General features: G+C 41.4%; 1 protein-coding gene across 2 annotated transcripts; it reads left to right on the top strand.

The window, feature by feature from the left end:
- The first annotated feature begins 67,711 nt into the window (after window positions 1-67,711).
- SMPX (small muscle protein X-linked) lies at window positions 67,712-143,149 on the top strand. 2 transcript variants are annotated; one of them, XM_071212923.1, is made up of 5 exons: window positions 67,712-67,934; window positions 71,550-71,606; window positions 85,903-85,989; window positions 91,942-92,090; window positions 142,712-143,149. In XM_071212923.1, the coding sequence occupies exons 2-4, from the start codon at window positions 71,568-71,570 to the stop codon at window positions 92,074-92,076; spliced, it is 261 nt and encodes an 86-aa protein (XP_071069024.1). In that variant the 5' UTR covers window positions 67,712-67,934; window positions 71,550-71,567; the 3' UTR covers window positions 92,077-92,090; window positions 142,712-143,149. The 2 variants fall into 2 exon arrangements, with proteins under 2 accessions (XP_071069024.1, XP_071069025.1); XM_071212924.1 differs by lacking the exon at window positions 67,712-67,934 and adding an exon at window positions 68,005-68,032.
- Window positions 143,150-144,179: the final 1,030 nt, after the last annotated feature.

The following is a 144,179-nucleotide window of genomic DNA, read 5'->3' as shown; positions in this document are numbered from 1 at the left end:
TCTCTCTGGCTTATCAGGATACTCAGTTGCCAAGCCACCTAGAAAGCCCATCACAGGGACTCATCTGAGGCACTGGCCTCCCAAGGGGCACCTGAAGCAGCCAGGGTCTTAGGGATCAGCTTCATTAAACTTTGTTCACATGGGCAGCCTCAGGATGGCAGTGGTTCCCCTCCCCTGAGTGCAGCACGGCAGGCCTGGCAGTGCCCGACATTGAGGTACAGATGGGCTGACAACTGGTGGCAGCAGCCTGGCTTCTGGAATGGGCATAATGACAGGTTTTGCCATTATGTCACATATGAAGAGAGCATGTCAATGTAAGCAGCTTTAGGTTAAGAGGAGTTTTCCCAAAACATCTGTTTGTGCTATAGACCTTCAAGCACAGGTTTAGTCCCACAGAGGCCCTGAGCCATCCTAACAAGAGTATTGAAGTCCTATCCCCATTAGGAAGTGGGGATCTGGATTGTTTTGGCTGCCCCCAAACCTGATGAATGGGATGCTGGGTGGGGAGACCCAGGGCCCCAGCATATCCCATCAAGGTGCAACCTCCCTGCCACACTGTGGCAGAGGCAGTCGGCTGGTTATCCTGAGACCATTCCTCCTTTTCCTTTTCCTTCCTCCTACCATAGACATGAAGAGATCAAATACTACTTTTTCTTGCAGGTAGTCATGTAGCACAGCTCTGGCCAATTTCACCCTACTTCCTGCCCTTGGAGATAGTCATGTGAGGCTATGATGCTTATAGTCATGGCAGGCATTTTGTGACCATGAATTAATAAGCCCAAGGGTAAAAAGTCAACATGCTGAAGAATGGTAGAGGGGAAAGATGAGAAAAGCCTGAACTCTCAATGACATTATTGAGCTGGCAAATGAATCCTGGAACTGCTTATCTCTGGACACTTTATTAAGGGAATAACAAATGTTCTTAAGGTTTAAGCCACTGTTAGTTGTTTTTCTGTTACTTACACCAAAAGGCATTCTCAAACACTCCACTTTCACCTTCTGTGTCTGGTTTGTATACCTGAACTGCTGTCTTTTTTCTTAATTTGTACCTGCTTCTGCCTGGAATCAGGCCCTTGTTTGACCAGACTTCGATAACCTGCCCAGCTCTTGCATTGCTCTCTCTCCACAGGGCTGCATTGGACTCTCTAGCTTCAGTCACTGGCTGAGACCCAAGATGCCCCACTTACCTGCACTAGGATGCTACCATCTGGCTAGAGCTACTTGCCATAGTGTCCCATCCACTGAATTGCACCCTTTCTATGTTAATGTCATTCCAGCCCCAAGGCTTCCTTATTATTTTGAAGATTGTGAGTTGAACGACAGGCCACCTAAGGCAAGGCCAATGACCTCGGTCCTGGCTTCCCCCAGTTCTGCTTTACTCATGCCTTTCTGATAGGTCTGAGGCTGAGGCAACATCCCAGCATGGCTGGCAGCTGGGCCCACAAAGCCCGGAAACAGCTCCTCTTGGTCCTGAAGGTCGTGCCTTGTAGGAGCTTAATTCCTCATGCCTCAGAATTTCTTATGCTGCTGACTTGTCGTTTTGATCCTTGCCAAGAAACCTGATGTGACTTCTTATGGTGCATCTGTTTAGAATGGTCTTTTGGAAAAGAGGCCTGGATTTTAAGAGTCGGGAGATTTTGGTTCTAGTCCCATCTCTTCCACAAACAGACCGAAGTGGGCTGTTACCGTTCATTTCTGTGCTTCTGTTATCCATGTACGAAATGGAGTGCTAGATCCTTTGCCTGAAACTGCCATTTACATATTTTGGGAAGTAAGTTTCCAGGTTAGAGACAGAACCCAAATTATACAGTACAGCTTAAAGAAATCATTTAGAACATTGGGGGCCATCTCAGTAAGTACTCATGGTGATTCTTTGATTTTGACTTTTCAGAGGATATAATGAAAATCCCACTGGGGCTGGTCTTAAAATTAAATATATATATATATATATATCATAATAGTTTCCCCCTAGAGTTTCTAACACACCAGAAATAAATTACAGAAATGAGAAAAAAAGCACTAAATCTTAATTCTGCCCAGCTGTAAACCTTGTATTTCATGTGAATTAAGTCTTTGATCCCTGAAAATCCATTTTCTCTTGGACAAATTCCAAAGACACTGCCCTCTTGGGGAAGCAGTGGTACCAGGGGCAAATGGCTGTTTGGAGATGAGGTTTCTTTGATAATTGTGCTAATCCAATGAAGAAGTTTGAAGAATGGGGTGGGGGTGAGGGGAGGTGGGTAGGGTGGTGGGAGTGGAAGTTCAGTGTTCCCACTTTCTGGCATATGCAAGGTGCCTTCCCTCTTTTCAATTCACTCTGCTGCTTCTCTCTGCTGTCTTAAGAAACACAGCCCCAGGCTCCCTTATGAGTGCATTTGTCTTTGTAAATCTGTAAGGCCATGGCAATCTTGCAAAGTAAACCCTACTTGAAATGGCAATGCCTTTAGCATATAGTCAGTTATATCCTGATCTAAGCTCATCTGTTTTTCATATCTGAGCATTTCTGTGTGCCAACTACTGTCCATGGATGTACTGAGAGGCAAAGTGAGTGGAGGACACCAAAAGGGGAAAGTCCATTCGGGGTAATTCATACTGTGCAGTTCATTAGAGGCTGGTTTTTACCTATGGACATGGTGCCTGTAGTACTTAATGGGCAGCAGGGGTTTGCAAAGACAGGGCATGTAGCCACGTCCAGAGAGCAGACACAAGGGTTGAGGGAAAGATCTAAGGCAAGTGTAAGGAGAAGAAAGAATGGGAAGAGGTGAAGAAAGGTAGGAATGGGCCATGAGCTCCTTCTAGGACTATCAGATGCTATGATTCAGTCAGGCCCATGGTGAAGTCAGGGCCAGGGGCCAGGAGCCTGGTAAACTGCCCCTTTGCAGAAGGACTGTAGGTACTCCAGGGAGGGTGGGGCCCAGCAGACAGGGAGACTGAGCAGTCAGAAGAGTGAGAGGCAGAGGATGAGGCAGCCAGGACCTTGTAGGATAAGGCAGGGCAGATAAAGCTGGTAGTCAAGTTCCAGCCAAGCAGTAAAGAACCGGAGAGTCCTTAGGAACTGCATGGCAGGACAGAGTAGGGGTCGGGGGCCAACAAGGCATCCAGGAGAAACATGGGCCTTCACAACAAAGAGCCTTGATCTCGGGGGGATTTTCCCCAAGCCAGAAATCCTCTGCTCTCCATTCTGAGGATCCAGGAAGAAAATCCCCCTGGTTCTTAGTGTGAGAGGGGGATTATGGACCCAAGCCTCCCTGTGGGAATCTCTGAAGCCCCCTTTTGGAGACCAAAATGAACACCTTTAGCTCAAGATGATGGGTCATCCTGGCCACTTTACAGAATAGCCCAGTTTTCTTATATGCATTCGCAGGTAAACATATTGCATGTGCACTGAGCAAAGTTTTCTGTCATGAGGCCAGGAAACACACACATTAAATTCTAGGTGATGACTAGTTCTCAGCTACTTGGCTTAAAAATAACTGCAGTGGCCATTCTGGACCACTGTGGTCAGTGATTCCATAAGGGCACAAACCAGGTAGCACCTAATCCCCGTGACCTCCATACAGTCTGCTGGGAAGGGAGATGCCACCTCATCTTCAGGGTTATCTGTCATGCAGGGGCAACAATAGAAAAGGACACCTAGTGAAGTCAGCCAGGAGAAGAGCTGCTTTGGACAAATCCAGGGTAGGTGAGCTCCAAGCTCTAAGCAGGATTGTAGAGCTATACACTTTGAAGCTTGCCAAATCTTGTTTACAAAACCTGTTTAGCTGGAAACCACAGGTGTTATTCAAGGGGACAATCTAGACCAAAATCTGTCTGGGCTCAGAGGTTGCAAAGCACCATCAGACCCAACCATGAGCCTTCTTTGGGACTAATTTACACTAAAAGTAACATCCAGATACAATTATTCTGTCTAGTCCGTCAGCCATGTCCCTGCCAGATAGAATTACACCAGTGCTATCCCCAAAGCCCACAGACACTGATTTGAATTTGCAAAATGCATAACCTACGGTGGGAGGAATCCATGTTATGGGAGAATGTAGTTCATGTTTCTTTAGTGAGTCCCTTCCCTCAAACATTCTAAAATAGACCTCGATAGTAATAGGCCCAACTGCCACAGTTCTGACTCTGTGAGAAAGCCCTGTGTCTTCTTGCTTCTGATGTGTTTGTCAGCCTCTTTCTCAGGCTTGTTCTCACACCTCTCCATTTGTGCAAATCTGAATTCCTTAAGGCTCAAGAACACAAGAACACCCTTTATGTAACCCTCCGTGGGATGGCTTGCTGCTTCCAGGGGCCTTGTCCTTTTCTGAAAACCTAATGGTGTTTTCTGTATTCGATTTCATTTGCATACCTTAAGATCTCCTCTACTGTGTGCTAAACTTCTTGAGGTTGCATGTTTTTCAATTCATTTTTCCATTTCTCCATAGTGCCTGGCATGTCAGAGAAATGCAGTTTACATGTATAGAAATAAAGACTGAATAAACTCATGGCTATAGAAGCAAATTAGTACAACTTTGTTGAACGCCTAATCCATACAGTGGGGTGTGCCAGTATCTTCTCCAGAGGTTCTCCTAAGTGTCTGATTTAAATTCCCAGTGTTTCAATTTTCTCCCATCCAAGTACTAACCAGGCCCGACCCTGCTTAGCTTCTGAGATCAGACGAGATCAGGCGCATTCAGGGTGGTATGGCCATAGACTCCTGTCTTTTTCTTAGCAGAAAAAGCACCATCGCCTGCACAATATTATTTAACTAATTAATTAGATGATTAATTAGGTCCTAAGTGCCTCTGCAACTCCTTCTTCAGGCTGGCTGACTCCCATTTTGTTTGCCCTACATTTTCTTTTCTCTCTCTCTCTCTTTCTTTCACATTTAACATTAGAAGTTTATTAAATCTATTATAACAAAGAAAGTCATTGAAGTCCAAATCTAGTATTCAAATCAATCCCTTGAAGTGAAAATCCTGGGATTTCTGGGAATGGATACCTTATCTTTTTTTTTAAAGATTTATTTTATTTATTTATTTCTCCCTACCCCCTCATTGTTTGCACTTGCTGTGTGCTGTGTCTTTAGGAGGTACCCAAAACTGAACCCAGGACCTCCAGTATGGGAGGGAGGTGCCTAATTGCTTGAGCCACCTCCATTCCCCGCTTTGCTGTGTCTCTCATTATGTTTTTTCTTCTTGTGTCTCTTGTTGAGTCATCTTGTTGCATGAGCTCATCATGTCACCTCACTGTCTTTCTTGTTTTCTTTTGGAGACACTGGGAACCTCTGTTCCCTGATTTGTTGTGTCTCTCATTATGTTTTTCTTTTTGTGTCTCTGTTGCATCATCTTGTGTCAGCTTGCTGCACCTGCCCATCACCAGCTTGCTGTCTTCTTTAAGAGGCACTGGGAACCAAACCACACACTTCCCATGTGGTAGGCGGGAGCTCAGTCGCTTGAGCCATATCCGCTTCCGTGGATACCTTATCTTAAATGAATCTCTATATACATTATTGATAGATAATTTTTGAATCGTCTTTAAAGGATTTGCCTACTGTATCAATGCTAATTAGTGAAAAAGGATAAATCCAACAGTAATTTCAAGGTAGAACTTTATGTGAGCCCACAGCTTTTTTGTATGCATGTGAAGAATTCTTCTATATTTTACTGCACTCAATATTAAACAGCAGGTATTTACATTATTTTTAGAAAATCCATTGATGTTGCCCAGGTCGGCACATATTTGTAAATGCAAGGCTCATTGATTGAGATATTTGGAATTGAAAAGTATTGAATGCTGAATTCTCAGTTTCCAGAATTATTCTAGAGATGATTATATACATACAGTAAAACTTATTTTTATTGATTTATCAGTTGTATGTCACTCTTAAGATTTCCTAAAAGTATATGACTTTATAAAAAGTAGTTCTCCGTGGGAGAGTGTGGGCTATGATGTGGACCATTGACTGTGGGGTGCAGTGATGCTCAGAGATATACTTACCAGGTGCAATGGATGTGTCACGATGATGGGAGAGAGTGTTGCTGTGGGGGGAGCGGGGGGTGGGGGTGGTGGGGTTGAATGGGATCTCATATTTTTTGAATGTAATTTTTAAAAATAAATAAATAATTTAAAAAAAAAGAATGTTTAAAACAAAAAACAAACAAAAAAAAGTAGTTCTCTATAATTCACAATGTGAATTAAGGGCTTTGTTCAAATGTGAGTCCCAACTCTGTGTCACCCATACCACAGCTTTAAATAGTATTGCTCTTCAACCAACTTATTATTTTGGGTTTTACTATACATTGAGTTAGCATGCAGAACTCAGTACATTGAACTATGATCTGTAATTATAAAAATATAAAATCTTTTAGACTTTAACCCTAAATACTGGAAAAAAGTCACCATATTATGAGCTACCCCAACACATAGGAAACCACTTGTAATGGCTTTTTTAGCTCATGGTTCTTTCAAAAGGAAGTTGTAGCTACCTTCTTTTCTAACAAATGAATATTTTCATCACAGAAACTATTTCTGAGCCAAAAATAAACCACATTAAAAACAAAGAAGAAGATAGCCTTAAGTGTAAAGGCTCTCTGCACCAGTAATTTATATAGATGTTCTTTTTTTTTAGATTTATTTGTTATTTATTTCTCTCCCCTTCCCCTCCCCCCCCACCAGTTGTCTGCTCTCTGTGTCCATTTGCTGTGTGTTCTTCTGTGGGAATCTGTCTCTTTTGGTTGCGTCATTTTGCTGTGTCAGCTCTCTCTGTGTGTGCGGTGCCATTCCTGGGCAGGCTGCACTTTTTTTGTGCTGGGTGGCTCTCCTTACAGGGTGCACTCCTTGTGCTTGGGGCTCCCCTACGTGGGGGACACCCCTGCGTGGCACAGCACTTCTTGTGTGCACTAGCACTGCCTGTGGGCCAGCTTATTGCACGGGTCAGGAGGCCCTGGGTTTGAACCTTGGACCTCCCATGTGGTAGGCAGACGCCCTATCCATTGGGCCAAATCCGCTTCCTATAGATGTTCTTAAATTTAAACAAATCCTGAATGGACCATAACTATGGCATGATTGATCTGAGGGGCCAGGAAGTATTTTTTTTAATTGACTTTGTAATAATATTACATTAAAAATATATATGTGAGGTCCCATTCAACCCCACCCCCCCCACCCCCCCCTCTCCCTCCTCCCAACAACACTCGTTCCCATCATCATGACACATCCATTGGATTTGGTAAGTACATCTTTGGGCACCTCTGCACCTCATAGACAATGGTTCACATCATGGCCCATACTCTCCTCCATTCCATCCGGTGGGCCCTGTGAGGATTTACAATGTCCGGTGATTACCTCTGAAGCACCATCCAGGGCAGCTCCATGTCCCAAAGACGCCTCCACCTCTCATCTCTTCCTGCCTTTCCCCATACCCATCAGCCACCATGTCCACTTTTCCCAATCCAATGCCACCTCTTCTATGTGGACATTGGATTGGTTGTGTCCATTGCACCTCTATGTCAAGAGGAGGCTCAGATTCCACATGGATGCTGGATGCAATCCTCCCATTTTCAGTTGTAATCACTCTAGGCTCCATGGTGTGGTGGTTGTCCTTCTTCAACTCCATCTTAGCTGAGTGTGGTAAGTCCAATAGATCAGATTGTAGGTGCTGGAGTCTGTTGAGGCTCAGGACCTGGCTATCACATTGTCAGTCCAGAGATTCAAATCCCCTAAATATATCTTAAACCCCAACATTAACTGCATCTCCAGCACATTAGCATGAAAGTCTTATGAAGGGAGATCCCATCTGAGTCCAGATTCATCACACATAAACACCATTTCCAAAGAGGGGCCATCTGCCCTGGTAGTTAACCCCATCGGCCATGGCCATAACTCTCATGGGTCTCTTTAGCCTTCAAAGGAACCAATATCTGGGGGTTGTATCTGCTTTATCTGTCTCTCTGACTCTGCTCAGTTGTGCATGAGGGCAATCCTTCTGCCAGCCTCCAGACTCTTTTTTAGAAACTCGTAGCCATATAAACTCATTTCTCCTTTTCATTTCCCCCTTACTTTAGGTCAAACAGCATTTTAAAGTCATGGTATTTTATGTAGACGTGGATATTCTGCTGATCCGCATTGAACCTTCCATATAAGGTCATTTTCCAGTTGCATCATCAGTTGGTAGTTGATAGTGGTCCCTCGTTGCCAGGGAGGCTCATCCCCAGGTGTCATGTCCCACGCTGGGGGAAGGCATTGCATTTACATGCTGAGTTTGGCTTTGAGACTGGCCACATTTGAGTAACATGAAGGCTGACAGGAGGAAATTCCCAGGCACAATGTTGCTCTAGGCCTTGTTCTTATTTTAGGTTTATCAGCTCACAAGCATAGTCATTAGCATCAGGGGCTCACTGTTGAACCCTCACTCCCTCCCGGTCCCCGCCACTGTACCTGGGAGACTGTTGCTGCTCCCCAAGGGACCACGACAGAGCACCACTGGCCAGGAACCCAGTACCCCCCCTGCTGTGGTTTTTAATTATTGCCACTATGAGTATATCCAAACATTACCATGCACCCTGGACATATGTTCTGTACAGCTCCCTGTCAGCCATATATCACCTGTCATTGGTATCCCATACCAGTATCCCTCCATTGCCATTGTTGAAACACTCTGTGATCCAGAACTCCCTGAAATTTGAAGCCCAATATAATGTCATGGTCCCTTACTAGGGAATGGCATATAGCGATGGGTTTAAAGGATAGATAAAGAACTTGGATAAAGTTAGATAAAGAACTTAGGTAAAGAATGTTGACTTGAAAAAATTCCACATCCTATCTTTTTCTTTTCCCCCCCCCCCCCCTAATTATTCAGCTTTTCTTCACAGGAGTCCTAGACCACAGCAATGTATATATATAATATACAGCACTCCCACACATCCACCAGAAAACCTTTTCCCTTCCACAGTGATACTCTTACGCCCTATTCATAACATATTTACTTAAAGTGATGTACAGAGTCTGAGACATTAGCTTTCTAACAAGGTAACATCTGTGCTTACATTATGGTGCATACTTTAGGATACACAGTTCTTTACATTTTTAGTTATCCTATGTTTTACATTATGGTTTACATTATCAGTCTGTCATCTCCTATATGTTATGGTGTAATATTACATGTTTTATATCCATCCTTGTGTACTCTCAAGAAACTCCTCTCTTACCCCCCATTTACTTTGGTTCCACACATTTAACGTCCATTTTCCCTTCCACCTTGGTGCCCACAGTGACAGCCAACCTCCATTTCTTGAGGAGCCACTTCCAGAGATAGATGGAATAGTGTTCAGGGCCTAACTTGCTCAACTGCCCCAATGCCCTGGGAGCCACCCTTTCTCTCGAGGGATACAGTTCCCTCTATTTGATGGCATTAGTCTTCCCCAGGATGTGGGTCCACCCCCACTCTCACTACTTGGGTTTCTACCCATGGTGTCACCCACTCTGGCAGAATGAGCATTTAGACATTCCCCAGGAGCCCGTCCTGCATCAGACCCTCCCCTCCGAGCATTCTAAACAGGTAACCCTCTTTATTATATTTTGATATGATTTTCTCGGCATTTTACTCTCCACCAACACCTGACCCTCTCCTGTGTTCGTATGCTACCCCTCCCTCCCCCCACTTTTGGGCAACGTTACCCATCCGTCCCTCCCCAGCCACCCTCAAACCCACAAAGCCCCAACCAAAGGCAACCCCTTGCCCCCCTTTTATCACTTCTTTGTGTTCATGCTTACCACCATCTCGTCTTAAATTCCACCCTTGCAGACATCGGCTCATATCCTTCCTCCACCCTCCGATTTCCTGTAAGCCTATCGTTCAGTCTCTTGCTATCTAGGGCAGCTTGTTTATTTCATATCATTGAGGTCATGTAGTATTTGTCCTTCAATGTCTGGGTTGCTTCACTCAACATAAGGTTCTCAAGATTCATCCATGTTATCACATGTGTTTGTAGTGTGTTTGTTCTTACAGCCGAGTAGTATTCCATTGTGTGTATATACCACATTTTATTGATCCACTCATCTGTTGATGGGCTTTTGGGTTGATTCCAACTTTTGGCAATAGTGAACAATGCTGCTATGAACATTGGTGTACATATATCGGTTTGTGTCCTTGTTTTCAGTTCTGCTGGGTATATATCCAGCAGTGGTGTTGCTGGGTCATATGGCAAATCTATGGCTAGTTTTTTGAGAAACCGCCATACTGTCCTCCAGAATGGTTGGATCCTTCTGCATTCCCACCAGCAGTGGATGAGTGTTCCCCTTCCTTCACATCCTCTCCAGCACTTGTATTCTTCTGTTTTTTTCATAGCTGCCAATCTTATGGGTGTAAGATGGTATCTCATTGTAGTTTTGATTTGCATTTCCCTGATAGCTAGAGATTTGGAACATTTTTTCATGTGCTTTCTTGCCATTTGTATTTCTTCTTCGGAGAAGTGTCTGTTTAAGTCTTTTTCCCATTTTTAAAATGGGTTGTTTATCTTTTTATTTTCAAGATATAGGAGTTCTTTATATATGCAAGTTATAAGTTTCTTATCAGATATATGATTGCCAAATATTTTCTCCCACTGTGTGGGCTCCCTTTTTACTTTCTTGACAAACTCCTTTGAGGTGCAGAAGGCTTTAATTTTGAGGAAGTCCCATTTATCTATTAGTTCTTTTGCTGCTCGTGCTTTTGGTGAGATATTCATAAATCCATTACCTATTACAAGGTCCTGTAGATGTTTCCCTACACTGCTTTCTAAGGTTTTTATGGTCTTGGCTCTTATATTTAGGTCTTTGATCCATCTTGAGTTGATCTTTGTATAAGGTGTGAGATGGTAATCCTCTTTCATTCTTCTACATATGGCTATCCAGTTCTCCAGACACCATTTGTTGAATAGGCCACTCTCTCCCAGTTGAGAGGGTTTGGTGGCTTTATCGAATATTATGTGGTTGTATATGTGAGGTTCTATATCAGAGTTTTCAGTTCGATTCCATTGGTCTATGTGTCTCTCCTTATGCCAATACCATGCTGTTTTCACCACCGTAGCTTTATAGTATGTTTTGAAGTCAGGTAGTGTGATTCCTCCAATTTCGTTTTTCTTTTTCAGTATGTCTTTGGCTATTCGGGGTCTCTTTCCTTTCCAAATAAATTTCATAGTTAGTTTTTCTAGTTCCTTAAAGAAGGCTGCGTTGATTTTTATTGGGATTGCATTGAATGTGTAGATCAGTTTTGGTAGGATAGACATCTTAATAATGTTCAGTCTTCCTATCCATGAACAAGGAATAGTCTTCCATTTATTTAGGTCTTCTTTGATTTCCTTGAACAATCTTGTATAGTTCTCGGTGTATAAGTTCTTTACCTCTTTAGTTAAATTTATTCCTAAGTATTTGATTTTTTTATTTACTATTGTGAATGGTATTTGTTTCTTGATTTCCTCCTGATCTTGCTCATTATTGGTGTACAGAAATGCTACTGATTTTTGCGCATTGATCTTATAACCTGCGACTTTACTAAACTCATTTATGAGTTCTAGAATCTTCGTTGTAGATCTCTCAGGGTTTTCTATGTATAGGATCATGTCATCTGCAAATAATGAAATTTTGACTTCTTCCTTTCCAATTTGAATGCCTTTTATTTCTGGTTCTTGCCTCAGTGCTCGAGCAAGTACTTCTAAGACAATGTTAAATAGGAACGGAGACAGTGGGCATCCTTGTCTTGTTCCTGAGTTTAGAGGGAAGGAGTCTAGGATTTCTCCATTGTAAACAATATTGGCTTTAGGTTTTTCATATATAGTCTTTATCATGTTCAAAAAATTCCCTTGTATTCCAATCTTTTGGAGTGTTTTTATCAAGAAAGGGTGCTGTATTTTGTCAAATGCTTTTTCTGCATCAATAGATATAATCATGTGATTTTTTTCCTTCAATCTGTTTATATGGTGTATTACGTTGATTGATTTTCTTATGTTGAACCATCCTTGCATACCTGGGATGAATCCCACTTGGTCGTGGTGTATAATACATTTAATGTGTTGTTGAATACGATTAGCAAGTATTTTGTTAAGTATTTTTGCGTCTAGGTTCATTAGAGAAATTGGTCTGTAATTTTCCTTTCTTGTGATGTCTTTGTTTGGCTTTGGTACTAGGGTAATGTTGGCATCATAGAAGGAGTTGGGTAATGTTCTTTCTGTTTCGATGTTTTGGAATAGTTTCAGCAGGATTGGTGTCAGTTCTTTCCAGAATGTTTTGTAGAATTCACCTGTGAAGCCATCTGGCCCTGGGCTCTTCTTAGTTGGGAGATTTTTAATAACTGATTCTATCTCTCTGCTTGTGATTGGTTTGTTAAGATCATCAATTTCTTCTTTTGTCAATATGGGCTGCTTATGTGTTTCTAGGAATTTGTCCATTTCCTCTAGATTGTCATTTTTGTTGGAATATAGTTTTTCAAAATATCCTCTTATGATAGTCTTTATTTCTGTGGGGTCAGTGGTGATATCACCTTTCTCATTTCTTATTTTGTGTATTTGCATCTTCTCTCTTTTTTTCTTTGTTAGTGTTGTTAAAGGTTTGTCAATTTTGTTAATCTTCTCAAAAAACCAGCTCTTGGTCTTGTTTATCTGTTCAAGTGCTTTCTTATTTTCTATTTCATTTAGTTCTGCTCTTATCTTTGTTATTTCCTTCCTTCTTCTTCCTGTTGGGTTACTTTGTTGTTGTTTTTCTAATTCCTTCAAATGTGCAGTTAGTTCTTCAATTTTTGCTCTTTCTTCTTTTTTGATATATGAATTTATGGCTATAAACTTCCCTCTCAGTACTGCTTTTGCTGCATCCCATAAATTTTGGTATGTTGTGTTCTCATTATCATTTGTTTCAAGGTAGTCATTGATTTCTTTTGAGATTTCCTCTTTGACCCACTGTTTTTCTAAGAGTGTGCTGTTTAATTTCCAAATCGTGGTGTGAAATCTGGGCTTCTGTCCCTTGCAAATCTCCAGCTTGACTCCACTGTGGTCAGAGATAATGTTTTATATGATTTCAATCTTTCTGAATTTGTTCAGCCTTTCTTTGTGGCCTAGCATATGATCTATCTTGGAGAATGATCCATGTGCGCTTGAGAAAAATGTATATCCTGCTGTGTTTGGGTGTAGCGATCTATATATGTCTATTAGGTCGAGCTCCTCTAATATACTATTCAGATGTTTTGTTTCTTTGGTGATTCTCTTTTGAGATGTTCTGTCCAGAGTTGATAGTGGTGTATTAAAATCCCCCACTATAATTGTAGATGTATCTATTCTTTCACTTAGTTTTTCCAGCGTTTGCCTGACGTATTTAGAGGCACCCTTGTTAGGGGCATAGATATTTATGATTGTTTGATCTTCTTGACAGATTTTCCCTTTGACTAAAATGTAGTATCCTTCTTTGTCTCTCACAATTGTTTCACATTTAAAGTCTATTTTGTCTGATATTAATATAGCTACTCCTGCCTTTTTTTGGTTATTGTTAGCTTGTATGATTGTTTTCCAGCCATTCACTTTCAATCTCCATGCGTCTCTGGGTCTAAGATGTTGTCTCTTGTAGGCAGCATATGGATGGGTCATATTTCCTTATCCAATGTCCCAGTCTGAATCTTTTGATAGGTGAGTTTAATCCGTTGACATTCAGTGTTATTACTATCAAGGAATTATTTGTGTTAGCCATATTTTGATTGGATTTGTGTTTGTCATATTTTGTTTGTATATTTTTTTTTTGTCTTTTTTGTTGTTGTTGTTGGTCTTATACTCTCCTCCAACTTTGCCTTTCCTGTTTTTTTCCTTTCTTCCTGCAGAACTCCCTTTAGAATTTCTTGAAGGGGAGGTTTCTTGTTGGTATACTCTTTCAGTTTCTGTTTGTCTGTGAATATTTTGAACTCTCCATCATGTTTGAATGCTAGTTTAGCTGGATAGAGTATTCTTGGTTGGAAATTTTTTTCCTTTAGTACCTTGACTATATCATACCACTGTCTTCTTGCCTCCATGGTTTCAGAAGAGAAATCAGCACTTAATCTAATTGAGCTTCCCTTGTATGTGATGGTTTTCTTTTCTCTTGCTGCTTTTAGGATTTTCTCTTTGTCTTGAGCATTGGATAATTTGACAAGTATATGTCTTGGGGTGGGCCTGTTGGGGTTTATGACTTGTGGAGTGCGCTGTGCTTCTTGGATATGTACATCTGTCTCTTTCAGTAGATTTGGGAAGTTTTCAGCCATTATTTCCTGCAACACTCCTTCTGACCCCTTTCCCTTCTCTTCACCTTCTGGAATGCCTATAATACGTATGTTTGAGTGTTTTGCATTGTCATTCAGGTCCCTAAATCCTAATTGGATTTTTTCTATCTTCTTATTGACCCCTTCTACTATCTGTTTGATTTCTGATGTACTGTCTTCCACATCACTAATTCTCTGCTCTGTCTCTTCTAGTCTGCTGATATTTGCTGCAAGTGTATTTTTGATTTCTTGAACTGTGGTGTTCATTCCCATCATATCTGTTATGTTTTTGCGTATGTCTGCAATTTCCCCTCCAAGTGATGTCTTCATGTTGTTAACCTCTTTCATTACTGCATCAAATTTGTCGGTGATAAATGTTCTGAGATCTTTCATTGCTTGTGCCAAGTTTTGCTCCCCTTCGTGATTATTGGTTTGTTGATTGGATTCAGCCATGTTTTCCTGATTATTGGTTTGGTTTGTAGATTTTTGTTGCTTTCTGGTCATCTCTTTATTTTGACGAATTAATCAGTTCCTTAGCTTCTTTGTCTGCTCTTGGAGGTTAATTAGTTGTTATTTTTGCATAGGTGTTATCTCTTCTCTTTGTCACTTTTTTCTTCTTATTCTAGTTACTTGTTGTTGGTTAAGTTCACTTTAGAGGAAAGTATTAGTGTTGGGGAAAGGCAATTGTGTAAGCAAGGGAAAAGTGTAAAGTAGTATTGGTGATGTATGTTAACAAAGCAAGAATATGAGTTCTGGGAGGATGGAGGTTAGATTCATGTAGATTGTATAGAGTTATAGCTGTAGGTAGAGTACCTTTTATGAAGTAGATGACTGAATATGGGAGGAATATGGTATGGACTACAAAGCTATTGTTTTCATGAGAGAGGGAAAAAGAAAAGAAAGGTAGGAGTTTCAAGAGTGGATAACAGACAGAAAACAGAACAAAGGTATTAGAAATTAAGAGTTAGACACTTGTGGATCAAAGAATGGGAGGTGGGGGGTGGAATATAGGAGAGACAGTAGATGATAGTGGATATCAAGATGCAGGGGAAGGGGGATAGTGTAGGTAGCCTAAATCAGTTCACACAGAGAAATGAGGCAGCGGAGGATGGGAAAACCCAGCAAATGTGAGGTGTTCCCTGTAGCACCTATTGTATACTTGAATTAAAATAAAATGAGTGGAAGATGAGGGACAAGAGGGAAAGAGAAAACCGAAAAAAAAAACTAATTATAATAAAGAAAAAAAGAAAGACAAGAAGAAAGGAAGAAAGAAAAAGAGGATGGGCAAACGGTGGGGAACGGATAGGGGGAAGAGAGATACAGGTATACACGTGTCACAATTGCAACACTATCTAAAACAACAACTTCCCCCCTTTGCCCATAAAACCCCCGTCTGTCTGCCCAAATGGGTCTGCAAGCACCTCCCTTCCCACAAACCCCCAATAGGCCGCCCAGGGCCCACGAACTCCCCAGTACTGCAGATGCTCCAAAAAAAAAAAAAAAAACAAAAAAACAAAGAACAGAAACCCCTCCGCAGGCCCGGCTCTGCCCGCCGCTGCCCGCCGCGGAGGCCTGGACCGGCTCTGCTCCTGCTCCTTACGCCGCCGCGGCCTGGCCTGGCTCCGCCCGGCTCCGCTCGCTACAGCGGCCCAGCCGGCTCCCGCGTCCACCTCCCGCCGCCGCGGCCTGGACCGGCCCCGCCCGGCTCCGTACGCCGCGGCCCCGGCCCGCTACGCCCGGCTCCGCTCGCTACAGCGGCCCGGCCCGGCTCCGGCTTCCCGCCTCTCGCCGCTGCGGCCTGACCCGGCTCCGCCTGGCTCCGCTCGCTACAGCGGCCCGGCCCAGCTCCGGCGTCCCGCCTCTCGCCGCCGCGGCCTGCACCGGCCCTGCCCCGGCTCCGTACGCCGCCGCAGCCCGGCCCCGGCTACGCCCGGCTCCACTCGCTACAGCGGCCCCCGGCCCGGCTCCGGTGTCCGCCGCCCGCCGCCGCGGCCTGAACCGGCCCCGCCCGGCTCCGCACGCCGCTGCGGCCCGGCTCGGCCCGGCGCAGCCCGGCTCGGCTCCGGCGTCCCGCCGCTGCGGCCCGGCCTGGCTCAGCCCCACCGAGCGGGGCTAGATGCCTCGTCTCCGCCTACCCAAGGAGGGAAATCCTCTACAGGTAGCTGGGATCTCCGTGTATATTTCACAGACGGATCCTCTCTGTTACCTTCCCTCCAAATCGATGTCCAGACACCTCCGGACCAGCAAAAATCCCGAAACAATCCGGTCCCAAAGAGTCTCCAATGCCGCCAGCCGATTCCCTGCAGAAGACCCTAACAGGATGTTCACTCAGCCGCCATCTTGCCCCCTCTGTCTCCCAGGAAGTATTTTTGCTCTATTCATCGGGCCATTCTTTATCGCTGTGTCCTAACAAGGAATTTTAGTTTCCTCCCTTCATTGTGAAAAATAAAATAGCCATAATTTAAAACTTCATAGAAATATTAATTTTTTTCTAATTAACCAGTTGAAAGCCATAAAAATCTCAAATTTGCATTTTGACCTGAATAGTCAAAGTTAATGCAGAAGTGTTTTGATATCAGTGCAGAGGAAGCGGATTTGGCCCAATGGATAGGGCGTCCACCTACCACATGGCAGGCCCAGGATTCAACCCAGGGCCTCCTGACTTGTGTGATGAGCTGGCCCACGCACAGTGCTGATGCACACAAGGAGTGCCGTGCCACGCAGGGGTGTCCCCCACGTAGGGGAGCCCCTTGCGCAGGAGTGTGCCCCATAAGGAGAGCCACCCAGTACAAAAAAAAGTGTAGCCTGCTCAGGAGTGGCACTGCATACACGGAGAGCTGACGCAGCAAGATGATGCAACTGAAACAGATTCTGGGTGCCACTAACAAGAATACAAGCAGACACAGAAGAAACACACAGGGAATGGACACAGAAAAGTGGGTGAGGGGGCAGGGAAGGGAGAGAAACAAATAAAAAATAAATCTTAAAAAAAAATCAGTGCAGATATATACAACTCAAACCCTCACAGCTAATGATGGCATCTATTAGTGTTAGCAGGAGTGCTGATGCAAAGTACTCGTAATGGCTTTTAAATCATGTTTCACACAGAATTTACACTAATCAGTACAATACAATTAAAGTTAATTACTTATAATATACATTTAAACCCTGCCAACAGGTTCCCAGCAGCCAGGGAGGGGGTAGGGAATGGGGAGTTTAATACCTGACTGGTATGGAGTCTCTGTTTGAGAGTGTAGAAAAATTCTGGTGATGGATGTTGGTGATGGTAGCACAACACTGAATGTAATCATCACTACTAAACTATGTGTCTGAATGTGGTTAAAAGGGGGAAATTTTAGGTTGTATGTATGTTACTAAAATTAAAAATTTAAAAAAAGCCTACCAAGACAATTGCTGCTACATCATCAATATTAACTGTTGCCTGAAAAAACACACATAATTGTAGGTAAGACTTAAAGTTTGTCACAGGTGGCAGACTTGGCCCAGTGGTTAGGGTGTCCGTCTACCACATGGGAGGTCCGCAGTTCAACCCCGGGCCTCCTTGACCCGTGTGGAGCTGGCTCATGCGCAGTGCTGATGCACGCAAGGAGTGCCCTGTCATGCAAGGGTGTCCCCCACGTAGGGGAGCCCCACGCACAAGGAGTGCGCCCCGTAAGGACGAGCCGCCCAGCAGGAAAGAAAGTGCGGCCTGCCCAGGAATGGCGCTGCTTGCACGGAGAGCTGACACAACAAGATGACGCATCCAAAAGAAACAGATTCCCGTGCTGCTGACAACAACAGAAGCGGACAAAGAAGAAGATGCAGCAAATAGACACAGAGAACAGACAACCGGGGTGTGGGAGGAGGGAAGGGGAGCAAAATAAATAAATAAATTAAATTAAAAAAAATACAGTTTGTCACAAAAAAAAGAAAAAAATTGAATAGATGCATTAATGATATCAAAAAGGACATGTAGCAATGTGAAATCACATGTCATTTTTGTTTCTTAAAAATATACACTAAAACAACAGTGGGCTACAAAGTCATTCAGAACATCTTTAGGGTTCATTCCCAAAGACCTTGACTCCTTGGTAATGCACAAGATCTATCACAGTGGCCTTTTAGAGCATATGGTTAGGATGGTCCTCCTGTGGTAGGAGGGCAGTCCTTTTGAAGCTTTATGTAGCTGGTGGTACTTCCTGCAGTTCTTCTGCGGGGGGGGGGGGCGGTATTTACTTCTGAAATTATGCATGCATCTTCTACAACATTATCTGAAATCCTCTATCCCTTTATTTTCCTTTTCCGATGGTTCAGATATAGCCTTGGTATGTTACATCATCTGCATCATGGTGCAAATTTCTGTCATCTACTACTGGTTCATTGGAATCTGGATTTTCCTGTTCATGCACCATCTCTTCTGTATCCTAATTATAGTCCTGTGAAGCTGTCTCTTCCACATGGTAACTCTTCTGTTTCTTCATGAAATGTTCCTGTTTCCAGGTTCTCAATTTATCATCTACATCTCTTCCTGAAAGGAAATCTTCATCTTCTCCTTGTTGATCTCTAGCTGGCCCATCTTCTTCAGGTTGCAGGTCCTCTCTGTGTTTTGTGTGTACTGTTTCATGGAGAAGGGACTGAATTTGGTCTTTTAATTCATCTTTGATGTTCTGGGGTTCTGCCACCACACAAACCTGCTCCTTCTGGTTCTGGCTTTTCCTCTGGTGCTGTTGGCTCTGAAGCAGCTCTTTCTTTAAGTTGGTTTTGAGGCTAGAAGTCCAAAATCGAGACATCAGCAAGGCGATGCTTTCTCCCCAAAGACTGTGGCATTCTGGGGCTGGCTGTTGGCAAACCCTGGTCCTTCCCAAGGTTAGTGTTTGTTTTAATACATTTTTTATTAGCTAAAGTAAAGGTTTACAGAGAAACCATGCAGAAAATATAGTTTCTATATACCCCCCCTCCCATATGCAGCTTTCCCTATTATTAACACCTGGCCCCTAATAAGCTATATTCTAGTTTGTGACTCTATGAATTTGCTCATTTTAATTGTTTCAAATCAGTGAGGTCATATAATATTTGTCATTTCGTGCCTGGCTTATTTCACTCAGCATGATGTCTTCAGGGTTCATCTATGTCGTTACCTGTATCAGAACATCATTCCTTAAAATTTTTTTTTAAAGATTTTTATTAGAACAGTTGTAAGTTAACAGAAACATCATGCAGGGAGTGCAAAGTTCCCATATACACACCCCCACACACATACACGCACATACTGTTTTCCCTATTATTAACATTTTGTATTAGTCTGGTACCTTTGTTACTTGTGTTTTGTGTATGTGTGTGTGTGATAACTTATATACAACCTAAAATTTCCCTTTTTGAATATACAATTCAGTGGTGTTCATTACATATACAAAGTTGTGTCCCTAGTTCCATTCTGTTGCCAAAACTTTTCCATCACCCCAAACAGAAACTCCATATCAATTAAACATTAACTTCCCATTCTCTACCTTCTCTTGACTTGTGGTAAGTCTAGTTTCTGACTTCATGAATGTATTTATTTTTCTTATTTCACATAAGTGAGATCATATAGTATTTGTACCTTTGTGTCTAGCTTATTTCACTCAACATGATGTCTCCAAGGTTCATCCAAATTGTAGTATGCATCAGAACTTCATTCTCCCTTATGAATAATATTTCATTTATGTATATACCACATTTTGTTTATCCATTCATCAGTTGATGGGCAGTCAAGTTGCTTCCATCTTTTAGCAATTGTGAATAATGCTGCTATGAACATTGCTGTGGAAATATCTGTTTGAGTCCCTGCTTTCAATTCTTTTGGGTATACACCTAGTAGTGGGATTGCTAGATCATGGGATAATTCCATACTTAACTTTCTGAGGAATTGCCATACTGTTTTCCTCAGTAGATACAGCCATTTACATTCCCATCAACAATATTTTTTCCCATTCTTTTGATTGTCTTTTTACTTTCTTGATAAAGTCCTATGATGCACAAAAGTTTTAAATTTTGATGTATTCCCACTTTATTTTTCTTTTGTTGCTCATGCTTTTGTTGTAATATAGTCTAAGAAACCACTCTCAGCACAAGGTCCTGAAGTTGTATCCCTATGTTTTCTTCTAGGAGTTTCATAGTTTTAATTGTTATGCTTATGTCTCTGGTCCATTTTGAGTTAATTTTTGTATGTGGGATTAGGTAGGGGTCCACTTTCATTCTTTTGCATATGGATATCAAAATTTCCCAGCACCATTTGTTGAAGAGATTGTTCTTTCCCCATAGAGTGGACTTGATACCCTTGTCAAAAATCAACTAACCGTAGATGTGAGGGTTTATTTCTGAACTCTCAATTGAATTCCACTGGTCTGTATGCCCGTCTTTGTGCTAGCACCATGCTGTTTTGATTATTGTAGCTTTGTAGTAAGTTATAAATCAGGAAGTGTGAGTCCTTCTATTTTGTTCTTCTTTTTAAAGATAGTTTTGGCTATCCAGGGTCCCTTAGACATCCATTTAATTTGATCATTGACTTTTCCATTTCTGCAAAGAAGGCTGTTGGAATTTTGATTGGGATTGCATTGAATCTGTAAATCACTTTGGGTCAAAGTGCCATTTTAATAATATTATTCTTCTAATCCATGAACACAAATATCCTTTCATTTATTTAGTCTTCTTTGATTTCTTTTCATAGTGTTTTATAGTTTACCATGTACAAGTCCTTTAGATTCTTGGTTTACATTTATTCCTGGATATTTGATTCTTTTAGTAGTTATTGTAAATGGAATTGTTTTCCTTAATTTCCTTTTCAGATCATTCATTACTAGTGTATAGAAACACTACTGATTTTTTTTTAGCTATTGATATTTGCATGTTGTTCTTGTATCCTGCCACTTTGTTGAATTAGTTTATTAGCTCTAGTAGCTTTGTTGTGGATTTTGCAGGATTTTATATATATAGAATCATGTAATTTGCAAATGGAGAAAGTTTTACTTCTTCCTTTCCAATTTGTATGCCTTTTATATCTTTACTTGCCTAATTGCTCTGGCTAGAAGAAGTAAAAAGTGGAGTTACATACAAAAACTACAATACAATTGTTCTGGCATTTGTAATTTCTCATATGGTTGCCTTTACACTGGAGGTCTTTATTTCTTTATACTGCTTCAGGCCACTATCTGGTGTCCTTTCCTTTCAGTCTGAAGAACTCCCTTTAGCTTTGCTTGTAGGGCAGTGATGATGAACTCTCTCAGCTTTTGTTTATCCGGGAATGTCTTCATCTTGAAAGACATTTTGAAAGACAGCCTCTCCAGATAAAAAATTCTTGATTAGAAATTGTTTTCTTTCAGCACTTTAACTTCTTTGTCCCACTGCCTTTTGCCTCCATGGTTTCTGATGAAAAATCAAGACCTATTCTTATAGGTACTCCCTTGTACAAAATATGTTTCTCTTCTGTTATAGCTTTTAGCAATTTCTCCTTGTCCTTGGTATTCAACAGTTTGACTGCTATGTGTCTGGGCAAGGTTCTCTTCAAGTTTATTTTATTTGGGATTTGTTGGGATTCTTGAGTGTGCATATTCATGTCTTTCATTAAATTTGGGAAGCATTTTGCCATTATTTATTTGAATACTCCTGCCCTTTCTCTCTTTCTTCTCCTTCTGGGATCTTTTGTTACACACTTAACATTTTAATATTTTAAAGTGTTAATTCTGGGATTTGGTCCCTGAGCTATCTGTTCCTTAAATTTGTATTCAGGTAGTGATATGACAGAGATTTCCTTGAATACCAGGAGCTAACAATAACAAGCAAAACAATGCAGAAAACATCTTCACAGGCTTTACGAATTGGCTATGTGTGGACTGGTGCTTTCTTTAGGAGTTTAACCCTCCCAAGATCAGCCTGAGGTGACTGTGAAGTGCAAGGTCCTCTCTATCTTGGTTTGTGCTTGCTGGTACCCTTAGGAATTCCCAGGGATTGGAAAGCCCCCTCTATACTCTATGAGATAGACTTTCCCCCTTTCCCAGGGTAGCTATTGTAGAACTTAAAGCAGGTAATCCTGAGCCCCAGGCCGCTTTGGCTTAATTGTTTCTTACACAGGTTTAGCCCTACAATGTGCTTCTGCCTTCAGGGCAAGTTCTGGGAGGGTGAGCCATAAACGAATGTCTTGGTTCAGTCTTCCAGGCTGCCACCTGATAGGTTGGCACGGACATGCAGGTACCCTTGTATGCACGTAGGGGCTACTCCTCTGCTTCCAGAACAGGGCCAGGAACCCACAATGGGAGTGCAGGCTGCCTCCACGCTGTGCAGGGGAGGTGAAGGGTGGGGAAGGGGCCATCAAAGGTACCGCAAGCTTCTCCTACCATTTCTAAAGCTTTGTTTTCTTCTTTCAGCACTTGTCCTGTTGCTGCAACCCTTTAACTGTTTTCCAGAGTTTTGAGGTAGATGGCTCTGCCAGTTTTTGCTAATTGTTCGAAGATTCTGTGGGGGAACAATACTGTGGAGCATTTTACGTGCCATCTTGGTCAACTGGGTACTGTCCATTTCTTGCCCCTGTGCATAGTTTTTTCTGCTATGAAATAGGTCAGTATGTTACCTCACTGGATTGTCATTGTGTGTACAAATTAGTACAGTGATATGAAAATATTTGGAAAAGGACAAGTGCTAGATGAAGTGACGCTGGACTAGGAACTTTGCAAACCACTGTGTAAAATGACACATTTTGACCGTATGAGAGAAGACAGTGCCATAGCACAAGTTATTAGTCATAATGAGCTCTGAGGAAATTGTGTGCCAGGAGAGTCTAGCGAGGAACAGCCAGAGAACAGGACTAAAGAAATTTCATCCATTAATCATGGTACAGAGAACAGAGCTCTCCTGTGTACCCACTTAATGAAAATAGCACACCTTCCCTGCAAAGCAGCCGATACCTAAACACAAAAATCTTGTCATTTCAATCATATGATTTACCTTCCAGAACAAGACAGCCTATTTAAAAATGATTAATGTACATTTATTCCTGGTAAGAACAAATCAATATGTCTCAGCGGGCCCAGTGCTGCACTCCAGCCTCCACACAGTAATTTGCCTTTATCTAGAAGGCAGGCACAGAAACAACAGCTTTTCCTTCACCTTCCCCTGGCCATTCCTATTTTGCCCCTGTGAAAGAAGTTCACACCTTCTCTTCCATCACAGGCTGAGTCTGAGAGAAAAGAAATTTACCTTCTTCCAAACAGTTTCAGTATACATTTCAGCTATTATGGGCACTCTGGGAGAAAATGTTTCCTTTAAACCCCATGCAGACTTTAAGTTGCGATTACCCAGAGACGTACAATTTGTCCATTTTGTAAATTCGAATACAAGCCTTTGAAAATCCAATGCAGTTAAACCGATATTTATTTTTAAGTTAAGATTTGAGATTCTACTATGTACCAGACACTTGGGCTAAGCCTTTTCTATGAATTATGCCATTTAATACTCTCATTTTATAAACAAGGAGACTGGTATCAGAGAGGCTCACTTGTATGCCCGTTGTGGGTTGAACTGTGTCCCCCCAAAAGGTATGTTGATGTCCTAGCCCCCAGGACCTGTTAGCATCATCTTATTTGGAAATAGGATCTTTACAGATATATTCAAGGTAAGAAGAGGTCATATTGGATTAGGGTAGGTCCTAAATGCAGACTGGTGTCCATATAAGAAGAGAGAACTCACAGAGAAAGACACATAGAGAAGAAGGCCTTGTGATGAGGGAGGTAGAGATTGGAGTGATGCAGCTATAACTCAAGGAATGCTAAGGACTGGTGGCAGCCACCAGAGGCTGGGAGCGAAGTAGAGAACAGATTCTCCCTCGGATCCTCCAGAAGGAACCAACCTTGCTGACTTCTTGGTTTCAAATTTCCAGCCTCTGGAATGGTGAGAGAATAAATGTCTGTTGATTAAACCACCCAGTTTGTGGTCCTTTATTATAGCAGCCCCAGCAAACTAAGACAATGCCCGAAGTCACACAGCTGGTAAGTGGCGGAGCTGGGTTCTGAATCCAGGTCTGTGTGGCTGCAGAGGCCTTGCTTTTAACCATTAGGCTCCACTGGTCACTTACTATGTGCCAAGAACCCTATTAAGGGACACAAAAATGAATCAGATTTTCTCCCTACCCTCAAGTGTGAGAGACTGGCATATTGTCTTGCCTATCTTATCTAACTTTAATTTAAAGTGTGCTAGATGTCATTAACCAATTGTGAGGCAGAAACTGAAATGCACAGAGCTTAAAACACTCACCCAAGGTCCTGTGAGTTGGTGACAAAGTAGGGATTCAAACCCATGCAGCATGACTCCAGAGCCTACACGCCTAATCACTGTGCTATACATTTTTCTCTACAAATATTTATAAACAGATATTCCCCCAAGATGTGATAAGTCAGTGTATAGTGACCTAAGCCACTGCTTGGGTCAAGGAGTCAGGGACACTATGGGGCTGAAGTGATGTCACCAAGGGAAGTGGCAGAGGGGGGATGGGCACTCAGGGGGCCCCATAGAATAGGAAGTCTGTCTGTGCCCATCATGCAGAATTCTTCACTCAGTGCCTTTGCAGCACGTTCAAAGTAACCCATTAGCCCAGGCATTGCAGAGCAGTCTCCTAAGTCCAATGGGTTAAGTTTTTCATTTCTTGCTTTTGTTGTTATTGTTGTTTGTTTTTTACTTTTTATTAAGGCTCTGTTTAAATACAGGGAAGTGCATTAATCTTAGGTATACACTTTGATGATTTTTTACATAGATATACACCCATGTGAACCCCACCCAGAGTAAGATATAGATGATTTCCATAGTCCCAGAAGATCCTTTCAGGCCCCTTCCCAGTCAGTATGCATCCTTCTTGCCTGAAGTGCTCAGTATTCTCACCTCCTGTCATCTCTATTGATTGGTTTTGCTAGTTCTTGAATTTCACATAACTAGAATCAAATAATATGTGTTCTTTTTTGTCTGGCTTCTTTTGCTCAACAAAGTATTTCCAAGGTTCCTCCATGTGATTGTGTGGCTTTGCGTGGCTGCTCATTTCCATCATAAGACTATATCTCAATTTACTTATCCATTTTAATGTTCTTTCTTGGCCATTTAAATTGGTTTTCATTTTTGGATATTATGAATAAAACTGCTATGAACGTTCTTTTACATGTTTTTTTGGTGGACATATGCTCTCATTTCTCTTAGGTATATACTGAGAAGTGGAATGACCAGACCGAGAGGTGTGTGTGTGTGTGTATGTATGTGTGTGTGTGTATGTTTAACTTTAGTAGGTATGGCCAAACTGTTTTCCACAGTGATTGTGCCAATTTATACTCCCACCAGCAGTGTATAAAATTTCCAGTTGCTCCATATTCTTACCAACATTTGATATGTCAGTCTGACCAATATGTTTTTTTTTAAACTTTTTATTTTGAAGTAATTGTAGATTCACAAGAAGTTGCAAAAATCGTAGAGAGGGGTATTATGTACCTTTAACTCAGTTTCCCTTGATGGTTACATCTTACGTAACTATAGTATAATACAAAAACCAGAAGATTGGTGTGTATGTTTAGTTCTATGTTATTTTATCACACATATATATTTATATAACTACCACCATAATAAAGATAGAGAAGTGTACTATCTCCACAAAGATCTCCCTAATGCTACCCCTTTGTAGTTATACCTACTACATACCCCCATCCCTAACCCTTGACAACCACTAATTTGTCCTCCATCTCTACAGTTTTGTCATTTGGAGAATATTATATAATGGAGTCATATAGTCTGTGACCTTTTGCGACTGCCTTTTTTTTCACATGGCCTAATGCTCTTGAGATCCATCCAAGTTGTTATGTGTATCAATAGTTCATTCCTTTTTATTACCAAGTAGTATTCCATAGAATGAATTAACACAATTTGTTTAACCATTCAACTCTTGTAGAATATTTTGTTTTTTTCCCCCCAGTTTTTTTACTATTGCAAAGCTGCTATGAACATTCATGTACAGGTTTTTGTGTGGGTGTACATTTTCATTTCTCTGTGATAAATGCCCAGGAATGAGATGGCTGGGTCATAAGGTAAGTATATGTTTACTTTTTAAAGAATTTGTGAAACTATTTTCAAGAGGGGCTGTTAGCCTTTTATGTTCCTACAAGCAATATATAAGAGATGTAGTTACTCTGAATGCTTGTCAGCATTTGATATTGTTACTGTTTTTAAAAAATTTTTACCTATTGTGATAAGTGTGTAGTGATAGCTCATCATGGTATTAATTTGCATTTCCATGAGGGTTAGTGATATTAAACATCTTTTCATGAACTTATTCACCATGTGTGTATCATCTCTTTTTGTCATTTTTCTATTTCTAATTGGATTATCTGGTCTTTTACTGTTAAGTTTTGAGAGTCAGAAATGCGATTTGAAATAATTCTCCTAGTATGTAGCTTCTCTTTTCATCCTTTTCATAATAGGGTCTTTTATAGAGCAACTATTTTTTATTTTGATCAAGTCTAATTTATTGAGGTTGTTTTTTTAAAAATGGATTGTGCTTTTTCTGGCAAGTCTACAACTCTCCAAGTTCTAAGTCCTGAAGATTTGCTCCTATGTTTTCTTCCAAAAGTTAAATAGCTTTACATTTTACATTTAAATGTATGATCTATTTTGCATTAATTTTTGTATTAGGTGTGAGGTTTAGGTCGAGTTTTTTTTCCTTTTTGTCTTATGAATGTCCAATTGTTCCAGCACCATTTGTTGAAAAGAGTATACTTCCTCCATTGAATTGCTTTTGCACATTTATCAAGACCAAGTAGGTCATACTTGTATGTAGTTAGTTATCTGTGTTTTTCTGTTCTACTTCATGGATCTATGTGTCTATCCCTCCACCAGTACCATACAGTCTTGTGTCCTATTATCTATGTAATAGGTCTTGAAATCTGGTAGGGTGGTTCCTCCCACTTTATTCTTCTTTTGAAAAATTGTTTTAGCTATTCTAGTTACTTTGTCTTTCCATACAAATTTTAGAATAATTTTGTCTAGATCTACAAAAATCTTTCTGGAATTTTGATAGGAATTATGTTAAACTTGTATATCAACTTGGGAGAAGTGACATTTTTGCTGTGTTGAGTTTTCCGATTCATGATGCAGTATTTCTCCATTTATTTAGGTCTTTTTTATTTCTTTCATCAGCATTTTAGAGTTTTCAGCATGCAAATTCTGAATATGTTTTGTTAGATTTACACCTAAGTTTTTCATTTTTGAGCATGTAAATGGCACTATAGTTTCAATTTCAATTTCAATTTCCACTTATTCATTGTGGTATGTAGAAATATATATTTTTTTCACTTAAAAAATTTTAAAGATACTTTGGTTACATAAATGTTACAGAGAATATATAGGGGATTCCCATATGCCCACTCCCCACATCTCCCACATTTTCCCACATTAGCAACATCTTTCATCAGTGTAGTACATTCATTGCAATTGATAAACACATTTTGGAACATTGCCACTAAGCATGGATTATAGTTTACATTGTAGTTTACACTCTTTCCTGCACAGTTTTATAGGATATGGCAAGATATGTAATGGTCTGTATCTGTTTCTGTCATTCAGGGTGATTCCCAGGTCCTGGAAATGTCCCCCTATTACACCTGTTTTTCCCTCTCCCTAACCCCAGAACATCCATGGGTCACTGTCCCCACAACAATGGTATTTCTTTCATTGCTAGAATCACAATAAGTCTACAGCAGAATACTAGTAAGTTTATTTTAGTCCATAGTTTGTTTCCCAATCCTGAGGATTCTGGGATGGTGATGCCCACTCCACCATTAACTGAGGGGGGCTTTGATCCCATACATCCAATGGATGGGACTCTCTTGCTTGCAGTTGTAGGCACTCTCGGTTCCTTGGTATGTTGTTTGTCCATCATCTCCTCCCCGTTAGTTGTCATGGGTGAGTCCATATAATTGATTTTTGTATGTTGATCTTGTATCCTGTGACCTTGCTCAACTTGCTTACTTGTCCTGGGATTTTTGGGTAGCTTTCTTGGGGCCTTCTACGTAAATGATCATGTCATCTGGAAATAGGGAAAGTTCTCTTCCTTCCTTTCCAATCTCTATGTCTTTTATTTCCTTTTCCGGCCTAACTGAGTTGGCCACACTTTGATTACCATGTTGAATAGCAGTGGTAAGAGTGGGCATCCTGGCCTTATTCCCAATCTAAGAGGGGGAAAATTCAGTCTTTTACCACTAAATATAATGCTAGCTGTAGGTTTTTGTAGATGTTCTTTACCAAGTTGAAGTAGTTCCCCTCTGTTCCTAGTTTTCTGAGAGTTTTTATAATGAAAATTGGTGTGGAGTTTTTGTCAAATGCTTTTCTCTGCATCAATTGATATGATCATGTGTTTTTTCCTCTTTAGCTATTAATTTGGTGGATTACATCGATTGATTTTTGAATATTGAACCAACCTTTTATCTCTGGAATAAACCCTATTTGATCATGGTGTGTTTTTTGTTTTATATATTGTTGAATTCTATTTGCTAATATTTGTAAGGACTTTTGTGTCTATATTCATTAGGGATATTGGTTTGTAGTTTTCATTTTGTGATTGTCTTTGTCTGGTTTTGATATCAGGATAATACTGGCTTCAAAAAATGAATTGGGAGATGTGCTTCCCTCTTTTAGTTTCTGGAAGGGATTGTGTAGAATTGGTATTAATTCTTTAAATGCTTAGTAGAATTCTCCAGTGAAATTTTTCTTTTTGGTGAGTTTTAAAGTTATGAATTCAATTTCCTTAATAGTTATAGGGCTATTCATATTATCTATTTTCCTATTGGGTGAGTCATGGTACTTTGTGCTTTTAGAGGAATTGGTCCTTTTCATTTAAGTTGTCAAATTTATATATGTAGAGTTTTTTGTAGTATTCCTTCATTATCCTTTTTTTTTTAAAAAAAGAACACAAAATTTAATGAATTTTTGAGTGAAATTCACATAACATACAACTAACTGTTTTAAAGCATACGATTCCATGGCATTTAGTGCATTCACAATGTTGTGCAACTACCACTCCTCTCTGTTTCAAAATTTTTTCATCACCCCGAAAGAACACCCTGTCCCCATTAAGTAAATCATTCCCCTACTTATTATCCTTTTAATGTTTGCAATGTCTCTAATGATATACTGTTTCCTCCCTAATATTGGTAATTTGTGTGTTGTCTCTTTTTCTTAGTCTTGCTAGGAGTTTGTCCATTTTATTTGTTTTTTCAAAGAACCAGCTTTTTAGTTTAAATGTTTTTCCTCCATATTTTTCCATTTTCGATTTCATAGATTTCAGTGAAGAGGGAGAATGGTGCCTCATTACTGCCAGGTAGGTGTGGAGTCCAGGTTCCCCAACTGGTGTCCCTGACACCAAGAGGTGAGTGAGCTGTGTTACCACCAGGATGAAAGCCCTGGCTCCCAGCTTATCATTCTCTGACATGGCCCTGCCGTGGGTGCCATGACTCATTATAGCCTGGCCCATGAGTGTGAAAGTATAGGTTACTAATTGGCCTTTGCTGACAAAGATGGGGTGAGGCTACAGCATTTTCTTTGGTGTTTAGCTGGGGTAGTGTGGTTATTATCTAAAAGTTTTATCTTTCCAAGCTGTTCTATTCCTAGTCTTTTTAAAAAAATTTTATTTCTCCCCCCATTCAATTTTTCTTTCTATCTGCTTTCTGTGTCTGTTCGTTGTGTGCTTGTCTTTTAGGAGGCACTGGGAACTGAACCCAGGACTTCCCATGTGGGAGAGAGGTGCCCAATCACTTGAGCCACCTCTGTTCCCTGCTTGTTGTGTCTCTCACTGTGTGTTCTCATGGTATCTCCTCTTTGTTACGTCATCTCACTGCATCATTTCGTTGCGTCAGCTCCCTGCACCAGCCTGTTGCATCAGCTCGCTGTCTTACTCATCTTCTTTTGGGAGCCACTGGGAAACCAAACCCAGGACCTCCCGAGTGGTAGGTGGGTGCCCAACTGCTTGAGCCACGTCCCCCTTCCCTTTTCCTAGTCTTTTGACTAGAGAGGGCAGGTTTTTCTTGGGGCCTTTTTGTCTGTACCCTTTGGAATTTACAGTTGGCCAGCTTCTCCAGTACCCGGTGTGGGATATTTGAAGCAAAAAACACACAAACAAACAAAAACCCAAAAACCCAGGAACTCACCCCATGCTGTTTCTCAGGCCCTGAGTTTCCTAACTCATCTGCTTTCTTCTCTCCACATTTCTGAGTCTTCTTATGTTTGCTTTAAATGTAATGTTCAGGGTTTTTAGCTGTACTTAGTGATTGGAATAAAGAAAAGTACATCTACTCCATCTTTCCAAAAGCAAAAGTCATTTTTGACCAGTGGTTGTTAAATGATGCTCCTTGGAGTCCTGGGGATCTGAGGTGTTGCCTCAGGGGCTGCCATGGTGGGGAGAGGGGATGTGGAATGGTAGTACTGGGAGCCCTCACCTCTGATTTATTAGAGCAGCTTAACTTGTGTCGATTTTATCTAGTGGGGTTCTAGCTAAGATTTATGGACAAACGGGTCTACTGCCTCAAAGAAGTTGGAAACCACTGACAAACTACTGAAATGTCTTCAAATTCCAAAATTTTGGTTTCCAAACTATGTCTCCTTCACTGTCTTTCACGCCTGAAAGAAGTGCAAAAATCTTTTGTCAAAAACATGTGTCTATGTTTTTAGTTTGGGCAACATGGTAGCCATAACCATATGGCATGAAAGCAGAGTGTCTAGAAAAGCCCCATATATTTGTATACCTAACACAGATGTTCCATTTTGCTGTTCTTTCACTTGGTAGGACAGGGGAAAGGATTCAGCTTCTGGTGCTCAAATGCCTAGATTTGCTTCTAACTACTTCCTAGCCTTATGATCTTATATATAAGGGACAACTTCTCAGAGTCTTTATGTCCTCATCTGAAAACAGGGATAATGTCTAATTTATGTGATAATTTGTTAAATGTTAATGGGTTATACAAAAGATATGTATTTAAAAGGCTGTCCTCTGTGGCACTGTCCAATATAGCAGCCACTAGCCACCTGTAGCTCCTGAGCATTTGAAGTGATAAGTGTACCTGCGGAACTGAATTTAATTTAATTTAACTTTAACTAAGTTTAATTCAAATTTAAAAACCAGTACTTGATTCAGTTATTGGAAAACTCTTAAGTATATTCAGAACAAATTGGGGTATGTGTATTTGGAACACCTTAAGTATGGAACAACTGTAAACTTTATGAAATCTAAATCAAGTATTTCTGATGAAAATGTAGTGTCTGAAGTGCAATGTGCTGTAAGTGTATAAACACTGGATTTTGAAGACTTAGTATGAAAAAAGAATGTGAAATTTTAATAATTTTAAAATATTTTATGTGTTGAAGTGATAATATTTTAGATATATCAGATTAAACAAAATATATTACTAAAATTAATTTCACCCAGTTCCTTAAAAAAATTTTGATGTGACTACTAGGAAGTTTTAAATGACATCTGTGGCTTATATCATATATATATGTATTTTTTTAAAGATTTATTTTATTTATTTCTCTCCCCTTCCCCCCTCGCCCCACTGTCTGTTCTTTGTGTCCATTTACTGTGTGTTCTTCTTTATCCGCTTCTGTTGTTGTCAGTGGAACTGGGAATCTGTGTCTCTTTTTGTTGCGTCATCTTGCTGCATTAGCTCTCCTTGTGTGTAGTGCCACTCCTGGGCAGGTTGAACTTTCTTTCACGCTGGGCGGCTCTCCTAATGGGGCACACTCCTTCAGCATGGGGTTCCCCTACACGGGGGACACCCCTGTGTGGCAGGGCACTACTTGTGCGCATCCGCACTGCGCATAGGCCAGCTGCACACGGGTCAAGGAGGCCCGGGATTTGAACCGTGGACCTCCCATGTGGTAGGCGGATGCCCTAACCACTGGGCCAAGTCTGCTTCCTTCGTATCATATTTTAATTTATTGGACAGCACAGCTCTATTGTGCTACTTACATATGAAACAGGTAAATTAACATCACATGCTTTTAACTTTTGGGGAGACTGTATGATTTCTTTACATAATTTTACCTGTTTAAGGTATTAAAATATTTTCTTTAAACAACTGAGTATTTACGGAATATGTAGAAATTTTGCCTAAAAGTTAAATGACTGAGAATGATGATCTTACAAGTTCCTCTCATTACTGGCAGGAATGTAAATTACTAGAAACCTTACCAGAAGACCATACATTCATTCAGGAAGTGGTTTTTGAGCTCCTAGTATGTGCCAAGTGCTGTACTGTTGTTTTGTTCATTTTACCTTGTCTTTATTGTGGCCTCTGCGGGAAGTGTGCAAGGATTTGGCCAGCATGGGATTGGCTGGTTCTGTTTGAAAGTGGCCCCCCACAGCTAGGGCAGGAATTATCTAGGAGTAACAGACATGTAGGTGGAACTTGGCCACCTGGAGCCATCTCCATGTGTCAAAGCATCAAGTTACAGAAGGTAGAAAATGTACCCCTGCAGATGAGACCCCTGCTCTTATAGAAGTTACTGGCTGTAGGGAACATCCCTATGTTAGGTGTGCAAATATCTGGGACTTTACCAAACACTTCACTTTCTTGGCTTATGGTTATGGCTACCCCGTTTCCCTAACTGAAAACACAGACACTTGTTCTTGACAAAAAGATTTTTAGACTTCTTCCAGGCATGACATACAGGGAGGGAGATACAGACTGGAAGCCAAAGTGGTAGAACATACTGACTACTTGAGAAGTCAGTTATTTCAAAAATAATTACCAATATTAATTGCAATTGGGGTAGTGTCTACAAAGTAAAAATATAGGAGGCTAAAAAAGTGCTTTAAAAATGAGCATGCCATTTATCCAGAAACTTACCTGGAAACAACCCAAATAGTCAGCAAGCTGGAATCAGTTGTCTAAATTTTCTATTTCATGGAGTACTATGCAGCCATGGTAGAGAAAGACATTTAATCACTACTTTAAAGTGTGGTCACAAAGCAGTATGTGTATCACAAGCCTGATTAAATAAAACATACAAATGTGTAGAAAAATACAATAGTGGTATGATCTTCACTATGACATGTTAATCATATTCATTTCTTTGGTGGAATTTTTTTCCCTTTGGCATTTGTGAAATTTCTGTATTGCTTTTATACTTTATTATCCAGAAAAAATATAAATATGAATTTTTAAAAAGTGAGATGATTGAATTGGGCTATGTTTCATTTAATAATTTTCTTGAATTGGGACAGAAGAAAGGAAATGGAAAATGGCATTATTGGTCTTATAGAATATAATAATGGAAAAAGTTAGACCATGTTTATTTTATATTCATTGCTTGTTTGAAACAATTAACATTAAAGCAAAAAGAAATTTGAGATAAATGAAACAAGATAGCAATATCAGCAACCTGAAAGGAATAGGAAATAATTGTTTCTTATATGCTGGAGTTTGTCCTCATGCAATAGATTTCACTGCACAATTTACTTTTTCAGGAGTCACTTGTAAATGCAGGTGCTTCATAAATCCACAGTAAAGGTGTTTAATCAAAGCTGGGCTTTGATCTCTTTCAAAGATTAAAAGTCCCCTTCAATAAAATAAAGATTTCTTGAAGCTTATAAATAAGCTACAAAACAAGGTGCAGCCTCTGTTTTTCACTACCCTGCGATACCACTTGGCTCATCCTGTGTTTTATCAGCAGGATTTTGGTCCTCCCCTCATTTACCTGTCTTCTGGGCTGCTCCTTCCCTTGCTCAAGCAAAAGGCTGTGCAAGCCTTTCTAGAGTTGAGATTTCACCACACCACAATCTGTTTAGAGTAGTGGTCTTGGAATGCACTTGCCATACTCTGAGAACTTTGTCTTAAGCAATAATCCTGCTTTCTACCCTCAGATAAAAATGCTTGTATTGAAGCAGTGTCTTAAAGGAGGTTGGTATAGTTAAAAAGTATCAGTGAGGGGGAAATTGTCAAAGGACTCAAGGAAAAGAGAGCTTATAGTGAGGCCCAAACCCAAATCAGCTTTCCTAACTGTTGTTCTATGAGGACAAGGTCCATTTCTAATCACAAGTCATGTGCCCCATCCAGGGTAGAGAGATAATCCTGGTCCCCTGGCAGAACACCCAACCTCCAGGGACTCTGAGGAAATGCCCAGTGGGTGGGGACAGGGATCAGAGAGGGGAGCTCAGGAGGTCCTGGGCAAACAAAAGCAAGCCAGTAGCAATAGCTACTACATTTATGGAATTCCTACTATGAACCAGACATTAGGCTAGGGATTTTAAATAAGTTACTTCATTTACAAATTTATCCTCACTACCCTTACAAGGTGGGTCTTATTTTGCTTATTTTACAGATGAAGAAAGTAAGGTTCAGAAATAATTAATACTGTTTTTACTACTGCTACTAGTATGACTGCTAATTACCAAACAACAGTTGTGCACCAGGAACATGCTTATCTAATCCTGGCAACAACCCAATGAAGGAAGCACCAGAATATACACCAAGTAAACCTGAGACTCATATCCAGGCCTGTTTAACTTCAAAGTCCAACTCTGTCCACTGTACCATACCGTGTCATTCACTACTACTGTCTTTAAAATGGAGACAAATGATGCAAGTGCAGAACAACTGAGAAGGAAAATTAACTTGGCTCCTCTTCTTGTTCTAAATTTGATGTGAATTTCTTTTTGCGAGTTGCTAATATGCTAATGGATGTCACTAATTTTTGTCCTCTTTGAGGAGATAAAAATTTGGGGACTTCTATTTGTTGCCATGTTTGTTTCTATCTCATTCATTAAAGCAAGAAGTCTTGACTCACTCAGTGATGATCCTTGGGGCCTATCCACAATCCATTCCCTTCCTGGGACTCCCGGCCAACCCTGTGCTGAATAAACATTGACTACTGTCATTACTTTCCTTAAAAGCTTGTCTATTGTGCAGCCCAAAGTTAAGAATCTCTGCTTTAAGGGATCTAATGTTGGGTTCTTCTCCATTTCATTTCCTCCAGGGCTTGGCAATTTTCTTTTTTGTCTTTCCTGCTCCTTATTGTTTTGCTTTTCCTATTCACTTTTCAATTTTTCACTTTTCCATTCTTGTTTTTTCCCTCACACCTGCTTGCTTTCTAATCAACATATTGGACAAGGATTCAAGTACAAGTTGATTCTTTGAGAGGTGATCCTAGGAAATACCAGTAGGGGAGTAGAGATGTAACACAGGGCAGGGAAGGCTAGCCAATACCGTATGCTTTATCAAGGGTGCCCACTCTAGGCAACTGAGCCACATCTGGCTGGGGAGGTAAAATACTTATCTGTGAGTTATCTCATTCAAGGAGGAAGGGAGCCAGAGTATTTGATGGTTTTATTGGTTGAGGGTTGCTCCTAGAAGCCTTTCATTCTCTGTCCCTTCTAGCCTGCTGTTTGTGCAGGCAAAGTGAACTATAGATGCCAAAGAAAGCCTGCAAGCAAAGGGCTATGGGTGCTGACCATACTCTTGTTCTCAATCACTGGTAAACAGATTTACGTTCAATAACTTTATACCTTCTTTAGTGTCTACATCTATTCTCTTTTCCCTCAGTTTCCTCTATTTTTTCATCAATGTAATTCATACCACAGTGCCTCCTATTTCCACTTTTCTATTTCTTTTTCCCTCTTCGGCTGTCTCCTTTGATGTTTAAGTCCTCTCCTTCTGGGGCAAATCTGTATGAGGCACTGGTGGCTAGGATTACTGTAAAGAATGAGGAATGGGTATGATCCATACTGCTGCCAGATCTAAACCCTGGTGTGTTGCTAAGCCACAGATCATGTCACTCTCCAGACTCTCCCCAAGATCTAGCATTTCTTCCTTTCCCTTCATGCCTTTACCACAGTTTTCATGTGGCTAACTTATCTTTTAAAATTTTTTTTTATTTTTTAAAGATTTTATTTATTTCTCTCCCCCCACCCTGTTGTCTGCTCTCTGTGTCCATTCGCTGTGTGTTCTTCTGTGTCCACTTGGATTCTTGTCAGCGGCACTGGGAATCCGTGTCTCTTTTTGTTGCAGCATCTTGCTGCGTCAGCTCTCTGTGTGTGCAGCGCCATTCCTGGGAAGGCTGTGCTTCTTCGCACAGGGCGGCTCTCCTTACGGCACACACTCCTTGTGCATGGGGCTCCCCTACATGGGGGACACCCCTGCATGGCAGGGCACTCCTTGTGCACATCAACACTGTGAGTGGGCCAGCTCACCACACGGGACAGGAGGCCCTGGGTTTGAACCCTGGACCTCCCATGTGGTAGGTGGACACTCTATCCATTGAGCCAAATCCGCTTCCCTAACTCATCTTTTGATACCCAATTCAAATAGTACATCCTCTGTAAAGTCATCTTGCCAAGTCAAATTAATCCCCCTCTCCTCAGTACTGTCATAATGCTGTGTGCAAACCTCCATATAGTATATGGTACTCATCACAAAACCTCCTAAGTGCATCCTATATGCTGGTTTCCAAACATAGAAGATGAACTTTGGGAAGACAGAAATTATTTCTCTTTCTATTCCTGCCCCAAGTGCTGTGTGCTATGAAAGTACGTGTTCCAAAAATGTCTGTAGGATTACCTGAAATTCATTTCAAGTTGATGGTGGTTTCAGAACATGAGTGTTGTTTTATGAGTGCTAACAAAAACTTTCATGGAAGACATACATAATAGACCCAGTCAGAGGAGCTTTAGTCAGAAATGAGTCTTGAGAATTGGCTTTATACCTACCTGAAGGGTGACAGTATAAGTTGGGAAGTGACTGAAATTTGAGGCAATATAATATATAGCCAAACTACACCTTGGAGGACAAATAACATTTATTAAGGACAAATTATGAGAACATTTATCATGTTAGAATCAATCACCCTGAACTTTTTTTGCATGATAAAGAATAGAACAGCAATCAAAGGAATACCAGTGTACTGGATGTTGTGAAAATTTAGGTCCATGGGTTATAATAACGCTAAAGAAATGATTTGAGGCAGATTCTCCACTGAAATGAAGTTATTTTCATTGCAGTCTTGCCCTATATTTTTGTCTCTGGAATTTGACCTCCCTGATTTAATCAACTCATTAACAATTTAGCACAATAATTTTTCTCCTGAGATGTCATTTTACTTAAGCTGGTATCTATTTTTATACCTTTTATTTTCAACATTCCTGAGTCAGGAGGCGGAAGTTAGAGGTGTAGGGGTGGGGGTTTGGAAAGGGAAGTCATGGTGTTGGCAAATGATTTGGAGGTAGACTAGGTAAAATTTTCAAGATACTCTGGTAGATCTGCAATTTATGAGTTGGGGAATCTTTCCCTATAAGGGATGGATAAAAGATAATCTCTATCTTTCTTCCAATTGAATGTATTAGTTACCTTCACCTTCTGCACTTTAGAGTAAATTAAATAAATTCCTTTACATTTCTTTTGTTGTTGTTGTTGTTAACATTATTAACAACAATGTTAACATTATTAACAAATGTTATCAACTTTTTAAATATATACAAATAAATCATTGCCGATAAACTTGAAATCTCTTTCCTCTTTTCTTCCCTTTCTAGAGCAATTATTATCATCCATTTCATATGTTTCCTTCTCACCCACTTTTTGGACTAATGTATTTAGATTTGCTTTGCAAATTTTCATTATAATAGCTTTGTTTTCTGAACATTCTGTATCTTAAAGCTGGAATGTCTTCCTCCAGGTTTCACCACCTAGAAAATCCCAACTCATCCTTCAGTACCCAATTTAAAGATCATTATCTTTTTGAAGTCTCTCCTTAACCCCTTTGGCAGAATTAATTGAGTTCCCACAGAATTCTAGGGTATTCCTTCCTGTCTCTATTGCAACACAAATCAAGTTATGTGTGGTTAGGTTCATCTCTCTTCCTCAGAATGAGACCCTAAGGCTCACAACACTTCTTATCTATCCTAGGTCCAGTCCAATGCTCACCAAGTAGAAGGCTCTAAGTAAATATTTGCTGAATAAGAAAATGGAAGTTTAGAACATTGAGCTGCTATGGGTTGAATAAATAATGCCTTTACTAGGGGCAGAGAGACCTTGTAAGATGTAACATGGAGTGGGAAGAAAGACCTTGATGTACTAGACAATCTTCAAGGATTGGGACTGATTTGATAGTTTTATTTGACAGTTCAAATATCTCTACACGAAAATGAAAAATTACAAAAACTACAATGAAAAATTAACCCAAATTCAGTGAAAATTTGCATTAGTTGTTTAAAATTTGTTATGCCTATTTCCGTCATAATGAACTGGTAAATTTAAAGTGTTTTTTTCTAAGGGAGATATAGAAATACAATAAGAACAGCAGAATTGTGCACATTCATGAGGGATTATTATTATATTAATTTAAAAAATGAGGCAGGTCCAAATTTTGTTCAGTCTAGACCATAATTGCTCACTGACATGAAGTGTGAGCTTTATTTAAAGAGAACAGCCATACTAAAATTTTTAAAAAGCACATCCTTCAAAATATTTTAATTAAAAGTGTTCATTAAAACAGAAGCACATTCAGAGTTTTTTCCTTCTTTTTTCTATTGGGATGGTCAGGAAGAAAGCAGGTCAGAAACAGCTCTTTGGAGATAAGCACAACACATCTCACACCAGCCTCAGAAGTGCCAATTGCAATTAACATCTTGCAAAACACATAGTTCACACTGTGTTGGCAAGTGATCTTCTACCCTGCAATGCTCAAATTCCAAATTAGTGGGGCTTTTGAGGTGTAAATGTTCCCCCAAAATACTGTATTTTTACTTTTCAAGGGGATTCTGAACCTGTCTAGTGCCTGACCTTGTTCCCAAGGACTGTGAGATGCTCCTGGACCACAGAGGAAGCCAGGGCATCAGTGGCTGCCTGGAATCATGGCATTCAGCCTGATGGAATGCAGTACAAACTTGATTTTCCAATTGTGCGTGTATATCTGAGTGTTTGTATGAGCTTTTTGTAATTTTGTGAAATTGACATGATACCTGTCTTCTAAACTCTATCGAGGCCAGGGCTTCTTAAACTGGAGTTAATTCAGGGGATAATTAGGACTTGGCTAGGAAAATAACTACAATTTTTCTTTTCACTATCCTCTAACTGAAATTTAGTATTTTTTCAAGTATGATTGTAGGCAATAAACCACAGTAACATGAGGCATTGATCTGTAACTTTATCACCAATGGAACAGGTATTTTCTTTCTTTTTTTAAAAAGCAGTTTTATTGAGATATATTCACATACCATACAATCTATCCAAAGTGTACAATCAGTGGCTTTTAGTGTAATCACAGTGTTGTACATTTATTACCACAACAAATTTTAGAACAATTTTGTTACTCCAAAAAGAAAAACTCCACACCCCGTAGCAGTCACCTCTCAATCCTGCTATTCTTCCCCAGCCCTACATACCCGCTAATCTAATTCCATCTTTATAAATTGATTTATATTTTCATTTTATATAAACGGAATATACAATATGTAGTACTTTGTGTCTAGTTTCTTTAACTTAGTGTAATGTGTTTTTTTGGTGCCTGATATTAATATCTTGTAACATTAACATACATTTGGAACAAGTATTTTCTAAGGACATAATTATTACAATTGTTGAAATATTATTTATACTCCTTACTTGGGGATTACAATATGGTTCATGAAACTATCTCTAGATTAGTGCTATGCAATGCACTAAGAAACAAAAACACGGTATTATAGCTAATTTATTTTTTATCTTTTGATAGTTATATTTCAATATACTGATTAGCTTTGTAATCCTGTGCATTAAAAAATTATTCTGAGGATCAAGATGGTAGAATGAGATGCTTCAGGGCTCCTCTCACCACCCCCAATCTCCCTCCCAGAGCTTTGAACAATCAGTAAGAACTGATAGAAATATCTTTCTCAAAGCTCCAGAAAACAGTTCAAGGACTGCAGTGACAGGGTGAGTGGTGAATCAAGAAAAAGGCTCCTTAAAAGCAGCAGGATCTCCTGGCAGCCTGGCTGGCACTTCCCTGACCCACACTAACTCAGTGCTGGCCTGGGCTTCCAATGTGGGTCTCTGGTCCTGATTCCAGAGGGAGCACAGTAACTCTTATGTATATACTGGGAACCTGGTTATCTGGCTCAATCTGTCTTCTGGTGGCCTGGGGACTCACTGTCCCAGAACTTGCCCTGCACATAGAAGGTGGCTCACAGAACTCTCCTACAGAATACTGTGGGAGAGTAGTCAAATCATACTGCTTGGGTCAAGGGCCACCTATAGGACACACAGTGCAGTGTCCAGAACTGTGGGGAAACTGTTTGCTAGGGAAGAGGGGCCATTCATAACTGTGTAAACAGGGGAATTCCTGGGGTCACACATCTGCCCAAGACAAGCTGCACACTTTGGCCTGTCATTGTATGGATAAGCCCTGAAAGAGAGCACCCATAGGGCGCCTGCACAGGTCAATCTGCAACGACTAGAAGGGTCCTCCTCCTCTTCCTCCTTCTTCTCCTCTACCTCTTCCTTCTTCTCCTTCTCTTCCTCCTCCTCCTTTCTCCTCCTCCTTCTCCTTCCCTTTTTTTTGTTAGCTCCTGGCATTCAAGGAAAGCTCTTGTCAGTGGCACCCAGTATCTGTGTCTTTTTGTTGCATCATCTTGCTGTGGCAGCTCTCCATGTGTGTGGCACCATTCCTGGGCAGGCTGCACTTTCTTTGCGCTGGGCAGCTCTTCTTATGGGGCGTACCCTTGTGCATGGGTCTCCCCTAGGCGGGGGACACCCCTGTGTGGCAGGGCACTCCTTGCACACATCAGTACTGTCTGTGGGCCAGCTAATCACATGGGTCAGGAGGCCCTGGGTTTGAGCCTTGGACCTCCCATGTGGTAGGCGGACACCCTAACCACTGGGCCAAATCCACTTCCCCAGACAAAGACTTTTAAAAAAATGGTCTTATATATGCTCAAAGAGCTAAAGGAAAACATGAACAGAGAACTAAAGGAGATCAGGAAAATGATAGATGAACTCAAAGAGAATATCAGTAGAGCATTGAACACCACAGTAACAGAAATAAAAAATTCCCTAGAGGGTTCAACAACAGATTGGATGACAGAAGAAAGAATCAGAGAACTTGAACATAAGAGAGTTAAAATCATTCAGTCTGAGGAGCAGAAAGAAGAAAGAATGAAGAAAAGTCAACAGAGCCTGAGGAACCTGTGGGATACTCTCAAGCATACATTGTGGGAGTTTCAGAAGGAGAAGAAAGAGAGGGGCAGCAAAAATATTCAAAGAAGTAATGGCTGAAAACTTCCCAAATTTAACAAAAGACATGAATATATAGCTCCAAGATATTCAACACACTCCAAATAGGATAAACCCAAATAGACCCAGGCTGTAGAATATTATAATCAAACTATCAAATGCCAATGATAAAGAGCAAATTCTGAAAGCCACAAGAGAAAAGCAATGTGTTGCATACAACAGAACCTCAATAAGAATAGATGCCAATTTCTCATCAGAAACCATGGAAGGGAGAAGGCAATGGATGACATAATTGAAGTGCTCAAAGCAAAAAATTGCCAATGCAAGAATTCTATATCTGGCCAAACTGTCTTTAAAAAATGAGAGATTAAGATATTCCCAGATAAACAAAAGCTGAGGGAGTTTGTCACCACTACAACAGATGCTAAAGAGAGTTTTGCAGGTCGAAGAGAAAGGACAAGAGACAATAGAACAAAGCTGCATGAAGAAATAAAGCTGTCCAGTGAGGGTAATGTCATAGGTAAATAGAAATGGCAGTACTATTACATTTTTGGTTTATAACTCCACTTTTTACTTCTTACAGTATCTAAAAGGCATATGCATAGAATGTATTGATAAATCAGGAGTTTTGGACTGGTAAGGTATAAACATGTACTTTGTGACTAGAGTTCTACACATAAAGGTGGGGGATGGAGGGGTATAGGAATGGTCTGTGTTTGTTATTGGAATTAAGTTGGTATCAAAGCAAACAAGATTGTTAGTGATTTAGGATGTTAAATTTAAGCCTCATGGTTAACTACAAAGAAAATAGGGGAGAATATGCAAGCTCGTAGAGACAGAAATTAGAGTAAGGTTTCCAAGGGCAGGGGGCAGGAGGAATGGGTATAGGGTTTTTATTTGGGGAGATGGGAACATTTTAGTAATGAAAGGTGGTGAGGGTACTGCAATTTCATGAATGTGCTTTAATCCCATTGAGCAGTGTGCTTGGGAGTGGTTGAGATGGGAAAGCTTATGTTGTATATATGTTCCTATAAGTAAAAAGAGAGAAAGAATGACTAAAGAGATAAAGGCAATTGAATGCAATATGTTATTCTAATGGGATCTAGCAAGGGAGGAGAAAAGGCTCAAAAGGACATTATTGGAACATATGAAAAAATTGGAATATTGAACCTAAGCTTTTTATCAATGTTTTTTTACCTTGATAACTGTATTTAAGGTGGATAAATAAGTGAATATCTTTGTTCTTAGGAAATTTACATGGCAGTATTATGTGTACAAGGAACATATTGAGTGCAACCTGCTCTGATGTGTTCGGAAAAAGGATTGATAAATATACAGACAGTCAGACAGGTAGATAGATAGATAGATAGGTAGGAGGGTAGATGGATGGATGGATGGATAGATGGATGGATGGATGGATGGATAGACAGACAGACAGACAGACAGACAGACAGATAGATAGATAGATAGATAGATAGATAGATAGATAGATAGATAGATAGATAGATATAATGATATGGTAAATGTGGCAAAAAGTTAATATTGGTGAATCTGGGTACTGGGGAGGGGGATAGGTTGGAGTTCTCGGTCTGATGTTTGTATTATTTTTGTAACTGTCACACAAGTTTGAAAGTATTTTAAAAAAAACATTTATAGGAAAAAATATTTGGAGTAGAGGCCCACTAGGAATCACTAGATGCAGAGGGGCCACAGCACAAAATTAGGAATCCTTGGTCTACAGAGAGATTCAGCTTCTTCCAAATGAAAAAACACTATAGGTGCAGCTATGATGGAGACCAGGGCTTTAGGGTTTTTAAACTTTGTAAAGTCATTGAACTCTGTATTCAAACAATAGCTCATGTGGAAAGTCAATATATCCAATAGATCATAGCATGGCCTCCCCAGTTTGAGGTGGGACACTTGGCCCAAAGCTTCATCTTCTTGGTCTGTCATTTAAGTTGGCCATGGACAACATCAGAAAACAGAAGTCTGTGATGGATCATACCACAGCCTTGGATGGAGTCAAAGTGGGCAACAGAGAGTAGCAGTTAAGGAGAGAAAATAACAGAGGTTGAAGAAGACAAGTGTAGAAAGCAGAATAGCAAAAGAGAGAGGAAGTACTGTAAGGCACATTATCATGCCAGTGGGTAGAAGCATGTCTTTGACATATCAAGGACAGTTAGCCTCTTTCTATTTGGAATATAGAAAATACTGTTGCAGAAATCTAGTACTCTAATTATGAGAAGCCTGTTTTACTTACTAGAGTCAAAGGAAAATGCATGAAGGTATGGTCTTGCTGGATGAGAGCAGACATAGAAAAAAATGGCAGATTCTCTCAAACCCACACTGGAGGTTCAGGGAGGCTTCTCTGGAGGAAATGACCTCTGAAAAGACCCCGTTGTATGACAACCTCTCTGAGCCAGGTGGATGCTATTGGTGACTCACCCAAATCCCCTCTACTAGTTGGTTCACTCACCCCCAACTGCTGTGATTATTGGTTCCCTCTTCTTCAATAAGTTGCCCCTGGCCAGTAGCTACCCACCTCAACCCTTCAAGGAAAGATCACCTGATGTGGGAGTTCAAACTCTGAAGCCCTTTTCTCAAGGTAAACTAACTCTGTGATGCCACTTGTTCTACAGAGCTCCCCACTGCATAGGGCTGAAGTTGTTCTCCAGCTGAGTCCATCCTGTTACAGAGTCTCTACCCTGTGAATCCTGGTTTCCTTGTGCTCCTTCTCCTCAAAGGCTTCCCACCCTAATCACTTGAACAAGAATCCCTATGTCAGGCTCTGTTTCTAGGGAACCCAAGTTATAACACTGGTTTCCTCATTTGTAAAAGGCAAATAAGTCCTACCTCTGAGAATTATAGCAAGAATCCAAAAAGGAAGGTGGACCTACATTTAAAAAATATGATAATTAAGTGTTGCTAAGAGTATTAAAAGTCAGTTTCCTCAACCCTTGGCCTCCAGTGTCTTTAAATGGCTCCAGGGTTTTGTTTTCCCACATGCAGAAGAGGATAAGTGAAATAAAAATGTATATATATTTATATATGCAATAGGTAGAGTATGCAAACTCATTGAGTCAGAAACTAGAATACAGGTTTTGAGGGGCTGGGTGGTGGTGGGGAATGAGGAGTCAATGCTTAATTAGTACAGAGTTTTTGTTTGGGGTGGTGAAAAAGTATTGGCAATGGATAGTGGTGATGGAGGCACAGCTCTGTAAATGTAATTAACACCACTGAATTATATCTTTGAAAGCGGATAAAATGGAAAGTTTTAAGTTGTATATAAGTTACCAGAATAAAAAAAAAATCATAGGACTATACAACACTAAGTGTGAACCCTAATGTAGACTATGGACAATAGTTAATAGTATAATTACAATAATGTTGTCTCATCAATTTTAACAAAGTTACCACACTAATTCAAAGTGTTAATAACAGGGAAAACTGTGTGTATATGTGTGGGAGGGAGTATTTAGGAACTCTGCACTTTCTGCAAGGTTTTTCTGTAAACCTACAATGTTGGTAATTAAAAAAGAAAAGTGTACATGCCTGAATGTTGAGAGGCTCTATCCCAGAGGGGTTAAATGTGTGGACTGTGGTGTTAGGCTGCCTGGGTGTCAATCCTGCTCTACCAATGACTAGCTCTGTGACCCTGGGCAATTAATTTCTCGGTGATTCAATTTATACATTAATAAAATGGGAAAAATAATAATACTATTTACCTCATAAGATGGTGTAATGGAACAACTGATGTCACTAAAGTAATTACCACATTCAACATAGAAAACATTACATAAATCGTAGTCTTATGTGTACGTACTTTTCCAGATTATTCCTTTCTCATGGATTTGATCATAACTGAAGTCTCCAAATCCTCTCCTCTCACAAAGTCGACTACTATCCATTTGTGATAATCTTAATTTTATGATCTTAATTTTACTTTTTCAGAAAAAAATTTGAATAATTCACAGTTGAGATTTTATTTTTTTGTCTTCGTGAGATAAAACTCTTCAAAGATAAAGACTTGATGGTTCACATTTACCATTCGCCGGGAGAAAATAATGATACAGAAATTGAGACTAAAGTCTAGAGGTAATTGTGCATATTTTGATTTAGAAAAGCATTCAGGTAAGCGGACTTGGCCCAATGGATAGGCATCTGCCTACCACATGGGAGGTCCGTGGTTCAAACCCCAGGCCTCCTTGACCCATGTGGAGCTCGCCCATGCACAGTGCTGATGCCCTCAGGAGTGCTGTGCCACGCAGGGGTGTCCCCCGCGTAGGGGAGTCCCCATGCACAAGGAGTGCGCCCCATAAGGAGAGCCACCCAGCATGAAAGAAAGTGCAGCCTGCCCAAGAATGGCTCTGCACACACGGAGAGCTGACACAACAAGAATGATGCAACAACAACAACAACAACAAAAGAAACACAGATTCCCGGTGCTGCTGATAAGTGGTCACAGAAGAAGGTGCAGTGAATGGACACAGACAGCAGACAACTGGGCGGGGGGGAAGGGGAGAGAACTAAAAAAAAGTAAATAGAAAAGCATTCAGTGAGTATTTTGGTTATTTGTATTTTGAAACTAATGACTTTTTTGGGGGTCGGATATTACTTTCATTCTAATCCAATGAGGGATAAGGAAAGAACACAAGCATTGCTTTTTATTTACCAAAGAACTTTAGTTTGGAAACTAGGTGTGAAAAATGTATGAATTGGGAAATAGCTGCTTGAGTAGAGGAATGGAAAAATGAACTGTTTGGAACCATACATAGGAACACTAATTTACATCCAGGTGACCGGAGTTTTCTCAAGAATGGTCCGCAGAAGGAATTCACCTAGGGAGGATGCCCTGTGCTCTAGAGTGGTACTGTTATATAACATGTAGATACCGACTGAGAATCTGATGTGGACCCTACTAATGGGAAGGGTGCCAGATATGGTTTTAAAGCTTGGCTGTGCCCCAGAAGTAGATTGCTAATGGGTAAACATTTCTCTTTAGATAAAGTCTGGAAATAAAATGTATTCAGAATTAGCAAGAACATTTCTAGCACCTTTCTCAAATGAAAAAGGATTCTTTCTCCCTTTGGCCTAAAGACATCCCTCTAATATACTTTCCAAATCCTTCTCAGGTCAATACATATGTCTCTCTCTAAGGTTCCTTTGCCCTAGGCTTCTTCTTCCCTTCCATTTTGGGACAATGTCAGCCTTTGCAACAGTTAACCTAACACTCCTCAAACCATTCAATGGATGGTGACTTAAGGAAATTGTTAGAAGAGAAGAAGCCAGGGATGGTGGAGTGATGTGTCTAAATGGCAACAAGAAAGAAGACTGAATATATTTTAAAAAAATATATAGATCACACAAAATGATACGTTAAAAAAATATAGGGGAGGGAACAGAACTTGGCCCAATGGATAGGGTGTCCACCTAAAGCTGGCCCATGCACAGTGCTGATGCATGCAAGGAGTGCCGTGCCATGCAGGGGTGTCCCCCACATAGGGGAGCCCCACACACAAGGAGTGCACCCCATAAGGAGAGCCGCCCAGCACAAAAGAAAGTACAGCCTGCCCAAGAAAGGTGCTGCACACACAGAGAGCTGACACAACAAGATGATGCAACAAAAAGAAACACAGCTTCCTGGTGCCGCTGATAAGGATAGAAGCAGTCACAGAAGAACACACAGCGAATGCACACAGAAAGCAGACAACTGGGGGCGGGGAAGGGGAGAGAAAAAAATATATAGGGGATTTCCATATGCCCCACTTCCCACACCCCCCACTTTTCCCACATCAACAACTTCCTTCCTTAGTGTGGTGCATTCATTGCAATTGATGAACACATTTTGGAGCACTGCTACACAGCATGGATTATAGTTTGCATTGTAGTTTACACTCTCTACCAGTCCATTCAGTAGGTTATGGCAGGATATATAATGTCCTTCAGCTATCCCTGCAATGTCATTCAGGACAACTCCAAGTCCTGAAATTGCCCCTATATTACACCTCTTTTTCCCTCTCCCTGCCTTCGGCAACTCCAGTGGCCAGTGTCTCCACATCAATGATAAAATTTCTTCCATTGCTAGAATCACAGTAATTCTATAGTAGAATACCGGTAAGTCTACTCTAGAGGACTGAAGATTTAATAGGGCTCTGCCAGGTTTTGTTTTGTTTTTTATATATCCCCCCCTTGTGGCTTTATTTATTTTTTGCATCCTGTCTGCTCTCTGTGTCCATTCGCTGTGCGTTCTTCTATGTCTGTATTTATTTATTTTATTTCCCCTCCCCCTCGTGGTTTGCTTGCTGTCTGCTCTGTGTCCATTCACTTCGAGCTCTTCTGTGTTTTTTTTCCCCTTGTCTCCCTTTTTTGTTGCGTCACCTTGCTGAGTTGGCTCTCCATGGCGCTTGCGGGCTGGGCGGCACTCCATGGTGTCTGCAGGACAGACAACATTCCGCGGCATGTGGGAAGCCTTCCTTCACAAGGAGGCCCTAGGGCACAAACTCAGGGCCTCCCATGTGGTAGACAGGAGCCCAACTGATTGAGCCACAGCCACTTCCCCTCTGCCAGGTTTTTAAAGCTGAAGTTTGCCCAGTTCTTATTTCTTCAATGTCTCAGAGGTAGTTTCTTAAGGTTTAGCTAAAAAATAAACCAGACTCTTCTAAAATCTAATTCAAATGTCAAAGGATAGCAAACCTGTTGGCTCTAGGTGGAAGGATGTTTTGTAGAATATGTTCTAAAGTAATACCTGCCAGGGAAGAAGAGATTTCATGCTGCCATCTTGATTAGGCTATGGTTCTAGTTTTCTGATGGTCCCAAATACCAATGTGGGATTAATCCAATGCCTACTAATATCTCAGTTTCTCAGAGGGTTTTTCATGGTCCATATTTGCTATATTAAAAGAGTGAATGATAACTGAAACCAACCTTGGGTCTAATACAGCTGTCCCAGGATTGTGTTTCTGTGTTTGTGTGGGCTACATTCATAATACACTTGGTAAGAGCTTAATATAAATTCTTGGAACTCAGTTAATACCTCTGTGTCTATTAAAAGAAGTTAGAAAACTTTGAGATTCATGATGATGTTGCTTGGCAATAAATAAACCAGAATAAAGAAAGTCACCTTAGAACAAAGCAGTTATTTCTTTTACCAGATTGTTTCAATTTAAAGAAAAAGCTGTCATTAAAAAAAAGAAAATACTGGTAAAAAGCAAGTTACCATGTTGAAGAATATTTCTCCCCTTATTTATAACAGCAAAATTTTATTTCCTATTATTCAGTAAAATAGAAAGAACTAGACAATAGTTATAATTCTGTGTTAATTGTCATTGGAACAGTTGGGAACATACATCCCATGTTTTTCACATGATTATAAAGAATATTTTTGAATGGGGGTGGTATTTTCACACATGAAAGCAAAGTTATTGGCTACAAGGAAAAGAAAGAAGAATCAGGAGAATTGAGTGACCCAGGAAAGACATTTGAATGTGCTTTCTGTAGAGGTCAGATTGTAAATATTTTAGGTTTCAGGTCCAGCCATTTCTGCCCTTGCACTGGGAAAGCAGTCCTAGTCAATATGTAAATGAATGGGCATAGTGGTGATCTAATGAAACCTTCTTTACAAAAACAAGGGACAGGCCCTGGTTTGTCAACCCCTACTATATATCATTAGGGAAACCATTATGAGCAAGTTATATATAGAGGAAATAATATTATAGAATTTAGTACTTTATAACCTTTCCAACCCACATACATTTTCTCATTTGACTACCTACGAGGGGAAAAACTTTAATGAGCATTGCCTAGGAGATCCTTTTCCAGACTGTGAATTCCTTGAAGAGATGTTTCATACCATAATCTCCAGTGACTAGCAGTGGTAATTCAATTGAATCAGTGTGTTTCTTATCAACTCAATGCACTTACTGGATTTCCTTGCCTACTTCACTTTCAGTGATGTATTTTATCCTTCCAAGCAGTTATTCCCTTGACCCTTGTACACATTTTCCATATTTATGCTGAGTATTTACATATATATTCTAAAGATATTTCAGTTGACCTGAAGAATTTGGGTGGAATAAATTGGCTTAGCCTCTTCACCTCTGACCAGCTCGAATGGATCACCCTAACTGAGCATTCATCACCAGGCATTTAAAAAGGAAACAAGGATTTTTAATACGGCACAGTGGACAAAGAAGGAAAAGACAGAATCCTTCTTTCCTCTATTTTCCTAATCTTGGTAGCAAGGCATGATGCTCTCTTGGTCTAGCCAAACTCTTGAGATGAAAGTGGCTGGAGAGGGTGAGATGTGAGTGCTTTTGGACTAAGTCTTGATTGCTGCTAGCCCCCACTTTCAGTCATTTATTCCTAAGCAGGAAGCTTCGGAATTGGATCTTGAAGCATCATCTAAATAAGAAGATATGTATTGCAGCGATTTCCCTGTTAACCTCATGAAGGCTTCTTATTTTTGCCTTTGTGGTAGACTGAAAAACATGGCCACATTGTTACCAGATGGCTCTGGTTTCTGGGCTTCTAGGTTCTTGGCTTTTGTCACATAAAATAATTTAAGGACACACCATAGAGTAGGCAAAGGAGTAAAGAAAATAAGAAAAGTACATGGTCCATGCTGGGGCATGGACCACGGGCATACTGCAGGGTGAGTTGCATGCATGGGCCCCCAGGTCAGGGCTTTTTAAAGTCTGTTTGCTGTTCTGTTTGCCCCACCTGTCATTCCTCAGGGGGCCAATGGTGAGGGCTTTTGAAGATATCCCAGGCTTTCCCTTGACCTTAAACGGGATACTCACTCCAAATGAAATTCTTGTTCCAAACAAGATTCTAATTCTAGGGTCTTGCAGGATCCCTCAGGAAGTTTCCAGGCGGGGTCTCATGGCCATGTGGTCTGCCAGCCATGTTTTCTGTGGGTATTCAGCTGTGACCTAAGTCTTCCCTTTCCCTTTGCTAACCTGCCTCAACACTACTTTGCAGCACCTCCTATGAAGAGGTAGAGCTTTCGGTCTATGAATTTTCCTTGGATTTTGCATTATTTCCATCTCATGTTTATAAACATGTAATTTAAATTTTGATTTTCCCTTTGGCCCCTGAGTTATTTAGAAGAACATTTTAGAAATTTTCTAGTAGTTTAGTTTCTTTTTGTTGTTAGTTTCTAGTTTTTTAGCTCCCTGGTCAGACATTGTAGACCATGAAATTTCTAGATTTGGGAATTTGAAGTTTTCTTGGTCTCATAGTATCTTGAGCACTTTTGCAAATATTTCATGGCAGTAAAAATATGTGCTAAATTAAAAATGTGTGTATGTATATGTATATATCTAAAGCATACCTATAAAATAGGTATGCATATCTACTAGTAACCATGGTATTTAAATCTTTTATATCCATTTTTTAAAGATCTATTTTATTTATTCCTCTCCCCTTCCCCTCTGTTGTCTGCTCTCTGTGTCCATTTGCTGTGTGCTCTTCTGTGTCCACTTGTATTCTTGTCAGTGGCACCGGGAATCTGTGTCCCTTTTTGTTGCATCATCTTGCTGCACCAGCTCTCTGTGTGTGTGGCACCACTTCTGGGTAGGCTGTCTCTTTTTCATGCAGGGCAGCTCTCCTTGCAGGACGCACTCCTTGCGCATGGGGCTCCCCTACGTGGGAGTGCCCCTGCATGGCATGGCACTCCTTGTGCGGAGCAGCAGCACTGTGTGTGGCTCTCCTTGTGGGCCACACTCCTTGCATGTAGGGCTCCCCTATGTGGGGGTGCCCCTGCATGGCATGGCTCTCCTTGCGTGCAGCAGCACTGCATGTGGGCCAGTTCACCACATGGGTCAGGAGGCCCTGGGTATAGAACCCTGGACCCTCCGTATGGTAGGCAGACACTCTATCAGTTGAGCCACGTCCACTTCCCTATATTCATTTAAAAAAAAATTTATTTCCCCTCCCCTCCTTGCAGCTTGCTTGCTGTCTGCTTTCTGTGTCCATTTGCTATAGGCTCTTCTGTGTTCTTGCTTGTCTCCCTTCTTTTTATGTTGCGTCACCTTGCTGAGTTGGCTCTCCGCGGTGCCTGCAGGCCAGGCAGCACTCCTGTATGGTAGACAGGAACTCATCTGATTGAGCCACAACCACTTCCCTCGTATTCATTTTTTAACTACATGGTTTTCCAAATTCTAAAGAGGCATTTTGTCCAAACTTTTTTTTTTATATTTATAACAGTCTCTACTCTATATATTTTGACAAAATGTTGTCAGTATTTAAGAGATTCATGATGTTATATTTTGGTGGCTTGTGTTTTTATTAAAAATACTTCTAACTTAAGTATTTTTAAAATTCTAGAAAATAAATGAAGCAAAGAAGAAAGAAAAATTGAAATCATGCACTATTAAGAAAGTATTTACAATAAAAAGAATATATATTCAGATGAAAATTGACCCCTATCTCACTTTAAATTTGTGACCACAAACCTTATTTAGGCCCCAAGAGCTGCCTTACATGCTACTACATTTCCTGCGCCAAGTCCCTCTCCCTCTCTCTTTCTGAGAGGACTATTTTAAACCTTCTGTTTTGTCAGAACTCCAAAGCATCTTCCTTATTCTTCACTGTTAGTTAGCAACCTTGCTCTTAATTTCACTGAAAAAATGATCATTAATCAGAAGTGAATGTCCTTACCCTCTCCCTGCAAGCAGACCAACCTGCTCACTTTCGCACCCTTACCCTTGCCTCCTTCTTCACACTGCTCAACTGCCATTGCTCCTACAAAGGCTAGCCCCAACCATGTAAACAGGATCAACACTGCTCTTACAGCTTGGGGGCTTAGTGACACCACTAGCAAGTGCCCCTTTCTCCCCTGCATCATCAGTGTTTCTTTCTCTGTGTGATTATTTTAACCTTAGCCTTCAAATAGTTTTGTCTTAAAAATAAGAATCCTCCTGTGACCACTTTCAGCCACTGCTCCCATTTCCCTGCCACCCTAAGAGGTAGCTGTTCTCTCCATCCTGACTCTCTCACCTCTGTTATCATTTTGAGCCTACTTCAAGCTAGCATTTCTTCCTAGCATATAAGATCCAAGAGAGCAAGAATTCCTCTGAGGGGTGTCTCCAGTGTGTAGAACTGTGCCTGGCATATAGACGATTCTTTATGGCTCTACCTGATCTAACATTGGCTACATGCTTTTCTCCCCTACCTCCTCTGGTTTGCTACACTAAAGCCACATGGTGCAGCATTCTAAACATGTGCCCACCTTAGAACCTTTGCAGTTATTGTTCTTCAGCCTGGTTCCGGGATAATATAAAGAATATGGATTCAAGAAGAAATTCCTAAGGGAATTCAGGACTATCCACATTAGCCTTTCACTGGTCACTCCTCCTACTCCCCCCCCACAGTGTGATACTCAAGTTAATAGATGCACACAAGAGGCAAATTAGAGTCCATTACTACCTGGGGTGGTAGCTCCAAATCACAATGTAGAACTCACGGACATCACGGAAAATTCCTTTACCTAAAATCCAGTCTTTTCCTTTCCAAAGCCCAATCCTAAATTTAGTTCTGGGCCCTTCTAAATGAGGAAGGTCACACCTTTCCACCTATGCAAGAGGAAATGGAGTGAGAGAGACTCAGAAAATGAACTTGTTTGTCCCAGGGATTAGAATTGCTGCCCTAAATATTTTAAGACTCAGTTATCCTCAGTACAGGAGTAATATTCCTGGCTTCCCTATTCCTTAATATAGACATACACTCAGTAGGAACCTGCTATGGATAAGGCTCCAAGTCATATGGGTTGAAAGGAATATGAGATATCTGGAGCCAGAGCCATGCCTTATAATTAAGGGGAGACAGTTTTAGTTTGAGGTTTTTATAGACTCCAGAAAAATCATGCCCTTAAAACTAATCCATTCCTGTGGGTGTGAACCTACCGTAGGTGGGACCTTTTGATTAGGTTACTTCAGTTGGGGCATGGCCCAGGGTGGGTCTTAGTCCTCTTACTGGAGTCCTTTATAAATGGGATGAAAACAAAGAGAAAGACAGAAATCCAGGCGAGTAAGAAGCTGAAGCAACAAAACTGGAAGAGAAGGGAGAGACCAGCAGACACTGCCATGTGCCATGTGACAGATGAGTCCAGGATCACCCGCAGCTGGTCTTTGAGGAGAAGGCATTTCCTGATGATGTCTTGATTTGGACATTTTCACAGCCTCAGAACAGTAAGTTTTTAAGCTAATAAATCCCAGTTGTAAAAGCCAACCCATTTCTGGTATATTGCATTTCAGTAGCCGAGCAAACTAAAACAGGTTTAAAACATGGCCACACCCTGAATCTCAGCAGCGTTGCAACACCTTCTCTCCAGTTCACCGGACTCATCTAGGACAACAAACAAGGAGATGATGATGGACAACACCCATCCCAAGGAAGAGAGAGTGTCTGCAACTGCAAGTAAATAGCTCCATCCATCTGCTTTATGGGATCTAAGCCCCCTCTCAAACAGAAGCAGAGTGGGCATAACCATCCTAAAATCCTTAAGATTGGGAAATGAACAATGGACTAAAGTAGACTTATTATTATTCTACTATAGACTTATTATTATTCTAGCAATGGAAGAATTCTTATCATTGATATAAAGGCAGTGGCCACCGGAGGTTTCGAGGGATGGGAAAGGGAAGAATAGGTGTAATATGGGGGCATTTTCAGGACACTGGAGTTGTCACGCATGACATTGCAGGGACAGATACAGGCCATTGTATATTTTGTCATAACTTACAAAATTGTGTGGGACAAAGTATAAACTGTAGTGTAAACTGTAGTCCACAGTTAGTAGCAATGCTTCAATGTGGGTTCATCAATTGTAACAAATGTACCATACAAATGAGGGATGTTGTTAATGTAGGAAATTGTGGGAGGAGGAGGGAGTGGGGCATATAGGAATCCCTTATATTTTTTATGTAACATTTATGTAATCTAAAGCTTCTTTAAAAATAAAAAATAAAAAAATAAAAACAATACAAAAACAAAACAAAACAACAACAACGTGGCCATAAATTTTGTAACACTCCTCCCATAGAGGGGTGAGGTCCATATCTACTCCCTTTAAATCTGGATGGGCTTGTGTCTGCTTCAAACAATAGAGTACAGAACTGATGCTATTGGATTTCCCAATGGCATAAAAGGCCATGTAGCTTTTGCTTTTTTGCTGGATCACTTGCTCTTGAACACCTGAACCTTCATATAAGAAGTCCAGCTTCACCAAGGCCACCATCCTGGAGACACCACATGTATGCATTCTGGTTGATAGTCCCAGCTGAGCTCAGCCTTCCTGCCATAGTGTGAAGGTGCCAGATGTGTGAGTGAAGGAGCTGTCTTGGAATTGGATCCACCAGCACCAGTTGATCCAGCTCTCAGCTATAGAATGATCCAGCTGGGGCCCAGACATGATGGAGCAAAGAAAAGGCATTCCCATTGTACACTATGAAATCTTACCCCACAGAATCCATGAGGATAATAAATGGCAAAAAATTTTTACAGCACTAAATATTGGGGTGGTTTGTTAAACAGCATTAGCTAACTGAAACACATGGCAATCCACTTTGTAGAGTACTTTAGGGTTTACAGAGGGCTTTCTCATACTTCATATCATGCCCTTCTATCAGCAGGGCATAGGTGTTTATAGCCCTATGTTTTATAGGAAAGGAAAGTGATGAACATCTTGTCCATGGTCACAGGCTAGTAAGTGGCAAAGCTGAGTCTCAAGATTTCATTTCCATATTTCTTTTTTTTTTCTTTCCCCTCCCCCTCCCCCTCCCTTGCCCTGCTGTTTTTGCTGTCTGTGTCCATTCGCTGTGTGATCTTCTGTATCTCTTTCTCTTTTTGTCATTTCTTCTCATCTTCCTTCTATAGGACTCACCAGGATTTGATCCTGGGGACCTCTGATGTGGAGAGAGGTTCCCTGCCAATTGCACCACCTCAGTTCCTGGTTTCTGCTGCGCTTCACTTTGACTCTCCCCTTCATCTCTCTTTTGTAGTGTCATTATCTTGCTGCGTGATTCACTTGTGTGGGCACTGGCTCACCGTGCAGGCACTTGGCTTTCTGTGTGGGCACTGGCTCACCACGTGGGCACTCACGTGGGCACTTGGCTTCACATGTGGGCACTTGGCTCACCACGCAGGCACTTCTCCACACGGGCACTGGCTTGTCATACAGGCATGCTTTCTATTTTTCTTTTTCACCACGCGGCCCCAGGAATTGAACCCAGGTCCTCCCATATAGTAGGCAGAGGCCCTATCATTTGAGCCACATCCGCTTCCCCAATTCCATATTTCTGATGCCAAATCCCATGCTATTGCCTTCTTAGTTAAAAATATTTAACCAAAGGCTTAGAAATGGTCAAATGTCACCTCCTCTTTATTAAGGCCCAGAGTAAAGTGTAGCCCTGGACCCAACCAGATCTCCCATGATAAGCTTACAATAATGACTTACCTTATTCTTTTGCAGCAATGGGTATATTTTCTTATGAATGGAAACCAACTCTTTTGTGCTGCTCACTTTTTTAAACTTTGATTTTCTTTACTTTTCTTTTTTTTGAATGTTCAGGATTATTTGTGTGATTCAATGGGACAAAAAGCTATAGGGAGGAGCAAACTGTAAGTGGAACTCATTGGCACTCTAGTTCTGTAATGACATTTCTCCTGCATTCACCAAGTCACAGTCCCATGATTATCTACAGAGCAAGGAGCAAGATTGCAGTACAAGAAGGAGAGAGGAAAGAGGGGAAGAGAAGGCAAGGGTAGAGGACACCTTGGTACTATAGACATACTAACCACACCTGTCCAGTTAGAATGAGGGCAGTAATAACTGGTATTATTTAAGGAACCCTAGCTATGTTTCACGGACAAACCCAACTTTCTATAGCTTTACACAATAATAGTTTATTTCTCACTTATGCAAGAGTCTGATGTGGGCCAGGTGGTCCTTTTCCATTTTATAGCTATGTCATCTAAGACTCCAGCCTCCAAAGTTGCTAAATGGAGAAGAAAGGGCTGGATTGCACAGGGTATTTTCAAGGGGCAGGCCTGGAGTGGTTTATAGCAGTGCTTCTCAAATAATCTGAGGTGAAGGAACAGGATTAAAATATTGTTTAATCCATTAAGGACCAGTACTTTTGTAAAAATGCAACCAAAATGAATTACTAGAAAAAGAAAACATTGCTTGCATATAGGGACAATGTCAAATTGCTATAAAAACCCGTAACTACTTACTGTTTTATTTGTGTATACTTAGCTCATTGCAAACTGGTAGCAACAGTTTGCAAATGTGCATGAGTCCATAGACCATACTTTGAGTAGCACTGGTTTACAATAACTGCGCCTACAACCCATTGGCTAGAACTCAGTCATGTGGCCCTGATTCAACTGCAAGGGAGCATGGAAAATACAGTGTTTCTGTGTGCCAGGAAGAGGAGACAGGATGCTGAACTCATACATTATCTCTGCCACATGCTTTATGGGTTTTATTCCCTTTTTTTCTCCCTCTAGGAGGACCCAGGTGCTTATGAGTTTATTGCCTTATTTCTGTTCAGAGATATAGTCATTTAAAAAAAAACTTTACAGGGCAGGAAGCAAAGGAGACTGGGGTAATTGCTCTGCAAAGTGTGTGGTACAATTATGATTTGTCACAGTTTTACAGGTCCTGACCTTGGGTAAAATTTCAGTTGAGGAAAAATTTGTTCAAGGGCACATAGGCTGCAGTGATGTTTCTATAACATTCCAGACCTCTGGAGCATGCGCTAGATGGCCACTGTTACTGCTTCAGACCCTGGAGGAATACCCTCTCCCCCCATCTACCATGTGTCACACGTGGGACTAGAATTACTTCATTTTGGAAAAAGACCCAGGTTATAGAGGTCTCGTGACAAAGCAGGAAAATGTAACTCTAAATACATTTATGGCTGCCCAAACTCTACATATACAATCCATTTCAACACTCATTTAAAAATGACTAATAAAGAAACAGAAGTGCTCATCTCAACACTGCAAGAATATAACTTTGTAAGATTGTTCCAAATCAATTAGGCTTTTTAGGAATAAGATGCCAGAATAGGTAAGTGAAACTTTGCCAAGGCCTGTGTGCTCCCCCCACACCCCCTCCAATCCCCTTTCACTGTGGATTATATGCTCCTGGCTTCAGGGTCATCTGCTTTCAACACCTTAGCTCCCTCTTGGAAGACTGTCCTAGGGAGCCTGCCTCTCCAGCTGATGAGGAGAGCCAGAAGCCCTGCAGATTTGTTCCCCTGGATAGCCCTTAACCAGTGACTGACGGGAGCAGGAGTCTGAGAGCCCCCAGTTCTTTGCCAGGGTTGGGACAATTCTATGGTAGCACGTATTCTCCAGAACTTCCCTGTGGGATCAGGCAGAAGATACCTTCTGTGGGACTTCAGATCTCACCCTTGCTTCCTTGTTGTTGCTTTTTTAAAACTTCCTTAATAAATCACTTGTACACAAATGCTTAAGAACTGCCTCTGGGGATCCCATCTGAGGATGTGATCTATAGAGGCAATGCCCCAGTAAGGTGGTTACCACACTGAGGGAACAGGCATCTCCCAGGCAGCAAGGTGTCCAACCTCACCAGGACTGGTAACACTGCTGGGCAATCCTTTCCACTTTTCCCTCCTCCCTCCACCTGATTCCCTCAGGAGCATTGAGGGTGTCAGGTGCTCTCCAGTCCTCCCATTGCCCCTCCCCCAGCCCCGCAGACCCTCTTCTAAACTTTTCAGCTCCATCCTTCCACCTTAGCTCTTTCTCAGAGGGAAGAACAACTTCTGGACCTTGCTCCATCAATGACCTCATTTTGACTTCTAGCATCCCCTTCACCTTGGTTTGTAAACATGTTTAAAAGTTGCTCATACTAAGAGAAACTACAGCCAAAAAAATCTCTCTCCATATTGGATATCTCCAAACCCAGCTACTGTCCTTTTTCTTTATTCTTGGTCAGGAGTCTCAAAAGGGATGGATCCACTTGCTGCCTCAGCTCTTTTTTCACTCCATAACCTGCAGTAATCTGGTTTTGGAAACAGTCCCCATAATCTATTGAAACTCTCTTCTCTGAAGTCAACAATAGCTTTCTGATTCTCCCTGCTCTACCTTAAGAGCTCAATCTGTGCCAGGCCCTTTGTCCAGCACTTTACATATGTATTTCATTGTCATTGCTACTTTCCTTCCTCCCCCAAAGCACCACATTCCTAGAAATCTCACACTACAAGCCTGAAACTTAGAGACACCATCCCTTCCTCTCTTCCACCACCACCACCACCACTACCACCACCACCCCACATCTAATCCATTAGCAAAGTTATTTTTGACTCCATTGCTAAAATAAATTTTGAACCTATCTTCTGTTTGTCTTCACTGCCAACACCTTTGTTCAAGATACCATCATCTCGGGAAGCAGATTTGGCTCACCTGATAGAGAATCTGCCTACCACATGGGTTCAAACCCAGGGCCTCCTGACCTGTATGGTAAGCTGGCCCATGCACAGTGCTGATGTTTGCAAGGAGTGCCGTGCCACACAGGGTGTCCCCCATGTAGGGGAGCCCCACGTGCAAAGAGTGCGCTCCGTATAGAGAGCCACCCCGCATGAAAAAAGTGCAGCCTGCCCAGGAGTGGCGCCGCACACACGGGGAACTGACTCAGCAAGATGACGCAACAAAAAATAGACACAGATTCCTGGTGCTGCTGACAAGAATGTAAGCGGACACAGAAGAACACTCAGCAAATGGACACAGAGAGCAGACAACTTGAGGGGGGAAGGGGAGAGATAAATGAAAAATAAATCTTTAAAAAAAAAAGACACCATCATCTAACCTTTTCATTGTTTTCCCTACTTCTCTGCTTGTTGTAGTACAGTCCTTTTTCCACATAGCAGCAACAGTGAACTCCTTAAAGCTCAAACCAGACAACGCCACTGCTTCAAAGCTTCTAAGGTTCCTACTATACTGAGAATAAAACTAGCACCTCTCGTTAAAACGGCATCCAAAGGCCTGCATGATGTAGTGCCCAGCCTGTTTTTCTCACCTCCTCACATGCCACTTTCCTATATGCTCTGGCCACACTGTTTTTCTTTGAGTTCTCAGAACATACTTTCCCATCTTGGTACCTTTGCCCTTGTGGTCCCCTCTGCCTAGAATGTTCTTTGCCCCAGATTCTCCTCACCCTAATGATCAGAGTTCTTGGAGAGATGGTTCTCTTGCTCCCCATTATTCTCTTCCTCAATCTTTTGTTTCATATCACTTAACATGATTTATAATTATCTTGTTTATTTGCTACCTTGTTTTGTCTGGGCTTTTTTTCCCATGATAAGCTCTGAAGTCAGCAACACAATTTTGTTCACTGTTTAGCACCATGATAGTGGAGATAGAACAGTGCGAGCACTTAGAAGCTCCTCATTCAGCTCAGTAGAGGGCATGCAGTTCAAATGTTTCCCTCTCTGTGAAGCCCTCAGCACCATGAGAGAGTTAGGAGCAACCATCTCTCTCATTAATCAATTTTCAACAGTACTGAGATATGTTCTATTTTTATTGTTATTAACTGATGATCCTTTTAAAACCAAACCATCTTTACCTTACAAAATTTTGTTACTACTGTGATAGATATTATGGATAATTGGATTGGCCCAGTGAGGTTGAGGACAAGGTGGTGCCAGGGTGGGCAATATGGGCCACATCGGCTCACCAGTCTTTATAAAGGTGCCAGTGTCTTCTGGGGAAGGAAGGTGTGTTAGTCTAAGGGGTGCTGATGCAAAATACCAGAAATTGGTTGGTTTTTATAAAGGGTATTTATTTGGGGTAGGAGCTTACAGTTATCAGGCCATAAGCATAAATTACTTCCCTCACCGAAGTCTATTTTCACGTGTTGGAGCAAGATGGCTGCCAACATCTGTGTGGGTTCAGGCTTCCTGGGTTCCTCTCTTCCCAGGGCTTGTTTCTTCCTGGGCTCATGGATCCTCTCTTCCCAGGGCTTGCTTCTTCCAGGGCTCGGTCCTCTCTTTCTGGGGCTTGCTTCTGTTTCCTCTCTGAGCTTACATCCCGGGGCTCCAACTTAAGGCTTCAGCATCAAACTCCAACATCAAAACTACAACATCAAAAACCCTCAACTCTCTCCTTTGCCATGCCTTTTATCTGTGAGTTCCAACCCACCAAGGGGTGGGGACTCAATGCCCTAATGACGTGGCCCAATAAAAGTCCTAGTCATAACTTAATCATGCCCAGGTACAGACTAGATTACAAACATAATCCAATATGTATTTCTGGAATTCCTAACCATATCAACCTGCTACACTCCACCCTCTGAATTCCAAAAAGACATTACAATATTTGAAAAAACCTTAAATCAGTAACAATGCAAATACTAAATCATATCACAACCAATTTTAAGAAATACAGTTTATCTTGTGGCAAAGTCCTATCTGCTATAGACCTCTGAAAGTTACAAAACAATCTATCTGTTTCGAATACACAAATTGACAGACAAAGGGTAAACATTTTCATTACAATAAGGAGAAATTGGGAGGGAAACATGAGTCACAGGTCCTCTACAGTAAACCTGCAGGGCATCCTCCATTCGATTTCAGTCTGAGAGTCATTCTTAAGATGAGAGTTTCTTCTCGTTGGTGCCTTATAGAAATTCACCCTTTCCACATGCTTGCCCAATGGAGTCTTTTTTTTTTTTCATTACTCCAAAAAGAAGGATACCATACTCTTTATTTCTTCTATTAATGTTCTTTAGCAATGGAGTCTTAACCTCTCTAGTACAGTGACGTGAAGACGACATTCCCCCTAACCTTTGGCATACAGGCTCAACCCTCTCAGAAGCAATGAGTTGACCACCTGGCCTTCTCTAATCCATGGGGGACAGGTCCACCCCTCTCAGACCTGTGGGGTGCTGACCTTAACCATCATAATCCTTGAGGAATGTGCTCCACCCTCTCTGTACCCTGAGGTGGCAAAACTCCCAGAACATTGGGTGGGAACATCCACCCTCTTCAACTGCTGGTGCAAACTCACCCTTTCTGTACATATGGCTGGGGTTCCTCTCTTGACCCAAGGTGATGTCTTAATTCCAGATCTCAGCTTCCATGGTTTTCCTATTAAAACTGTTTCCCCTTCAATCTCTCCTTTCCATGTCCCTTTTAGTCCAAGGTGACAGTGGTTTTGTTCATACAGTTCTCTCAAAAACTTTGTTGGTTTAGCATGCAGGAAGCAGGGATCCATTAGACAGTAAGACTTTCCATAAGTCTTTCCGAGGTAACGGCATCTCAATCCTGATTTACAAGTGCCAAGTTTAGTTAAGTCCTCCAATGGAGCACTTTCATCTGGGAGCTTGATTTCCAGAGGCTTGTAATTCCCAGAATCAGTTTCTGTTTCCTTTGTGTGTGACAGTTCAGTCCTCAGTATATCTCTCTCATCTAGCATTTTGCTATAAGCTGCAAAGAGAAGCCAAGCCGCATTCTCTGGGTTTACTTTGGAAATTTCTTCAGCTAAATGCCCAGGCTCACCATTTTCAATTTCTGCCTTCCATAAAACATCAGGAGGTAAACTTGCTAAGTTCTCTGCAACTTTAAAACCTGGATTGCCTTTCCTCCAGTTTCCAATAATAGTTTTATCATTTACTTCTAAGGCATCATAAAAAGTCTCTTTAGCATCCATATTGCTATCAACAGTCTCTTCAAAGCACTGTAGGTATTTTCTCCAACCATCTCACAATTTTTCCAAAAAATATCCCTTACCCATTTATAAAACCATTCCAGCATTTTGGTAATTGCAAAAGCACTTCCCCAGTCCTTGGTACCAAATCCTGTATTAGTCAGCCAAAGGGGTGCTGATGCAAAATACCAGAAATTGGTTGGTTTTTATAAAGGGTATTTATTCGGGGTAGGAACTTACAGATACCAGGCCATAAGCACAAGTTACTTCCCTCAACAAAGTCTATTTTCACATGTTGAAGCAAGATGGCTGCCAATGTCTGTGAGGGTTCAGGCTTCCTGGGTTCCTCTCTTCCACTGTCTTGCTTCTCTCTGGGTTCAGGGTTCCTCTCTTCCCAGGGCTTATTTCTTCTGGGGCTCAGGGTCCTCTCTTCCTGGGGCTTGCTTCTGTTTCCTCTCTGAGCTTACTTCCCGGGGCTCTAGCTTAAGGCTTCAACATTAAACTCCAACATCAAAACTCTAACATCGAAAACCCTCAACTATATCCTCTGCCATACCTTGGTTGGTGGGGACTCAATGCCCTAATGACATGGCCCAATCAAAGCCCTAGTCATAACTTAATCATGCTCAGGTACAGACCAGATTACAAACATAATCCAGTATCTATTTTTGGAATTCATGACCTTATCAAACTTCTACAGAAGGTTATCACAGCTTGTGCCCCAGGTGAGGAACCACCTGCTTTCCTCCATGAAAAGCAAGCATTAAGATTTGATCATAGTAATGGTGTCAAAATTTAAAACTTATTAAATAGCATAGAAGTAAAGGCTATGGGAAAAGAACGTGTCTTTATAGATCATGCTAGTTTCTTTTTTGTAATTCTTTCTTCCTAGCTAATCATTCTTTCTTTGTTAATTTTTCTCTCCATCAGCCTATAAAGTTCTGGAGGGATACATATCTGTGCATAATGGCACCAATAGCTATCTATTACCTCCTTTTAAAATATACCTAATATGATTTATTTTACTCTGCCTAGCTGTGGGAAGACCTAGGATAGAGTAGCATCAAGCAAAGAGGAAGCCTGTAATTTGGGGCATGTGAGAGGTGTCTTCTTCATGAGGGCATTCAGGGAGGGGACAATGTCCAAGCAGCCTAGCTCTCCCCACTGACTTGAGTGTGAGGGGCAGTGATAAAGACATAGAATTTGGAACTCGAAGACCTAGATTAGAATTTCAACTCAGCTACTTCCTAGACATGTGGCTTGACCTTTTTCAGTGTGTTTTGTCTTTATGAACTGAAGATAAAGAAACACAACACCTGCTTCACAAGGTGGTAAGGGTTAAATGAGATTATGTGTGTAAAGGATAGTTTCCACTGTAAAGCTCTATATGTGTGTGGATGTCTTGTCTACCTAACGGCCATTCTATCCTTTCTTCCATGCTAAGAGAATCCCAATTTTATATGGGGTGTTTGATGTAAGCTAATCATTTTTACTCCATTCACCCTATGGCGTTTATTTATTTTCTTTGCCTCCTTTGCAACACGAGACCCAGTTCTGGCCAATGAGATGTAAGGATAAGTCTGCTGGGAGCTTCTCAGAAATATTTTCCTTCCTGAGAAAAGGTAAGCCCCTTTTCCCACTATCACTGCTGTTCCTTCTTGTTTGGATGCCAGTGGAAGATCCCGATTATTGGAGATGTGGAGTCCATTTTGTGAACATAAGGTAAGAAGCAGAGCACGAGGATGAAAAGCTAACTTGAAAGTGGCACAGTAGAACTGGAAAAAGTGGGTCTTTTTGACTTCATAGAACTTCTAAACCAGCCGAGAGCTATCTCCCACCAGGTTTCTAGGTTTGTGAATTGATTAAATGACTATTGCTTAAGCCACTACTAGTTGGGTATTGTTACTTGCACAAACATATCCTAACTGTTAGCACAGATAAACATGCTTATGGGTGTGTGTGCACATGAGTGTGTTTCCTTGCAGTCATTGTGGCATAACAGAGGAGAGCATTAAATTTGAAAGTCAAAAGCTGGTGTTAACTGACTCTGAATTCACCACTCTGAGTCTTGAATTACTGGCCTATAAAATGGGAATAATAGGGAAGCAGACGTGGCTCATCTGATAGAGCATCTGCCTACCATATGGGGGGTCCAGGCTTTGATCCGGGGCCTCCTGACCCATGTGGTGAGCTGGCCCATGCACAGTGCTGTTGCACGCAAAGAGTACCGTGCCATGCAGGGGCGCCCCCACGTGGGGGTACCCACGTCCAAGGAGTGTGCCCCACAAGGAGAGCTGCCCCACATGAAAAAAGCACAGCCCACCCAGGAGTGGTGCCGCACACATGGAGAACTGACACAACAAGATGATACGAGAAAAAAGACTCAGTTTCCCAGTGCTGCCTGATAATGCAAGCAGATGCAGAAGAAAACACAGCAAATAGACAGAGAGCAGACAACAGGAGGGAAGAGGAGAGAAATTTTTTAAAAAAGGGAATAATACCATTTAAACCACAGGCTTGTTGGGACAACTAGGTAAAGAATACATACGAAAGTGCTTTGCCACTGAACAATGGCTATGCAGACGTAAAGTGTTATTAGATATTCTGCTGCTATTTGACTGTGGTGGAGGAGGGATGAAGGTGTGCCAGTAGGAATGACTTTAGTGAATTTTGTTTTTGTCAGCACCCCTTCCCCCACCCTGTCACTTTTTGGTGCTCTCCACTGAAATAGGCCCAAAGGTCTCAAGCTGTCCCATCAATGCCCAGCGCCCTCTAGTTTCCCATTCCTTGTACTTTAACACTCTTGTTTCTTTTTCCATCTCCTTCCATCTCTATTCTCTCACTAAGAAATGGACTCATCTTGTACCCTGTTCCCTCAGTCCCAATTTACTGTTACTTTGGTGTTTGGAGCTGTATATACCCCAGAAAAAAACATGTTCTTAAACTTAATTTATTCCTGTGGGTGTGAAACCATTGTAAGTTAGGATCTTTTGATGAAGTTACTTCAGTTAAGGTGTAACCCATCTCAGTTGAGATGGGTCTTAATCCTGTTACTGGATTCTTTTAAAAGAGAATGAAGTTCAGGCAGAGAGAGAGAAAGCCACAGCAGGTGCAGCCAGAAGCTGAACATCAATGGAACTTGGCAGAGAAGGGAGAATTTCCATCTCTATGTCAGCCAGCTAGCTTCCCCTGGAAAATTCATGGAAAACCTTCATTAGAGTTCCCAGCTTGCAGCCTGCCCTATGGAATCTGGAGTTGCCTGTCCCTAGAGTTATGTGAGCCAATTCCTAGGAAAAAAACATATATATATATATATATATATATATATATATATATATATATATACATACACACACACACATCCTTTTGTTTCTGGTTCTCTAGAGAACCCTGACTAATATATTTACCAATTCAATTATATATTGGTGTGTGCCAGGGACTTCCTTTTACCCTTCCCATACCACAAGTGTACATTTTTGGGGGACTCTTAAATTGATGACACGACAATAGTAATAGAAACTTCAGGGGATTGTGGCAGGAGGTCAACAAAAGCACTTGACCTCTTGATGCTTCTGGGAGACCCAGTTGGGAGGGCTGGGAAGATGATCCCAGAGAGTACAAACGAAGGAGAAGAGAAGTAAGACAAGGAAGGGAGAAAAGCCCCTAAGGAAGGGTATATTAACGAGCAGCTTCCTGTTGTGGGTGAAGGGCGCTCAATCCCCAGAATCATCCTATCAGAGGATGGGGAGATGGAGGCATTTATTTGCTTACTTTCATCTCCACTGGTTGACGCTTGTCCCCTGGAGTATTAACACCCTGACACTTCTGGGTCATGCCTACAGCACACCCAGGCGACCTGCCCTGGTGATCGAGGGAACCCTGACATAGAGAAGGAGAAAGAGTCATCTTTAGAGGTGTGAAGCTGACAGTGTACTGGGAACTGTCTGAAGTGGTAGGAGAACTCAGATGGGCAGAGGGGACAGTGAGAAAGACATCAGTAGTGTCTGCCACACTCCCTTTTGGCTTAAACTAGTTCACTTCAGGTTTCTGTCACTTATGACCAAGTGAATCCTGATAACGCAGCTCACCTCAGTTTTTTACCACAGAGGCAGCCATTCCGCTGTTGGGCCACTCCTGTGTTTAAGGCTTTGCTGCCAGGAGTACTTTCCTTGACATATACCACAACAATGGCTATGGAAGGGTCATTGGGGGGAAAAGGAATTTATTGGCTGGCTGCAGGGCAAGGGGTCCAAAATGGCTCATTGGTCTATGGAGTGATGCCATCTTCTGTTTTCTGAGGTGCTCTGAATACATAGGAGTCGCCAAACAGCTGGGAAAACATTAAGGTGTTCACTTCATTCCCTTCTTCGGTGTATAAATAACTCACCCTTGGTGCCATGTGATCTCAAAGCATGATGTCTAAACTGAATTTCAAAAACACCATTCTTTTAATCAGTACATGACGAGAACTTAGCTGTGAACCTCCAGAATGAACCACAATTATCCGCTGACCTCCTAAACTCCCAGAAAATGGGTTTTCTTTTTATTGACCTGAAAATAAACCTAATGTTTCTGGTTTGGAATTTGTTCAGCTGCAGGGAATAGAAACCTGACTTTGGGGGATTATACAAATAAGAACTTCTTTTTCTCACATAACAAGAAGACTGGAACGAGATGGTTACTGGTGTTAGCTCAGTCACTCAACTGTGCTGTCCGGAACCCAGACGTGGGGCATGTTTTCATCCAGTGCACGATTTGAAAATGTGTCCACTCTGTTCAATACATCTAGTGAGGGGATGTACTATATAAAGGTAATTTCAGAGACTGGAGAGGTAAAGAAAAATGAAGTAGTATTAAAAATAGTGAGCGTGTGTCTTAGGATTTGGCAGTGTTCTGTTGAAATATGTCATCCTTGTTCTGTTGTTTCAAGTGCTCTGTGGTCAAAAACTTGCCACGAGTAGGCACAGTACAGCAAGTGAGCAAGGGCTCGGGTCTGGACCCACCCAGTCTGTGGATACCACTACACCATTTCTGACCTACAAAAGGGCAATGTCTTCTAGTTCCACGTTCTATTATCATAACTCAGTGGCCATTTATTGAATGTTGGTTGTTAGTTTCCATTGATAGTAGCATTAGCAAAATTTCTACCCTCCAGGTATGATAACTGTGACCATGAACTTGAACAGCTAGTAAAGGAGCAAGCGAGGAGCCAAACACCGTCTTGTGCTAGTATTCCTGCTGATAAGCCCCGTTCACGCTGCCTCCCCCAATTTTTCTTGGCCACACTTCATCTTCTGACCTCCAGATAATAAATCTAAAGACAGAAACTTTTCTCTATGTGCTGAACTTCCTTAAGCCCCCTCAGAGTATGTGACAAAAAGCAGACAGCATCTTCTGGAAGATGAGGAAAGCAGTAAGATACTGTAGCTACCTCGCGGCTGACATTTGAGCCCTGCTTTCAGCGCGGTCAAGCCTTTCGGAGGCAGCCAGCGTATGGCTTGTATCAAACTCTATATTTAGGAAGAACAACTGTGAGCTATGACAGGAATTCTCTTTAACACTTAGCCTTAAACTGAATTCCCCTTCAGCCCCGAGCTGGGAGCAGCTCTCAATACCCTGAGAGGTAGAGAACTCTCAGGCTATCTCAGCCACATGCAAAGCATCGGAATTGAGATCGCAGCTCAGAGGACACCGGGCAGCCTTTCCACCCTCCAAGAAGCCTTGTATTCTTGCACTTGGCTGCTTGGGACTTTCCTTAGGCAGTAAACAAATAAATAAAGCAGGTAAGCCGAAGGACTCAGCTCTGGCAACGACTTTCTAAAGGGAATTTCTTTGATAGCTAACGTGAGTGGCTACTTATAACTTTGGAGGCTTGTAAGCAGTAAGTATAGCTTCCTTGTAAATTTATTGTTCGTTAATGCTGTTGCTGCTTCTGTTTTATGAATTGTGGGGGTGGGGGGAAGGGGTGGCCGAAAGTTTGAATATTGACCTAAAAGTACTTTTCATTGGTAGTGACATTAACAAAATTTCCACCTTCCAGATATGAAAAATGTGACCCTGAAACTGTGCTGGCCACGGTTACAGTTGGGTCAGCTGCAAACTGATTTGGGCTGCAATCCTACAAATATTCAGGACAAACTTGGGCAGAGAAAAGCTGTAATGCTAATTCTTTGGTTTACGCAAATACAAACTATTGCCAGAGTTTTACACAGTACAAATTTAGAATGCTGTTCTCCTTGCCCAAAGCACCAGGCTTGCTCTCAATGACAAAGCCCTATCAATGCTTTGCATATGTAGGGAATAATATTCCAGAACCATTTCGAAAGCCCAATTTTGCTCACAGTTTTCCTTGTACCCGGGAGGGTAGAGGGGCAGTATTCACTGTCTCTTTCTCTGTGGGCTCCAAGTTATGAAGCAAGGAAACGCTAAGCGTGCCTCTTCCCTCTCAGCAAATATAAGGCAGAATGAACAAGGAGTTAGTTGAGACAGCTGAACATCTTTCTCCAGCCTTCTCAGGAACTAATTTTAGCTGCAGGACAGAAGGTAATTCCCCTCGAGATTCAGCTTTACCCATTTACTTGACCTTTAAAAAAAACAAAAACGAGCCTCTTATCTCCAAATATTGCTTGATGGATTTCTGAATCCCTTCTTATTAAATGAGGGACATTAATGTTGACAAATGTTTAGTAAGTGAAAGAGTCTGATTTAGAAGTCAGATAATAGGTGCTGCCCCATCATCAAACAGCAGGAGTGTATTGTGCACGACTCAGCACATAGACCGTTAAAGGGCTCCACTGCCTCGCAGAACTGCCCAGATGACTCAGCTGCGCTAAGCTGGCAAGCATTCCCATGATAGTACAGGTTTGGCAAAACTCAATATATGCCTTGTCGAACTTTCTGTGTTTCTAAATTTTAGCGAGAATCAGGAGACAGCGTAATAGAGTGTTTTAAAAGTACCTCTTTGGATGAAAAGTGTTGACTGTGGAGTGAGTGAAGCTATGTAGCTGAGGCAGAGCGTTCTCGTTTCAGTCCTGGGATGAAGCATGCTGATGAAGAAGGAAGGTGCCTCTTACCCGCTCCGTCCCTAACGCAGGTGAACGGAGGGCCAGGAAACAGCTAGAAGACACTGACCTATTTTTATTCATCAGTGTGCTCTGCCCTGATTTCTCTGTGAATAATGAGGACAGCAGAAACTGCTGCTGAACCCATTTACACAAATGTTACCTAGCCCATTTGCGAGGAATGACTTGGGATCTGACCAATCTTATGTAGACGTCTCTAGCAAAGATGAACATATATGTTAAGATGGAATTTGCATGCAAATGAGCATATACCCAAACTATAGGGGAGACAAAGATGCTCAAGGTATATCCATCCCTTAGGTTCAGAGATGCACACCCACACACAACAAAGCAATGCCGCAGCTGGTACCCTCAATTGAATGAAAAACAAAATCAGCCTCCTCTTTTAAATCAATGTAGTGTAAATAACACAACCATTCATTACCTGATTTTTTTTTTACATTTGAACCTGCTATTGTAATAACATAAAGAAATGTCCTAATTCTCATGTTTCAAATTCATTTTTAAAAGTTCCCAAATGATTTTAAACTTTAGGTGCACACATATAGACTACTATGTACTTAGTTTGAGACCTATGAGAATTATTGCTTTGAATGACTTTTAATAGCATTTGAGGAAGAAAAACATTACAAATTAAACCACCAAGTTTTTCCTTTGGATTTGAGCTGTCCTAGATCCAAAAATTGAAAATCTTCGTTGACTCTTTAAAACTATGGGAAAGACAGCAATCAATTTGAAACAGAGCAAAATGCATCCCTGATTGTTCAATTTGTTGCTTTTTATGCATGTTGCATATGTATATATTATCAAAACATTCGGGTGGAAACGTTTTTAAATCCCATTGTTTTCATGTATGTGATTCCAAACAACTATATATTTGGTTGTTTACATGAATTATAGAGATTTAAAAAATGATATTTATAATCATTTAACGTCATATAACGAAGCCCAAGACTTTGACGATCTCAAAATACTCAAGCTTTTCACAAGAGTTCTTCTCAGATCTTTTATTTCAGCAAGTGTTGCTGAGAGTCACTATTCACATCAATTGGTAGTCTGTCCTTCAAACCGCACAAGCTTGCACAATATGAAGCACAATACAAAGAAATCTAGTTATGGGCAGTAGCAAAGAAACAAGAAATATTTGCATCATGCTTTATAGTTCACCGGACCTTTTCTGGAACATTATGTCATTTTGATTCTTACCACAACCTGTGAAGTAGGTAACATTTGAGGAAGAGGAAACTGTCCTGGAAATGTTGCCCAAGGTACACAGGGCTTGTGGCAAATGCCAACAGTGCTCTCTGTGACTGCCACTGTGCCTGGTGTCAGGAGAATGTGAGGGGCATTGTAGAGTTGTGTCTGCCCCAAAATCCCTTCCATTTACTTGCCAGTTAACACATTCACTTACACCAACCAACAGAGAGAACTGTCACCCCATTTTATAGTTTAAGTTTAAAAAGCAGTTGAATTTTGAACTTTTCAAGTGGTCCTGCTGACATTTACTAGACCACACTATAATAACACGAACACACAGGGTACCAGGTCAGAGCCAGGCTGTCGCCTGCTACCCTTGCCCCAGTAAGCTGGGGCCTACTCCCTGCTCCAGTTCAGGTCTCACGTACTCTAAGAAAGGGAACGTCCTTTCGGAAGGAAGCACTTCTAGACCTCTAAGTCCCGTTTGCCTTCAGAGACTGTTTCGTGCCATCTGCCTGTGTTGACTAAGCCCGGGTGCTGTGAGGGCACACAGAGGAGCAAGATGCAGCCCTAGTCCTCAAAGCCTGAGTTCACTGGGCCCAGCAGACATGGACACATCAAATAGAGAGCACGGGGGGAGGAAGAAAATGGTAACAGGCTATTTCTCTTTAGGCGTTCCCAGAAGAGGAGGTGCTCCTCCCGGACTGACTAGCAGCCCTGGCAATAGCCAATTCAGATCAAAAGTTCAGTTTCAGGCCCCGAACAAAGGTGTTTTATTCCGCACAACTTCTTTGCTTGGCGGCTCTGGGCAGCAGGTCAGGAGGGCAGGGAAGGAGCCGATAGGCCTTTCAAGTCTCTGATTGCCTATCATTAGCATCAGGGGCGAGGCATCTCAGCATTTCTCCTCTTGAATGATTTATCCAGGTGCTCTAGGGTTCCCTCTCCCACAGGCATTAGGAAGGACAGTCTCTAAGTAACTTCGGAAACTGAGACTGAAATAATATATGGTCAGTGAAAGGGGTGACTGCCCAGTTGAATCATGCGTGACATTCTAATTTACTGAGCCCGAGAATCTGAATGCTGCCACCTCTTAACAGTTTCTTACCGTTTTTTTTTTAGGGATCCAACAGCGTGAACATGTCGAAACAGCCAGTGTCCAACGTCAGAGCCATCCAGGTAAGTAGGCATATTTGCGTTTTACCATCAGCGCTGCGGCTTCTAGCCTTTTGCTGACTCAGTAGTACTTTGGGGGATTGTTTTTGCTCCTGACTGACGATTAACTTCAACAAGAAAAGACAGTTCCTCTTTATAATACTCATAAGGTATAGCTGAGAAGGGAGAAGCTGTTTTATTTCATTGTTCTGAGTCGCAGTGTTTATGAATGAGAATTAAATTGTCTTCTATGAAAACGTGGTGCATATGTTTTTTGACATGTGTTTTTGATATGCTCCTCAATAAAGAATAAAAAAATCCAATTTCAATTCTTATGTCCAGTTGAGTTTGCTAACTCATCTCTTTAAAATACATCTTTATCCTTTGGTAGTCAAGCCTTCTTCCCCAATCCACTTTTCAAAGTCCCTATGTTAGGATTTCTCTTCATGCCCTCCCAGGAAACAAATTCTTCAGCTGTTTAAACTGACCAAAGTGTCACCCATAAATAGGGGAGGCAAAGCAGGCATTTTGGAGGAAAAAAATTGAAAATAGCATTCAATATGTGTGTTTCGACTCAGGTAATACTTAACTCATTGTTAAGGGCTCTGTGTTTACCTTTGAAGCGCCCCCATCCCCGATGGACCCTTTAGGCAGAAAACTTAATTATAAAATTCCATCTTTCCTTTTCATAAACATGGAGCCCACCTGTGCTTTCTCCAAAGGAACTTTTAAACTTTGTTTTTCCCTCTGGACTCTTCTGAATACTCCAGGTCATGCAGCACTTCCTGAATACTTTAGGTCTGGGACTCCATCATGGTATAAACACAGCTCACCAGTGGTGAACTCTATTTTGGAGGAGCAGGCAGGTGTGGCCAGGTAGTAAGGGTGTCCTTGAGGGTTTTAGAAATCCTAGCATGCTCTGCTGTGGTGCTGGGTGGAGGGACAGCTGTTTACCTGGCATGATTAATATATATCCTGAAGTTGACAAGATCTTAAGAGGCGAGATGTATAATAACCTCTGGGAACCTATCATGGAACAAACTACCAAGGAGGGGCCTGTGCATTCGGCAAGAATTCTACTCCGCATTGCCACGCTTAGCCCTCTGGTGTCCGCCTAGTGAGTCTCGGCAGGATTCTAATCCATCTTGTTCTGGTTGTGGGATAGTGGGGAAATTACTTTCCCCACTTTACGTCCCCATGTCTCTGTTTTCAAGTCTGTAAAATGGGAATAATGACAGTACCCATCTCCTAGGGCCACGCATACAAGATACTTAAAATAGCTTTCATAAGTGTGAACCATGAGTATAAATAATTATTGTTCAGTGATGCTTAAGGTTTAAGTTATGAGAATTAATGCATTTAATTGCTGCTTTTGAAGCTCCTGACCTGCTAAATGTACCATTGCCTTTTTATTTTGCAGAGCACAAAAACTTAGTCTCTTCTCCAGCTGCTTTTACTTTTCTTCCTAAGCTAAAAGTGTATTGACTTTTCTTCCCTTGTGCTGCCTGGCCTACACTGAAAATTCATCAGGATTTTATTTACTAATTTTGACCTTGATATATTTTTATATCTGCCCTATTTAAAAAGTTGCTATCGACTATTCTCAATAGCTGTTATTACATTGCATTTTAAAGGAGCCATCCATTCTACCAATAAAGGTAATACAGTGGTTCTTTATGGATGTGGTATTGCCTCTTTCTATATAATTTATGCCACACAAAAAGCTAATTTAATGTACCTTCAAATGAAATATTTTTTAGGGCTAAATAGGATCTACACTATCTCATATTGTCCTGTCATGTTTGCTTTAGCTTAAAGTAGAGTACTTAAATAGAATATGAAAATGGTTATATTATACAAAATTATTTACAGTAGAAACATCTAGGTTTCTTGTCTTGTCTGGAGAAATGAAACCTGGATTGATGAGGGAGTACCCTCATTGTGTAAATATTACTTAAAGGTCTTAAATATTCTACTCAATACACTTGAGTCACTTTTCCTTCCTATTGGGATCTCATCTCCAATCCAGGTCAACTGCCATTTCCTGGGTGCATGACACGTGACAGCAGGCACTGTGCTAAGAGCTGAATATTCAAAGTTGAATATTCAAAGATGATCCCTGTGTTTGAGGAGCTCGTATCTCCAGTACTTACTAGCTGTGTTTTTTTTTTTTTTTTTGTGTTCAGGAAGCATTTTATTGTTGGTACAAGTTGAATAATTGTCATTGATGGGTGATCTGAAGGCGACATCCTGCAAAGACCTGCTCAGCTTCTGAGTCTTGATTTTGGCAGATGTCTCAATCTATTTCTCTCCAGTCCAGACACTTGTCCCACCCATGACTGGTGGGTAGGTCATAATCTCCAGTTCTACGCTCTGGCCTTTACTTAGGAGGCCACTCCAGACTGTTTTTAATTCAAAATGAGTGGCTTCTCCACTAATGGAAATTCAGTGGCAACTGAATATGCTGCTTCTCCCCCGTGGACACACATCATGGTAGAAAAGGCAGAAATAACTCCAGGAAGAAAGTCCAAGTCACCCTTTTCAGCAAGCTGTTTGACCACATTAGGTGTGGGAAAGCAAGCCTCTTTTTGTGCTCTGCGGCTACCTTGGCTTTTCATTTTATTTTTTTTTATTTTTTTAATTTTTTTAATTTTTTTATTTTTTATTGACTTTGTAATAATATTACATTAAAAATATATATGTGAGGTCCCATTCAACCCCAGCCCCCCACCCTCCCTCTCCCCCCCCCCCAACAACACTCGTTCCCATCATCATGACACATCCATTGGATTTGGTAAGTACATCTTTGGGCACCTCTGCACCTCATATACATTGGTTCACATCATGGCCCATACTCTTCTCTATTCCATCAAGTGGGCCCTGTGAGGATTTACAATGTCCGGTGATTACCTCCGAAGCACCATCCAGGGCAGCTCCATGTCCCGAAGACACCTCCACCTCTCATCTCTTCCTGCCTTTCCCCATACCCTTTGTCCATTATGTCCACTTTTCCCAATCCAATGCCACCTCTTCTATGTGGACATTGGATTGGTTGTGTCCATTGCACCTCTATGTCAAGAGGAGGCTCAGATTCCACCTGGATGCTGGATGCAATCCTCCCATTTTCACTTGTAATTACTCTAGGCTCCATGGTGTGGTGGTTGTCCTTCTTCAACTCCATCTTAGCTGAGTGTGGTAAGTCCAATAAATCAGATTGTAGGTGCTGGAGTCTGTTGAGGCTCAGGATCTGGCTATCACATTGTCAGTCCAGAGATTCAAATCCCCTAAATATATCTTAAACCCCAACATTAACTGCACCTCCAGCACATTAGCATGAAAGTCTTATGAAGGGAGATCCCATCTGAGTCCAGATTCATCACACATAAACACCATTTCCAAAGAGGGGCCATCTGCCCTGGTAGTTAACCCCATCGGCCATGACCATAACTCCCATGGGTCTCTTTAGCCCTCAAAGGAACCAATATCTGGGGGTTGTATCTGCTTTATCTGTCTCTCTGACTCTGCTCAGTTGTGCATGAGGGCAAACCTTCTGCCAGCCTCCAGACTCTTTTTTAGAAACTCGTAGCCATATAAACTCATTTCTCCTTTCCATTTCCCCCTTACTTTAGGTCAAACAGCATTTTAAAGTCATGGTATTTTATGTAGACATGGATATTCTGCTGATCCGCATTGAACCTTCCATATAAGGTCATTTTCCAGTTGCATCATCAGTTGGTAGTTGATAGTGGTCCCTCGTTGCCAGGGAGGCTCATCCCCGGGTGTCTAGCTGTGTTTTGGGGCAAGTTGTTTATCCTCTTTGTGCCTCTGTTTCCTCATCTATCAAATGGGGAGATAATAACAGTACCTATTTCACAGGGTTGCTGTGAGATTAAATTCATTGGGATATGCAAATATTTAGGACAGTGCCTGGCACATTGTAATTTCTTAATAAATATTAGTTGCTCATCATCACCATCATCTAGTTCAACAATTCTTAAAGTGTGTACTTTGGAATATTAGTTTTATAGGATGATAGATTAAAGGGTTCCATGACGAAGTCAAGCATAGTTGAGTAGGTTATTGTCTGCAGGATTTCTCAGTCTGTAACTTGATGGTGACATTGTGAATTTCCAAGAGGGTGGTGATGTATATAGTGTTTTCTAAACATATTGGACTTTTTCCATGAATACGATAGCATTTTGTAGTACAAACTTCTAGAAACAGACTTAGATCTTTACTTTGTCTGGACTGAGTGAGCTTAAGATACTTTCAACCATACGTGTAACAGTCAGGCATTTCTGGAGTTGAATTACTACATCTATGTGTGTCAGGCGACATGGAGCCAAATGGTGACAGATCTCTGCTCAGCCACTCACTCACTCTGATCTTTGTTTACCCATCTTGAAAATGGGGACAATTGTAGTACTTAATAGGATTATTATAATGAATAAACAAAATAATATATGGCAGGTGCCTGGTCTAAAGTAGACAAATACATGAAGAGATGTGTCTTTTAACTCTGCAAGTAATGCATCGAATGCCCTTGCTTTCTCTTCAGCTGGTTCTCTCTCCTCTGTGGACCAGAATAAAAGAGACCAGAACTAGGCTTACCCTTAGAGAAGATGGACAGTTGCCTTTCATATCAACATTGAAGAAAAGGTGCCCTTTGAATTGTTGAGGGGAGTCTATTTGAGTTTACACTTCTTTTCAGTTGTATAAATTAAATCTCAGTCAGAGGGCAGAAAAACATCCTGAAGGAATCAGTTCATTTTTCCATAGCCTGGAGAAGGCCTTTGTCTCTTAAGCAGCTGATTCTTTACCATCTATACCTTCTAAGCAAGTTCTATACCAGAGGTGGGTATATTTTTTTTCCTGTAAAGGACCAGATAGTAAACATTTTAGGCTTTGCAGGTTGTTTGGTCTCTGGTCCAGATGCTCAACGTTGCTGTTATAGCACAAAAGCTACCGTCAACAATACCTATACACATGAATGTGGCTGTTTTCCAAGAAAACTTTATTTACAAAACAGGTGGTAGGCTGAATTTGTCCCCTGGATGGTAATTTGCTGATCCCAGGTCTGTGCTCTCCAGGCTGGTTATTAACCTCCACTGTTGATGGGAACAGAGTTGTAACCTAGGAAACATCAGTACACTAGGCATACTGAGTCTGATCCCTCCAGATGAAAGAATTTGACATGACAGATGGTGGGAAAGTTAGAGCTGCCAGGACATCTAATCCCATCAGCGATCTGCTTGGCAACTCCCTCTAATGAGACCAAGTGACACCAGTCACTGGCAGCAGCACCTGCTTGTCCTTCCCGTTCCTTCTGAATACAACCTTTGGGAGCTACCACAAGCCTCCCCAGAACCTCAACCCATCCAGAGCCAATCTTCTTTGGGCCATCACTGGTCCTTTCTGTCCACCATTGATCAAAGTGAGCTGAGTGTTTATTATTTTGTCCTCTCCCAGGAGATCTGAGAGCTTCAGAGTTGAAGAGTAAAGACTCCTGTGCCCTATTCATAGCTCTGCTATGTGACCTCACCTCCCTGGTCCTCGTGATCTGTGAAGGGAGGGTGTTGGATAAAATGGCCTCTAAGCTTCCATCCAGCTTCTGGTAGTCTATGAACTTCTTGAGAACAACTGCTAAGGGTTATTATTAGGATGATATTAATAGTTACAGTTTATTCAGGGTTTATTATGTACTTGGCACAGTACAATGGGATCTACATGGATTATCAGGTAAAGTTTGGAGAAGTGAAACAACTCACCCAGGGTGGCATAATTTGTTAGTAGGAAAATTGGGACCTGAACCCAGTTGTTCAGTCTAATCCCAATGCTTATGGTCTGAATGACTCTGCAGTGCTCTCCAGTCTTGTTATTTATTGCCCCCACCCTTGGCACAGATGGTCAGGGTGGAGGAATTGCTATGGACCTCCTAAAAGGTAATCATAAGTACTAAGGCACAAATCCCATCTGTTGGGTGGTAGTTGAGGGATAATGACAATTTTATGGATGCACAGTGCTTGGTGCTTCCCTTTTAAAGAATTCAACTAACACTCAGAAACAGTGACAGCATTTCAACAAGAAGCTAGTAGCCTACAATGATTGAATTCACCTTAAAATTAAGTTGGCTTGGGGTAAAAATGACAAAGTAAAGTGACTCAGTGGCAAACATGGTCTTAAAATACAAACAACCATGTCTACTTAAAATGGGAAGTTTTCCACGGCTACCCAATACACATGTAGAACAGAATTTAGTTTTGTTTTATTATCATTAAAATAGTTTTAAAAATGTATTGAGGTGAAAGTCATATAACATAATTGTGAACAATTTAGTGGCATCCAGTACATTGGCAATGCTGTGTAACTACCACCTCTATCTAGTTCGAAAATATTTCCGTCACTTCAGAATGGGGTGGATAGATTGTATGATATATAAATATAACTCAATAAAATCGATTAAAGAATAATTCTGGCCTAAAGATGTCCGGCCTTCCAATTTTTCAAGAGGAGCTGAAAGTTTAGATCTCTATATGAAATATCCAGATTCATAAACATTATCTCAAACAAAATCCCACACCCATTAGCAATCATTCTCCACCTTATCCCTCCCAGCTTCTGGCAAGCACAAATCTGCTCTCTGTCTCTGTGATTTACCTATTCTGGATATTTCATATAAATGGAATCATACAACATGTCACATTTTGTGTCTGGCTTCTTTCACTTAGCATATTGTTTTCAGGGTAGAACAGAGTATTTTGATGCCTCATTTTTAAAAAAATATTTTTCCCTCTCTACCATTTATCATTGTTCATCTACTCTCCATTTTCCAGGGCATAAATGCTCTGTGGAAGAAAAATGCAGACTGATATAGATAGTTATAGACAGGTGTTATGGACTCTTAAGTCTTTCCTGTCTAGCATTTCTTGTTTAAAAAAGATTCCAGGTATATAACCAAGATTCTTGGTACAAAGGAATAGACTGTCATGGCCCATGGTTGGTGAGTTAATCAAATACACTGATAAAAGTGAAGCATCATAAAAATGATATGTGTGTTCCTTCAATATTTAAAAAAATTTTAAACAATGTGCCTTCATTTAACATTTGTTTTATTGTAGAGCCAAGGCCTTTTTTTCTGACCGTGAGTCTGTGGTTTCTTTCTTACATAAACCACTATAATTGTTTATGATTTTCAGTGCTGGTATCTTTGAAGTGTAGCAAGAACTTAAAGCCACTTATAAAGAAATTGAGAGCAGAGTCTTTCTTGGGCAGGGAGTAAATTGTTCCCAATTGTTGCCTCATCCACACTTACTTTGATGGCTATGTTTTAATACAGTCTTTCCAAAACGTTCAGCACCATTTTCACAGAAAAACTCTTTTTTTTTTTTAACGAGTTATGGGGTTTGAACCCAGGACCTCGTACATGGGAAGCAGGTGCTCAACCTTTTGAGCTATATCGCTCCCCAGAAAAATCTCTTTTTGCATTCATTATGCAGTTGTTTATGGAATTTCAATTAAGTTGCCTAATTGCAAAAAAAGTTCACCTGGCATAAACAGGTTTGGGAATGAATGCAACTATTTCTTAATAAGCATAGAGCTCAATGAGCTGGAGCAGACTTGAATAGGCATTCTAGGGAGTCACCTACCAGCCTTGCGCAGTCAGTGGGCTGTGGGCCATCAGTGAGCACCAGTCCCTTTGCTAAGGGACTTAGTTTCTTCACCTGTAAAATGAAGGGATCGGGTTGAGTATTCCAATGCCCTTTACCAGTATGAGGACTTTTATGAAAATGATAATTACTAGCATTGGACTGTCAGGCTTCAGTGAGGGAGTTACTTTTGGGTGGGGGAGCTGTTTTATGGCCCTAAAATTACATTCCGGGGGTAACTCTATGCATGCTCTATAAATAGTGCAGGACTGCATATTTATTGAAGTGTTCCAATATAGTAATTGAAATGAATTCAAAGCATCCCAGTTTTACCACTTACCTAGTTAACTAACCAGATATGCGATTTCACCTATCTTATCCTCTGGTTCCTCACCGAAAAGTGGGAATAATTTTAACAGCCTTGCCAACATCAGCATACTATCAAATGAAATAAAGTATGTGAGGGTATTTTGAGAACTATGGAGCACCTCTTATTAACTGTTACAAATAATTATGCTGTGTCTAAAAACATATAGAAAACATAGATAGAAGCTACTGGTCAGAAACTCTACTTTTTTATACATGTGGCCAGTAACAAGGATGGCCATTTTCTCATTTGAAATGCCATGCCAACTTTTGTGTGGCTTATTCCTTTAACCAGTGTGGGTACAGTTCATCTCTTCGAGTGGAGCTCTGATCAGACTTGAAGGTAGCGATCTGACTCTCGAATGTGTTCAGTAGTACCTCCAGCTAATGGTCTCTGGGCTCTGATCAAGTCTTCTTAGTTGTGACATGAGGCCCACAGTCACATGCTGGCTAAAAAGTGTCTTTTTTTTCTTGGTGCTGACATTCACAGACATTTTAGAAATATGAACCTGCCCCCAAACAATTGTGCATGTTATTTTAATAGCTGTACAGTACATTCTTGAAATATGCTATTCCCTGGGTGACAAGACTAAAGTTGAGTCATTCAGGAAATTATCGAAGAGAACAAAAAGTGTTTGGAACAGAAAAAAATAAAACCTTTCAGTATGAAACATCATGGGTGAAGAACAGTGGCTTAGTGGGAGTTTCTCAAAATTGTGTTGAGTAGGAAAGTTTTGTACATTCTGAATGCACTCCACATTTCAAGAATCCCTGAAGACAAAGCTGTTATGCATTCTAGTGAGGTATAATTTTATTTTTAATACTTAGACTATGTTTTAGTTGGTAGGTGTGCATGTTTTCTGTTTTATTTTAGGTTAATATATCAAAAACAAGAATCTTGTCTTCTTTAATCACTTATTGAGAAAATACACCTCGTTCTGAAAGTCTTCTGTGAAGATGCTATAAATCTCAAAATGTCATATCCTGCTACATTCAGAGAAGGATTAGGACTGTGAAAACAGGAAAGAGCAGAAAGAAGTACTTCAAAATGCAACCGTATAGAATTTCCTCTCCTGGTAGAACGGGAGAATGGCACGGTGGAGGCTATAGATTCTGGCAGGAGGTGCTGGGGACCTTTGACAACTAAAGATAGAATGGGGGGGGGGGGAGGGGGCTGTGATCATTAGAAACAAATATGCAATGGGAGGAAAACTCTAAAAGTCATAGCCCAGTTCAGACGACTCACAGTGGGTACAGAAAAGGAGAGTGTGTGGGGACAAACATGGAGATGAGAGAACATTGGCTATGGAAAGCAAAATTGGATTGGATTAGCAGTGGCTGTCAGCTATCAAAACCCAATCCCCTGGGAAAAGAGGATGTCATTCCTTTGTAAACCATACAGGAGTGGCTCTGGAGGGAATATTGTTTCCAGAATCCTCTGGGCTCAAAGCCTGGAGCCTAGCAGGAGAATAATACAAATAATTAAGGGAGTGGTGGAATTAACTTACAGGGAATTCTTTTTACTTTTCTTCACCTGGTGAGATCAAGTGTAGTATTAATTTCACATCAGATAGGTCTTCTATCAGGGAAATGTATCCTGTTCTGGCAAAAGATGATCTGGTAGATTTTTTCCATTCTCAGCTTCAAGGATGTAACAAATTATGTATAGCTTTTGAAAGTGATGCACCAGGTACATATTTTAAAAATACCTAAAATGAATAAACCTCAAGGAAGGAAAAGAAATACACGGAGCTGTGTTAAAAAAAGAAAGATGAATAGCCTGCTCCCTTTGCATTTATACAGAATCTATACAGAGAAGGAAACCCAACTTTATATCAACTCCAAGTCATTGATGTTAGATTTTCCTGTGTTTGTTTACTCTATCGTACAAAGTTAGCTCAGTATTCCAACCCATTTTGAGTAGCAAATACCACACCCAATTTTCAGATGGACAAAATGAGTTGTTGAGGAGGTATTTTATTTGCATTCAAATACTGAGCAAGTCAGTGAAAGAGACAAGAATATGAACGAACACTCTTGATAATGGAATAAAAGCAGAGAGCTACAGGTCTACATACTTCTATCAAATTCAAATTATAAGGACTTTTTCTTGTGGCTATAGTTTAATCTCTAATTTGTCACTCAGATATCACTGCCCAGCAATGGTACTAAGGAAACCTCCCTAATCAACTTCTTATCATTTACAAAGCATTCCTCTTACACTCCCTTATTGGTGTACATTAATGCCTGAATGCTCAACATATTACTAGGCTGCTGCTTTGGTTCCTGTCAATATTTGCTGTGAAAAACCCATTAAGGTTCCTCATTTCTTTGAGTGATGCTTTAAAGAAGAAAAATGTCTCCATGTAAAAAAGGCAGTGAGTTAATTGTTCATTTTTCAATGTGGCTTGTCTTTGCTACCTAGTTTAGAATTATCCATTTTGTGTGCTCCTTTTTGAAGGCAGTTCTCAGCATAAAAGTCTGCAATTTAAAAGCTCCTTTAGAGAATTTTATAGCTCGTTAGAGCTAACTTTGGTCAAGTGAAAAGAACTCTATGAACTGTTTCAGTAGAGTGAAAAGATCAGTCCCTAATGTCAGGCAGCTTTGATTTGGAATCCTGGCTTTCCCTTGTACTATTTGTATGATGAATAACTGTCTAAATTCTTTTTAAAATTTTTTTTATTTCTCTCCTCTCCCTACCCCTGCCCCCTTGCCTGCTCTCTGTGTCCATTTGCTGTGTGTTCTTCTGTGACCGCTTCTACTCTTACCAGCGGCACCGGGAATCTGTGTTTCTTTTTGTTGTATCATCTTGTTGTGTCAGCTCTCCATGTGTGCGGCACCATTCCTGGGCAGGTTGCACTTACTTTCGCGCCGGGCGGCTCTCCTTACGGGGCGCACTCCTTGTGCGTGGGGCTCCCCTATGCGGGGGGCACCCCTGCTTGGCAGGGCACTCCTTGCGCGCATCAGCACTGCACGTGGGCCAGCTGCACATGGGTCAAGGAGGCCCGGGTTTGAACCACAGACCTCCCATGTGGTAGGCCCTATCCACTGGGCCAAGTCCGCTTCCCTGTCTAAATTCTTGAGGCTCAATTTCTTCAACAGTAAAATGATGATGATTATTCTACCCTTAGAAGTTTGTTGTGAGGATCTAGGTGCTGTGAGGAACTAGGCTGAACTCTTTGTTCTGTGTGTGTGTGTATGTGGATAAGGTAGTTGCTGGAGGTGGGGTAGTAGCTACTGTCCCCCAACATCACCACCAGGTTAAGATGAAAGCCAGTCTCAGACCAAACTCTGCCACTCGTTGAGACATTTCTTAAACACACTCATTAGCAAGCAAGCACAAGGCAGATCATACAGTCTGTTCTGCAAGCTCAATGAAACCTCAGCTTTCCTCCCTTTGAGTGCTCCAAGCAACCGCCACCTCACATAAAAGGTTCTTGTGTGGCAGGTAGGACGACAGGATTCTGTTCCCCTTAGTCAGTAGGCAGCAGCCAGCTGGAAGTCCTCATTGTTCGCAGCTGCAGATGGGCCCGTTTAGGGATCAATCCTCTAGCCTTTTCCTTGAAGGTGCAAGGATTCTTATACTGTGTTCAGCAGCGTGGGGATTGTCTTGAAAATATTTTAACCAATCGACATAGTTTAACATCTTTTAATCTCATCAGTAAAAGTAATTTCTAATGCTCATTATGCTCTTTCACCCATTTTTGACATTTCCTCAATCATGAAAGCCTCAGGTGTTGGTGGAGACGTGGCTAACAGAAGCACTTGGAGTAGCCATCTTGGGAATATGATCTTGGTGATATTCTACCACCTGACCACCCCAGGAGGATGAACCTTCTATTAGAGCGACTGAGTTCCTGGAGTTGAAGTTTAAAACAACCTGCATTTATAGATGCTAAAGGAATTTAAAGTAAATAACAGACATCTTAACAATAGGCAGAACAAACTATGCTTCCACTTAGGTATCTCTCTTTTATGGTTGGCAGATTGGGCCCCCAAGTTCCAAGGAGCTGCTCGTGGATGAGGGTTTGGGGGAAGCAGATGGCATTCTAGGCTCCCTACCACCTCAACCAGAGCAGCTCCACCTGTGCCTATTTTGCATTTTAGGTATTCTTACAATACTTTGTTTGGAGGACGGGGTTCCATGACTAAGCAGTTTGAAAACCACTGATATAGTCTAACACTCATATTATAAATGGGAAAATGAGCCCTAGAGCAGTTGTCACCTTTTCAAGTCCTGAGAATCCATATCAACTCCTAGCATTGGGCTCTTTTCACTACCATAAGTGACCCATGGACGATGGAGAGGCTATGTACATTGTTAAGATTAATCCCCAAACAGGGAAAGGTGGTTAGTCCATAGCATGTGCTTTACTGATGATCTTTACATGTTCCCTTACTGAAAGTTGCAACCTACAATAAAGTATATGCACATGATTAAATGGGGGTAGTTTATAATAGCAATCAAGTCTTTCAGACACAATACATTAACATAAATTCACTATAGGAAGATGCCCCCTGTAAAGGCTTTTTTTAAAAAGTATATTCATAGATTGAGTTGGAATACTTGTGATCTAACTAAACTTTAAACCAGTTAGCCTTCCCCCAGATAGTCCCTATACAGACCTTTTTCCCCTTGTGTCCAAACTGTCATGGTTGAAATTGTCTATTGGTCCAATATAGATCATATATTGTTTTGATCTTATTTCAGGATCCTAATGCTATTTCATCAAATCTGAGACACTGTCGATTGTAAAATACCATTATTTTATGTCCTATCAATAAAGAAAACAAATGTGTCTATTGAAATTTAAGATAACATTGGTTGTAAGACATTCTCATTTTGGAGATATTAAAAGAGGTACATCTTGGAATTAATGGGATATGGTACCACATTTGCCACCATATAAGATATGCTTTCCCCTTTTCTTATGCCCCCACCTCCTCCCCCTCTAGGCCACCTGATATTTCTACTATGCAGAGGAATAGCATAGAAGGCTCAGCCTTAGGTTTTCCAAAATGCCTCCTCCTAAAATTGTGCTGCACTTATATTCTAGCATATATGGTACATACAGATCAACAGTACTTCTTGGCCTTGTTGACCCCAGAATGGCTCCATGGTGATGTAACTTGTTATCTGCCTCAAAAACTTTGGACCTGTTTTCTTTCTGTGGGAATCAGCATTATTCACTTCATGATTGCCATGTTGCACGAATATGCATGAATGTGGACACTTAATCCTTCCTGTGTCGTGGATTGAACATTCTCCTGGCAATAGAACTCATACCAGGCAGTTCCAAATAAACTTTATGAGAATGCCTAACCATTTTGTTGTTTTCTATGGACCAAAACCCTCCGATCTGTCATAAGGTAACAATATTTTGCTCCCTTTGTTCAGGCATCATTTTCATGCATAACATCAAAGTGAAATTTCAACTTTTCAGACTCATATATTAAATTGCCCATAAGGCAGTGCCTTATCTTAAGTGGACAAAAATTATGTACTTAAAAAAACTCTCTTCAATGCTTGTTTTTATGCTACTGATACTACTGGTTGAAGACCATTTGGTCTACATTAAGTATTTTTGCTTTTTCATTTCCAAACAAATATGGACAAAATTCAAGTTCCCCAGATTATTTTTTCCATATATTCCCTACATTATTTAAAGTTTAGAGTATTGTATGTTTTCCACTGATAGAACTTAGTATATCTTAATAAATAACAAGAATCTATGAAATTTGACAGAAATGGAACTTAACTTTCCATCATTTTCCTTACTCACTGACCCACACAGCTTTGTGCTGGGGAGAAAGTAGAAGAGTGTAATTACAGGGACTTACGGGCATTGTAGAAAGGAGGAGGCTTAGGAGGTATGAAAGCCTAGTCTCCTCCAACCCCCACGCCACGATGGTAAATCTGAAGGAACCTGAAGGAGGGCTGAAGTGGCGATGGCTTCTGCGTGCTCGCTTTCCTCCTTTCCTAAGCATTATGTCTTGCACTTCCCAGGGAGAGGAAAGTGTTCAGCACCACAGGAGGGCAACAGCCAGAAAAACTCTTCAAATTCTTCCATCTAATAAGGAACTGTAAAACCACCAGGCACGCCTAAGGATGGGTACTTTGTAATCTGTAATCTGTAACAAATGAAAGTCACATTTTCCTACTTTCCTTTGCATATGTTTGTCCTGTTATTACAGTAATTTTTCTGAGGTAAAAAGCCTTCAAGATGTACTTTTCAGAAGCATTTCTCTTCACAGTGATTATGGTCTCAGAGTGTCATCAGCTAAACTTCCCCATTTTTGTCTTTTAGGCAAACATCAATATCCCAATGGGAGCCTTTCGGCCAGGAGCTGGGCAACCCCCCAGAAGAAAAGAATGTACTCCTGAAACCGAGGAGGTAAGAAAAAAATTGCCAGCAGAGCTCAGCACTGTCTTTCCCCTCTCAATCTTCACTAGAGGGGAGTAGAGATGTGGCGAGGGCTGGATGTGTGTTAGGGACTCAGGATTTAGTACATACATTTCTTTATTTGCCTTGTTCGATCATCTATGAAACGCACTGCCCTTCCCTTCCTTTCCACCAAGTTTCAGTGCCTGGCACAGTTCCTTGAAGATACTGAGTTAACATTGCCTTTGTTGATTAACCGCGTGTGTCTTTGGGGGCAAGGAGGGAAATCATACCCTCTCAGATGCTTCTGGTCCAGCAACAGTCACTAGCGTGGCTCAGTTTTCACTCTGGGGGTTTTTGTCTATCTGAGCAGGATGTATTTAGTGCAGCCTCTGATGAGTGATGAATTTGAGTAGGAGGGCAGGTAGTAAGCACATTAAATTCCTTGCAGATTTTTAAAACTTCAAATTCTGGGTATTTCGAAGAGAAGACTTTTCAAGGAAGTCTGTGAAGCATGAATTTCTGAGCTTCTCTCCAAAATTCAGATACTTGGTCTGCTAAAATGGAGGTAAAAATTGCTACAGTTAATAATGAACACAGTAAATAGAGTTCCCTCCCCAGATGTTAGTATTTCTTCCCCAATTGTGACTCTTGTCATGAAACTAGATAGGCTTGATTCTGAAAGAAAAAAAAATTAAGGCTTTGATGCCTTTCATTAGTACAGGAGAAAGGAAATTAAATTAAATAGAGCCATGAGGCTTGCACTCCATCCTTTTTAAAAGGCCTTTTCACTTTTGCAGTGACATTTTTGATATTTGCCCCCCCAAAACACCTATCACCATTTTGGAGTTTTCTTATAAAATTGTCATCATCCTGAATCTAACCTTTTTTCCAGTGAATATTCCTGACATGGTCCTAGGTTAGCGGTTCTGGCCACCTATCAATAGAAAGATAATTCTTGTAAGGAGGAGCTGGGATATTTGAGTGATGACATCACCCAAGTTATGGAGATTCAGCCACTAAGTCACCCTTGATGAATAAACATTTTGTGCATACCAGTTGAAAAGACCTGGTCTTATCTTGCTTTTATGGTGATGGATTACCAAGTTCCATTGCTGCTAATTTTGTTGTTGAATTAACTCCTGATCCTGAGCTCTCCCTCTAGGACTTTGGTCAAATATTTCTGAGTCTGTGACTACAAAATAGAATCCCCTGTGTCTTAGTTTGCCTGAGCTGCTATCACAAACACCACATAAAAGATTGTTTGGCTTAAACAATGGGAATTTATTGGCTCATGATTTTGAGGTTAGGAGAAGTCTGAAAGCAAGATATCTTTACCTTTCTTGGTGATGGCTGCTGATAATCCTTGGGGTTCCTTGGCTTGAATCCCTGCCTCCTGTCCCATGATGATACCCTCTCCTTTCTCTTCTGGTTCCCACTGACTTGCCCCTTCTCCTTGTGGCCTTCTTGAACAAGGCCTCCAGTAATCCAGATTAGGAACCCCCCTTATTCAGTTGAGCTGCACCTTAACTAAAATCACATCTTCAAGAGATCCTATTTACAATGGGTTCACACCCACAGGGATGGAATTAAGAACAGGTCTAAACTGGGGTACCTAATACAATCAACTACACCCTCCATTCCTTGGAAGTTGCTGTGAGGAAGGAGTCAGCAATAAATGGACAGGACAGGCATAGCCTAGTAGGTATCCATTAAATGATTTTTCATTGATTCATCAAATGATCCAATTTTCACAAAGGACTCCCAGGCCTATTATTTTGCATGTTGTAAGAAAAAGGCATGGGGGCAATGGAATTCTTCAGACACTTCCATTTATCTGTTTTTTTTTAATTCATTTTTTAAAAAATATTACATTCAAAAAATATGAGGTCCCCATTCACCCCCACCAACCCCACCCCACCACTCCCCCCACAGCAACACTCTCTCCCATCATCATGACACATCCATTGCATTTGATGAGTACATCTCTGGGCATCGTTGCACCTCATGGTCAGTGGTCCACATCATAGCCCATACTGTCCCACGTTCCATCCAGTGGTCCATGGGAGGATCTACAATGTCCAGTAATTGTCCCTGCTTATCTTTAATTAGATTTTGTTCCTGTGCTTCCTTTAAGCTGTGTCTGTCATTGCTATGACAATCAGTTGGAAAGTCGCTTGACCCTGTTTTCTCACTAAATTAACTGATCTAACAGCAGTTTTGAGGGCTTATATCTAGTCTTTCCTCTGTGGTACAGATGGCCCTTGGTTCTTCACTGTACAACTGGTACTTTCTTCCATATGAATGTCTCAGGGGCTGGGGTAGCACTTTGTTCTCACTCTTGCATTGCTCCCGATTTGATGATTCCAGCACATTATAAAAGCTCTTTTAATAATCAAGAACTGATACAGCCTGGTTTATGAATACCTATCTTATGACCAGCCACATATACAAATGGCCAACCAACATTCTTCACAGGATGGAGGGAATGAGGTCTCTACTGAAAACCAGAGATCCCAGGAGGAGCATTTCTTGAACTGTGCTGCCCCTTTCACATGGAATGCATGGGGTGGGGGGATGGTACAAGGGGTGGTATTCTCTTCCCAAAGGAGCAGAAATTAGCTCTCAGAACTCGTGGGGTCTTATAGAGGGAGTAGGACCTAAGGACCCAAGTTCTGGACTAGACCTCAGAATAAGCGTCTCATGGAAACATTGTAAGGGGAGTAGTTAGGCAGCATGGTTTGGCTACAGTGAGGGTTAAGTAGGATATGGTGGGTTGGCCTGAGACACCAGCAGCCTTTTGTGGACATGAAGAAAAGGCCGCACCCCAGCAGGGAAGTCAGCACGAGTCTTTGGTCATCTGACAAGGTCTATGTTCATTGCTGTGTCTGGCCCACCATTTTGCCAAATTTTACAAGTACTTGGTCACCCCAAAGGAATCATTTCCCTTTATAATAGCCATTCTTGAAACTAGGCTTCTCTTTATCTAAATCAAAGAATTTCTTCTATGTCCCCTTCTCAATTCAAACATCTACTGAAAGAGAGAGACAGAGAGACAGAGAGACAGAGAGAAACAGAGAGAGAGAGAGAAGAATGTGTTTATTAGTCAAATGCAGCCATCTGGAACCCTGCTTGTTGCTGCCTTATAAGAAATTCATAGAGGAAATGGAATGTAATTCCCTTTATGTTTTTAAATGATGAGAGGAGTTATGAAAATGCACCAACACTACCCATGTCCCTAGTCACTATCATAATGTCTAATTATTAAATATATCCACTTTAAATTTTCCATTATACACAGCCTTACCAAACCAAGTGCTAAAAGTCTTGCCTTGATAAATAAAAAACATAGTGCATTGAGCTTTTAATAACTTGAAAGGAAAGTATGTAATATTAGGTATATTGTTATTCTGTGTATGTTTACCTAATAAATCTTTACACATAAACATATAATTACACACATTAGCTTTTGTGTTAAATTTGCCAATATATCAGATTTTGATGTTACAGAGATAGTGATTGTGACTTACCTGGGAATTTAACGGAAGGAATTGGAAACATTTTTCTCCTTTGTGCTTCTTTATTAAGATCTACCCACCTAACCACCGTGGGAACATTGTAACTGAGGAACCGTTTTTCAACTCACCATTACACATATTAAAAAACCCAAAATGCTTTATAACCTTGTTCAACATTTCTTTCCAAAAGCCTTGCAAAGATCATTTTGCAATAAGTCCTTCTCTAAGCGGATTGCTTAACAGTTTTGATTATTGCTTCTAAATCTGCATTTACAAATAAATGAATGTGTGTGTATGACAAAAGGAAGCCAATACCATGGCTCTGTACATTGATCTGAGGAAAGAATATTTTGCAGATACTTATGACAGGAATAGTCTATATTGAGTTACTTTCTCACTTTGAGTAGGTGACACATGTTAGCTATTCCATCAGCACCATGCCAGATTCAAAGAAAATGACTATAGGGAAAATCACTAGCCCTTAACTGAAGAGCAGCACCTCGATATTTTCTAGTTCTACTTATCCCCTCAAGTAAGCAATTTAACAATATTTCTTGAAAAGATGTGTCTACCAAGTAATTTACTGTACTTTGCGGAAGCGTGGACACTTTCTTCTCTTTCCCTTTAGGTACTAAGCAATTTGAGAACTAGGAGCCAGATGGCAGCTGGAACAGAGCATCAGCTTTAATACCTGAATGACAGGGCTCCCTGGTTAGTCTGGGTTGGGTTATAGGACTTAAAACTGAGACCCCCCAAAATGCAGTTTTTTGTTACTTTCCCTGGAACTGTTTTGCTTCACCCAGTTGTTGGCCAAGCATATGGAGCTCTGATAGCCTCTTCTAAAATTTTATTGTGCTAAGACTTGCCATTTTAACAATTTTTTAAATGTACCATTAATTATATTCACAATATTGTGCAACCATCACCACTAATCATTTCCAAGACTTTTTCATCACCACAAACAGAAAATCTGTGTCCATTAAGCAGTAACTCCCATCTCCCCTCCGCCCAGCCCCTGGAAACCTTTGTTTTAGTTGGTCTCTAGAAATTTGCCTATTCTAGGTGCCAGTGTCTTCTTCCATGGACACCTATAAGTTTGGGTCCTCTACGAAGTGGACCCAAAGATGGCATTAGATGTGCCAAATAGTTATTGGGGAAAACACCTATGAGGAAGAATGGGAGGGTGCCACAGGGGGCTGTGAGGACAGTCATCAGACTGTGATCCAGGAGGAAAAAGGGAAGGAAGGAAGGTTTGGCAGGAACATCTTACACTGCGGAGCTGTTCTGAGGCCCCAGCAAGGCTGATGCGGAGTGTGCAAGTGAAAGCTACTTGTCAGAGGAGTCCCATGTCTCCCAGGCCTGGGTCTGCCTTCTGTCCCCACTGTACTCAGTCACTGGCTGAGAGCAGCCCGTGGGAAGTGTGACCTCAGCATGGGGAGGGATGGATTTCAATTACCCTCCCAGTGGTAAGCTGATCTGAGAGGTGCCTTCTCATGGCTGACACAGGGATCGAATGTTCCTCCAACACCTGCCTTCCAGGGCAGTGGAGACTGCGCCCCGCCCCCTGCCCCTCCAGCAAATATGAAGAATGGGTTACATGCAACTTTCTCCTGTAGTAATGAACTGGAGTTCTATGAGCCACACACAGTAACTGATATTGTTTTATAGTTACTGTAAATACGTATGCTTGGCATATGTAAGTAGAGCCATAGATTTGTCACTCTGGTACATTCTCATGATTAAAGAGTTAAACAATCAGCAAGTGTGGATATGTACCACTATACCAGGCATTGGAAGAGCCACAAAAAAACATATATTGTGTGATCTTCTCTGAAAGCTGTGACCAAAACACAAAAATACTAAATGATAGGAAATTGACAATACTTCCCCAAGCAGTAGGAGAGAGCTGGGCCATCTCTGTCACTCCCTGCCATCCTGCCCATATTCAAAGATCTTTTGCTTATATCAGTTTCAGTTTTTTATGTATTCCAAAGATGTCATTGGAACAAAGGCTTTCAGCCATTGCACCCCAATCAAAAAATTTGAAAACTACTGGACTAAGTCATTCTTAGGCATACTTGAGGCATATTATGATCATATACTATCAAATGAAATTTGATCCTGTATGATTGTTCTCTTGGAAACACAAATCTATCTAATGAGTGGTAATAATTTTTATGTTATCAAGTATTGAACAGTAGTCTAGTGTTTTCTATGTCATATGGAAGTCACTTGTCTTCTCCCAACTTTATTCCACGTTTCTCTTTAAGCTTCAGGAGGTCTGACTGAAACTCTGAGGCTGTCTCAATGGCACAAGAGAAATTCATTCTGCTAGAATCACACTCTCACATTATTCTTTTTAACATTTTCTTCTAGTTCATGTCCCTGACCCAGGGAGACAAAATGTCTTCTTCAGTGAGTTGACTTTCTTCTCCTTTCTCTTCAGGGTGTTCCTCCTACCTCGGATGAGGAGAAGAAGCCAATTCCAGGAGCAAAGAAACTTCCAGGACCTGCGGTTAACTTATCAGAGATCCAGAATATTAAAAGTGAACTGAAATATGTCCCCAGAGCTGAACAATAGTTGAAAGAAAAAAGGTGAGTGAAAAAATATTTCCATTATCTTAACAAGACTACTATAAAATGGTTTGAGGAAGCCTTTCGCAAAAGAAGTCTTGAATTCCAGAAGCATTTATTAACTACCAGTGGTAAGTAGTGCAAAGGTTTTCTGGTGCAAGCTTTGTGCCTGTCTTATTCCATACCAGTCAGAAATCCACTGAGATGTTTGCCTGCTGTCCTCATTCTGGTCTCCCTTCTCAGCTGGGAAAGTATGTGGTTGGGAGAGGAAAGATGCTTGCAAAGGGGCTTCAAAGAGCTCTCTAACACCCCATGCCTGTTTCCCTTCCTGGATGCCACAAAGAGCAATGAGCTGTACCTGAGCTGAGACGGTCTGGAAGCATAAAACAGGCAGAGATCCAGGTGTTCAGGCCTTGAAACAGCCAAGGCACGTGCAAGGCAGGTCGGGAAGAACCAGTACTCACTCTGAGTGTGGATAGGTCAAGGGTAGGCTCAAAACTCTAGGCCCTACCCAATCAGGTGCTGCAAGCAGAGTCTACAGCCTTCTTTTCATTTTTTATTGTATCTGTTTGGTAATGATCCCTTGATGAGGACTTAGCCCTGCCTTCCATCTATGTAGACCTGGCTCCTATCGACTGGTATGAAAATTCTGCCAGCAGGAGGAGTATGGAATTTGGTCCAAGTCATCATTCTTTTTCCTTATGAGCCCCTGGGAGCAAATCTACCCTTTATCCAAGATTGCTGAACCCACAGTGAGCAGCCTATTCCATTTCTTAAGCAGAAATTTAAGTCTAGAAGAGAAGGATCTATGCTGGGAACATAAAACAGGTATTTATCTGGTTGACCATTCATTCATTCATTCATTCATTCAACCTCTTAACTAATTTATTCAACCAATTCTTATTGAGTATCTGCTATGTGCTGGGCAATAGAAACATTGATTAAGCATGTCTCATGTGCCAGGTACTATGAGAAGAACTTTATATCCATTGCTTCTTTTAAGCCTCATGACACCTAATTATTGCCCCCACTCTTGAGATAAGTTAGAGAGATTAAGTGATTTTCCTTATCTGTCATGCGGCTCAAAAGGGGGCAGGGGAGAGGGTATCTGACTTCACAGTTAGTGCTGCTAACTACTTGTTACAGCACTCCAACTCCTTCCTCCCACCATCACATTACAGATTGATTGCACACTTCCTGTTGGTGTTAAGGGTGAAATCTTCTCACCATGTAGATAGCAGAGGCAAGCACAGTGATGGGGCCCTGCCATGTCTTCTACCCTAGACATATTCCAGGACAGAATGTTCTGTGAGACAATCCAGCTCATCCCGGCAATGTTATTTGTGTCATGCTTATGTGGGCTTAGTGGTGCATTCACAAGGTAGTTCTGCCAAAATAATTTCTTTATAGCTTAGAGAAAGACAGGAGCCATTTGAAGTGAAAAGAACAGTATCTTGTGTTTTCAGCACAGTTACATAAAAGAACAAAGGAGTAAGAAGGAAACAGTGGATTCCATGACCTTAGAATGAATTTATGGGGACAGAATGACATGAAAGGGAACAGACTTCTGAAGCATGGCTATGCGCACTGGTTATTATTTATGGTGTAATGGAACAAACTGATGTTTTAGTATTGTTTTCCTCAGTCCTGCTTGTGTTGCCAAGCTGAGATTAAATATTCCTGTATGCTAGGGACAGAGCTGTAGAACTGCCTTGTGAGAAAGCTCTTAGAAAGGAAATTAACTGTTGATTTTATTTATTATTATTTATTTATTTATGGTTTACAGAACAATCATGCATAAATACAAGATTCGCATATACCATCCCACCACCAGCACTTTGTTACAATTGGTGAGAGCACATTTTTATAATAGTACATTTATAATTGTGCATTAATTAAAGTACATATTTTAACTTAGGGTTCACTGTGTAGTATAGGACCATGGAATTTTTATTTTATTTTGCTGCCATATATACAATCTAATATTTCCCCCTTTTAATCATATTTAATATATATATTTCAGTGCTATTAATTGCATTCACAATGTTGTGCTACCATCACCACCATCCATTACCAAAACATTTCCCTTATTCCAAATAGGAACCCTGTACATGTTAAGCCTTATCTTCCCATTCCCTATCCATACCCCATCTCCTGGTAACCTATATTCTAGATTCTGACTCTAAGAGTTTGCTTTATTTATTTATTTATGTATTTACTTATTTATTATTATGCAACCAAGGCTGTTATGCTAGACACATGAATTTTTAATGCAAGCTTTGAAGGGTTTTGCTTTTATGAAATCCATGTCGACTTAAATTTAATCCCAGTTCCTTTTTCAGAAGAACTTGGTTTTGAAGACAAAGGAATGCTATTTTTAAAAATAGCTCAGAGAGGATCTTGCAGTGTTATTCAACAGTGAAATTGATTCAGTAGCCTTGGATCTATGGTTACAGGGAACAATGGCAACTCAATAAAATATTGAAAAGATACCAAAGTATCCAGGACAACTTTTTGTTACTTCGTTTTCTCAGACAATACTAATGATTCTTCTCTCCTGAACAAATTCTAATAATGAAAAGCCACTTGGAGAGGCCTGTTTGTCCTTATTCTTGCAGGAATGTGAAAATAAAAGTTGTCAGTAATTAGTTTGAATTCCAAATGATTACAGCCATTGTTTTAAGCCAAGAAATGATCTTTATTTCTTGTGGGAGGGGTATTAAGTTGATTTGTTTTTGACTTATTGGGTTCTTCTCTTGCAAATATGCCTGAGATTTCAACTTCTATGGTCATGGGTTGTGGTCCTGGAAGGGAGAACATTTCTTAATATTGATGGAGTCAATGGACTTATAAGTAGTCAATACCTGGGCCAGCCATCACTTAACATCTCACTGGTTGGATTGATTTCCAACTTCTTGGGTGACAATTTCATCACCCACCCTCAGTGTGTATTGCCTGATTTGATCAAACAGATTGTTGGCTTGAAGATTGAGTGAATAAGTCCATAGTATCATGTACTGTGGAAACCACTAGACTCAAGGTTCCAGGTTATAACTATTCCAATATTGTTTTGGACATATAAAACTGAGCAACATCTCCTTCCAACTGAGGTTCAGTGCTGGAAGTCTTGATTCTTTCCATACCCTACATCATAGCTAGAATAGTTCATGGAAATCAGTTAAACATTATAAGACAAGAACTAGAAAGGTCAATGAATAGCCAGTTGGGGATCAGGAATCTAGGTTTATGGAGAAGGCCTTAGGGCCTGGACTCAATCAGGAACAAGAAACAGGCACCACAGAGACAGAGCATACCAAGTCAAAACCAAAAGAACAGGAGTATCCCAAATAGGGCCCTCATCCAGATTGGAACAGGCAAAGAGCAAGGAAGAGTAGGGTGTTTAGCCACATAGCTCTTGGAATTCTCCTGGCTGTAATTTAAGGTGGCCAGATGGTGATTAAGCAAGTCTAGGAGCCAGATGAAGAGGCAGGACTAGTAGCACAGTCAGAAAACTGGGAAGCTTCTGATACTTCCATTCCTACTTTTTTGCTATATTATCATGAACCTTCCAGGTGCACAGTCAGAATCTACTGTCAGCTTGTTTGCTTGTAGCTGTAGCAGGGGTTGCCTCAGACTTCATGGACAAGGGTCTAGGGAACCCAGAGAAATGCTTAGAGTTGGTGTTCTGTGTCCATTTTTACTCCCTCCAACCCTCAGATCAGACCAGAGGTGCCTGGTGAAGAACCATGGTAACTAGCTTCTGTGACATGGGAGCTTTCTTCATACTGTGCATATATATAAAATTCAGTCCCTGATACTTAAGTCTTGGTGGAAATATAAAATTCTTCAAAAGGTAGATAACAATTAAAAAATTAGATAACAGTTCAATGATTCAAGGTATCGCATGGCAGTTTATGACCCACTAATAAGTAGACTGTAGCCATAGTAAATGTTACAACTTATGAGAGGGTGAATGCATGATGATTTGGGATTAGGGGAAAATACAAGGAGGCAGTGGGAATGGAATGGTTTAAACAGAGGCTCAGAGATAGATTCAGGACACATGGGATGCTCAGGGCATCATTAATGGAATAGCCTGGTGACACCAAACGGTTCCTCTAGGGCAATAGTTCTTAACCATTTCAGGCAGAGCAAAAAAGGCAACACAACCTGCCTACACTACTATATTTTCTCTTTTTCTAGTGGTAAAAACCCTGTGATAAAAAAGAATTGGGAAGGAATAAAATAAGTATGAAAGTGTAATAATGGAGCAATTATAAGGAGAATAAACAATTAACAAAGATAAAATCTAAGAAAAATTCTACAGAGTTAATGAGCTCAAGATAACAGAATTGAAAACCCTAGGACTGAAGAAGTACGAGAAATCAACTGTCATTCTGAAAAGTTACAGGAATTCCTCTTCTCTCTGTTGGAAATTGCAGTATGGCCACATGTTGTGTGGCACTCAGACTTCATGATTACATACTAAACTAGGACACAGAAAAAATGGGAAATTGTTGTGATTCTTAATAACTTAGTAGCTTTTGGTCATCTATAAAAGTGAAAACCTATGAAATTGATTCCCATTTGCTGTTTAACAACTGAGGAAAAGAACTTGAATTTCTGCATTTAGGAAGTCCTTTGAGGTTAACTACTAGGCCTTGCACAATACTTTGAGAAACACTGCTATAGGGCAATGAATGTGAGTTGGAATGATCACAACTCCTGTGGGTCCATACACAGCCCCATAATCTCAAGTTATTCTCTATTCCATACCCCACATCAGTCAATCTGCCTTGATTTTGGAATATGTTGGTCTCAAAAGAACCAAAATAATGTTCAGTTGGGGGATGTATGCCCTCTCTCTACACCACTCTGTTCCTCTCCTACCATCTTCTTTTTTAAAAAAATTAATTTATTGAAGTATATCACTCATACATAAACATACATAAATAATAAGTGTACAATAATAGTTGTGAACCTACAAAACAAACATATATAACGTCATACAGGACTCTTATAACTCACCCTACCACCAATAACTTGCATTGTTGTTAAACCTTTTTAACTAATGATTAAAGAGCATTGTCAAAATATTACTACTAACCAAAGTATTTTCCCCCAACCAACCTTATTTTTTTTATTTTTTTATTGATTTTGTAAAAATATTACATTAAAAAAATATGAGGTCCCATTCAACCCTACCACCCCCACCCCACCACTCCCCCCCCAGCAACCCTCACTCCCATTATCATGACTCATCCATTGCACCTGGTAAGTACATCTCTGGGCATCTCTACACCCCATGGTCAATGGTCTACATCATGGCCCATACTCTCCCACATTCCATCCAGTGGGCCCTGGGAGGATTTACAATGTCCGGTGATTGCCCCTGAAGCACCATCCAGGGCAACTCTAAGTCCCAAAGGCACCTTCACCTCTCATCTCTTCCTGCCATTCCCCATACCAATCAGCCACCATGTCCACTTTTCCCACTCCAATGCCACCTTTTCTCTGTGGACCTTGGATTGGTTGTGTCCATTGCACCCTATGTCAAGAGGAGGCTCAGATTCCACATGGATACTGGATGCAATCCTCTTGCTTTCAGTTGTAGGCCCTCTAGACTCCATGGTGTGGTGGTTGTCCTTCTTCAACTCCATCTTAGCTGAGTGAGGTGAGTCCAATAAATCAGATTGTAGGAGCTGAGGTCTGTTGGGGCTCAGGGCCTGGCTATCATATTGTCAGTCCAGAGATTCAAATCCCCTAAATATATCTTAAACCCCAACACCAACTACAATTCCAGTAAAGTAGCATGAAAGTCTTGTGCAAAGAGATCCCATCTGAGTCCAGCTCCATCACGCAGAAACACCAGCTCCAAAGAAGGGTCATCTGCCATGGCAGTAAACCCCATCTGCCATGACCATAGAACCTGTGGGTCTCTTTAGCCCTCAAAGGAACGAATACCTGGGGTTGTATCTACTTTATCTGTCTCTTAGACTCTGCTCAGTTGTGCTTAAGGGCAATCCTTCTGAAAGCCTCCAGACTCTTTTTTAGAGACTCATAGCCATATAAACTCATTTCTCCTTTCCATTTCCCCCTTACATTAGGTCAAACAGCAATTTAAAGTCATGTTATTATATGTAGACAGTGATATTCTGCTGATCCGCATTGAACCTTCAATTCAAGGTCATTTTCCAGTTGCATCATCAGTTGGTACTTGGTAGTGATCCCTTGGTGCCAGGGAGGCTCATCCCTGGGTGTCATGTCCCACGCTGGGGGGAAGGCATTGCATTTACATACTGAGTTTGGCTTCGAGACTGGCCACATTTGAGTAACATGAAGGCTGTCAGGAGGAAATTCCCAGGCACAGTGCTGCTCTAGGCCTTGTTCTTATTTCAGGCATATAGGCTCACAAGCATAGTCATTAGTATCATGCTCTCACTGTTTTGGACCCTCATTCCTTCCTGGTCCTTACCGTTGCATCTGGGGGACTGCCGCTGCTCCCCTAGGGGCCACGACAGAGCACCCCCGGCCAGGAACCCAGTACCCCCCCAGCTTTAGTTTTTAATTGTTGCCACTATGAGTATATCCAAACATTACCATGCACCCTGGACATATGCCCTGTATAGCTCCCTGTCAGCCCTATATCACCTGTCAATAGTGTCCTATACCAGTATTCCTCCACTGCTGAACCACTCTGTGATCCAAAACCTCCCGAAAATTGAAGCCCAATATAATGTCAGGATCCCTTACTAGCAAAATGGGATAAGGCGATGCCCAACCAACCTTATTATTATTATCTTTATATCATTTATATATGAACATACATAAACAATTAAGTGTATAGTAAAAGTTGTGAGCTTACAAAGCAAACATGCATAGTATCATACAGGGGTCTCATACGTCAACCCTCCACCAACACCTTGCATTGTCGTGAGACGTTTGTTACAAATTATGAAAGAATATTTTCACAATCTGACTACTAATCATAGTCCTTATCTTACATTTGGTGTGCTTTTCCCCCAACCCACCCTATTATTATTATTTTTTGAATATATTTATTATGACAGAATTTGTATACTTACAAAACAATCATGCACATGTGCAGAATTCCAAAACAACATGCCTCCATCAACACACCACACTGTGGTGGAACATTTGCTACAGATAAAATAATATCATCTGATTGTTACCATGTCCATAGTGTACATTTGGCTCACATTTTCCGTACAGCCTCAATATCAACACAGTACAACTTTCGCATAGATGCAAGAATATTATATAATTACTGCTAACCACAGTCCATAGGTCATTCCAGCTGTATTTTTCCCATGCTTCTCCACATTCCCAACAGCCTGCAGTAGTGATGTACATTTGCTCTAGCTCACAAAGAACACTCTTGCATCTGTACCATCAACCACAATTCTCATCCACCTCTTAGTTTACTGTGCTGTTCAATTCCTAGATTATTCTCCAGCACTGTCAATTGGCATTTACATACCTAGACTACCATTTTCAGCCACATCCCCATTTATAAACTAGCTATTACTCACTATGTGTTACCATCCATTCTGTACATTTCCACAATTTTACAGTAAAGCTAATTAAAACTTCTACAGACATTAAACATCAGTACTCCATCTCAGTCGTCCTCTTATCTCCTTTAAGAATCCACCACCTACCACCAGATCTTGAAGATATTTTCCTACAATTTCTTCTAGAAGTTTTATGGTTCTTGCTTTTATTTTTAGGTTTTTGATCCATTTTGAGTTAATTTTTGGGTAAGGTGTGAGATAGGGGTCCTCTCTCCTTCTTTCAGCTATGGATATCCAATTCTTCAGCACCATTTGTTGAATGGACTGTTCTGCCCTAGCTGTGTGGGTTTGACAGGCTAGTCAAAAATCACTTGATCATACATATGAGGGTCTGTTTCTGAACCATAAATTTGGCTCCATTGGTCTATGTGTCTGTCTTTATGCCAGTACCATGCTGTTTTTTTTTTTTTACCACTATAGCTAGGTAATATGATTTAAAGTCTGGAGATGAGGGCTCACGTTTCCTTTTTATGATGTTTCTGGCTATTCAGGACCCCTTACCCTTCCAAGTAAATTTGATGATCATGTTTTCAAATTTTTAAAATCTTGGTGGAATTTTTATTGGGATTGAATTGAATCTGTATATCAATTTGAGTAGATTTGACATTTTAATGATATTTAGTCTTCCAATCCATGAGCATGGAATGTTCTTCCAGTTCTTTAGGCCTTTTTAAAATTTCTTTTAACATTGAGTTGCAGTTTCTGAATACAAGTGCTTTACATTGTTGGTTAAGTTTATTTCTGACTATTTGAGTTTTATCTGTCATATTTTATCTTCACCACTTTTTTGATACTTTTAGTTACTTTTATTGATATAATCTTCATTTCAGCCCTCTCTTCCAGGCCTCTCTCTCTCCTTTTCTTTTTAGGCTCTAGCACACCCTTTAATATGTCCTGGGAATCTGGTCTCTTGCTTAGAAATTTTCTCAGTTTCTGTATATCTGTGAATATTCTAATCTCTCCCTCATTTTTGAAAGACAGTCTTGTATATATAAGATTCTAGGCTGTAAGTTTTTCTCTTGTAGTATGTTACATATATAAGACCACTGTCTTCTTGCCTCCATGGTTTCTGGTGAGGGATCAGCACTTAATCTTATTGGGTATCCCTATATGTTATGCATTGCTTTTCTTTTGCTGTTCTCAGAATTCTCCTTGTCTTTGGAATTTGACATTCTGATGAGTATGTGTGTTGGAGTTGGTCTATTCGGATTTTTTTCAGATGGGAGTACATTGTGCTTATTGGACAGGAATATCTATGTCCTTCTATAGGGTTGGGAAATTTTCTACCATTATTTCTTCAAATATTCCTTCTGCCCATTTTCTCTTCTCTTCTCCTTCTGGGACACCCATGACATGAATGTTTGCACGCCATTTGCTGTCATTTAGTTCCATGAGACCTTGTTCAATTTTCTCCACTCTTCTCTTCATCTCTTCTTTTGTATGTTCACTTTCAGAGGCCATTTCTTCAAGCTCACCAATCCTTTCTTCTATCTCCTTAAATCTGATATTATATGATTCCAATATTTTTAAATTTTCATTTATTACACCTTTCATTCCCATAAGATCTGCTATTTTTCTATATATGCTTTCAAATTCTTCTTTGTGCTCATCCAGTGTCTTCTTAATATCATTAATCTCTTTAGCCATCTCATTGAATTTATTAAGGAGATTTGTTTGAACATGTATGATTAGTTGTCTCAACACCTTTATGTCATCTGGAGGCTTATCTTGTTCCTTTAACTGGGCCATAGCTTCCTGTTTCTTGGTGTGGATTGTAATTTTTTTGTTGGTATCTTGGCATCTGGCTTACTAGAGTATTTATTCTGGGTTCAGTTTTTCTCTTTAGTTTAGGGCTTCCTGCCCTTTCTCCCTTGCTGGTTTTGCAGTAGGAGCCAAGTTTGTAATTGTTGCTATAAGCTGCATTAGCTCAAGCTGCCCTCATTGCCCCAGGGAACAATGAAGCTTCTCCCAACTTTCTCCTTGCCAGGGGTAGGACAGAGTGACTGCTGTGTGGAATAATACAAGTCATACAGGCCTAGACTACTGTTGCCCAGAGAGACTAATGAAGCTTCCCACCCCTTTCTCCCCTGCCTGGGGCAGGGATGGAGCTGCAGGAGTGGGCAGCAATCTATGCAGTGAGAGTCCAAGATGACCACAGTTGCCCTGGTAGGCTTCCGATTTTCAGTCTGTGCAAGCCAAAGGTAACTGCAGTTACCTGGATAGCCTGGTGCAGGGCCTGCCAGCCTTCTCCTTGCCAGAGGTGGGGATGAAGAGTAGTCTAGGCCTGTGGGCTGATCTGGTGAAAGAAACCAGTTCCTATCATCACTGATTTTTCAGTCAGCCCAACTTTCCCTCAGGCTGGGGGCAGAGTCAAAATGGTGGCCACTGGCCTCTTTCCAACTTGGGCAGATTCACATGCCAGCTGTTCCAAGGGTTATATCTTAGCCAGCCCAGTCTACCAATCAGTAGCTGAAATCGGCAGTCAACCATCTCCTCCTCCCCTGTTTTTGGGAAATGGAGCTTCCAATTCCAGCCACAGAATAGCTTCTGGGGTAGCTTGTGCTGCCAAAGGGTTGGCCAGCAATTTCCCAGAGAGGCTGGTGCAGCTTACTTGCTGCTTGAGGTGGCACTGGGGCCTAGGCTAGAGCTGCAATCTGACCTGGATGGAAAGAAGTCGGTCCCCACCAGCACTGGGATTTGCAGTCCACCCTGCTTCCCCTCATGCCAGGCATGGAGTTTAGATGGTATCTCCTGGCCTCTTTTTGACTTGTACAGGTTCAAACTTTAGCTGTTCTCAGGTTTATCCTTTTTTTAAAAAAAGATTTATTTTTTATTTATTTATCTCCCCTCCCCACCCCCATTGTCTGCTCTCTGTGTCCATTCACTGTGTGTTCTTCTGCATCTGCTTGCATTCTTGTCAGCAGCACTGGGAATCTCTGTCTCTTTTTTGTTGTGTCATTTTGCTACATCAGCTCTCCGTGTTTGTGGTGACACTCCTGGGCAGGCTGTGCTTTTTTCACATGGGGCACCTCTCCTCATGGGGCGCACTCCTTGCGTGTGGGGATCCCCTATGTGGGGGACACCCCTGTGTGGCACGGCACTCCTTGTGCGCATCAGCACTGTGCATGGGCCAGCTCACCACATGGATCAGGAGGCCCTGGGTTTGAACCCTGGACCTCCCATGTGGTAGGTGGGTGCTCTATCAGTTGAGCCAATTCTGCTTTCCTCAGGATTATACTTTAGCCCACTGAATTTACTCATCAGTAGGTGGAGTTGGTGCCCAACTATCTCTTCCAGCCCCTTGTTTGGGAAGTGGAGCTCTCAATTCCAGTCGTGAAACAGCTTCTGAGTTAGCTTGTGCCTCCAGTGGAGGATGGGCACCAGCCTCCGGGGTGTGGAGCCCCCTACTTATGAGTCTTCTCTGCAGATGGGTAGTCTCCTCCTTCCATTCCCTCAAGAATGTTGCAGGATGCTCTTCTGGTCTCCTGGAGCCCCCAAACAGATGCTTCAGCTAGCTACAGATAGCTCTGGGTGTTTACTAACTGCTCTGTAGCAGGAGCTGACTTTAGGAGCTCCTAATTCCACTGCCATCTTGCTGGTTGTCCCCTCCTACCATTTTCTTTTGATGCTGTAACAATATGTATCTAATTGTGACATTGTGTGTATTGATTTTCTTGTTTATCTCCTTCCTGATGCCATATTATAGCTTCTTAAAGGTTGGGATGTACCTGGTACATACTGGGCACAGGAGGCATGTCTATAGAATGTTACTGGCGTCCTGACCACATGAAGTCTGGTGTCCCCTGAAAATGTATTCTTATAGACTTTACAAGTCTTTGTATTCTAAGGGAAATTACTACTTAAAAGCAAGAGTATCTTCTCCAGAAAGGGCTGAAGGTAACATTGTTAATCAGGATCAGTAATGGGCTCAGAAATTTGACTTTAATTCACTGATTATAACTTACATAATTTTTCCTCTGGGAAATTGAAAAATAGGGAAAAAGTCAAGTTTGGCTCATATTTCTCAGAAGTGGAGAAAAAGATGTAAAACTGGAAGAAAATAATTTCCAAAAATTCTTTGACTTTATTTTTCAAAGAACATCTATGTCTAGATAAGACATATTTACCAACCATCATCCAGAAAGATGTCATCTCTGATAGAGGAGAACATAAGGTGTTCATTACTCTTAAATGTTAAGCATTATGCATCACCATTGTTCCTGTTGATTCAAGGGCTAATTTTGAGAGTGTTGGCAGGAAGTCAAAATGATGCACCCAGGCACTTGATAGTGCATTTAGTGCCAAACAACAGAGCCCCAAATACATGAAGCAAAAACTGACAGAATTGAAGGGAGAAATAGATAATTCAACAATAATAGCTAGAGACTTCAGAACCCTACCGTCAATAATGGATAGAACAACTAGCCAGAAGATCATCAAGGAATAGAAGACTTCAATAACATTATAAACCAACTAGACCTTACAGACATCTATAGAACATTCCACCAAACAACAGCAGAGTACATGTTCTTCTCAAGTACAAATGGAACATTCTCCAGGACAGACCATATTTTAGGTCATAAAAAAGCTCAATAAATTTAAAATGATTGAAATCATACAAAGTTTGTTCTCTGATCACAGTGGAATGAAATTAGAAAACAATAACAGAAGTTTGGGGAAGTCACAAACATATGAGACTTAAACAGCACATTCCCAAATAATCAATGAGTCAACAAAGAAACCACAAGGGAAATTAGAAAATATTCTGAGCTGAGTGAAAGCAAAAATATAGCATATCAAAATTTTGGGGGGTACAGCGAAAGTAGTGTTTAAAGGGAAATTTATAGCTGTAAATGCCTATAATAAAAAGAAGTCCCCCAAATCAATAACTTATTAAAATAGTCCACCTTAAGAAACTAGGAAAAGAAGTACAAACTAAATCCAAGGCAAGCAGAAGGAAGGAAATAATAAAGATTAGGTGGAAATAAATCAAATAGAGAATAAAAAAAGGTAGAGAAAAATCAATGGCACTCAAAGTTGATTCTTTGAAAAGATCACTCAAATTGAGAAATCTTTAGTTAGACTGACCAACAAAAAAAAAACAAGACTCCAATTACCAAAATCAGGAATGAAAGAGGGACATTACAACTGACCTTATAATAATAAAGGGATTTTAATGGAACGCTAAAAACAAATGTATGCCAATAAATTATATAACCTAGACCAATATACAAAAACCAATTGTATTTCTATACACTAGGAATGAACAATCCAAAAAGGAAATTAAGATAGCAATTCAATTTATAATAGCATGAAAAAGAATAAAATACATAGGAATAAATTTAACAAAAGAAGTGCAAGACTTACACAGTTAAACCTGTGAAACATCGTTGAAATAAATGAAATAAGACCAGGGGACTTCTTGGAAAGATGGCAGAATAGGGAGCTCTTGGACTCAGTCCTTCCACCAAAACAACTATTTAACAGGCAGGAACTGTCTGAAACAACTGTTTTGAAACTCTAGAGGCCAGAAGAACACTGCACAGTATCCTGGGAAGAAGAAGAGGAAGAGGCTGATAAATTATGGTAAAGAACTGTAAATTGCTCTCTCCACATGGTGGCTACTGGCACCCATCCTACACTCTCTAGCCAGGCCACCATGTTTAACTGCTACTGACAAAGAGGGATGTAAAAATCCTTTTCCCCAAGAACAGGGGTGTGCTCAGCTGACCACTTGATCATGGCTTTTGATTAGCAAATTGAGATTGTTGGCTCATAGACTCTGAGGGCAGCTACTGTTTCAACCCACCTTGGACAAACATTGTTTCAACCCTCCCTGGACAGGGGTGCAGGTGGTGCGGATTTAAAGATGCAGGGCATCCTCAGTTCTGTGGGGGAGAATTAGTTGAAGGGCTGCATTTGCTGGGCAGATCTGGAAAGCTCAACTTCGGGAAGCCATCAGACATGTTTCTGGCACCCTTCCCAACTCCCTCCACAGGGCACTTTGGAGCTGGTGTGCACCCCTTTGGTGGGTCCCTGGCCCTATTTTGGTTGGGAAGGACCAAATTGGGGAAGTCTTCCCTGGGGTGATCCTCCTCCCAGAATTTGTCTTTATAGGGAAAAGCAGTATAAAATAATGAAAGGGGTTTAAAACACTGTAGAGGTGGACAGTCTGGGACAGATGCCTACATGGGAGAGGGAGGTTTGACCCCTGGGAAACAGAGGGGACAACAAAACTCCTGTAAACAAGGGAACTCCAAACAAGCAACAAGCAAGAGCCCAGGACAAGACAGAGGCCCAATAGGATAGGAAAATCCTGTACAGTGCATTTGCCTTGGGTAGACCTTCCTGACAGGAGGGCTGAGCTCAAGAAAACCCCTGTTTTATTGCCAACTGGTTACAAAACCAGGAAGCAGACATCCCAGGGAGTAAATTCCAGAGTTAACACTCTAAAATATTGGAATATACAGTTTACAATATTAAAATGCAACAAAAGAGTATAAGACAAAGCAAGAAACTGGAAATGATGGCCCATCCAAAGGAAGAGGATAAAAAGACAGATAATACCAACAAAGAAGATGTGAATGTGGACATGTTTAGCAAAAACTTTAAAAAATGAACTTTAAAAAAATAAACAAGAACAAAAAACCCACACTCTGAAAGGGGAGTAGATTTAGCCCAGTAGTTAAGCACCTGTTTCTCATGTATAAGGTCCTGGGTTCATTCCCTGGTACCTCCTAAAAAAAGATCTTAAAAATGCTTAAGGAGATGAAGGAAAGTACAGAGAAAGAACTACAGGATATCAGGAAAACAATTGATGAAAAGTATGAGGGTTTAAGTAAAGAGATAAAAATTTTACAAAGGAAATAAACAGAACTACTGGAGTTGAAGCCTGTAATAACTGAAATGAAAAATGGCCAAGAGCAGAATAGACCTGGCAGAGGAAAGAATCACTGAACTTGAAGACAAGACACTTGAAATGAGTCAGACTGAGGAGCAGAAAGAAAAAAAAATATTAAAGCAAAAAATAGCCTAAGACAGCTATGGGACACCATCAAGTGCACCAATATATGCACTATGGGAGTACCAGAAGGAGAAAGAAAGAAAGGGGCAGAAGGAATTGTCAAAAAAATAATGACAGATAATGTCCCAAACTTAGCCAAAGACATGAATATGCACATGGAAGAAGCTCAGAGAACACCAAACAGGTGAACATGATGAAAAACACACCCTGTCATATATTGATTATACTATTAAATGCCAAAGAGAAGGAGAGAGTTCTGAAAGCTGCAAGAGAAAAGCAATGTGTTACAAACCAGGGAATCCCAATAAGATTGAGTGCTGATTTCTCATCAGAAACCATGGAGGCAAGGAGGCTGCCAGCCAAGAATTTTATATCTGGTAAGACACACTTTCAAAAATGAGGGAGAGATCTTCCAGAAAGATGGCGGACCAGAAAGACATGGTACTCTCTCTGTCCCCAGAAAAATAGCTAAAGGACAGGCAGAAATGGCCTGGAAAAATATGTTCTAGGGTCTTAGGACATGAGGGGAAGGCTGGACACCACTTTAAAAGAGTGGGGCAAAGGAAAAGAATCTTGACTACAAGAACTGTGAGTTAAAGCAGCTGTAGCTGCTGGCACCCTCCCCCACCTTATAGCTAATTTTGAATTCTGAGGCCTCAGGCCTGTGGCTACAGACAAAGGAGGTCACAGAGATCCACCTCCCCAATAAACAAGAGAGACAGGGATGCAGCCTAGGGCTGACTCAGCCATTGACTCACAAACTTGGTCTACTGTGTCCTAGGAGCCCTTTCAGCCTGGGAAGGGCCACACCATTGTTTGCTCTGGAAGCTAGCGCAGGACTAAAGAGATCTGACCTTTTCAATCACCCTCCCTACTGACCAGGATTGGTTGTTGAGGATGCAGAGGGGAGTGGACTTATTTCTTACCCAGGAAAAGAGAGGGGGCTGCCAGCAAAGGTTGGAAAACTGCCTCTGAGAAAATTTGAATTACGAGGCTCTTGGCCTTCAGACAGGATCCTGTATCACCTTGATCCAGAGCTGAATGATAACATAAATGGCAACAACATAGGTGTCATGGGAGTTCCAGAATGAGAAGAGAAGGGAAAAGGGGCAGAAAAAGTATAAGAGGAATAATGGCTGAAAATTTCCCAACTCTCACAAAAGAATGAACTTACATGTCCAAGAAGCACAGTGTACCCCAATCAGAATAAATCCAAATAGACCTAATCCAAGACACATACTACTTAGAATGTAAAACGTCAAAGATAAAGAGAAAATTCTGAGAGCAGCAAGGGAGAAGCAGCAAACCATCACATACAAGGGACACCTAATAAGACTCAGTATAGGTTTCTCATCAGAAACCATGGTTGTGGCTCAACTGATAGAACATTTGCATACCATATGGAGGGTCCAGGGTTTGATACCCAGGGCTTCCTGACCTATGTGGTGAGCTAGCCCATGCACAGTGCTGCCATGCACAAGGAGTACCATTCCACACAGGGGTGTCCCCACATAGATGGGCCCCACGTGCAAGGAGTGCACCCTGCAAGGAGAGCCGCCCCACATGAAAAAAAAAGTGCAGCTCACTCAGGAGTGACACCACTCTCATGGAGAGCTGACCCAGCAAGATGGCGCAATAACAACAACAACAACAACAAAAAGGTGATACGGATCCCTGGTGCCACATGGCAAGAATGTAAGCAGACACAGAAGAACACACAGCAAATGGACAGAGACAGCAGACAATGGGGGAGAAGGGGAGAGAAAGAAATAAAATAAATCTTTAAAATGAAAAAAGGAGTGGCTGCTATGATTTCCTTTAAAAAAAAAAAAGAAAGAAACCATGGCGGCATAAAGACAGTGGTATGATACAATTAGGATACTAAAAGAGAAAAACTGCCAGTCAGGAATTGTTTATCTGGCAAAATTGTCCTTCAAATATGAAGGTGAGTTTAAAATATTCACAAACAAACAGAAACTAAGAGAGGTTGTAAAAAAGAATCCACCTTTCCAGGAAATATTAAAGGGAGCCTTACAGCCCAAAAGAAAAACACAGGAGGGAGAAGTTTTGAGGAGAGTGTAGAAGGCAAGAATAGCAGAAAGATAACCAAAAAGTAAAGACAGATGAAAATAAGATATGACATATGAAAACAAAAGAATAAAATGGTAGAATTAAATAATGCATTTATGGTAATACTCTTGAATGTGAATGGATTAAACTCCCCAATCAAAAGATATAGGCTGAGAGAATGGATTAAAAAACATGAGCCAGCCATATGCTGCCTACAAGGGACTCACATTAGACCCAGGGATACAAACTGGCTGAAAGTGAAAGGCTGGAAAAAGATACTCCTTGCAAACAGTAAGCGAAAAAGAGCAAGGCTAGCTATACTAATATCAGACAAAACAGACTTTAAATACAAAAAAGTTATGAGATACAGAAGGCCATTATATATTAATAAAAGGGGCAATCGACTAGGGAGAAGTAATAAGCATAAATGTCTATGTACCTAACCAGGGTGCCCCAAAAGATAGGAGGCAAACTGGCAAAACTGAAGGGAGAAACAGACATCTCTACAATAACAGATGGAGACTTCAACACACCACTCACACCATTAGATGGAACAACTAGACAGAAGATCAAGGCAATAGAGAACATGAACAATATGATAAACTAGCTAGTCCTAACAGCCATATACAGAACGTTGCTTCCCAAATCAGCGGGTTATACATTCTTCTCAAGTGTTCATGGATCTTTCTCCAGGATAGACCACATATTAGGTCACAAGACAGGTCTCAGTAAAAAGAAAAAGATTGAAATTATACAAAGCACCTTCTCAGGAGGTAATGAAATGAAACTGAAAATCAATAATAGATGGGAAGGGAAAATTTGCAAATGTGTGGAGACTGAACAACACACTCCTAAACAATCATTGGGTCAAAGGAGAAATCATAAGTGAAATTAGTATAAATATATTGAGATGAATGGAAACAAGAAAACAACTTATCCAAACATATGGGATACAGCAAAGGCAGTGCTGAGAGGGAAATATATAGCCCTAAATGCCTATAGTAAAAAAGAAGACAGCTAAAACAAAAGATCTAACTGAACAACTGGAGAAACTAGGAAAAGAACAGTAAACCATTTGCAAAGCAAGCAGAAGCAAAGAAATAATAATGACTACAGCAGAAATAAATGGAATTGAGGGCAAAAAAACAATAGGGAAAATCAACCAACCCAAAAGCTTTTTCAGTAAAATTGACAAACCCTTAGCTAGACTAACAAAGAAAAAAAGAGAAGATGCAAATAAATAAAATCAGGAATGAAAGGGGGAAGTTACAACTGACCCCACAGAAATAAAAAGGATCATAAGAGAATATTATAAGAAACTGTATGCCAATAAACTAGATAACCTAGATGAAATGGACAAGTTCCTAAAAACACACAAACAACCTACACTGACTCTACAAGAAATACACAAACTTTACAAACCAATCACATTTAAAGAGATTGAATCAGTCATCAAAAATCTCCCAAGAAAAAGTCCAGGACCAGATGGCTTCACAGGTGAATTCTACCAAGAATGTTGAGAAGAATTAACACCAGTCCTGTTTAAACTCTTCTCAAAAATTGAAGAGGAGGGAAAATTACCCCACACATTTTATGAAGCCAATGTCACCCTAATACCAAAGCCAGATAAAGATACTACAAGAAAGGAAAATTACAGACTGATCTCTCTAATGAACATAGATGCAAAAACTCTCAACAAAATACTTGCAATTAGAATCTAACAGCATATCAGAAGACTTATAAATCGAACTAAGTGGGCTTTACTCCTGGTATACAAGTGTGGTTCAGCATATGAAAATCAATTAACATAATACACCACATCAACAAACTGAAGGCAAAAACCATATGATCATCTTGATCGATACAGAAAAGGCATTTGACAAAATCCAGCATCCTTTCTTGATAAAAATACTTAGAAACATAGGAATAGAAGGAAACTTCCTCAATATGATAAAAGGCATATATGAAAAACCCACAGCCAGCATCGTACTTGATGAAGAAATGTTGAAAGCTTTCCCTATAAGATTGGAAACAAGACAAGGATGCCCACCATCACCACTGTTATTCAATATTTTGCTAGAAATTCTAGTTAGAGCAATTAGACAAGGGGAAAAAAGGCATCCAAATAGGAAAACAGGAAGTAAAATTTTCATTATTCATGGATGACATGATTCTATATTTAGAAAATTCTCAAGTGTCTACCATAAAGCTCCTTGGGCTAATGAATGAGTTCAGCAAAGTGGCAAGATAGAAGATCAACATGCTAAAATCAGTTTCTCTACACCAATATTGAACAATCTGAGGAAGAAATCAGGGGGAAAATCCATTTACAATAGCAACAAAAAGACTCAAATACCTAGGAATCAATTTAACAAAAGAAGTATAGGACCTATATGCAGAAAACTACAAAACAATGCTAAAAGAAATCAAAGATGACCTAAACAATGGAAAGACATTCTGTGTTCATGGATTGGAAGACTAAATATTGTGAAGATGTCAGTTCTACCCCAACTGATTTATAGATTCTATGCAATACCAATCAAAATTCCAACAGCCTACTTTGCAGAAATAGAAAAGGCAACTATCAAATTTATTTGGAAGGGAAAGTGCACTCAAAGAGCCAAAAATATTCTAAAAAGAAGAGCAATGTGAGAGGGCTTTCTCTGCCTGACCTTGAAACATATTACAAAGCTACCATGGTCAAAACTTCATGATATTGGCATAATGATAGACATATCGATCAGTGGAATAGAATTGAGAGTCCAGAAATAAACTATCACCTCTATGACCAACTGGTTTTCAGCAAACCTACCAAGACTATATTAGTGGGACAAGACAGTCTCTTCAACAAATGGTGCTGGGAGAACTGGATATCCATAACCAAAAGAAAGAAGGAGGATCCCTATCTCACTCCCTACACAAGAATCAACTCAAAATGGATCAAAGACCTAAATTTAAAAGCCATATCCATAAAACTAGCAGAAGAAAATGTAGGGAGACATCTTAAAGATCTTGTGTGGGAGGTGGTGGTTTTTTGGTGCTTACACACAAGGCATGAGCAACAAAAGGAAAAATAGATAAATGGGACCTCTCCAAAATTCAACACTTTTGTACCTCAAAGTACTTTGTCAAAAGGGTGAAAAGGCAGCCAATTCAATGGGAGAGGTTGTTTGGAAATCACATATCAGATAAGAGTTCAATATCCATGATATATAAAGAGATGATACAACTCAACAATAAAAAGGCAAATGACCTGATTAAAAATTGGGCAAATTGTGCTGAATTTTTGTGGTGATGAATGCAAAACACTGTGATTATAGTAAAAGCCACTCACTGTACCCTTCAGATAGAGTGTATGGTATGTTAATATATCTCAATAAAACTGCTTTTAAAATGAGGGAGAAAGACATTCTCAGATAAATAAACAAAAGCTGAAGGAGTACATTACCACTAGACCTGCCCTACAAGCAATGCTAAAGGGAGTTCTTCAGACAGAAATGAAAGGACACTAGACAGTGGTTCAAACCAGCATAAAGAAATAAAGGCCTCCAGTAAAGGAAACCATTTGGGTAATTACAAATGTCAGTAATATTATATTGTATTTTTTGGTGTATAACTCCAGTTCTTACTTCCTACAGGCGCTAAAATGCAGATGCATAAAAAGCAATGATAAATCTAGTTTTTCTGGGACATACAATGTACAAAAATATAAGTGGTAAAAAGTACAAAAAATGGTGAGGGGGCAGAGGGATATAGGAAAAGTATATGGGCATGCTAATGAAGTCAAGTTGTTATCAAACCAAATATAACTGTTTCATATTTAGGATGTTAAATTTTAACCCTATGGTAACTACAAGAAAAACAGATGAAAAATATACCCATCTAGAAATGAGAAGGCACTCAATATGATACAATACAAGAAAGCAAATAAATATAAAAGTAGGCTTTAACAGAAGTAAGGGACAGAAAAAGATATAAGACATAGCAAGGCTAAATAGCAAAATGGCAAATGGAAGACCTGTATTATCAGTAGTGACTTTAGATGTTAATGGATTAAACTCTCTAGTCAAAAGGCAGAGATTGACAGAATGGACAAAAAAGCATAACCCAACTATATTCTATTTCAGTCAAAGATACAAGTAGGTTGAAGTTGAAGGGATGGACAAAATATATACCATGCAAGCAGTAACCAAAAGAGAGTGGGGGTGGCTGTACTAATATCAGATAAAATAGACTTTAAGCCAGAAACAGGAGGAACAAAGATGATAATTACATACTGATAAATGGGACAACAGGAAGATGTTACCATTATAAATATATTTGTACCTAACAGCAGAGTCCCCAGTTATATGAAGCAAATACTGACAGATTTGAATGGGAGAAATTGACAGTTCTACATTAATAGCAGGAAATGTTTTTAGCACACCACCCTTAAAATAGAACATCTAGACAGAAGATAAAAAAAGAAGTACAGGACTAGAATGATACACTAAAGCAACTAGGCATAATAGCCATATATAGAACACTGCACCCAATGAAAACAGAATACACATTCTTCTTAAGTACACATGGATCATTTTCCAGGATAGAGTATACATTGAGTCACAAAACAAGTCTCAGTAAATTAAAAAAATATTGAAATCATACTGTGTATATTCTCAAAACAGAATGGAATGAATTAATAAAAGCGAAAGAAAGGGAAAAATTTACAAATATGTGGAAATTAAACAACATATTCTTAAGCAATGGGTTAAAGAGGAAATGGGATAAAGAGGAAATCAGAGATGAAATTAGGAAATATCTTGGGGCAAATGAAAATGGAAATACAACATACCAAAACTTATGGCAGTGCTGAAAGGGAAATTTATAGCTCTTAATATTTACATGAAAAAAGAAGAAAGACTTCAAATCTGAGATCTAACCACCAAACTGGAAGAACTAGAAAAAGAAGAGCAAACTAAACCTAAAATGAGCAGAAAGAAGGAAGTAACAAAGATTAGAGTAGAGATAAATAAAATAGAAAGCAGAAAAACAACAGAGAGAATCAACAAAACCAAAAGTTGGTTCTTTGAAAAGAGCAACAAAATTGAAAAACCTTCAGCAAACTGACAAAGAAAAAAAGAAAGAAGATACAAATAACGAAAATCAAAAATGAAAAGGACATTACTACCAACTCCACTGACATAAAAAGGACTATAAGTGGATAGTATGTACAACTATTTGCCAATAAATTAGATAATCTGCATGAAATGGACAGATTCTTATATAAACACACAAACTACCTACACTGACTCAAGAAAAAAATAGAAGATCTCAGCAAACTAATTACTAGTAAAGAGATTGAATCAGTCATCAAACTCCTCCCAGTAAAGATAAGCCCAGGACCAGAAGGCTTCACAGGGTATTCTACCAAACATTCCCAAAAAACTTAACTTCAATTCTGCTCAAATTCTACCAAAAAATTGAAGAGGAGAGAACAACCCTTGCTTTGTTCCACATGGCCAAGATCACTTGCATACCAAAGCCGGATAAAAATAGCACAAGAAAAGAAGACTACAGACCATTATCTCTTATGAATATAGATGCAAAACTCCTCAACAAAATATTAGCAAACTGGATCCAACAGCATATTAAAAGAATTATACACCATGGTCAAGTGGGATTTCTCACTGGTATGCAAGGTTGGCTCAACATAAGAAATCAATTAAAGTAATACACTGCAGTAACAGAATGAAAGAAAAATAACCCACATGATCATCTCAATTGATGCAGAAAAGGCATTTAACAGATTACAGCACCCTTTCTTGATAAAAAACACTTAGACCATTACAAAAAAGATAACTTCCTGAACCTGATAAAGGTCATATATGAAAAGCCCACAGTTAACATCCTACTTAATGGTGAAAGACTGAAAACTTTCCCTTTAAGATCAAGAACAAGCCAAGGATGCTTGTTGTCACCACTTTTATTCAACATTGTACTAGAAGTTCTTGCCAGGGCAATTAGGCAAGAAAGAGAGATAAAAAACATCCAAATTGAAAAGGAAGAAATAAAACATTCCCTATTTGCAGATGATATGATCTTACATACAGAAAATCCTGAAATATCCACAACAAAGCTCCTAGAGCTAATAAATGAGTTCAGCAAAGTGGTGGGGTACAAGATCAGTGCCCCCTAAATCACAATTGTTTCTATATACAAGCAATGAACAATCAGAACAAAAAAAGAAGAGGAAAATTCCATTCACAATAGCATCTAAAATAATCACTATCTAAGAATAAATCTAAACAAGGATGTAAAGGACTTGTATACAGAAAATTGCAAATCATTGCAAAAATAAATTAAAGAAGACCTAAATAAATGGAAGGATACTCCGTGTTCATGGATTGGAAGACTAAATACCATTAAGATGTCAGTACTACCCAAAGCAATGTATAGATTCAATGGAATCCCAATAAAAATTCTAACAAGCTTCTTTGCAGAAATGGAAAAACCAATCATCAAATTATATGGAATGGCAAGGGGCATTTAATAGCTAAAGTCATCTTGTAAAAGAAGATTGAAGTTGGAGGATTCACCACTTCCCAAATTTAAAAGTTATTACAAAGCCACAGTAATCACAACAGCATGGTACTGGCACAAGAACAGCTGTATAGACCAATGGAATTGACTAGAGAACTCAGAAATCAACTCTCACATTTATTGCCAACTGATTTTTGACGAGATGAGATGACAAAGACTACTCAATTTGGAAAGAATGGTCTCTCCAACAAATGTTGCTGGGAAAACTGGATCTCCACTTACAAGAAAACAGGGGAGTTGGAGGACCCCTACTTCACAACATATACAAAAATCAACCCAAAATGGATCAAAGACCTAAATATAAGAGCTAGAACTATCAAATTCCTAGAAGAAAACGTAGGGAAGCATCTTCAGGACCTTGTGTTAGGCAATGGTTTCTTAGACTTTTCACCCAAAACACAAGCAACAACAAAAAATGTAGGTAGAGAAGTGGCTGTGGCTCAATCAGTTGGGCTCCCGTCCACCATATGGGAGGCCCTGGGTTTTCGTTCCGGGGTCTCCTTGTGAAGGCAGGCTCACCCGCAGTTTGCAGAGCACTGCCTGGCCAGCAAGCACCACGGAGCACCACCCGGCCCTCAGACGCCACGGAATGCCGACTCAGCAAGGTGGTGCAACAATAAAGGGAGACAAGCAAAGACACAGAAGAGCATGCAGTGAATGGACACAGAGGCAGACAGCAAGCAAGCCGCAAGGGGGGAGGGGAAATAAATAAATACAGACACAGAAGAAAGCACAGTGAATGGACACAGAATAGACAGCACACACACACACACACATACACACACACACGCAAAAGAGCCACGGAGTGGGGGTTGATAAAAAAAAAGTCGGTAAATGGGACCTTGTCAAAATAAAAAACACCTTTTGTTCATCAAAGGACTTTATCATGAAAGTAAAAGGACAACCTACACAATGGGAAAAAGTATTTGGAAACCACATTTCCAATAAAGGAATTAATATCCAGTATATATAAAGAAATCCTTGGGAAGCAGACTTGGCCCAGTGGTTAGGGCATCCATCTACCACATGTGAGGTCCGTGGTTCAAACCCTGGGCCTCCTTGACCCATGTGGAGCTGGCCCATGCACAGTGCTGATGTGCGCAAGGAGTGCCATGCCACACAGGGGTGTCCCCTGTGTACAGGAGCCCCATGCTCAAGGAGTGCGCCCTGTAAGGAGAGCCGCCCAGCACGAAAGAAAGTGCAGCCTGCCCAGGAATGGTGCCACCCACATGCAGAGCTGATACAACAAAAGGACACAACCAAAAGAAACACAGATTCCTGTGCTGCTGACAACAGAAGCAGACAGAGAGAGAACACGCAGCAAATAGACACAGAGACAAAGAGACAACTGGGGTGGGGGGAAGTGGAGAGAAATAAATAAATAATAAATAAATAGTTTTAAAAAAGAAATCCTTCAACTTAACAACAAAAAGACAACCAACCCAATTACAAAATGGGTAAAAGACTTGAACAGACATCTCTCCAAAAAAGATATACAAATGATCAATAAGCATATGAAAAGATGCTCAACATTATTAGCCATCTGGGAAATGCAAATCAAAACCACAATAAGATACCATTTCACACCCATAAGAATGACTGTTATTTTAAAAAGCAAAGAAGCAAGAGTCAGAGAGGATGTTGAGGAATAGGAACACTAATTCATTTCTGGTGGCCATGTAAAATGGTGCAGTTGCCATAGATAGTAGTTTACTGGTTCCTCAGAATGCTAAGTATAGAACTACCATATGACTGGCAATCCCACATTTCAATGTACCCCAAAGAAATGAAAGCAGGGGCTTAAACAGATATTTTCACACAGATGTTCATAGCAGCATTATGCACGACTGCCAAAAGATGGAAGCAACCCAAGTATCCATCAACTGATGAATGGATACATAAAATGCAGTATATACTTAAAATGGAATATTAGTCAGCTGTGAAAAGGAATCAAGTTCCGATATATGCAACAACATGGATGAACCTTGAAGACATCATGTTGAGTGAAATAAGCCAGGCACAAAAGGACAGATATTGTATGATCTCACTAATTTGAAGCAATTTGAACAAGGAAACTCAAAGAGACAGAATCTAGAATATAGGTTACCAGGTGATGGGGTGGGGATAGGGAATGGAAATTTAAGGATTAAAATGTACAGCATTCCTATTAGAATGAGGGAAATGTTTTGGTAATGGATTGTGGTAATGGCAGCACAACATTGTGAACACAGCTAACAGCACTGAAATATATATCTGAATATGATTAAAGGGGAAATGTTAGATTGTATATATGGTAACAGAATAAAAAGTTTTGAAAAAAATCCATAAACAGTGCACCCCAAGTTAAACCATGTACTTTAATTAATAGTTCCATTATAAAAAGATGCCATATAAACTCACTTGTCCTTTCCATTTCCCCCTTTTATCCAAAGTCAAAAAGCAGTTTTTAACACCTGATATTACATGTAGGCTGAGCTATTCTGCCAGTCTGAGTTGACCCCTTTATTCAAGGTCTTTTCTAGTTACATCATCAGCTCGTGCTTGCTAGTAATCTCTCGGTGCAAGGGAGGCTCATCCCCAGGAGTCATGTCCCATGCTGGGGGAAGGCAACTGTATATCCACATGCAAAAGAATGAATTTGGGCCCTACCTCATAACCATATACAAAAATTAATTCAAACTGGATCAAAGACATAAATGTCAGAGCTGAAACTGTAAAACTCTTAGAAGAAAGCATTAGACGTAAATCTTCATGATATTGGATTAGGCAATGGTTTCTTAGATGTGACACCAAAAGCATAAGCAACCTAAGAAAAATTAAATAAATTGGATTTTTCATCAAAATTAAAACCTTTATGCTTCAGAGGACCCTATCAAGGAAGTGAAAATACAACCTAGGGACTAGAGGTGGCTCAAGCCATTGGGTGCCTCCCTCTCACATCGGGAGGTCCCAGGTTCAGTTCCCAGTGCCTCCTAAAAATAGAAGGTGAGCACACAACGAACAGACACAGAAAGCAGACAGTGAGCGCAAACAACAAGGGGAGGGGGAATAAATAAAATAAATCTTTAAAAAAATACAACCTATAAGAGTGGATGTGGCTCAAGCAGTTGAACTCTCACCTTCCACATGGGAAATCCTGGGTTCAGTTCCTGGTACCTCCTGAAAAACAAAAACAACGAGCAAAACAAATGAAAAAACCAACTCAAGGAAGTCGATGTGGCTCAGTGGTTGAGCACTGGCTTCCCACATACAAGGTCCTGGGTTCAATTCCCAGCAGCCCCCCCGGTATCTCAAAAAAAATTACAACTTACAGGAGAAAATATTTGCAAATCATAGGTCTGATGAAGATCTGGTATCCAGACTATATTTAAACTCAACAGTGAAAAGCCAGATAGCTCAGTTGAAAAACGGGCAAAGGATCTGAACAGACACTTGCCCAAAAATGATATACCAATGGCTGATAAACTCATGAAAAGTTTCAACATCATCAGTCATCAGGGAAATGAAAATGCAAACCACCACAATATACCACTTCACACTACTGTTATGGCTATAATAAGAAGACAGACCATAACAAGTGTTGGTGATGATATGGAGAAATTGGAACGCCCAAACATTGTCAATGTGAATGTAAAATGGTACAGCTGCATTGGAAAATAGCTTGGCAGTTCCTCAAACAAGTTCAGCATAGGGTTGCCCTATGACCCAGCAAGTCCTCTCCTAGGCATATATCCAAGAGGATTAAAAACATATGTCTACATAAAAGCTTATACTTGAATGTTCATAGCAGCATTATTCTTAATAGCCAAAAAAGTAGAAACAATCCAAATGTCCATCAACAGATGAATGGATAACCAAATGTGGGATATCCAGACAATGGAATATTATTCAGCCATAAAATGAATGAATAAGTATTGACACATGCTGCAATATGGATGAAAGAAACCAAACACAAAAGGCTAAATATTGTAAGATTTCATTTCTATGAAATGCCCAGAACAGGCACATTCATAGAGATGGAAAGTAGATTATTGTTTGTCGGTTATTAGGGATGGGGGAGGGAAACATGGATACAGGCTTTCTTTTGGGCGTGATTAAAATGTTCTGGAATTAGAAAGTGGTGATGGTTGTACATTCTTGTGAATATACTAAAAACCACTGAATTGTACACTTTAAAAGGGTGAATTGTATATTATCTCAATAAAAAGAAGAAAAGAAAATGCCTTTAGACCCCCAAAGTCTCATTTCACAGGGATTCCAATGCAATTATACAGCAAAAATGTCTCAGAAAGCAAGAAGCCTAGAGAAAGTGTATTTTTAAGTTATTTTAAAAGTGAATAGGGGAAAGCGGACTTCGCCCAGTGTCCACAGGACACTCCCACATGGGAGGTCTGTGGTTCAAACCCTGGGCCTCCTTGACCCATGTGAAGCTGGCCCATGTGCAGTGCTGATGCGCACAAGGAGTGCCCTGCCACGCAGGGGTGTCCCCGCATAGGGGAGCCCCACGCACAAGGAGTGCGCCCCATAAGGAGAGCTGCCCAGCGCGAAAGAAAGTGCAGCCTGCCCAGGAATGGGGCCGCATACCCGGAGAGCTGACACAGCAAGATGATGCAACAAAAAGAAACACAGGTTCCCGTGCAGCTGACAACAACAGAAGCGGACAAAGAAGACGCAACAAATAGACACAGAGAATAGACAACCGGGGCGGGGGGGGGTGGCGGTTAAATAAATAAATAAATAAATAAATAAATAAATAAATCTTTTAAAAAAATGAATAGGTACTATTTTTTTTTTCAGTCAGCAGTTGGAATTGTTACAGGCGTCAATGCAGAAAGCCAATTGTTCATTCTTGTACACTTGACATGATCCAACAATTTCCATTCATTTCATACAGGCTTTGTGGTTTGGTCAGGTGTCCGCCTGATTCTGATGATTAGTGTACTTGTGAATAAAACTGAGAAGAAATGGTCCAATTTAAGAAAAATTCACTGGGTGGTGTTATTGTGTATATAATTCCTCTTTGGTGGATGTGCCTGAGGCCCAAAAATGCCTATTTGTTTATCCCCAAAGGGAGAAAGAAAGTATAACCCATCACCATTACTGTTATAACTGGGCAGAGAGATGACTGAAAAGACAAAATTAAGAAGTTTAAAATAGTCCCTTCCTAAACTGTATTGCTGAGACTTTAATGCTGCCAGTGAAAGCATTTATAAAATTTATCCTCATGTATCCAAAGAAATGCCAGCTTCAGCCATACTTCCCAGTACTCTCACCAAGTAGACGACTACTAACTAATCAACCTGTCTGGAGACCTCCAGTTCTGGCCTGGATGGGGAGTGAAATTCCTATTTTATGAATTTAATAAGCCTATGTCCAGAACCTTCTCTGTGCCAGGGGCTGTGCTCTCATCTGGGGGACTGGAACACTGCAATGGCTATGATGGTATTCTTGTTCTCAAGGAGCTCAAAATCTAAAGAAAACTAGAAAACTATGAAACTCATCAACCAACCAACCAAACAAAACTGCCTACTGAACCTCTTGAGGGTTTAGTTCATTTACTATGGCTATGTAATAAATTACCCAAACATTCACAGAGTCAGGAAAGGCACAGTGGTGATGGCTTGTCTCTTTTCTATGATGTCTAGGGCCTGGAAGACTCAAAGGCTGAGTGCAGAAATCATTCGAAGTCTCATTCACTCCCATGTTTGTTGGCTATGCTGGTTGGAGGCTGGAGGCCTCACTTCCTCTCCACATGGATGGCTCCCTGTGGTCTTGTCACATGGGCTAGTTTGAGCTTCCTCACAACATGATGGCTGGCTCCCCCAAAACAAGCCTCCCCGAAAGAGTCATGCAAGTGGAAGCTGTGTTTTTCTTAGGACCCAGCCTTAGAAGTCACAGAGCATTATTTCTGCCATAATCTTTTGGTCAGAGCAGTCATAAGCCTCAGCCAGACTGATGTGGAGGGAGCATAGTCCCACCTCTCAGTAGGAGGAGAATCAAAATCATATTTTCAGAGGAGCATGTGGGATGGGAGATATTGTGTCATCATTTAGGAAAATATCATCTGCCACGGTGTCCAAAAGTGAGCTTGTCATCCTTTCTAAATTGGCTCCACTTTCTGTCCTCCTTATCTTGGTTACTGAAGCCACATAAGACCTCCAGTCTTACCTGTCTTCATGCGTATTCTCCACTCTGCTGCCACTATTATCTCTTAAAAATGCAAATCTGATCATATGACACCCATATCTGAAAATCCTACAAGGGCTCCCTAGCTTTGAGGACTGGATTCCTTCTCCCGTTGTGCGTAGCCCTTTGAAATTTCGTTCCTTGTTTCCCAGTCCTGTGAAATTTCTCCCCATTTCGTCCAGGCTCTTGATGTTCTGGGCATGCTGAGCTACTTGCAGTTCTGTAGAAGGGTCATTGCGGTTTCATGTCTCCATTCTCTTTTCATGATGCTGCTATGTTCTCAACCCAGACATGGCCTCCTCAAGAGACCTACCTTACCATGGTCAAGGTCATCATCAGCCAGCCATTTCTGGAAGGAATAGGAAAGGTTTTTAAGGACACTTTTAGTCTTTTAAAAGGTTGGTTCTTGCTTTCAAAAGCAATAAATGCTCAGTTTAAAAAATACAAATGTAAAAAGAGTATATTATGCAAAAGTTAATACCCTCTGTCATTTACCTCCCCCCAATCACTTGAGAAATTATTAATAGGTCATAAATATTCCTCTAGATATTCTTCAATGCATATAGTAACACATACATTTATAAAAATGAAGTAAAAAAATGAAGTCAAACTATAGAAACACATATATATATATATACATATATATTTGCATCTTACTTTTTACTTGATCTTTCTTAAAGATTAGTATGAGTTATCTATTGCTGCATAACAAATTCCCTCCCAAACTTAGCAGTTTAAAACATTAAACATTAATTAAAATGCCAAAAATGGTGCCTCCCTCATGGGGTAGTTATGAAGGATTAGGGAGATATAATTTTTAAAGTACATACATGCACAGTACCTGGGATTGGGTAATTACTCAGTAAATGGAGAAGATCCTCCTTTTATTATTTTTTACATAGCATCAATCTTAACACTTGTACAATTTTGTATCTAGCATTTTCCACTTTACATTTTATAAGAATATTTTTCCTGCTGCTTTGTGGCCTTCAGAATTAAGATGATTTATTTTTCATAGTCTGACTTATCATGATCTCATAACCTTTTCTGTCTGCCAGAAGACAGAGGACTGATTTATTGTTTTACATAGAGCTAAAGTTAAAAAAAAGAAAATTCTTCAAATGTCTTCTCTGTGGTTTGCTAGTAATTTTTTTTTGTCCTCAATTTTGAAATGTTCCCTGCTTTGACCCAATTACAGAAGCTCTATTCATTTTCTTTGAAGGAAATGGTTTTATGCTAAGATTTTTCACTCTCTAGTGGAGTCACATTTTTTTTTTTTTGATTTCTGATGGTCTTTTTATTTTTCTGCTCTTCACTTGGTTAGGGTAAAGATGAGTTCTGTGGTGGTTCTGAGCTTCATCAAGGTTTTGTTCATTTGTTTTCCCACCCAATAAAGCGGGAGACCCTGGTTACAGCCTGTGTGAGTGTAAAAGGACTCTTGAGGGTGAATGCAAGGAGCCTTTGAGTTGATTGTGACAGTTGCCTTAAGAGCCCTCCCAGTGCTCTCCATAGCAAACACACATCCACACAAGCTGCCTGGATGGCTTCTATTGAAACAGATCTGGAGAGTCTAGTGTGTGAATTCTCAGAAGGGAGTTGGAATTTTTGAGAGTTTTCAGGGAGTAGACTTGAGAACAGAGAAGCAAATCTGATTCAGGCAGTTTGGTGGAAGGCAGAGGTGGAGCAAGATCCATTCCTCCAGTACTGTTACCACTGGCATGCAAATTTCCTTGGGCCAAAAGAAAATTATGGCTGGCACTTGCCCTGCTCCCAATGCAATGGAACACACTACTCTCTCTCAGTGGTTCTCAACCAGGGATGATTTTACCTCCCAGGGGACATTTGGTAATATCTGAAGACTGGTTGGTTGTCACAGCTGGGGAGGGGAAAGCTACTGCCATCTACTGGGTGGAGGCCAGGGATGCTGCTAAATTTCCTACAGGGCACAAGGCAGTCTCCCAAAACAAAGAATTATTCAGCCTCAAGTGTCAGTAGTGCCAGGGCTAAAAAACACTGATTTATCTGCTTGAAAGGTTTGATTCAGGACCAACATAGGACTTGTCATAAACTTTGCTTTCCAAGCCATTAATGCATTGCATTTTACAGAAAATACAACATTCATAAAGAGAGAATCATTTAATTGCCCAATATTTACCATCTCTTCACAGTAATTTAGAGACTTAGGAATAAAGCACTCTTAAATATGATTCTCTTATCAGGTGGTAAATCGAAACTATTGTAGGAATATTCCTGAGTTATAGTTTTAGGTCTCAAACACTGCTTTTTGTAGGTTATTTTTTTCATCTCAAATGTAGCAGAAAGCAGTAAGTTAATTTCAACAGCTCACCAGCCTTTTAAAATGGAAAAGCTAAACATCAGTAATCATCAGCACCAACATCAATCTCGTAATTTTCATTGTCATCATTAGCATAACTATTTATTATGTGCTCATGATATGACAGACACTATGTGCTCTGCTTCACGTACGCTCTTTCATTTGCTCCTGATTGCATGAGGCATATGCTACAATGCCCATTTTGTTTGTGGGGGAAGGAAGGCGAAGAGAGTTTAGGTAACTAGATCAAGGTCATACAGCTTGTAAGTCACAGAGGTGAGATGCACACCCTCATCTGTCATACTCCACAGCCGGTCCTTTTTTTTTTTTAAAGATTTATTTATTTAATCCCCCCCCTCCCCTGGTTGTCTGTTCTTGGTGTCTATTTGCTGCGTCTTGTTTCTTTGTCTGCTTTTGTTTCTTTGTCCGCTTCTGTTGTCGTCAGCGGCACAGGAAGTGTGGGCGGTGCCATTCCTGGGCAGGCTGCACTTTCTTTTCACGCTGGGCGGCTTTCCTCACGGGCGCACTCCTTGCGCGTGGGGCTCACCCACGCGGGGGACACCCTTGCGTGGCAGGGCACTCCTTGCGTGCATCAGCACTGCGCATGGGCCAGCTCCACACGGGTCAAGGAGGCCCGGGGTTTGAACCGCGGACCTCCCATATGGTAGACGGACGCCCTAACCACTGGGCCAAAGTCCGTCTCCCCACAGCCGGTCCTTTTAATGATTATCATTCACTGAATTTAAAAGAAAAATGGCCACTTTTATAGGCTTTGCAAATACTTCACTGTGTTTGGTAGGAGTAAAACAAACAAAGGCTCAAGACACTGCAGAAACCATTACCTCCACAAAGAAAAATATGGAACCACAAGTCTGCCAAGTTGGCTTATTTGTTTGTTGTTCATTCATGCACGCATTCATTCATCCATTCAGCAAGCACTGATTAAGCATCAAGTATGCACCAGGCATTGGGGATTCAAATATGAGTCAGCCAGAGTGTCCACCCTGGCTCACAAGCCAATGGGCAAAATAATGCACAGAAGCACACATCATTTTCTCTTTAATGGTCTTGGACAAAGGGAAGGGTTAATATCCATAAATATCAGAGAAAGCCTGAAAGAGTGTGAGCGAGACTGAGAGGGTGGTGAAGAAAAGGACGGAAAGGAAGGACAGGAGGGGGAAGGAGAAGAGAGACCGAACAGCGCGGGGGTTCTGGCCATCTTGCGGACACCAAGGCCTTGCCCAGCGCCGACGCCGCTGCAGCAGAGGAATGCCAGGTCTCTGCAGGGCTTGCTTTTGCTCCCAGGAGGAGCAAGGGCTCATCAGGCATCTCTGTGTCACCATGATTCAGCCATCTCCTACCTAGGAATCCTTTTCTCTCACTCCCTCTCACACTGTGTGCAGCCCACACAGAAAACTGGGGAACTGAATTACAGGCTGTCTCATCAGGCTTGGCTACATCGTGACAACACTGCTCCTTTCAGCTTCCTCCACATGCTGTGGTATTTGAGCAGAAGGAATCACGAAGAGCAAATCAAGGCTTTCAAATTTAACTCGTACTCACTGGCTGCTGCTCCTGCCTGTGAACTGATCATCTCCCTCCCTCTGGGTTAGGGCTGTATGCAGATGGTGAGGTGGGGGCTGGTGTCATCCCAGGCAGTGGAAGTCAACTGGCTTTCACGGAAGGCAATTTCTATTAAGCTGTCGACAGAATGGATTCTCTTCCATACAGGCAGGCGGCACAAAGACCTTCTCAGAACACTTCATCCAGATGGCTGGAAAAACAGCAGAAAGCAAGTGGGTCCTACTGACAGAAAGTCATGGGCTTTCTTCTGTAGGAAGGCCAGTGGAGTGGCAGCTCCTTCCACCCCAAAAGTCCTGTCCTGACATGGAGCAGGCAGCAATCTAAGCCTTAACCAGCAACATACATTTTGCTGCCCAGTCTTTCCTGACCCCCAATTTTGGACACAACTCATAGGAATCATGGCAGCTCTTTGCCTCTAGAGGCAACGATTAATTCATGAAAACTTACCAAACAGGTTTATTCAATTCTGAGTCTTCAAACCTCCATTTATTCTGGCTCAACTGATTTTCTTTTCTTTTCTTTTTTAATTTATTTCTCTCCCTTTCCCTCCGTTGTGTGCTCTCTGTGTCCATTCACTGTGTGTTCTTCTGTGTCTGCTTGCATTATCAGGCGGCACTGGGAAACTGCGTCTCATTTTTGTTGTTGCATCATCTTGCTGCATCAGCTCTCTGTGTGTGCAGTGCTACTCCTGGGCAGCTGCACTTTTCATGTGGGGTGCTCTCCTTGAACATGGGGCACCTCTATATGGGGGCACCCTGCATGGCACAACATTCCTTGCGTGTGGCAGCACTGCACATGGGCCAGCTTACCACACAGGTCAGGAGGCCCTGGGGATCGAACCCTGGACCCTCCATATGGTAGGTGGACACTCTATCAGTTGAGCCACGACTGCTTCCCTGAAGTGATTTTCACATCCTACTCATTTTGTACATGGGCTAGTTGGAATTTACCTTCAACAAATTAACCTTTTTCTTCAAAATGCAAATGAAGAGCATGAAGTAGGTTTGAATGGGAAGAATTAAAGTACTGGAATGAATCCATTCGTTTCTTAAAAGTACAGCTGTGCACCTACTAAGTGCCAGATGCTGCTTACTGCATTAGAGGTAGGTGATGCAAGACAAGTGTCCCTTAAGGAACTCACAGTCTAAATGGGAGAGGATGTAAGAAGGGTCCTTAGCATGTAAAGACTGTAACAGGAATTAAGAAGAAACAAGATGCAGTCTTTGAATTTAGGTGACAAAGGAAGACTCTAGACAGGATATTGGAGAAAAAGATATTCTACTGAGAGAAATGTTGAAGAGCATCTGTCTAGAGGCGGTCCTGGCACAGGTTCAGGCCCTGGGTTCGCTGCTCCCTTGATCTGTGACTTTGCAAAGTCTCTATGCCTTAATTTCTTCATCTGAAACATGAAGAAAGACCTTTCTCAAAGGGGCGATTTTGCCTCCCCCCCTCCAGGGGACATTTGGCAATGTCGGGAGACATTTTTGGTTGTCACACTTGGAAGTGGGTGCTACTTGCATCTAGTGGGTGGAGACCAGGGACGCTGCTAAACATCCTCCAGTGCCCAGGACAGCTGTCCTCAATGTCAACAGTGCTGAGGCGGAGAAACATTGAATTAGATCATGTGGATAAGGTCCTCAGGGCAGTGGTCGCTATCATTATGACTCACTCTATAGTGCTACCCGTGGGAGGAAGTTATTTTAAGGTCCTCCATCTATTAGAAATAGAAAACGAGTCCCAGTGAGCAGCCGAATCAAGGTCAATACCTAGTCAAAAATCCCAGTCTTCTTCCCAATTTTGTGCCCCTACTTTCTCGGGACGGCAAGTAGGTTTGATTTGGAGCCACTGCTCTGCCTCCTTGGTAGTAACTGTGTTGAAAAACGTCTGGAGCCCAGGTTCTGAGGGAAGGGGCAGGGTGCTCACGTAGCAGTGTGTGCCGCTCTGGCAGCGGCGGCAGGGGTAGGCTTCTTGTCACTTCCTTGACAACCTTGCAAAAACCACTGGACACTGGAAGTGCTGGACAGGACAGAGCGAGACACACCTGCAGTCCTCTTCCAGCTGTGTCATGTAGTGACTCTGTGACCTTGGGCAGGTTCCCAAGCACTTGGAGCCACATCTATAAATAGGAATAATAATGCCAGTCTTGACCGGCTACCGTCAAGCCAGCAAGTTCACTAGGCTGCCAGGACACGCATGCGCATTCCACAAGGGCGCATTGCCTTTGCGGCCCCCACCACCTGCCGGGGCCCTCCGCCCTCCACCTCATGCTTCCAAGGCCAGAGGTATATTTGTTCATATTTAAATAGAATATTCTCTAAAGAGCAAGTACATATTTCCCCAGGGAATATGAAAAAAAGTCACTGAAAATTAAAATCCATTACTTTTCTGTGACTAATCTGAGCTCACTAAAAGCATCCAGGAAGCTGTCTTCCTCCATCACCACCTACCTTGAATTAGAACTTGATCCAGCTCAGAGGATTTTTAAACTGCAAGTGCCCTCTTTTCCCTGGAGGAGGCGCTGCAGTTCCATTGGAAAAAAAAAAGAAACAAAAAACCAAAAACCTGCAGCAGCTCCTGTTGTTTGCGGAGCCCTTATGTCTCACATAAGGCAAAACGACAAACAGCAAAATGACAAACATTTCACTTGAGCACTTTCATTTTGTTTTGGAAACTCCAAAGGACTTTTTCTTCGTTTACAACTAGAAAATGCACCTGGCTTGTAATTTCAGATTTTTCTCTGGAGATGATCAATTTAAGAAATATCTGAAGAGTGAAGCTGCCATCATTCTCTTACTATCAAGGAAAAGTCCAACAATGTGCTTCATACATTATTTTACTGCTCATTTCGAATGAGCTTAATGGCCAGAAGGAGAAAGCTCCTTTTATACACAGAATATGTACTGTTGGAGCCTGCAACGTTAAAATACAATGAGAGCCCTGTTGATCTAAACATCCAGAAGTGCCTGGGTGTCTCTGTGACATCCTGTGCTGGCTTATACCCCATTTGCATCCAATTTGCAACTATTATTACTCTACAGGAGTGCTTTCTCCTTCTTTCTGATGCTACTTAATTTGATAATTAAGCAATGTCTACTTTGCAGTGGCAGTGAAACAGGTAGGCAGGCATTAATAAATATAGGTGCCAAATTACATGGCAACCTGGAAACTTTGTGAAATGGCAGCTTAAGGGGGCATTGTGGGCCAGGCAATGAGGAAGCAAAGGCTTATTTGGATTTTGATGGCAAAAACAACAACATCTTTTAACCCGGGGCTAAGAGTAGCAATGATATTAAAAGTCCTTCCACTTGATCTCAAGGATTCCAAATTATGTCCATGCTCACTCTCTCTTTATAGCCTCACCACAGTTCTGTGAGCTAGGTAGGGCAGGAACTGAATTTGTACTTAGGTCTTATGTGATTTTTCCAACTTCACATGTGGTAGAAGATTGTGAAATTTATCATCATCTCCAGAGAAAGTTTATTTTCAGACTAGTAATTAAGCCTACTTAAATCCATCTGTAGAAAAATGGGTGTAATCCTTTTTAGTAAGAAATGTAGGATCACCACACAGTCTACAACAGGTGCCAAGGAGGGGGACAGTTACAATCCATGCCATGCGGCCAGAATTGAACAGATAATGGCTCTGGTTATACACAGGAGAACATGAGTCCTTTTCCCCCACTGACATGACACAAAATTATCCAGGATGAATCTACCCACCTCTACCTATAGATATATTTCAAAGGAAACCTATTATCTCAAGTTCTACCTCCATGAACTGTTTTCTTGATGCCCATTTCAAAACAATCATACTGTATTTTTTTGGTAAACATCCAAACATACAACACACACAAGGCAGGATTGATCCGGTATTTGGAAATCAGTTTAAAATGTCTTAAGGTCCAAAAGACCATGCAGCAAACAAATGACTCTGGAAAATTTCACTTCAAGATGATCACCCTAAAGGTCAACTCTTCTGTAAACACTCCATCAATTCAAACAGCCAAGAAATGGTGTCCTGGACTCCCTGCAGAGTCACATAGAGGGTTTACTGCTAGTTATCTGTCAGGGGAGAGAGAGAGCCTGAGAGTCACTGGGAACCAAATCCAGTCCAGTTATGGGCCAATTAAGTACCTGCTCCCACTGTCAGAAGCAGGCCACTTTGAATACAGCCACTTTTAACCATATCTCCATTCATCTCCCTCTAAAAACTTCCAGGGCTACTGTTCCTTCCAACCAATCCCATTTGCTCCCTTTGGAGTGACTCATTAAATGGAGAGCCCAAGTAAGTCCCTATTCTATTGGAGTTTCTTTTAACAAGTTCAGTCTCTGGGTGTAAGCATGCAGGTGGGTGATGTTTGCAGAATGATGCATTAGACAAATTGCTGGGTGCTGAGCTGTTGCACTGCAAGCTTTGCTTGTAGGTCAGCCAGTCACGTTGGCCTGCTCCCACAAAGTTCTCAGGATGCTAGGTCTCTAGAGTCTAGCTACTCATTGTTTCTCCCCCATTTCAGAAATGCCCAAAGCATACTCTGCGGCTAGAATCCTGCTTTTGACATGTCAAATGAAACACTAACTTTTCATGATTCCCACCAATGAAGTCTATTTATTGACAAATAAAATATAAGAGCTGGAGTTGCTGTAAGGCAGCTGTATTAGTTCACTATTACTGTGTAACAAATTACCCCAAACACAGCAGCTTAAAACAACAATAAATACTATCTCACAGTTTCTGTGGGTCAGGAGTTCAGAAGTGGTTTAGTTGGGTAGTTCTGGCCTGAGTTTCTCATAAGTTTGAATCAAGATGTTGGCTGGAGCTACAGGCATCAAAAGCTTTGACTAAGGCCAGAAGATCCATATCCATGATGGCTCACTCACATTGCTGGCAATTTGGTGCCCACTGTAATCAGGAGGCTCCAGTTCCTTCCTATGTGGCCCTCCCCACTGGACTGCTTGAGTGTCCTCACAACATGGTGGCCGATTTCCCCTGGAGCGACTCATCGAAGAGAGAGCAAGGTGGAAGCTGCGGTATCTTTTATGGCCTGGCCTCAGAGTCCCAGGCCATAATTTCTGTAATATGCTCATGGTTACACAAGTCAGCCCTATTCGGTGTGTGTGTGGGGGGGGGGGCAGGCTGCCCAGGAAGTGCACGCCAGGAGGGGGGATCACATGGGCCGTCCACAGTGGCCTACTCCTTTTTTTACAGATGAGAAAACTGGGCTCCAGAGACATGCAATTTGCCCCAAGTCACATAGCCTTACATTTCACTATTTGCCTTTATCCGCACCACCTAGAATTCTTATATTTATTTAAAATGCCCAAGTTGTTTATCTTTGGGGGGATTAGAAAGATGATTTCCAGATGTGCAGCCAGTTTCCCTGATGCTTCTAACAGAAGAAGCCCTTTAAAAACCAGACAACATACAAGCAAAGTGCAAAGTGCACACTCTGAGCACTCAGGAAAGTTTTCTCTTCATTTCCTTGAGTCATTAGGGAGGAGGGGCCCCAAAAAGGAGGGCAAGGAAAGCAGAACCTTTAAGGGGAGGCAAATCCACCGGCCAACTAAAAATCCTGCACAGCCTAAATTTTGACCTTTGCACATAGTTCTTCCTCCTCAGCTTGTTCTCATATGCAACTGTTTTCCTGCTCTCTCTTTTGATTTCTGAAGGTGAAATCAAGGACAAGAAGGAAAAAGCAGACTATGGTATCACCAAAAAGCAAACCAGGGAAGTGGACTTGGCCCAGTGGTTAGGGCGTCCGTCTACCACATGGGAGGTCCGCGGTTCAAACCCTTGGCCTTCTTGACCCCTGTGGAGCTGGCCCATGCGCAGTGCTGATGCGCACAAGGAGTGCCCTGCCACGCAGGGGTGTCCCCCACGTGGGGGAGCCCCACGCGCAAGGAGTGTGCCCTGTAAGGAAAGCCGCCCAGCATGAAAGAAAGTGCAGCTTGCACAGGAATGGCGCCACCCACACTTCCCGTGCCGCTGACAACAACAGAAGCGGACAAAGAAACAAGATGCAGCAAATAGACACAGAGAACAGACAACCGGGGGAAGGGGGAATTAAAAATAAATAAATTTAAAAAATCTTAAAAAAAAAAAAGCATCACCTGGATGATGCCTTGATGTAAAAAAAAAAAAAAGCAAACCAATGGAAGGGAAGACCCCCCCCCTCCTCAGGGGTTAGGGATTAATTAATCCCAGATGAAAGAGAATCATCCAGCCAGAGTAACCCCCTAGGAGAAGCACAGGCTCATTTTTTCTGTAAACACTTATGTTTCTGAACACACACACCACACGGGTTTTTAAGTACAAAGCTCAAAACTGAGATAAATGTATCAGTTCTTTTCTTTGTAGGATCCTCTTTGAAACATCCACCTTCTAAGAAAGGAAACAACAAGAAAGAAACCTTTTGCATCTTCTCTATCCCTTCTCGATCAGTTTTGGCAAGGCCTGTCATCTCTGATCAACTTGGCTAGTCAGGAAACACAACTCTCTCCCTGCCTGACCTATTTTGTCTAATGGGGGCCAGTTTTTTGCCCTCTGACAAGCTCCCTTCTCTCCTGCATTCCATTTATAGCAGAGCTTTATTAATGGTTAGATCGTTAGGAATGGCCCTATCTCCCTCACAGCCCTAGTTCCCATACTGTTAAATAAATTAAGCCATGGCATCAGAGACAGTCCATTTCTGCCTTATTTAGGCTCAGAATTCCTCCAAGCCTGCAAAATACTTCAAATTGGCAGGTGAGAGCTCGGCATGAGTTCCCACTGCCTGCCCAGCAGTCTGGGGTTGCTTGCGATTTGTCTTGCATTTGCTATCCCAGATGATATTTGTGTGGCCCCTGGAAGAAAGGCTGACATCTGGAAGGGAAAAACTCCAGTGAGGAGCACCTCGGCCTTTGCTAATGGCGAAGGGCCTCCTTTCTCAATCCTCAGGCAAGAGCCCTTGGACAAGGTTTGCTATGTCTGACCCTTCTCTTTCCCTTGAAAGAAGGTTGGCAAATTCCATTCACCCACTGTTCTTGTGGCTGTCACACAGGTGAACTCAACAAAGAACTGGTGCACGAATGGCCCACAGCTGTCCAAGTGGTCTGTGCGCTTTGCTTCTCAAAGCTTTCTTCTCACTTGTTTTTAGTTACTAGAGCCAGATCTTTAAAAAAACAAAACAAAACAAAAGCCAAATGTGATAATGCTGTGGCTCTTCCCTAAGCCCTAGGCCTGCATGAACCAGCTTAGACTCACCCATCTGTGCTCAGCCCAGGACATTCCTTGCTCCAACGCTAGTGACCTTCTCCCAGTTCATGGAGGTGCCATGGAGACGCTAGGCCTTCCCGCATGCTTACAATAGTCTTCTCCAGTCTTTCTCTCCTCCCCTCCCCTTTAGCTGGCTAACTCCTACTCCTCATTCCAGTCTCAATTCAAATGTTGTTCTGAAAAGGCTTTCCATAGCCCCTTAAGCGAAGTAAAGCTTCCTGTGCTTGTCCCATCACAGCAGTGTCCCCTTAGTGGCTTGCCATCCCTCACTTTATTGTCTGATTCTACTTTTAGGCGTTAAGTTCCACGAAAGGGGGTGACTCATCTGGCTTGTTCACTAGTGTAGCCACTGATGAAAGAAAAACTTTTCATGCAGTTTAGGGTCCCACAGCTTTATTAACTGATTCATGAATCAGGTAGGATCCCATCCAGAAAGTAGAAGAAGGGGAGCTGATGTGGCTCTAGTGGCTGAATGCTGGCTTCCCACACATGAGGTCCTGGGTTCAATTCCCAGCTCTGGTACTTCAAAAAAACAAAAACAAAAGCAACAACAACAAAAAAAAAAAACCCAACACAACAAAACAAACAATCAGAAAGTAGAAGGGAGCTCCTCAGAGGGGGTGGAAGGGGAAAGTTCATAGAGGACAAACATGGGAGCAAGTGAGGAAATGTTCTGATTGGCAGATGTCTATCAGATGTTTCACTTTACCTAGTGGGGTCAGGCAAAGTGAGGAGCAGATATGCATTGGTTAGCATGGGAGTCTTGTCCATTCTGATAAGCTAACTCTCCTGGACCAGAAACTACTTTAGTAGCAGGTGTTGCTTATCTGTTCTGTAGGGTGAGTTCCATTTTCTTAGAAATCCCCTGCAGGTTAACTGTTTTTATCTTTAGGAAAAGCCCTTCTCAGAAAGGGGTCCAACCGGACAATGCCCAACACAGGTGGCCATTTTACTTTACTTAACACCACTGGGCCATCTAATGTAAGCCACACAAACCTGGGCCTGCAGGTGCCCACCTTGAGGGCCATTTAAGCACAGAGCCACAACCAAAAAAACCACAAATCTAACTCCAAAAATGGCCTCAAAATAAATGTAAGTCTTCACTTAAGAAAGATTTACATTACACAAGCTAACAATCCTCTTGACCAAGATTCCTTTATTCTAGAGGCTTCTTAACCCAAACTTCTCTTCTTCCTTTCCTAAAAAATCTGGTTTTCCATAGATCCACTAGGCCTTTTTTTCTTCCTTACTCCCCTCCAGGCCTTTTTGTTATATATAGATGCATATTAAATTAGATTCGGCTCACTTCTTTCCATTCTCTCCACTCATTTAGACCTCCACCCACCAGCACCACGAAAGGCTGGAAGCCAAGATGACAAAGACTGAATCTCACTTGGAGGGCAGAGGTGGGGAAGGGATGTGTTTGTTTATATAAGTTTTGTTTGTGGAGGGGAGTGGGTGTCTGTTTTTGTCTCAGAATATTGTTAAGTACTGGCTCACATTTATTGAGCATTTACTATGTGGGAGCTCCTCTGCTGAATTCTTTAAAATTATATCTTCGCAACAATCCTATGAGCTTGATACATTTCAGGGGCACACAGAGAACTCAAGCCAGTTAGTAACTGCCTAAAGGTGACACTGGTAGGAAGTGGTCTTCCTGGGGATTTGAAGGCAGAGTCTGCCCTAAAGTGTCTCCACAGTTGCCCTGCAGGAAACAGTGGCTGAATGTATGACATGCTCCCACCTGGGAACCAGCTTGGAGGCTGGCACAGCAAAGGGTGTTGGAGCTATTGACATTTGGGGTCAGATAATTCTCTGCTGTGTGTGTGTGTAGGGGGGGCACATCCTGTGCATTGAAGGATGTTTAGCAAGATCCCTAGCCTCTACCCAGCAGATACCACTAGCACACTCCTCCTCCTGATCACCAAACATTGCTAAATGTCCCCTGGGGGGACAAAATCACCTACCTCCCCCACAGAGAGCCACTGAACTAGACCCTTAATTCTCAAGGTGGGGTCCATGGACCGACAGCAACGGCATCCCTTGGGAGTGTGTGGGAAATGCAGAATCTCAGACCCCATTCCAGACCTACTGAGGCAGAATCTGCAGGTTACCCAGATTCCCCGGGGTGGGGGGAGTTCATCTGGACATTAAAGTCTGAGAAGCACTTCAAGGCCAGTGGTTCTCAACCTTGGCTGCACAGCAGAACACCTGATCCCACCTGCAGGGATCCTGATTTAATTGACAAGGGGCAGCCTGGGCTTTGGAATTTTTAAAAAGTCTCTAAGTCATTCTAATGTGTAGCCAACATCAACTCCTGTTGTGGGTAGCTTAAAAAAAAAAACAAAAAAAACCCAAATCCCACAAGTCAGAATGATTTACAACAGCCTATAAACAAAATCCCGAATCTCCAAAGTGACGCCTCTTTCCGTTCCGTGATGTCTTTGACTTTTTCTCCTTCAAGAGTATAAAATTAGGGAAACGGACTTTGGCCCAGTGGTTAGGGCGTCCGTCTACCACATGGGAGGTCCGCGGTTCAAGCCCCGGGCCTCCTTGACCCGTGTGGAGCTGGCCCATGCGCAGTGCTGATGCGCGCAAGGAGTGCCGCGCCACGCGGGGGCGCCACGCAGGGTGTCCCCCGCGTAGGGGAGCCCCATGCGCAAGGAGTGCACCCATAAGGAGAGCCGCCCAGCGCGAAGGAGGGAGCAGCCTGCCCAGGAATGGCGCCGCCCACACTTCCCGTGCCGCTGACGACAACAGAAGCGGACAAAGAAACAAGAAACAAGACGCAGCAAAAAGACACAGAAAACAGACAACCAGGGGAGGGGAGGGGAATTAAATAAATAAAAATAAATCTTTAAAAAAAAAAAAAAAGAGTATAAAATTAAAGTTCTTTGATGATGGCTTCAAAGGTAGGATTTGGCCATAACTAGCTTTTTACATAGTGGTTGGGATGATTTGGGGATAAAAAATTAAGGCATTGATTTAAGCTTCCCCAGGTCGCTTTTTAAAGAAGTGAGAGCTATCAAAGTCATCCCTCAAAAACCTTGATAATTTTTTCGAAGTTTCTCTGCTTGAAAATAACAACCATTAAACAGCAAACTCTATCAAGAAAATTGTTTCGCATGAAATGCATAATTATATAAAGAGTCCATACAACTTGGGAAGTAAAACACTAACACCTTAATAGATAAAGGAAATGAACTCACAATTCACCCAAGTAGATGTATAATTAGTGGAAAAGCAGGAGAAAATGTGCAGCCTCACCAATAATCAAAGGGATGCTAAATGAAATGAGTTGCTAGATTTCCTCGTTTATAATTCACAAAGATGAGTGGGAAAGTGATCAGGAGACAGACACCTAATTACTTTTTCCCACAGATATCAAGTGTCTGCTATATAGCAGGTGCTGTGCTGGGCTAGGTGATGAGGGCATGGGGGTCAAGAAATCAAGCCCCTACCCAGTTATGCCCAGATGGAAATCCTTCCTAAAGAAAATGCTCATGTGGACTAAGTTTCATTCATTTATAGTAGCAAAAGTATTAGGAACCTAAGTTCCCAATAATAGGATTATGATGAACTAAATATGGTGCATCCACCTGATGAAATACTGTGAACACTATGTGTGAAATAATGAATGAGAAATGAAACCAAGAATATAAACAGTAGGAAACTGGAAAGATGGTTCAGTGATTGACTAAATTCTGAAAATTCCACATGGGATCATCCCCACACCTGATGCATACAATATATATCTGTATACGTAAAGCTCTGAGGAGTCCCAAAACTAAGAAAAAGGTTTAATTTTTGCTTAACCCAGTGGTTTTCAATTTATCTGACCATGGAAGGTTTGTTCCCTCTCCCCTCCCCTCTCCTCCTTTCTTTCAACAGTGAAACTTGTTTCATCTCTTGAACTAGTATTTCTCATCTCCCCCCATCCCACCCAAATACCCAAATCTTGAGTACTTGCTAGTTGATACAATAGTATTTAAGAGCTATGTAAAAATAAAAACCATACATGGGTGTACACACCTAAAAAATCGCCAAGCTGTTTGCTTAAGTTTTGTGCATTTTACTCTATCAAAATAGTTTTTAAAACCTGCTAGATGTTGAGAAGACATGAAATATTTCTTACTGAATTTTGGTGTTCATTCAACCAAGTACACAAATATTTATTATGCCCAATCTTTGATACACTGCATATATCGTTCTATGGATCAGTTGTTCACTTTATTCCAGGTGCCTCTAATATCTGTCAGTGTGTACAGATTACTTGTGCCCATTTTAAATGAGTTTTGAAAAAGCGTTTTTAATCCCAGACATGCTTTTAATCCTGCACCAGTTATTATCTAGCTGTGTGACCTCGGAGAAGTGATTTAACCTCTCTAGGTTTTAATTTCCTAATTTCTAAAATGAGGAGTAGTACTAAATTCTAGTTCCATTCATCTTTGAAAATGGTTTTACTGTTTTAAGAGATTATAAAGCTTTACAATTCTATCTTTGCCCCACGGTAAATCAGTGGCCACATTTGGAATGAATTTGAATACTGAATCTTTGGACCACTCACTAATATTGTTACTGTACAAAAAAAATGCTCAGCTGTAAGGTGGTCTCTCTTGACAATGCGGTTTTCAGGAATGCATTACTGGAGAAAGGCAGCGTTTTAGTTTGCTGAGTGCTGCCCAAGTAATACACCAGGGATGTCGTGGCTTTTCGATTAGGAATTTATTAGGTTAAAAGCTTACAGTTCCGAGGTTGGCAAAGTGTTCAAATCAAGGAATCATCAAGAGATGCCATCCCACCAAGTTGTAGCTCTGGGTGATCTGGCACATGGTGGCATCATCTAACGGGGCCATCTCTCCGAGTTCAGGTGTGGGTCATCAGGCAGGTGGCAAGGCACAATGCTGGTCTCTCCCCTCTCCTCTGGGCCTCATCTCTCCAGCTTCCAGCTGCTCCATGGGCCTAGCCTCTCTGGGGCCTCTTCCTGTGCCTCTGTGCTCCACTGAGTCCAGCTCCGGCCTCCGCATGCTGCTTTTAGCCTCTGTTTATAAAGGACTCCTCTAAGATGCTTATGACCCATCCTGGTCCCGCAGTCTAATCAAAGACCCTTAACAGAAGCCATCTAGTCAAATGTGATCTCATCAAAAGGTAGGTCCTTAACTGAATCTAACGAAAAGGCCCCGCATACAATAGGTTTACATGCACAGGAAGGGGTTAGCTTAAGAACATAATTTTCTGGGGTCCACAAAAGACTCAAATCAGCATAGGCAGGGAAGGCCTGTATTTGTTTCATACGTGACATTAAATATATGTCAGGAAATTGGTTTTCCATTTGGGTGTTCCATAACTCTTGGGTGCCACAGACCATTGTCAAGCGGTTCTAGGAGGAGGATGCATATTTTTGATGTAGACACCATTGTCCCTAGGGACCTAATGCACCAAAGACATAGAAGGATTTTGTCATCTGTGGAATATCTGAGAAGCTCTTGGTTAAGACGGCAGCCTGCTCTCCTTTTCTGCCTCTGCGTATTCTGGAGTTGGCTTTGGTCGGAAAGTCTTAGGTCAGTGTTTCTCTAATGAAGTCATCGGCCCAGAAAAAGGGAGGCATATGTTCTGAGAGATTCAGGGAAATTTACTACAAAAACCAGGCCCTGCAGCAGGGTCTGGCTTTGGAGTATGCCCCTTTCTCCACCAAAATCTCACCAAACAAATGAAATGTCGTGCTTCAGATGCCAGCCCCAATCTCTGGCTTGATACTCAATACAACCAACTCTCAATAGCCTAGGATATAAAAACTCCTTTTGAATTTATTTTCATGAGATTTGACCTGGATGTGCTGTTTGCCTTTTCCTCAAGGTCATTTAAATTCTCCACGGCCTGCACATAATACCACCTTCATCTGCATTCCACGTGCCGAATTTTATTTGAAAAATCTCCTGTTCTTTGAACCCTCCTCCTCCTCCCTGTTTTTAGTAGTTATTGGTAGGAATGTTTCCGTTTTTACTTTAGCTACTGAAAGAAAGCTTTGTGATGTGCGGAAACCAATTTTTTGTGGCTGCTTCACAGTTTAAGAAACAAACTTTACTTTCTGGCTTAGATTTTTTTTCTTTTAGTTTCTGAGCAGCAGTTTGGGATAAAAGACAGACAGCGTTCTGGGTTTGGAGTCACCTGGGTGCAACTGCAGGCCGTGTCTTTCCATTCTGTGTGCCCTGGGCACCAGACGGTCCCTTTAGAGCCCCGGCTGTGGCAGGAGATGGGGCTGTTCCATGCCCGGTTGGTCTGGCCTCCCTCCTGGCCTGGTCCTGACGATCGCCTGGGACAGAGGTTGCAGAGGTGCTCTGTCAACTCTAGAGGACTACACAAAAGCCAGGCTTTTTTTTTCTTCTTCTTCTTCTTTCTGATTTCCCACGGCTCTACATGCAGGGTGGGCCTGCAGCCCCGCTGTGATTCAGCACCGCCTGGGGGGAGTAATCATGGCCCCGCCCCTGAGGGGCTAGTTCAAGGCTCAATTTCTAGGCATGTAGTTGGGCAGACTCCATTCCCTGAGCTGTGTATGCTGGGCGACTGTGAGCAAGGCTTTGCTCCGGCGCCTGCACTGAGGGCGACACCGAGGAGCTATCTGGAGGCGCCGGCCCACGCCCGCCCGTGCGGGCCTTCCCTGAGTGTAACCAGAGAGGCTTCCGTGCCTTCTTTCAATCGGGTACCCGAGGTGTGGGGTGCAGCTTCTCGGCAGAGTGCCTCACGTTCCCCATCATTCCCAGCAGTGCCCCCACAGGAGCAGAGGCCACAGGGGACTGGCTGGCAGCTGTTGTCTCTGCAGCAAAGCCGTGTGGCCCGACGCCCTTGAAGTCCAACAACCGGAAAAACAAGTGTGCTTTACTGCGTGGGCAATTTTAGCTCTGGCTCCCTTCCCGTTGTCTCCCCTTTCTAAATGAGAGCCCAGACCCAGAGCAGCGGCCCAGGTCTCTGCGTTCCTGAACTCTCATATTCTGGCGTCATGCAGGCTCTGACTGGAGGACACGCCAAGTCCTGGGAGGCCAGGGACAGAGACTCTGGTCCCCTGGGGGCACTATACTTTGGGAAGGACCATATCTGACCTTACCCGCCAGCAGAGTCCAGTTCCAGGTTGCTAGGTGCTCCCGGATACCACCGGGGAGAGGGGGCTGGGGTGTGGAGCAGGGTGGCCTCAGGCCCCCTGCAGCGAGGCCTGTGTTCTGTCTGCTGCCGGGAGTCAGGCTCCTTCTACAAGGAAGACTTGTAGATGAGATGAGGTAACTGTGTGAAATCAGGGATGGGCTGCTGGCTCTTGGGAGATGCTTGAAATGGGTGCCATCACCATCAGCGGCTTCTCCTTGGCCATATGACAGAAGTCCAGCTAGGCTGGTGGCCCTTCCCCAGCATCCCCCTCTTCAAGCAGAGTTTTCTGAGCTTCCCTTGGCTCTCAGGCATGCCCAGGGAAGCAGAAACGCACAGGCTCCTGAGGACTTGTGCTGCATAAAGCAGTCCTTGAATTAATTTTTCGAAATATTTTGGTCCTCCCTTAGTGGCCATGATGGGCCAGGCAAACTGGATCAAGAGTTCCCTTTGTTTACAAAACTGTAAGGCATTGCATCTCACAGATTTTAAACAGTCACTGAAAGGACACTGCACATGACTTATCCTCTATTTCTCAATAGAACCATGACTTCACCCATCTGGAACAGATATATGGTAGACAAAGACCAGATCAAACCTGTCATATGAATGGCACCCGCTTCTGGGTTGCAGATGGTGTTTCTCAGTCTGGATACTTCTTGGGAAAGCAACCCCATCTCACAGAACAGGCATCAGTGATAATTTGCTATGGACCATCACCCCTTCATGCTGCTCAGAGAAGCCCGAGGAATGTCTCGGTTTCAAGGGCAGCTTGTCATGGGCCTCTCAGCCTGAGAGACTGGCCATAGGTGACCCAGCCCAGTGACCACAGTGAGTAAAAGGCTGGTGCACACCTTGGCCATGAGGGGACCATGGTGGACACCTGTGGCAGAAGCAACAGCACATGTAGACCTAGCACATGTAGACATCCAATCAACACACATGCTTTACCGTGTCTGTGGCCCCTTACTCCTTCCTGCTGCCTCATGTTGAAGACTGGGCTGGGTGTAATCTGGCTCCAGTTCTTTTCCTGTTCTCATGTCTCCCTGGTCTCCTTCATCACTCCCTGGGCCACTGCTATGTGCCAGGTGCCATGACAGACAATGGGGATATACAAATGAATAGGGCATGTGCATGCCCTTAAGAAGGTTCCAGTCTCTGAGCAGGACAGCTATCATGGGAAAACTCTGAGAAGAAAGAGCTGATGCATATGAAGAATGACTACAATGCAGCATGTCATCTCAAACCTGAGTCAAATACAACCTATATCATAGCAGTGCTATAAATGTTAAGTGACATAATGGGCTTTGAGATTGCTAAAAGCAATATACATGAAAGCAAGGCTTTCCAAAAGAGCTTTGCTGTAGGACTCTCCATAGGGCCCATTGACTAGAACTAGGTGTAACTGAGCGTGGGAAAGAGATTTGGCTTAGCAGCCTCTATAGTAGAGAAAAGCAAGGGAGAAGGGGCTGAGAAGAGATGTGGCGAGAGCCTGACCACAGTGTCTGCCACAGCAGGGGAGAGCCCTTGTCTGTGGAGTTTTCTTTCTTCCATCACCGATAATTGAAAATGTGAGCATTCCATTACTTTGAAAAGATTTGACCCATTCGCATAAGCAAAACACACAAGGAATGACACCAAAGCACAATGGGAAACAAAAGTGTAGATAATGTTCAAGAATCCCTGCATTATAAGAACCTTTAAAAGAAAGTTTACCGGGAAGCGGATTTGGCTCAACTGATAGAGCATTTGCCTACCATGTGGGAGGCCCAGTGTTCCAACCACAGGGCCTCCTGACCTGTGTAGTGACCTGGGCCATGCGCAGTGCTGATGTGCGCAAGGAGTGCCCTGTCAAGTAGGGGTGTCCCCCACATAGGGAAGCCCCACACATAAGGAGTGCGCCCCCGCAAGGAAGGCCACCCCACACAAAAAAAGTGCAGCTTGCCCAGGAGTGGTGCCGCACACACAGAGAGCTGGCTCAGCAAGATGACGCGACAAAAAGAGACACAGATTCCTGGTGCCGCTGCCAAGAATGCAAGTGGACATAGAAGAACACAAAGCGAATGGACACAGAGCAGACAACGGGGTGGGGCGGGGGGAAGAGGAGAGAAATGAATAAAAATATAGAAATAAATCTTTAAAAAAAAAGGTTACCATATCACTTAGCTATTGCCACATAAAAATCACCCCAAATCCAATGGCTTAAAACAAAATATTTTATTATGATAGCTCATGTGTTTGTGGCTCAGCTGATCTTGACTTGGCTCACTCTTGCATCTGCAGGTTCGTGGGGTGGTGGTGGGGGAGAGGACTCTGCTCTAGCCTGGGCACTTTAGCTGAGGTGACTCTGCTCTGAGTGTTTCTCATCCTTCTTATGACAATGGCAGAGGTAGAAGAGAGTAAGCAAAAACCTCTGATCCCTCTTGAGGCTTAGAGTCAGAACTGGCATGTCAGCCACTGGCCTCATTCCACTGGCCCAAGCAAATCACACAACCAAACTCAGGCATGAGGTAGCAACGCAAAGCTAGGTAGGAAACTGCATGGCAGTGGGTGTGGCCGTAGGGAGGGGTGAGGAATTGGAACCCTTCATGGGCATTAACCACAGGCAGTCATGGTTTTGCAATTCATAATCCTAAGATTAGCATTATACCTTAATCCTTCCTAAGGGAGCCATCCTGATTGAGTTTGGAATTATTCAAATCACTAGAGCCAAAGTTGACAGTCACAGCTTCTACACATTGAGAGAATGAATTGAGAGACTGAAGTTTCCAAGTCAAAATGGGGTTTTTGAATTTTGTCTTGTACCTCTGATAAGGATTTACAAGCTGTCCCTAAATGAAAACTATCTCATGATAGTATACCTTTGGTATTTCTTTTGCAGGTTTGATGTGAAGACTTGAAGAGGAGAAGAATGGATTCAAATGAACAGAGCTCTCTAAACGTTTTATATATTTGTATGAAGATTATGAACTCCAGAATGCTGTAGACTCTAGAAGAAATGTCCTATTTGTACATTTATATCTCTTCCTTAGAGCTGGCTGCATTTCTTAATTTAACTTATCTTCATTTTTGGCACCTTGTAGAACAAGTCAGCCCGTGAAGTCACCATTTGGAGGGTGTGGCTTGGAGGAGAGCTGTGATTTTATGGTGAGAGATATGGAAATGTACAGAACAGTGATTCTTACTAAAAGTTCTATAAACTACTTCCCACAATATTTTGGTCAATATTTGGACTGCATTTTAGTTCCTCACCTTAAAAATTATGTCAACAACCTTTTTATGAGTTCAAATAAATATTTGAGTAAATGTAAAATGTGAATCTAGACTAAATTAATTGTCATATGTTCAGATGGTTATATATTCCCTAACAGAAATGAGCTAGCCAAATCCCACATTGCCAAAGGGGGCACTTCTCTTTCTGAATTATCAGATACTATGGGTAAAAATATAGCTGGTTAATCCTTGCACATGAAGTTAAATTTTGCCCCAGGAACTGGGTATCGTTGATAGTCTCCCCTAAGGGATGATCTTGATGATGAGTACATTTTACTTCCAGAAGGGCTCACGGATTCCTCTCACTCAGAAGAATCGAGTTCATTATAAGGCATGATAAAATAAAGCTAGAAATCAGAACCAAAGAGCAGGGCAGATCATACCTTAACTGTCTTAAGAAAGATGGATTGTGTCTCCTCCTGCTAAGAAAGTCTCTTTGTACATTTAATCAATATCTAGCACTCTCATAAACCAAAAATATTTACCCGTGGCTGTCTAGGGGTGTATGATCTTCTGAAATGTGAAGGCAACTTCAAAATATGAAGGTTTGGGGCCACAGGTTACAGTGACCACACTGTTCTAAAGGCAAGTGTGCCACCTACCTGGTAGGCAGAGTCCACTCAACACATTTCTCAAGCTAAATGACTTTCATTTTTACTTCGGAGCATGCCATTTCAAAATATCAGATGGACTTCTAAACATCCCATGGATAAATGACTCGGTTGTAGTGCCGGATCATAGAGCTTGTTTTCTTTTTTTAAAAATTTATTTATTTATTTAATTTCCCTCCCCTCCCCCGGTTGTCTGTTCTCTGAGTCTTTTTGCTGCGTCTTGTTTCTTTGTCCGCTTCTGTTGTCGTCAGCGGCATGGGAAGTGTGTGCGGCGCCATTCCTGGGCAGGCTGCACTTTCTTTCGCGCTGGGTGGCTCTCCTTACGGGACGCACTCCTTGCGCGTGGGGCTCCCCTATGCGGGGACACCCCTGCCTATGTGGGGGACACCCCTGTGTGTGGCATGGCACTCCTTGCGCACATCAGCACTGCACATGGGCCAGCTGCACACGGGTCAAGGAGGCCCG

The sequence above is a fragment of the Dasypus novemcinctus genome, chromosome X (assembly GCF_030445035.2).
Source record: "Dasypus novemcinctus isolate mDasNov1 chromosome X, mDasNov1.1.hap2, whole genome shotgun sequence".
Lineage (NCBI taxonomy): Eukaryota > Metazoa > Chordata > Mammalia > Cingulata > Dasypodidae > Dasypus > Dasypus novemcinctus.
Note: the sequence above shows the minus strand (reverse complement) of the source record. Positions and strands in the feature narration are given on the sequence as shown.

Bases quoted from the DNA above. Each gene is read 5' to 3' on its own strand.
- SMPX (XM_071212923.1), top strand. From the start codon at position 71,568: ATGTCGAAACAGCCAGTGTCCAACGTCAGAGCCATCCAG. The intron at 71,607-85,902 runs GTAAGTAGGCAT...TTTGTCTTTTAG, and splicing joins CCAACGTCAGAGCCATCCAG to GCAAACATCAATATCCCAAT. The intron at 85,990-91,941 runs GTAAGAAAAAAA...CTTTCTCTTCAG, and splicing joins GTACTCCTGAAACCGAGGAG to GGTGTTCCTCCTACCTCGGA.